Source organism: Adiantum capillus-veneris, chromosome 9 (genome assembly GCF_014529385.1).
Source record: "Adiantum capillus-veneris isolate H3 chromosome 9, ASM1452938v2, whole genome shotgun sequence".
In the NCBI taxonomy this organism is placed as follows: domain Eukaryota; kingdom Viridiplantae; phylum Streptophyta; class Polypodiopsida; order Polypodiales; family Pteridaceae; genus Adiantum; species Adiantum capillus-veneris.
Genome location: NC_140939.1, coordinates 46,742,536 through 46,886,714, shown reverse-complemented (window position 1 = coordinate 46,886,714; position 144,179 = coordinate 46,742,536). Strand labels below are relative to the sequence as shown.

The window sequence follows — 144,179 nt, the reverse complement described above, 5'->3', positions numbered from 1 at the left end:
AATGATACCCCGACGGTATCATTCTATGGACAGGTGGACCCGATGAGTCGGGTAACTTTCCAACGCTAGAAATTGTTTTTTTTTGAAGTCATAAATCTTAAAAGAGACAAACCTTGGTGGCTGTGCTTCTGAAACATGGGGAAAAAAGCGCACAGGTTGGTCACTCTAAGATTTATACTTTTAGGTATAATTGATTATAGATAGTTTTTAAATAGGGTTATGGTGGTCACGCTCCGCCATAGCGAGATAGGACCAATCCTTCACTAACGGTTCATGCCCGTGGCTACGTAGTAGCTAAGGGAATGTCCGTTGGTTTTTCTTTTTCAGGATTGGAGACCTATCAAAGGTACTCCGCTCCTCTCAAAAAGGGGCAGGGACCTCACACTGGTATCAGAGCCTAAGTTAAAGCTTGGGGAGATTTTTAGATTGATGTTTGGATATTGAAGGATGCGAATGTTTGAAATAATAGAAGAACCTAGAAAAATTGTTTTGAGTTTTTAATGGTATTGAAGACTGAACTTTCCTGGTACAGAAAAAATGTTCATTCAGCCTACCAGAAATTCCAGGTGTTCACCATCATGTTTGAAAATGCATGCCAATCACCAAATTATCAGTTTTGAAAAAGGGTAATGATGATTTTGGATAGGGTGTTTGCACCACCTATCCCAAGGGTGCATAGAGGATGGGGCATCAACTAAAGTCCATCTGGAGGAATCTATACCATCGATGCTGACAAGATATGGTGCATGGATACCAACCTCAAGAAACTTCGATGGGCAGAGGAGTTAAAAGTCATCGAAGTTTATCTTTTCATTGGTACGAAGAATCCGGATGCTACCATTACCTTGGGAGGAGAAAAGATATCTCAGACTCAATGGGTCTATAACCAAGTTACAAAAGTTATCCATGGTGGTAGGATTCGACCCATATGTGTATCTCGTAACTTTCAAGGGTCAAAAGAAACTTATTATTTTGATCCTTTAGCCTATCCTTTTGTAGTCACTAGACTCAAAATATAGAGACATTACAATCCTTGTACCTAAAGACTACCAACCTTGGTAGAAAATAATGTGTATATAAATAAAGTTTGGATTAATATTATCTTTTGTTTGTATTACTGTCTGATCAAGTCTTGCCTTCAAGTGGATTAAAGTTAGAGTATCCAATAAAGTTTCACTTAATCTATATTGCACAGAGTGCGGTGTACACATCTCTTCAAGAGAAAAAGCTACTTCTCAAGCAAGCTAAACTTCCCTCTTTCAAAGGGGAAGGAGCCCTAGTTGAGCGTGATGCAGAAGTGTGGCTCGAAGAGATGGAGAATTATTTTGCTGCTGCTGCTACTACTCCCGATAACCAAGCAATGTTGGCTATGTTTCGTCTCACGGGGGATGCCAAGCTTTCGTGGAAACAACACTGCAAAGATAATCAAGTAGCTCAAAACACTCAAACTTGGGAAGATATTAAGTATGTTGTCAAAGGACGTTATCTTCCACCTGCACATGAATCCCTTAAGATGAATGAATTCTTCAACTTACGTCAGTTTCATCTTACATTGGAAGAATACTACTCCAAATTTGTAACTCTAAGGCGCTATGCTCCGCCAATGACCGCAGATCAACAAGTAGCCCGTTTCTGCCAAGGGCTAAATGCTCCTTTAAATACACGTCTAGAAGCCATGAGGCCTGTAAATTTGCAAGATGCTCTTTTAAGAGCTAAACCCTTAGCTAAAGAGATGTCAAACTCTCAAAGAGTATGAAATGGAAATACAAGGAATGTTGGAAGAAGAGGACGGCCTATGATGTGGAACCAAAGGCAAGTTCACCCAGTTCACCAAACTCATCCAATAGTTGCAGCTTCAGCAAATGGAGCTCAAAATGCAGATCTTAGATGCTATGAATGCAACGAGGTAGGACATTTCAAGAATGTATGTCCTAGGCGAGTCTCCGCAACAAATACACCTCATCGAGCTAGAGGACGAGGCCAAATAATAAATCGTGGAGGAAGAAGTGGAGGACGAGGTCGAGGGCGCGGAATGGCTTCCAGAGTCAATGCTATCATAGGAGAACCAACATTGGGAGAAGAACAAGAGGAAAGAGCAACTCTACATGCTACAATTGATAACCCAAGATCAAGCTGTCATTCAAACACCTGCAAGTCACCAAGGTGAAAAATTTGAGCTTCTTATTGATTGTGGTAGTACTGACTCTTTCTTGTCACCTAAATGTTTAAGGAGGTTAGGACTTAATCAACACCCTGCAAGAAAGATGAGAGTTGAATTAGCCAATGGAAAGGAGGTGTTATCTCAGTACACTGTGGGAAAAATAGATTTCAAGTTGAGAGAATACTCTGCTTCTGCTACTTTTCGAACCTTACCCATAGAAATCTATGACGGAATTCTTGGAATGGATTGGTTAGCCAGTCATAATGCCAATATCCATTGTGCCCAAGGAAGTGTTACTTTTGTGGACAACCAAGGTCAAGAAGTCACTATTCAAGGCCAGAGTGGACGACCAAAAGCTTACTTGGTCAAAGCTAATCGTCTTTTGAAAGGGTTACGCAAGGGTCAATAAATTTTTGTAGTCAAGCTAAACAAAGTCGAAAAATCTTCTTCCAACCCTGAACCAATGTGGCTAGAAGAATTTTCGGATGTTTTTCCCACTGAACTTTTTAAACTACCACCACCTAGGGAGGTAGACCATGAAATCAAAATCTTTTCAGGTAGTGAACCAGTCTCAAGAGCGCCGTACAAGATGTCACTTCCAGAGGCTATAGAACTCAAGGAGCAGCTGAAGCAATTGATTGATCAAGGGTTTATCCAACCTAGTACATCTCCATGGGGTGCACCTGTTCTCTTCCAAAAGAAAAAGGATGGCTCTCTTCGACTTTGCATAGATTATAGGGGCTTAAATCAGGTTACCATCAAGAATAAATATCCAATTCCTCGTATTGATGAGATGCTGGACAGATTACATGGAGCCAAATTATTCACAAATATCGATCTTCGATATGGCTATCATCAAATTCAAATCCAGGAGGCTGATATCTCCAAAACAGCTTTCAACACTCGTTATGGTCATTACGAATTTATAGTGATGGCTGAAGGGGATCGGGGAGCACCACAGACGGAGAGTGAGAGAGAGAGAGAGAAGGAGACACACGACACAGATATGGGTGGGGAGACTCCAAAGAGTGAGCAGCCCCCTATACAGTATACTCACTATAAGTAAAGGGTAACAGTGGGCGGGCGTCCATGATCTGGGCGACCGGTCAAGGCACATAGGCCTTAACCCCAACAACCTCCCACTTAAAGGCCAATGTGCCTTTAAGCAAGATCTAGTAGTGTACAACTAATAGAAGGTGAGATATTCTCTCAACCTATGCCCACTGACTCTCGATGAGCTAGTGCATCCGGCTCTACTGATAGACAAACATCCCGTTGCGGAAGCCACACAGAGCTAGCTCCAAGCTCTGCAAAGAGTCTACAAGAGCTCATGCACTCCTGCAAGTATCGGTCCAATACCTGCAAACCTCCCCTATGCTCTATGCCGAGATCAGTCATCGAACAACTAATCAACCCTGCTGCAAATGCTCCCACTGCAGCTGCTATGTCGGGCCTCGAGATCAGCATCTCGTAAATGAGGACACCGAACGTTGATGCAACCCTGGCAACCTCTGCCACCTCCAACTCAGAACTCAACTCATGGCAATCTTGTCCCCTATCATAGAGACCATGGCACTCTGACTCCAAGCTCTAGAGTGACTCCTCGTGCCCACCACATATCACATGTGTACCAAGAGTATCCATCTGTCCTGAATCTACATCAAGCTCTGGCATAAGCATATCAAGAAATGACTCCACAATAGCCGACATCTCAGCATCCATGTGAGTCATCTCTGTCATCACCTCTGATGACTCATCATGCTGTGACTCACTAGAGCTATCCCGCTCTACCTGTGCATTCGTAGACGCAACCTGCACAACAAGGTCACTGCTCTGCACTCCATGCAAAGCATCCTATAACCCACAAGCAAAAGAGACTCGCCTGCTCTCTTGCTCTCTACCTGGCTGCATGATCACAGAGACAACACCGTCTCTCTCGTGATCCACATGCAATGGGTAACCTGTACCACTCCTGGCACCTCTCGCAATCACTAGCGAACCCAAATGCATCACAAAATCTCGCTCTCGTAGGGAAATCTGACATCCACTATCCCGTAACTGTCTGACTGAGATCAAATCCCATCTCAGATCTGGCACATAACGCACATAACGCAGGGTAAATCTCATACCACTGGGCAAGGACAAACATACGTCTCCTGCACCCTCAATGTCATACACAGCACCATCAGCCATGTGCACACAACCAAGTCTCCCACTAGAAAATGTGCTAAACCACTCACGATGCGACGTGACATGGAAAGTAGCATCTGAATCTAGTAACCAATGTGAAGACAATGTGCAATCCGATATGCAATCCGTAGACATAAGATCGTCTGAAGACAAGCTAGATGTAAATGTGACATCGCCGTCACAAGCATACTCAATAACCACTGTACTGATCTCACTAGCATCTGTCGTGCCCAAATCTGCATCACGCATCTGTCGCCTCCGTTGTCTCAAACGCCTGAAACATCGACGCCTAATGTGCCCTCTATGTCCACAATGCCAACATGTCAAGTCTCTATGCCATCGAGACTTGCGTGTGGGACCAATCTCTCCCATGGACATAGAAGTGGGACTAGACTCTCCTGTAGACATGGATGCCGCGTACATAGCATGTAAACTCTGCCATAAAGCATGAGTTGTAGTCTCTCTCGAGACCTGCCAGTCAACAGACTCAACCAGATGCAAACGAATCGTAGACATTGCTAACTCATCAAGATCCTGCCAATCATCATCACGCATAGACTTGGGCTTCGCCGATAAACCACACAAGGGTTTATCCTGCCCCAAATCCGCCAATGCAACAAGCATATGCTCCTTCCAAGCAACAAAATCTGCACCATCAAACTGTGTCAGACCATAACGCTGGAAGTCAAATGAAAAATCAGCCATAATGCTCTCAAAAGAGCAACCAACAATGAGTAGCAAATGTCAACCAAATCAGCCCTAAACTGGCTCGAATCGCATCAACAAAAGTCTGCACCAAAACAGCCCCAAAATTCAGCTCTTAAACAGCTGCATAAACAAGTCACAAACGTGTCCCAGATCAACCTACAACTGAGCCATACATGGACACCTGCAAAGAGGAAACAATGGCTGAAAATTCAGCACCCAAATAAGCCCTCAAACCTGCCTATAAACTTGTAAACCTATAGCTGAAACCTGTTGAAAAACCTCAAGCCATTAGTGCTCGAATCCGCACAAGCATACATCACAATCCTCACTCATGTGAGTGTGCCAAGATAACTGTACGCCTGTCAAATCCGTGAGCTAATCACCAAGCCCACAATGTGCGGTATCGATGCATACACACGCACAAATCTCCCACCTGCAGAGAACACCGCACGCAAATGCTGAGTGCAACCCACAATCTCTACCTAGATCACATAAATGATACGCATAAAACTCCTGCGAAAATTTCGCCAGAGTTTCGTCAGTAAAACGGCCACAAAACCAGTAACCAAACTAACTGCACGCTCAAAACCATGAGCAACCAAAGCGCATCAAACCGCACTCCAAATGCATGCACCAATCTCCACACTTTGCATACATCATTGCAAACACCTGCAAATCTAGTACATAAATATCTTCTCTACCTGTGACTGCCAAAAAACATGCTCGAGGCATACATTGCCGAGCTCAAAATGCAATCCCATTAGTCTCCCTGAGTATCAAACCACATAAGGCATACATCGTATCCTCCCACCTGTGAGGAAACTTGCAGCAAATATCACTCTCACATCTGAGACCAAACCATGTGTGGAATCCTCGACACACTATAAACAACTGCCGCTGCAGAAAATTCAGCGTTCAGAATTTTAAAATTCTGATATGACGAGCGCGTCCGGAGCGTGCCAAAACCCCAAGGTAGACTCCTGGATCACATGTATCCGAGTCCGGGTGTGAAAGCTATGCCAAAAACCTCCGTTTCGATCCAAAAACGCAGCATAAACTGCCAAAAGAGGGCTGAAAAATGCAGCTCCTCAACCGTAGCTCGAATGAGGTTTTCGATGGCTCGAATGGCTTCGAAAGGGGGGTAAAACGCCAGGACACCTGGTGGAAACGCTCTCGGAAAGCTGAATTTGCCGATGTCGAAGTCGAGACCCTGTTTGCACTCTTGAAAGTGCGCGCGCACGGACGCGATTTCGGGAATGAAACTGGCTCTCCACTGTCGTCGTGACTGTGCACACACGCGCTCCCTCCGCACCCACGCTCCGATACCAATTGAAGGGGATCGGGGAGCACCACAAACGGAGAGTGAGAGAGAGAGAGAAGGAGACACACGACACAGATATGGGTGGGGAGACTCCAAAGAGTGAGCAGCCCCCTATACAATATACTCACTATAAGTATAGGGTAACAGTGGGCGGGCGTCCATGATCTGGGTGACCGGTCAAGGCACATAGGCCTTAACCCCAACAATGGCTTTCAGACTTACGAATGCTCCTGCAACTTTCAATCGTCTGATGCACGATATCTTTAGAGAATTCTTGGGCGATTTTGTCCTAGTATTCTTTGACGATATCTTAATTTATTCCAAATCAGAGGAAGAGCATGAAGGACATGTTAGGAAAGTGTTAGAGCTTTTACGCCGAAATAAGCTGTATGCAAAGAAAACCAAATGTACCTTCTTTACCCCTAAGGTCTGTTACTTAGGATTTATCATTTCACATGAAGGAGTCTCTGTTGACCTTGACAAAGTCAAAGATATTGTGGAATGGCCTCAACCCACTTCACAAACCGAAGTCAGAGGGTTCTTAGGTATCGCAGAGTGGTACAGGATCTTTGTAAAGGACTATGCTCTTAAAGCTGCACCACTAACCGACTTGCTAAAGAAAGGAGCTACGATACTTTGGGAAGAAAAACATGAATCTTGCTTCAAACAGCTTAAGGAGTATCTTGCTTCAGAACCTCTCTTAAAACTTCCAGACTTCACCCAAGAATTCGAGGTGATCACTCACAGATGCTAGTAACCTTGCATTAGGAGGAGTCCTTTCTCAAGAAGGAAGGCCTGTAGCTTATACTTCTCAGAAGCTTAGGATTTATGAAGTGAATTATGCTACACATGATTTAGAAGTGCTAGCAGTTATTCACGCTCTCAAGCTATGGAGACATTATCTATTGGGACACAAATTCCAATTGGTAACAGATCACAAGAGCCTTAAGTGGATTTATACCCAACCTAACCTTAACATGAGACAGAGGCGATGGATAGAGCTCATGCACGAATATGATTTGATATTAAATTTAGACCAGGTAAGGATAATGTTGTGGTAGATGCCCTAAGCCGTAAATCTTTTCTAGGGGCAATTTCCATGGCTAACAACCCTATTTTAGACAAGGTCTCGGATGCTGCTGTCAGAGATGCAGATTACCAGATGCTTGCTAGTATCCTACGTGAAGAGAGGGTATCATCAAATCAGCCTAAACCTCTAAATTACTCCTTAGAAGATGGGAAAATTTACTATAGGAATCGACTATGCATACCTAAGGATTCTACCCTAAGGAATGCTATCCTATATGAAGCACATGATGGCCCAACTTCATGACATCCAGGTTATGCCAAAACCATCAATGCAATTCGCAGAAGTTACTATTGGCAAGGTATGAAGGGTGATGTACTTCGCTATGTCAAGCAGTGTTTGTCTTGTCAAAGGATTAAGGCAGAGAGACTAAAGATGCCAGGTAGATTACATCCTTTAGATATTCCCCAAATGAAATGGGAATGTATTAGCATGGACTTTATCACCGGGTTTCCTTCTGTTGAAGCTGGCTATGATTCAATCATGGTCATAGTCGACTTGCTTACTAAAGTGGCTCACTTAATCCCAGTCAAGACAACCTTTACAGCTTCAAGTATTGCTCGTCTGTTTGTGAAGGAGGTTTTCAGAATTCATGGTTTACCCAAGAGGATTGTCAGCAATCGTGATGCCAAGTTTACTTCAAAGTTTTGGGTATCATTGTTTCAAGCTATTGGAACCCAGTTATGTTTTAGTACTGCTTATCATCCTCAAACTGATGGCCAAACTGAAAGAGTTAATCAAGTAATTGAAGACATCCTCAGAGCCTACTGCAATAGAGAACCTCACAAGTGGATTCAATACCTACCCTTGGTAGAGTATGCATACAACTCCTCTACTCATAGAAGTATTGGAATGACACCTTTTAATGCTCTTTATGGTCAAGAATGTTTATCACCTCTTAACATTTCTGACCCCACTATAAGGGTAGAAGCCTCAAAGAAAATGCTTGAAGAAATGGAAGCTCAAACCAAAGCTCTTCGAAGGGATATTCAAGTGGCTCAAGATCGACAAAAGAAGTACGCCGACTTAAAAAGATCTGATCGGATTTTCAAAGAAGGTGACAACGTTTTTTTTACGAGTAAATCCCAAAAAGAGCAATCTGTCTCTTGGTGGTATAAGAAGCTTAGCTACCGATATTGTGGACCTTACGAAATAATCAAGGTTGTAAGTGATCAAGCTTATAGACTAAAACTCCCTTCTCATCTCAAAGTGCATGATGTATTTCATTTAAGTCTGTTAAAACCTTATGTATATAACCCTGACCATGTCCTTGATGATGAGCAAATCATTTTACCTGCTCAAGATGTTCTACAACTCCAACCTGATACTATCCTAGAAACTCAGGAGAGAAAGCTTAGGAATAGATCTATCAAAGAACATCTTATCTTATGGAAGGATTTCCCTATAGAAGATGCTACTTGGGAAGATGAGACATCCCTTCTTAAGGATTACCCTTCACTGTTCTTAAAATGAAGGCATCTCAAATTCTAAGCTGGGGAGATTGTAAGGTCTCTGCTTTCAAATTTCACACAAGTTCTATTACGCATTTGATTTTTTCTTAACCATCACTCATTATTTAAGATATTCGAGTTCAAATCATGAATCGTAGGCTGAGAAAACCTAGAATTTAAATTTTGACATGTTTAGCTATATGAATCACTAATTAACTTATTGTAAGACTTAGTTACTGATTGTAGAATTTTCTTTTACTACTGTAAAGTTAATATAAGACTGTAAAGTTTAACTTAAAAATGTAAAGTAAATTATCATTAAGGAAATAAATAAAATAATTATAAAGAAAAAAGAATACACAGGGATGACAAATGAAGGGACATGGACCCACCTGAACTCACATAGGAGGGGACAAAGTGGGACACACTGTCACATGAAAAGGAGAGGAGCTAGTCTTGACTAATCTTAATGAGGGGGGGCTATGTGGCCTTATCTTTTGATGATAATGACAAATTGGTCAAGCTGATGGGTACCACAAGGGTACCAAAAACGCGGGTATGATTTTTGGAAATATATATAACATGGACTCACCTGGACCCACATAGGAGGGGACAAAGTGGGACACACTGTCACATGAAAAGGAGAGGAGCTAGTCTTGACTAATCTTAATGAGGGGGGGCAGTGTGGCCTTATCTTTTGATGATAATGACAAATTGGTCAAGCTGATGGGTACCACAAAGGTACCAAAAACGCGCGTATGATTTTTGGATATATATATATATATATATATATATATATATATATATATATATATATATATATATATATATATATATATAATATATATATATATTTTTTGGAAAAAAAAAGTTGGACGTTTTTTTTTCTGCTATAAATAGAGCATCCATGCTCACACTTTAAAACATAGAGATTGTCTCTATAGCGCTCACGAAGTGCTGCCACTTCTCTTACAGAGAAGACATCCACAAACAACTAAGAGAGCAAAAACTCTAGTGGATTAGTAAGGTACGTATTAATTAAGATTCAATAAGCTTTAAGAAAGATGTGTGTGTGTGTGTGCTATCTCTTACTCTAATTTCTCTAATAGATTAGTAAGATTCAATTAACTTTAAGAATGATGTGTGTTTGCTACCTCTTACTCTAATTTCTTTAATATATAAATAAGATTCAATTAGTTTTAAGAAGGATATGTGTGTGTGTGTGTGTGTGTGTGTGTGTGTGTGTGTGTGTGTGTGTGTGTGTGTGTATGTGCGCGCGCGCGCACGCGCGCTATCTCTTACTCTAATCTCTCTACTAGATTAGTAAGATTCAATTAACTTTAAGAATGATGTGTGTTTGCTATCTCTTACTCTAATTTTAATTTCTCTAATAGATTAGTAAGATTCAATTAGTTTTAAGAAGGATATGTATGTGTGTGTGCTATCTCTTACTTTAATCTCTCTAATAGATTGGTAAGATTCAATTAGCTTTAGAAAAGGATGTGTGTGTGTTCTCTTTTACTCTAATCTTTATAATGGATTAGAAGGATTCAATTAACTTTAGAAAAGATGTGTGTGTATGTTTTCTCTTACTCTAATCTCTCTAAGTATACCTACTCTCTCTAGTTAGTACATCTTCACTATTAACTTATGCATAGTTAATTGAAAGTTGATACATAAGAGAACTCATCATATTCTTATTATACATGATGAAATTCTCATTCAACAATTTTATTGTCAATTAGATTAAGTAGAATTTTGAATAATACTAAAAATTGATTTAGTTGAAGTATAGAAATGGAAGTTAGAATTGGATTAGAAATGTCATGCATAAAAGTAATGCAATCCTAAACTTTCACTTGTAGTTTACACACTTAATTTTTGATTAATTAAGATTAACAAATATTTAATGTATAGAAATTAGATATAGAACAACAACACTAAGTGTGAATCCGAGTTGGCGAGAGTTCAAATTACAGACTCTCTTTGGAAACAAGGAATGTTCTAAGTGTATAACATAAGTGTAGTACAAAAAAATGGCTCCACAGTGTGCTCGAACCCAAGGCGCTAATGATCATGAAGCTGGTACAAGTAACGGTGGAACTCCTGCGGAACATGTTATGTCTCCACCAATCGGATCAATCGGAGCTATGGTACAGGTTAGTATTGCAGTTTCAAGTTATGCATCATTGCATATGCGAGACCATAGAAATATATTATTTACCTTATGAAAAGAAAACATGGATTGAAACCACGGGGCTTAACCCCAAGAAACTCGGCATATGTTTGAAAAGTAGAAAAGATTGTCTGGTTAAACTGGTTGTTTTTGTTTTTAATTTTTGAACTAAATAGTTTTGAATTAGAATATAAATTAGAACCTGCTCTTTCTGTGCTGGATTTTTTTCACACTTAAAGAGAAGAAAATTAGGTCGAGAACCATCTATCATTGTATTGGAGTATATACTCACACTTGAAGATGGGTGCAAAACATTCACCTCACTCTTGATACTTCTCGGTGCATGGAAAGAAAAACAATAATGTACATATTGTGATATATGCTAAAGCGGTTGGTGCAGTCGCTATCATGCGCATACCTATCCGGGGAATCGTGGCCTTGGATGTCGCACGTTTGCGTGCTTTCCTACTTTATAAGATTTCTAATTTGGTTTTATAATGTACATGTTCCACTGTTTCATGCTGGCAAACTCATCTCATCCATGAAGACTGATGCGGGCAAAAACTGCCGAAAATACCAGCTAACAAGCACCGTCGCAAGATTGCATGGAAAGTGACCCAAAATAGTATATTGATGAAAAATGATGCATATCTATGACTTTTATGCTTGTTTCAGTGATCCCATAAATTTAGGGATTTTTTGACTGCCTTTGGGATTTTCAGCATCAAAAATGGTATTTTTCGGGTCAAAAATGAGCTGAAAATGGTCTAGTTTTGGTCCAAAGTGGAAAAATGGCCTAAACCTTGACACATCAAATGAGAATTCCATGGGGAAGAGAGAGAGGGCTGATTTTTACAAAAAAAAACACTGCAATTTGGTACTATTGTGCAATAGCTTCCATCGTTGCCCAATCTATGTGTGTTGTAGTCCATCCTCTTTGCAATCTAGTATCTGAGCTTGTGAGGGAGTGAATTAGGGTTTTTCCCTTATCAAAATGGTGTGTGAGCTTCACTTTAGAATCTCTTAAATCTCTGAAAATTCAAAAAATGGTCGCTATGAAGGTAGAAGCTCGTGTATTCCTTTCAATTGTTTGATGCTACAACTATGTGATTGGGGGTGAGGCTACATTATACCATAAAAGCGGTTTGGGTTTTGATTGAAAGTTGTGCTTCCATGAGAGTTGAAGTTTCATGGCTAAAAGTTTAGTTTTCTTAATTTCTCTTTATAAGTAAAGTTGGAAGTGAACTCGTGATCATTTCATCATGAGCGTGTCTACGAAAACAAGCAATTTACGAGCATAATAGTGTTCTTAATTGCTCTTTATAAGTAAAGTTGGAAGTGAACTCGTGATCATTTCATCATGAACACGTCTACGAAAACAAGCAATTTACGAGCATAATCGGGGATAGGGTTTGTGAATATCTTGTTAAGATCACTGCTCTTAGCTTTCCATTCATCCTTAAAAAGAGAGTTGGTGATTTTTCATAAATGCTTTATCTTAAAGTGTTTGTGACTCTCATCACAAACTCTCTCAGCCAGAGTTTTTGCACCTTCTACACTAGTCATGCTATCTTAATGGTTAAAGTAGCAACATTTGGCTTAAAACCTGGTCAAGTCATGCTCAAAGGGTCAAAATCTATTGAAGACGTGAGTGAGGATGGGGAAGATGTTTGGCCATCTACGATGGAGTTAGCTATGAAGGGAAAGTTGACTAAATAAGTCTTACATGAAGCAAGAGATTGTCTCCGTCTTTAGACTGGGTGGAATGAACCTGTAGATGCCTTGTCAATGCATGCCTGCATTGCAAAGTGTCAAGGAAACAAGGTACTTGCAAAAGAAAAACGCAAGAGAGAAAATGGAGATGAAGGTCCCTCAAAGAGGGCTATTAGAGTTGGAGGAAGAAAGGATCTGGGTCCCTCTCAAGAGCCCATGGCAAGTGAACCTCCATCACAAGAAGTACCAATGAGAGATGTTGCACCAAAGGGAAAGCAAGATAAAGAAAAGAGAAAAGGAAAAATCCCATCATACAAGTTGCAATCAGATATTGAAGTTGCCACATATTTAAAGAAAGTTTTAGAGAAAGGATCTTAAATAGCAAGGTGAATTTTACATTGGGAGAAGTCCTTGACATTGCAAAGAGAGAGTTCCACAAGGGAATCATTGATATCATAAGAAGAAAATGACAAGCTTTAATGGAGTCTATCCAATCAGAGGTTGAAGAGAGTGCTTCAAAGACACGTGTGATACAAGTACAACAAAGAGATGAAGATGAGAATGTTGTAAGCTACTACCAGTCTTCCGGCCGCAGAAATATGCATGTTAAATTTGAAGATGAATATGAAGACAAAGCTAATCATAAGATCCACTATTCTAGAAACCATTGAGCAAGGGCTACAACAGAAACCTTGGTTAAGGTGGGAGACCTTGAGGAGCCTTACATGGCCTTGATAGACCATGGTTTGGAGATTAATCTCATGTCCAAGAGTCTATATGAAGGGAAAGTGGCCAATTGATATTGACCATGGGTGGATGATTAGGGCTGCAAACAACTCATTCAAGGATCTCTATGGTGCTTGTCCAAATGTTAATGTAACCATAGGGGATGTGAAAGGTGAGCAAAATTTCTTTGTTCAAGAGATGTCAAGCTATCCTCTAATCCTTGGACAACCATACATCACCGCAGTGCTAACGGAGACAAAAGTATTGGATGATGGGTCTGCCTTTGCCAGGGTCAAAAGCAATCATGGAAAACAAGCTGGTCAATTCTTGATAGTTTTCGTTGACCATGAGAGAAATCATGACAGCTTAAGGGACCATTCTCTACCAAAAACCAGCAAGGAGTTTTGAGATCAAATGGAGATGAGGGGTTTTGACCGAGTACCATTGTAAAGCAGGAGTGCATTGGTACAATAAGAAAAAGGTATTTGCCTGATCTAAAGGGAGACAAATCTTTTTCTACAGGTGCCCTAGTAGCAAAGGATGGATTAGTATCTTTTACAATGCTTGGAGATTTAAAGAAAGGACAAAAACAATATGTAAACAGTGTACAAAAAAAATACAAAAACCATGATTTGTTAGATAAAGACAAGTACATTTCAGGTGTTTTTGAAGAGGTTTCTTTTGTAGCTAGATACTATGGGTGATCTCAATGCTATAACAGGTTCTAGTTTTCAACAAGGAAATGATATGGTAAAAGTAGCTTCTATGGACATGTATAGGATCTTTGAGTCTTTCAAAGATGAGGAGTGCTTCAATGTGAAAAAAGATCTATAAGTGCGATTGGAGACAAAGTACAAGGCTATAGCAAAGAAGGTGAAACCACTCGCATTACCTTTGCCTACAGATTGCAAGGAAAAGATGGATTAGGCTTCTTTGCAACCTAGTCTCCGAGATCCAAAAAGATATGGACACAAATTTACGCAAGAGTCATCAAAGATGTTGAAAGTTGGAAGCAATGACTCCTTCACAGAGATTGAAAGAAAATGCTTTGATCAGACACTCTCCAAAACATGGAAACACTCTCTCATTTGAGCCGCATGAGATAGGGTCTGTGGATCCATCTATAGTCAAACCAATGGTAATATTCGTTGTACCTCATGTGCCTTGGAATCTACGACCAATTATACTGCCAAAAGCACTCTTGCCAAAGCTTCTAGATTTACTCAATGAAAAGATAAATATGGGTATTTGGCAACCTTCATGTGCCCCCTACTCAAGCAGATGGTTCACTGTACCAAATAAAATGGAGCTCTACGCTTCATTCAAGACATGCATCTTGTCAACAAAGTCACAATCAAGAATATGGGTACTAGACCAATTGTAGACGCCTTTGCAGAAGCATTTGCATGAAGAGAAATATATTCTATGGGAGGTTTGTACTCAGGATATGATCAGTTCCAAATAGCAATGGAAAGCAGGGACTTGAGTGCCATGAGACCACCCTTGGGTTTGGTAAGGATGTGCACCTTACCGCAAGGAGCAACCAACTCGGTTGCGCACATGATGAACGGTATGAACAAAGGCCTACGAGACTTCATACCTCAAATTACAACGCCTTTTCTTGATGACGTGCCAATCAAAGGATGCGACTTAGCTTTAAAAAATGAGGCTCTAGATTTGAGGGGGTACCGTAAATATGTGGCAAACCACATCAATGATTGTGACATAATTTTAACAAGGCTGGAAGAAGTGAACCTTACATTATCTGGGAAAAATTCAATGTTTGGGGTTGAAGAAATATTGATAGTGGGACATCTTTGTAATCCTCATGGCCGCCGACCTTGTCCAAATAAAGTGGATGTAATACAGAGGATGAAGGAATTATGCGTAAATATCATGGAGGTTGAGAAGGTTTCTAGGTGCATGTGTCTTCTATCTGATATGGATTCCACATTATGCACATGTCGTAGATCCTCTTTATCAATTGCTAAGGAAGAACCAAAGGTGTCAATGGAATGATGTACATGTAAAAGCTATGAGAAAATTGAAGCAATTGCTGCTATCTTCACAAACTTTGAGGGAAATTGACTATGAGTGTGGATGACCAGGGATTGTGACAGTGGACACTAGTCCAATGGGAATTGTATGGGCAAAAGGACAAGATGATGAAGAGAAACACAGGTATGTGGTGAGTTTTGGGGCCAAGTTTCTAAGCTCTCATGTGAGGTTCCCTCCCCTTTACCATAACCTTTTGGCAACAGGAGGGCACCTGACAGGTCGCTAGGCCCTATTCGATTGAGAAAACATAGTCAATATAGACAAGATTCTAATGGACAGGCTCTCGTCACCGAGTTACTTGAGTCCGAACCATTAAAAAGGATTCCTAGCCCTGTCTCGCAGGGAAAGAGTGAACTGATACAATACTATGACGTTCCTCATTCTCACCTTTCGAGACAGAGAAACCCCAATTTCCTTTTCCCCCATACTTTCACAGGCACGTACAATTGGAATTCTCGACTCTTGGCACAGTGAGTCTCTAATTCGCTCTTTTACAAGAGGGAGAGGAGAGTTTCTCGACTAATCGAGACCATCCATCCTTGACTGCCAACTTGAGCCAGTCCCCACTTTCCACCCTCACACTCACACTTTGTTCTGCTTGTTTTGTAATTACTACCACATGATTTTTCATACACAAAGTTCTTTTTTTGGGTTTCCATCATAAGTTTATTAAGACAGCCCTTCAACCAATTTCAAATCCGCACCAAGACAATCCTTCTAGAAGAAAAAAACATACGATCCTTCTTCATTAAAATATCCCAACCCCAAGAGTTCACTCCTCTGGCAAGAGTTTATTTCTCTCGGTGTCTTTAGTTGCCCATACAACTAAATTGTCTTGCAATCTGGGCACCAACCCGCAGTGACTAACTTGCAATCTGGGCAACAATCTGCAAGTTTTATCTTGCATTTTGGGCACCAACCCGCAAGATGTGTGTAACCATATGCATTGCTCTAGCGTTCACTCCACTAAGCTCACCTCCCTGGATATCAAAGGGAGTTTTGACTATATCAGTATAGGATTTTGAATGAAGAAGGTTTGAGAGTTCTTCTACTAGGCAAACATTTCTTTCCTACAAGCAAACAGATTACTTTCCAAACAATCTTCCACTCTTCAAAGAAAATTATATAAAACGTATGCCGTAGTTTGTGATGGTTTTATGATCCATAGAGATTTTTTTCCCTTTTTCTACTCTATCGTCTATGCAATGAATGCAAATACTTAACAAAATTAATTCCAACCTTGTCTAATGTAGGACCATTGCCTGGCAAGTTTGGTGGTACATCCTCCAAGGAAATTCTTTTTCCTTTATCAGCTTCTCGGCTAGTGCTAGTCTCATCATTGTGAGTCTCGCTAACACGGGTCCTTTTTGGGGCCATCTTGTCTCTAACTAACTTGAAAATGTGTAAGAACTAATTGAGAAAAAACCAATTTGATAATAAGGTTGGAATGTTAATTTCATCTATTCTTACACTTCTATTCCAATGATTTATGTTTATGGTAGGCAAGAAATTTTATGTAAGGTCTATTAGACAATACTCATTCACACCATCCATTTATGCACTAATCTCATGATTAATCACTTATATATATTTTCAAGAACAATCCATCATTTTAGTTGGACAATTCTTGAATATCTTAGCTAATTCATGCAAATTTTTTAGGTTACATTGATGAAGAATTGTGCATGCACTCAACACAATCAATTATGCAATCGAGCGGTGAGACCTTCATTACTTTGTAATGTAGAGAAATTTACCATAAAATAGATATAATCATTGTTGATTTCCAATTGAGGATAGGTAAATAAGAGTATAGCATTTGATATTAGAGTCGCAATTGGAAAGGATTCCAATTGAATGGCAATATGATAGCAATTGGAAAGGATTCCAATTGAATGATAATGTATGGAAGCAATTGGAAAGGATTTCAATTGAGAGAAGAGATTGATAATAGCTTGATTAAACAATATATTTACATTACCCAATGTGCTTTGGAGGTATTGATCCCTCAAATCTTTGATGTAGAAACCACCAAGTTAATTGCCACAGCAGCAGAGCTCCCTTCTCGCAAGTGTGTTCAAGTGTGTCTAAAATTGAGTGTGAATGGCCTTTATATAGGGGTTTGGAGGTTGCTTGAGGTCCAAGGCCCATACCTCCCTTGCTCGCCCCCTCTTACCAAATGAAGAATTAGAGGTGTCACAAGCCTCTCACTTACCACTAGAGGTGTCCCCTTTTACCCAATTGAGTGATACACCTCATGTACTTACCCATGCTTAGGGTCAACATACCATAAGAGATGGGCTATGGCCATGGGTCATTTACGGTCATACATAAACATACCCATACATACACATGCACATACATGCTCATGCACATGCATACATATGCATATCCACAGGTAAAAAGGGAGTTATGGGGAGTGTTTACAACATTAAAGTGTGACAAAGAGTACTTCATTGGAGTATTTGTAGTTGTGGAGACGGATTGCTTACCATTTCTAGGGATGATTGCAAGTTTCTCTACTCTTGACATTGCTATGCTTAGGTGATTGCTTATATAAAGTTCTTGAACCTAGAATTGAATCATATTGCAAGAAAATATAATTCAATGGCAGATATGCTTTCAAGGGAAAGGTATTGATAGCCGTTTTTTGGCTCTTTGTAATTGCCACAGTGAGTTACCTTCCCCTATCAAATCCCTCAAACACTGTGGTTACCCTCACCCTTTCACTGTATATAGGTGCGTGTGAGTTAAGGGACTTTTCCCATATCTCCTTACTGAAATAAAAAACCCTCAATTAGCTAGTCATTGGGCTAGTTGAGCCAAAAAATATATATATATATATAAAATATAAGTATATTATGGCCCATGCGTATGTAAATATTTCTTTGTATATAGGGCCTAAATAAAAGTTTTTTTCATAATTATTTTGGTATTTATTTAAATATTTTTACCTAGGTGTGTGTTATTTATGCTCTGTACATTGCTTCACCATTACCACAATTTTTCTTACCATTTTTCATACTCTTTATTCCATATAGAAATATTTTCATGTAAGCTTCTCTTATATTTGGTGTAACTCCACCCCAACAAAAATCCAAAAAAACTAGTTTTATTTATGTGTATTTTTTTCACTATTGTGATTTTTTCCCTTCCTACATCTATTTTTGTTTTTTTTCTAAAAAATTAGAACACCAAAAATATTTATCTTTTTGTAGTAGCCTCATAATGAGAGAGATTTCTTTTGACCCCTTTATATTTTTTCCACTTATATTATTTATATTTGACATGTACATATTTTTTAGACCCCTCAATATTTGATTTTCTTAGTTGTACTATTCACTTATATCATGATCTCAACAATATCTTCAATTATAGACCTACCAAACAAGGTCAAGGGTAGGTGGCATGCATACATGCACTATGGAGGGCTCACTCTTGGAGGTATTCAAAAGAATCATCCAAAGAAGGACCCCACAAGGACCTTGTGCAGTGGAAAAAAACGGTCGGTTTTGCTGAATTTTTAAAGTTCACTTGCTCTCCGAATTTGAAAAGGTGATACAAACAAAAGTTGTAGCTCGTGGGCTGAACTTTTGCCTCAAAGTTTTTCATATTTTTTTGAGCTACGAGCTGTGAGCTATGATTTTATTAGTGGACCCCAGTTTTCCCATGCTATGCAGCCACACTCTCTCTTCCACTTTATCATTTTCCTCTTTCACACACACTTCTCCACTCATCATCCCCACCTCTCTCACCACTCCTCTCTGCACCCTACTCACCTTCTCCTCAACCTTGAAGAATAAGAGAAACCATGGTGAACTCATACCTCCCACACACAATTCCATTCCAAAATTGACCACCTAGTCTCATTTTTCCTCCTCCAATTTACCCATATCTATAAAAAAACCACAAAATTCAGCCTCTTCTCTTAAAAGACAGCATCATGGTGGTTGATTACTCAGCTTCAATTACCTTGTCTCTCAAGGAAGGTCAAGAGTGGAGAAAAAATGTACCGTCAAAGCTAGTGGACCGTCAACAAGCGTCAAAATTGGCCCTACTCAAGACACTTGGAGCATCAACCTTGTAAGAAATCCACCTTTTCTTACCTCTTAAGAGTTTTTCTTCCTTATTTGTATCCTACATGGATACTCCCATTGTAAATATCCAATTCCATTTGTAAATTAATACTAACTCTACTAACACTAACCCACTATGAAAAGTCCTATCACCTCCATTTCTCTCCTCTCTCTTTCCCCACCAACTTCTTGATAATTCCAAGCAAACGAAATTAGATAAATGGCTGAAAATCTAACCCAACCATGGTTAGAGGAGTAACCCTAGCCTTCAAAATTGCTATAAAAGGAGGGTGTAGCTAGCACAAAAAGGGGGGAGCCATAAGCAAGAGCACTATGCTATAGCCTGAGAAGCAAAGCTCAACCTCTCTAGAAGGAGCTCTTGAGTGGAAGCTCATTGTCTTATGCATGTGCATGTGTTGTAATAGGGGATTAGCAAGGGAACTCTATGCCATTGTAAGAGAGAGAGTGATCATTCAATTGAGAGTAGGAAATCTATCATTTCTCCTACTAGTGTAAGCCCAACATTTGCTGAATCAAGGAGGGTGGATTTGGACTAAGCTTGGATATTTTGTCTCCCTTCCAACGTGAAGTAATGGACAACAATGATGCGTAAGTGTCTTGGTGTTTTTTTGTTAAGTTCTTGATAGCTTGTCTCTGGTGTTGTCATCAATCTAGCCATAAATCCCACATACTGTAAGAGGGCGACAGGGTGGAGAGGACTCCCCTGGCTTTAAGACAGTGATTGGGGTGGCTTTTCTTGTGATATGTTGTGGTGAAATTTACGCAAGCTATGTTGAACAAATACTAATTTCACTTTGATTTGTCATGACAGATTTGTAAGAAGGTATTAATGCAACAAGCACCCCCTCCCCCTTTCTCTCTCTTTCTTAAATATATAGTTGTGTTTGCTTGATCATTGCCGATACGTTTCAAAGCAGCCCGAGCACTATCTCTCTCTCTCTCTCTCTCTCTCTCTCTCTCTCTCTCTCTCTCTCTCTCTCTCTCTCTCTCTCTCTCTCTCTCTCTCTCTCTCGTGTTTTAGTGTGTGAGAGTGTTCCATTGGTGTTAGGGTTAGTGTAAATTCTTTGCTTGTTTGTGGGTTGCTCTAACGATTCTCCTCTTTTGCGTCCTAGTTCGCTCTTAAACTAGGTGGTGCCCCTTGTGTAGTTGGGATTTGGCTGTGGGTTTGTTGTTTTGGTTTGTGTTGTGTTGTGCCCCAGCCCCATTGAGCAGCACGGGAGCCTTGAAGGGTGTCTAGAGGTTGCTCTTCTTGTTGCCCGCCCCGGACCGCCTCAGTATGAAGAAGAAGATGATATGATTCATGATGAAGAAGATGTGGGCACAAAATTCTACACAATTTGTCATGCAAAGTGTGATTATATATGCATTTTATCTTCACTTGAGTCCCTTTTAGAGGAGTTTTATGATGAGGATGAATGGTTGCTCATAGGGCTACCTGAGTACTTTACAAAAGCAAGATGATTAGACTGAATTAAAATTCAAAAGGATCAGAAAGAAAGCATATGGATTCTTCTTGAGGGATGGCTACTTATGGAAACATCCTAAAAGAAGAGATTGGACTCCATTGCGAGTAGTATGTGATAAGCTTACTCAGTTCAAAATTATTAAAGAGCTTCATGAAAGCCTATATGCTGGATATCAAGGTGTATGGGCTACTTTTTTCAAAGTGAAAGAAAGATATTGGTGGAAAGGCATGTATAAGGATGTAGCAAATTGTGGAGTCTTGTGTCACATACCAAATGTATTCCAATGTACGCCATCGTGATGGATTGCATCCTACATACCCATTAGCCATGCACTATAAATGGGTTGTTGATCTAGTCACAATGCCTTTAAGACTTTGGCAAATGACATACTTGGTACTTGCACGAGAAGACTTGACAAACCATGTGGAAGGGAGTGCATTGATGACAAAAACTACAAAAGTTGTTTGTAAAATTTTGCTTGAAGATGTAATTTGCTGCTATGGGTGTGTGGGAGAAATAGTTACTGATACAGGTGAGTTAGATGCAGATGAAGCAAGGAATTTCTTTACAAGAATTGGTATCAAGCTAGCTCTGACTTGTGCTTATAATCCAAAGGAAAATGGAAACAATGAAAGAGGACCTCCTCCTATTGTCAAAGAAATGCAAAGGTAGAATACGTGAATGGCCAAGGCTACTACCATATGCTTTATGGGCTGACCGTACAACTCATAACTCAATGACTGGTTACATGCCTACTGAATTGATGTATGGTCAGTAGCGAGTCATGCCAAATGAGGACGTAGTTCCTACTTGGAACATGTTACCTTGGAAGATGGTGTAAGTAGGGAAAATCTACTTGTTGTGCGCATAAAGAAATTGGCAAGAAGATAAGAGGACACAGACATTGCAAAAGCTTGATTGAAGGATGCAAGACTAAAGAATAAAGATAGGTTTTCAAGGCTACTATCATACATTAGGACCCAATCACCCTCTTCAATAGGCTTTGGTCAAAGTCTATGTCTTTTATAAAACCGCTCGATGGAACAAAAGCTTAAAATTCCCATAGCAGGTAAAAGAATCAAGATATTGAAGAGGAGACATAATACTGATCCTTTTGATTCACAACAAGATGATGATGAAGAACATAATGAAATTGCTACACATGAGGATGAAGAAGCAGAGGATGTGCATGTTCAAAGAGGGTGGATGTCGTGCCATGACATGTACATAGTGTGAAATAAAAACATTCATCTCACTTTTTACACTTCTCTATGCATGGAAAGAAAAGAAATTATGTACATATTGTGATATATACTAAAGCGGCTACTGCGGTCGCTATCATGTGCATACCTATTCGGGAAATCATGGCCCTAGATTTGTCACCTTTGCATGCTTTCCCACTTTACAAGATTTCTAACTTAGTTTGATAATGTACCTATTCCAAGTGTTTCATGGTAGCACACTCACCTCGCCTATAACGACTGATGCGGGCTAAAACTACCGCAAATACCAGCTAATTGCAGAATTGCATGGGGAGTGACGTGAATGGTATATTAATGAAAAAGTATGCATATCTGTGCCTTTTATTCCTATGCAAGTGATCTCACTAATTTTTTAGGGATTTTTTTGACTCTGTTTGGGATTTTTTGCATCAAAAATGGGATTTTTTGGGTAAAAAATGAGCTATGACTATGTAATTGGGGGCTAGGCTACATTATACCATGAAAGAGGTTTGGGTTTTGATTGAAAGTTGTGTTTCCATGAGAGTTGAAGTTTCATGGCTAAAAGTTATTTTTCTTAACTGCTCTTTTTAAGTAAAGTTGGATGTGAATTCGTGATCATTTCATCATGAACTCGTCTATGAAAACAAGCAATTTCCAAGCATAATAGGGGAGAGGGTTTGTAACTATCTTATCACAAATGCTCTTAGCTCTCCATTCATCTTTAGAAAGAGAGTTGGTGATTTTCCATAAATGGTTTATCTTAAAGTGTTTGTGACTCTCATCACGAACTCTCACAGCCAAATATTTTGCACCTTCCCAGCTAGACCGCACACATTCTGACAGTGTATCATAAATAGTAATTATCTCCTTTTGTTCTATAATAAAAGTGTTTACTAGAACTAGAGATAATCAATTGTTTTACTTAGATCAAGGTCTAAGAGAATTAAGAATTTCTCTGAGTCTTTGTGCTAGAGTGATATACTCACATATGGGAGAATGTTGACGAAGTTTCTAATTGAGGCTTTTTTACCATACTTGATGGTTATCTTATACGCTTAGAAATGCTTCATCTATGATAATGTTATCACCTTACTGTGTTAGAGCAGCTGCACACACTTTTGGGTATATTTCCAATTCAAGCTTATTGGCCATACTTGATGCTTATCTTGTACTGCTAGAAGTGCGTATATTACAAAGATATTAGTGACCATATTGTGTTAGAGTAGTTGCTCACACTTTCGGGAAGATATGCAATGATCAATACATATTGTTTTTACCAATGTGTTTTGTAAAAAAATCATGATAATGTAGCTACAATCCAAAATTGATCGTTGGTAACCAATAACCATGACGTTGAGTTAGATTATTATGCTCACACTTCGAGACGATCCGATGTGACAGAATATTATTTAGAGTACAATTCTTATCCTTTGTAGGTGTAAAGTATTCAAAATTTAATCCAAATACCTAAACAATGAATTATATTCTCTTTTTGGATATGTGCATACAATGTGAAACTGTTGTTGGATAAGATTGATTATCTACCTTCAATTTTTTGGCATAATCAATTAGTAATTTATATACTTCACGTGTTATTAATAAAAAGGATCTATTTAAAAATTACAATGGTCTATTTTTCACAGATCTCTTTTGTGCATCATGGTTGGTGGTCATGAGTGGACGTGCGTGCATAAAATAGTGTCAGGACGAACCGCATCTCGATTGAAGTGCACGTCTTGTCTCACCATGTGTTCAGTGGAAATGCTACAAGGATCAAAGAGATAATTTTCAAAGTTCCAGGCAACATTGGGCCTTGTACCTTGCCTCCATGAGACATATATGAAATATCTCCATATTATGTACGAAAAGTAAAAGTAAAGGGGCAAGCAAAAGCGATCGTACTATGGGAAGAGAAGATTCAATGGATGAAGAAGAACCTATTACTAATGAGGAGAGGAATTTGATGGGCACTGAGAATAGAGATAAGAATTTTATTAATCCTTGTTTCCAGAGTGGAGTGCACGATACACCATCCTTCGATGTAGGTACATCGAAGGATGGAGATAAGAATTTATTTAATCCTTGTTTCCAGAGTGGAGTGCACGATACACCATCCTTCGATGTAGGTACATCAAGTAATGCATCTAATTCAAAGAGAAATTGTACCGATGGCATTGGAAGAGGGCTATCTACGTATCAAATACTCTATCAAGCTTTTGATAAAAAATGGTTATGTACGTAAGCATTTCTCGCATGTGGTATTCCATTCAACGTAGTGCGGAACCCTATCTTCAAAGATGCATTGATGAGCACTGCCAAAAAAATATTTGTGATGTTAGAATATAATAAAATGCACATAGAGTATGTTGAAAAAGTCAAAGATGAGGTAGAAAGAATGCTCAAATGTGCAGTATTGGAATATGTTCCTACTTTTGGATGTACTATAGCTTTGGATGGATGGACCAGTTGTCAGAAAAAACCTTTAATCAATGTGATGCTGAGTTGTTCCCAAGGATTAGTATTTCTAGAAGCCATTGACATGCCCTTGAGGGAACAAACCATTCCCTTCCTATCAAAGATCTATGAATGTGCTATATCAAAAGCTGGAGTTCCAAATATGAAGTAGACATCGTCACATCAACAATGCTATAATTACAAATATGCGTGTCTTGCAATTCTAGCAAAGTATCCGAAATTAACATGGGTACCATGGAGTGCACATACTATCAATCTTCTTTTGAAAGACATTGGCAAACTTGACAAAATAAAGATTACTTTGTTGGAAGCAAACACAATAATAAAGTTTACTAGAGTATGCACCCTTTGTAATACCCATGGTGATGTAGCAGTATTCGGGGTGTTGTGACCTCTTAAACATGTAATTTACCACGTGAGTTCAAGTGAATGGGTTTTTTAAATGCCAAAATTTTACAACAATAACAGGATTATATTAACAAAAGGGGGTTTTAATTGATTTTAGAGAAAAATCCACATGTTTTTTATTAGAAATGGGTCATTTTATTACCTTAAGCATGTAAGTAAAGGGTTTTTTTTTTATACCCTTTAAATGCACGTTATAAGAATAGTTTCTTAAAGGTTCACCCCCCGAGTAGCATCATCACTCCCTCTTATATAAAGCTTTTGAAAAATCTGTACCTATAGTATTAGGGCCATTTGGGTGAAAGCGTGGTTTGGTGGTACAAAAAAAGGACCTATTTTACTTCTACCAATGAAAAAGTGGGGACTGGTAAATTTTTTGTAGTTTAGGTCAAAACTTTTTGGACGTTGTGTTTTTAGATTCTTCTTTTGAAGATCTATCCACTGATATATAGTATGCTAGGTAGTTTTTCATGTGACATGTAGAAATTGTAAAAGCTTTGTCAAAGGTGCTGTTAAGGACAGTCCTTTTTGTACCACCAAAGCGTGCTTTTAGCCATTTTTACTTGGGATTCTAGCGTGAACATAGAAAATGGCTTTAGCATGTAAGTCTTGATTAATAGCACCATCCACTAGATTGGTAGAGCCTTGAAAATATTCACCATCTGTCAAAGAGCTGGAAATTGCTTCATCTTACAACTTGGGAGAAGTTATACAAGGAAGAACTCCATAGAGGTACAAAACTTTGGTCATTTCAAAAAATTTAGACACATTAAACAATTCATCCTCCAGGTAATCTTCATATTTTTCTTCGTCATCTTTTGCTTTATATTTTTGTAAAGGTTCTTCTTGCACCCTTTCTAAATAGGTACATACATTCCTAGACGGCAAATATAGATTCCCTTCACACATTTGCAGTTTTCAATCCATCAAGATACATACAGCTCGCGTCATTTTTGACAAGTAGAGGCGGCCCACAGCCTTTATTCGCTGCGCTAATAAAATGTATCAACATCTATAAAAATCAACACAAACATGCTCTGTGACATCAGCACCTATATACATGCTTTCAACAATTAATGCAAACTCATATATATTCTCATGTGCAACCCGTGTTATCATCACAATCTCTTGCAATTCATCAGGTACCATATACACAGCTTTATCAATGTAATACTCTTTAGTAAGCCTTTTGTTTTGTTTGGCCTCACATGCTTCCATGGTGCCAAAAGCTCCACTAGTACTCTGTAAAGTTTCATCTAGAACTGCTTGAGAATAACCCATGCAGAGGTCACTAGCATGTGAAACACTTGTATCACAACCTATATCTTAACTAAAGCCACTAATGTACGTAAATTCCATGCGAGAAATCTTTGAAAATTTGGCACCAATTTCAATTCTAGCATCAAATATATTATTCTCCTATGTTACATTGCCCAAAATATGATCCTCCATGACTAAATCTGCTACTTCCAAGGCTCTATTTGGTTTAGCTTTACTTCTTGCATAAACTTGTTAAAAAATTCCTCATAGCTAAGTACCTACAGTTGATCTCCATCACCTTTATTGAAAGTAATCCGTCTCTTCTCAATAATTTGCTTCATTCCCAAGTCAATAATTCTTGAGCTTCCATGAATGAAACCATCAACAAAATAGACTCAATGTGTGGGATATGTTTCTGCCATCTCCCGAACTTGATCCTTGAACTCAAAACCTACAACTTCATTAAAAGCTACAACCATTCAACCTTCTAGAACACCTCAAATCTTCGTCTTTTCTTCATATCATGGAAGGAAACGTTCTAGATCGTGCCCTTAAAAGACACCACATTGTTCACATACGACATCGAGTGCCATCTCCACCACATCATCAATCTGCTCTTTTGTCTTCATGGCTTCCACATTGAGCATTCCATGGACCAATTTAAGAATCTTTGAAAAAAATTGAACTACCAATTTTTTATCAAATCCTTTGGAAGTTAATGTTTCCATAAGCTTCATTGTTTGCTATGAATTCTCCATTTGCACCTCCCACCCTGGCTTGTCCCACGTCGCATTCACCAAAGGTGCTTGAGAGGTGAGTAATATGTGCTTGAGAGGTTAGCCAGAAAGGCACGGTGGTGCAATCAAAGGTGGTTGGTGATATGAAGTGTGCAATTCAAGAATATGGGTACATATAGGTGCATGGAAAAGTGTTAAAGCAGGTGTGAAGACACTGGGCGGGATAGAAAAAATGTATGTTTAATGTGGTTTTCTACGCCAAGAAGGCCTCTAAAATGGGCCAATCATGCAAACAAATAAATTTATTTAAGGTTCTAGAGCTATGCTTTGGAATGTGGTGCTCAAAGTGCATTACAACCGGTCCAGATGGCTCCTCAAACAGAGCGAACGTCTAAAAGTTACGGCTGTTTGTAGATGGAATACTTTGCAGATCCCCGATGGATAAGGCAGGCGGGGATAGGTGGCCAAAGCTGATGTGAGAGGATAGATGCAAATTTCTCAAGTTGTGGAACATGCTGGTCCTTTTGGATCATCAATCGTAGAAAGATATGGTCAGTTGAATATTTATTGGGGTCCACTTATGGGCAAAGATGAATGCATTGCTAGACGTGCCATCTCGATTTCTTGCCTTGGCTAGGTTCTAGAGGGTGGTATGCACCATGTACACCTGACAAGAGTTGACAGCTCATCAACCAAAGACGCAGTTGGCAAGTTATGGCCCGATGAAGTTAGGTGCAAATGTCAAAGGGGCAGTGCGAGGTGATTTTCCCGATATTTGGGTGCTTTGTTTGTCGGAACAGGAGATCAAAACTTTGGTGGGGATTACATGGGTTGAGGTCAGCAAAGTGAAGTTTTGGCTAGCTTTTATGACAAGGGGATCGGAGCATTGAGAACCAAATGGCAATGCTCTGAAGTGGAGGGAAAAAGGAATTTTTTTGAGGTCCTTTTATGAATTTTCAAAGGTTTGGAGGGCAAGGCCATGAGGGCTCACCACTTGGTGCTAGAATGACCCCCTACAACATACTGTACTATTGGGGAGCATGGTATATATCCTATAGTGGGACACTCACTTGATGCATAAGAAGAGAGAGAGAGGAGCTCCCCTCTACCGTGAGAGCTACGATGACTCTAGGTGCCTGCGCTCCGCGGTAGGGGTGGTGGCTCGTTGGGCAATTTTGTGGTGTTGTGGCAACGACATCGTTGTCGGTGGTGGATGGTGGTTCTACAAGCAATGATGAGCATAGCATGGTGCCCATGTAGTGGCAGTTTTACATGGCCTCAGGCCCCAAATGTTTTCAACAAAGAGGACCCCCCCCCCTTTCCACTAGGGACCTTGCAGCTAGTGCCCAGGGGAGGGAGAGATTATTTGGAAGGGGATGGTGGGAGTTGAGAGTGAGTTTTAGAGGAAATTCAAGCCAATCAAAGGTTCAATCGCAAAGTAATTTCAAAGTTCGTGAAGGGAGAGAGAGGAAAAAAGGAGGAAAATAAAATAAATAATGGAAAAATACTTAGGGGCACTAGCGATTTTGCTAGTGCACCCCCTCTCCTCCCCCCCCACCGAAATTCAAGAGAAGAAGAGCAGATGAGGACATATACAAGAGACAAATTCCATGCAAGCTTTCTAGTTGAGAAGTGGACAATTGTCTGTTGCTCACCAATTTACTAAAAAGGGACAATTTGCTTTATGAATAGCTAAAGAAGGTCCATTTTTGGGGCTTTTTTGCACATTTGAGATTTTCAAGAGCCGAGTGTAAAGCTCGAGGGGCAGTTTTTGTTGGAGCTTGCCATTTTGGCATCGTGATGGTTGTAGAAGCACTCTAGCCGTGATGGTTGAAGAAGCACTCTGTTGTTGAGCACTATCAAGCCATTTCCTCCCTTCTAGCGCCGTTTTACCCCCCTTTCCCCTCTCTTTTATCTTGCTCTTTGTGTGTGTGTGCTCATGCTAGCGGATGTATGTGCCCATAGAACGCTTTGTGGGGCAAAGAGAGTGGAAATTGAGGTTAGGTGTGTGTTGGAAGTGGTGAAACGAGCCACTGTGTTATGTGTGTGTTGAATTCTCATCTTCCCAAGCATGGTCATTTGGAAGGTGATTTTTTAGTGGATAGGGATGATGGGAATAGCCTAGGCTATAGAGAGGCATTTTTTGTATGTGTTGGGTGTGTTCTTCATCCACCCTGTCCATCTTCCGGTTCTCGCATGGAGGAGCACACTAATTGCTCCTAGTTTGATAAAGAAACACATTTTTTGGTGTTGGAAATCATGGCAATGCGAAACTATGGACCAATTTTCACAGGCGAGGAGAATCTAGATGAGTGGATTGTGGGGTTTGAGCTGTATATGTTATCATTGCGTATGCCTAACGAGGACACTAGGATGCAAAATTTTCCATCAATGATGCACAATAAAGCAAAGGTCTGGTATGAAGTATTGGAAGGCAAGCCGAGATAGGTGTGGCAGGCTCTACGTGCACGGTTTTTGCACAATTTTTGTAAGGAGGTGTCCCGGATCACGATGGATATGAATCTTAAAACTATCAAGCAAGATGTAGGTGATGTTTATTTTTTTAAATCATTTTGAAGCATGTTTGGCAAAATTAGCAACAACCATGCCTTTGGCTAATGGCGATTATTTCAAGCTAGATAAGTTCATGGCATGTCTACATCCAAAGTGAGGGAAAGGGTGGATTTTGAAAGCCCAAATAATTACAATGGTATAGTAGCAATTGCAGGTCAAAGAATAAAAAGATAAAGAAGAAGATCAAGCAGGGTGTGTTGGGCTATGAGATGGTGGTTCCTCCCCAGTCGTAGAGTGTTATTGTATACATGTGGTAGTGATGTATGTGAGCACAGTTACGATCGTCGGGGAGTTTTTTCCCCCACTAGGAGGTTTTCCCCCCCATGCATTATATATATGTCCATCAATCTATGGCTATCTATCTTTCCATCGAACACTAAGTAATACACTCTCTTTTGTGTGCCTTGAGCTTCCTTCGTCTTCCCCAAGTTGTGTGTGTTTTTGTACAACCCTAATTCCAGCAATTGTTATCAGAGCAGGTTACATCCTCCCAAGTTTAGTCGACACTGTGACAACATAAACTGGTTGTAAATGCAAAAAAAAAAGAGCGAGTTATTCTTACTAGAGATACACTTTTTCGGACACACCGTCTTTGCAGAAGGGGTAAAGATGGACCAAGCCAAAGTAGAGACCATCCATGATTGGCCTGATTCAAAAAATGTTCATGAAGTTTGAAGTTTTTTGGGCTCGTGCTCATATTATTGGCGGGTTATTTGTAAATTTACACAGATAGCTTCTCCTCTGGATATGTTGACTCAAAAATGAGTTCCTTTTACTTGGGGATCGACAAAGATGTGGCAGCAGACGTTCAAACTCTCAAGGAAAAGCTAACAACAGGACCAGTGTTGGCCTTGCCAAACTTGCAAAAGTCATTCGAGGTTTACTGTGGCGCTTGTGGTCGCAGTCTATGGACAAGTCTTGATGCAAGAAGGCCATGTCATAGCTTACGAGAGTAGGTTGTTGTCCTGAATTGGTTGTTCAAATTTACAAAGAAAAAGTTGTTGGCAGTTATCCATTCTCTTATGTAGTGGCGACACTATCTACTCGGAGCCAACTTTACTATCTTCATAGATCATCAAAGTTTACGCTACTTCTTGTCACAAAAATAGCTTTTTGGAAAAGCAGATGAAATGGCCTAACATCTTGTCACAATTTCACTTCCAAATAGTCCATGTTCAAGGACAAAATAACTTAGTGGCAAATGCATTGTCTCGAAAACCTTTGGTTTTGGCTATTTTTGTGATACATCATCAAAGCTTCAAGAATATGGTAGATTGGTATGCCACAGATCTTGATTTTGCAAATATCTTTCATTGGATATAGAGTGGAGAGATAGTTGCAGGCTACTCCATATGGAACATCTATTTGATGCAAAAAAGGATGTTGTGTGTTACACAACCATTGAGGGAAAAGTTTTTGATAGAGTGCCATTGTCCACCTTTTTTGGGCGACCACAAAATTAATACCACCTTGAAGGGTGTTGAGCAATGATTTTACTAGCCGAGGCTCAAAAATGATGTGGATGAGTTTGTTTATAGTTGTTTAGTATGCCAAAAGGTCTATTTTGACATGGATAAGGCATTAGTACTTCTACTGCATTTACCCACACCCTCCTGTCCTTGGGAAAGCATTGCCATGGGTTTTTTTTTAAATCTTCTCAAGACTCAAAGTGGACAGGATGGCATTTGCACAATCATTGACAAATTCAGTAAGCAAGAACACTTCATTCAGATCAAGAAGATAGTTAAGCCAGATCATTTGGTGAAACTATTTGTCTCAAAGAGTTTCCAAATATATGGCATGTATAAGGCCCAGGTTTGGACGTCTAGTGTCGGACCGCCCAGTATATGTACATACACATTCCTTATTCTTCATATACACAAAGAATAAGGACCTCCTCAACACATTCTTGGAGGTTTCTCCACCCACACATTGTGTCCTCGACTCTTATCCTCCACGGCACTACAACGCTTTCGCACCTAGCGCTCTCTCACAAGTGGTATCAGAGCTTCGATTTTGCACAGGTGTAGTGCGATGGTTGAGTCAACGGATTTGCAACAACAAGCATATTGACAAAAATAGATTCAAGAGAAGGGAGAAGGAAGCATCTTGGCAACGTGTGAGCATTAAAGGTTTGCGAGCGGTTTTGCTCGTGGAAGCTTCTATGATGGCATTGTGTGCACACAGATTATAGTGCAAAAGAAGCCCAGGTTTAAAAATTGAGCTTAGGCATGTATATTCATTTTGTATAGAGCTTGTGTAGCAAGCCATTGCTGAATTTTGCAAAGAAGAAGCAGGAGTAAGAAGTGTGGTAGCTCGTTTTTGCTGTTTTTGGCTCCTAAAACAGTGTTTCTTGCATACTGTCATCATATGGAGTCGGATAGGTATGATCTAGGAGTCTAGGTTTGGGTTTGACACATTTTAGAAGTGTTGGTGATGTCCATTTTTAAAAAAACTCTCATTTGAGTTACAGCATGTGCAACAATAGCAAGTTTGTGCTACGTTATTGGGCAAAAAACGGATGTTTTTGGCATATCTCTCACACCTAGACTCATGTATATGTGATCCAGAGTCTATCCTTGGGTTTTGACACATTTTTAACACACTCGTTATATCAAAATTTTGAAATTATGAGTGCTGAATTTTTTACAGCAACCTCAATATATCGAAGCTTGGTAATTAGATTCCTATATTGTAGATCATTGTGCGCTTTGCATCTTTGGCTATGTATGGAACATTCTGGTGCTATTTGAGAGGGAATTCACCTTGATTTTGTGTATACAAGTGATGATTTGGGATGTGGCTTTTGAATTATAACACATCCGGATGCGGTTTTGTATGCATTGTATGACTGTGTGGGGCATTCTAGAGAGTGGTTTTAGCACAATTTTGTGCAATTTATGCTATGTATACTTTTGCGGATATAGCTTGAGTTAGGTATAGCTCGTAGGTACTAGGTTTGTAGGTATACATGTGTTTTGGGTGGGTGGAGTTTTTCATAGAGCTACTCATGCATGAGTGAGCTCAATCGCCATGCTTACGGACATGTATGCCATATGTGGGTTTGTGATTGAGACAGATTGGTGGGTTACAAGAGCTGGTGGAAGAAAGGATCCAGGACCTTCTTATGAGGCTCCACCACATGTGCCTCCTCCTCCTGAGATTCCTATGGAGGAGGCATCTACAGGGAAGAAGAAAGAGCAAGGAAAAGCTAAAGCAAAAGGCCCTGCATACAAACTACAATCTGACATTGAAGCTGCCACAAACTTAAAGCACGTATTGGAGGAAAGAATTTTGAATAGCAAAGTTGAGTTTACCTTGGGTGAGGTTCTTGGCATTGCTAAACACGATTTTCATGAAGAAATTATAGATATCATAAAAAGAAAGAGGCAAACTTTCACTGAGTCTATTCCTCCACAGTCTGAGGGTGAAGGGGAGTCACTTAAGGCACATGGAATACATGTCCAAGAAAGTGATTGTAATGAAAATGTGGTAGGATGCTACCAGTCTTCTCAAAGGGATGCACATGCTCGATTTGCAGATGATGATGATGATGATGAAGCCTCCCATAAAAGCCACTACTCCAAAAGTCATTGGGCAAGAGCTACAACAGAAACCTTATCAATGTGGGTGATCTTGAGGAGCCATATGTTGCATTGATAGATCATGGCTCTGAGATCAATCTTATGTCCAAGAGTCTTTACATGAAGGGTAAGTGGCTGATAGACACAAACCATGGGTGGATGATTAGAGCTGCAAATAACTCATCAGGAGAGCTATATGGGGCTTGTCTAAATGTGAAAGTGATGATTGGTAATGTGAAGGATGAGCAAAATTTCTTTGTGTAGGAGATGTCTACCTATCCTCTTACTCTTGGGCAGCCATACATCACAGCCATTCGCATGGAAACAAAGGTCTTGGATGATGGTTCTGCTTATGCTAGGGTAAAGAGCAGAGATGGGAAGTGAGCTGTGCAATTTTTGACTATGTGTGTGAATCACGAGAGGAACCGCAATAGTCTTCGTGAGTATCCTCCACCAAAAGCGAACAAACAGTTCAAAGAGTATAGGGAGACAAGGGACTTTGGCCATGTACCATTGTGAAGCAGGATTGGAACGGTACAAGAAGAAAAAGATTCTCCCCTGACCCAGAGCGAGAAGAAACTTTTTCTACAGGTTTCCAGGGATTAACAAAGCGTGGGTCAGTATGTTTTATGAAGCTTGAGGATATTAAAAGGAGTGCGCGACAATATGTATATAGTGTACAGAAATACATGAAAGAAAATGGTTTCATAGAGGATAGTGAATACATTTCAGGTTTCTTTGAACAAGTTTCTTATGTAGATGCTATGCTTGAGATTGAAGCTATAATGGATTCTAGCATGCAAGATGGAACCCACATTGTGGAAGTATGCTCTATGGAAATGTATGATGTGATTGAGGCTTTTGAAGATAAAAAAGATTTCAATGCTAATGAAGGACGGGAAGTGCGTGTGGAGACCAAGTACAAAATGGTGGCAAAGAAAGTGAGACCAGTGGCCTTACCTTTACCATCAGATTGCAGGAAAAAGCTAGAGCAAGCTTCTTTGCAGTCGAGTCTCAGGGATCCAAAAAGAACTGGACACAAGTTCACAATGGAATCCCTAAAAGAGATAAAAGTTGGCTGTGAAGAGTTTTTAACAGAAGAAGAGAAGAAGAGTTTTAAATAAATTCTTTCAAGAAATGTTAAGGCTTTTGCTTTCCAGCCACATGAGATAGGGTGTGTTGATCCTAATGTTGTTGCACCTATGGTGATCTTCACTATCCCTCATGTACCTTGGAATCTACGCCCAATTCTGGTTTCGAAAGCACATTTGCCAAAGTTAATAGAACTACTCAATGAAAAGATTAGCATGGGTATCCTTGAGCCTTCTTGTGAGCCATATTCAAACAGGTGGTTCATTGTGCGTAAGAAGAATGGAGCTTTGCGGTTTATACAAGATATGCAACTTGTAAACAAGGTTACCATCATGAATGTGGGTACAGCACCTATAGTGGATGAATTTACAGAGGCGTTTGCAGGAAGGTCAATTTACTCAATGGGAGATCTCTATTCAGGGTACGATCAATTTCAGCTAGATGTTGGGAGTAGAGATCTAACAACTATGAAAACACCTTTGGGATTGGTAAGGACGTGTACCTTACCTCAAGGAGCAACAAATTCAGTTCTACGTGGTTCTACGTGACTTCATACCTCAAATCACACTGCCATTTCGTGATGATGTGCCCATCAAAGAATGTGAAGAAAAATATAAAAATGAAGCTATGGATTCAAGGGGGTGCCGTAAGTTTGTTGCATACCATATCGAAGATTGTGAGAAGATTTTGACAAAGCTGGAAGAAGTTAATCTTACCCTGTCAGGGCAAAAATTTGTATTTGGTGTCAATGAAGTTTTGATTGTGGGGCATATGTGTGGTCCTTATGGTAGAAATCCTTGTCCAAAAAAGATGGATGCAATCAAAAACATGAAAGAAACATGTACAAATATAACTGAAGTTTGAAGATTTCTTGGTGCTTGCATCTTCTATCTTATCTGGATACCACATTATGCACATGTAGAAGATCCCCTTTATAAGTTATTGAGAAAGAATCATAAGTTTCAATGGGATGAAGAGCACACAAAAGCCATGAGAAAGCTAAAGAAGCTACTTCTTTCATCGCCAACCTTGAGAAAGGTAGACTATGCATGTGAGAGCCTGTCATTGTGACAGTGGACACGAGTCCTATAGGTATAGGATGGGCAGTAGGGCAAGATGATGATGAAGGAAAAAGGTATGTGGTGAGATTTGGAGCCAAGATTCTGAGTTCTCGCCAACACGATTATGCACAAGTAAAAAGGGGACTATGGGGGGTGGTTACAGCATTGAGGTGTGACAAGGAGTACTTGATAGGGGCATCAGTGGTTGTGGAAACTGATTTTTTGCCTCTTCTTGGAATGATCACAAACTGTTCGACTCGTGATATTGCAATGCTGCGATGGATAGCCTACATAAAGTCCTTAAATCTTGAGTTCAAGCATATTGCAGGAAAAGACAATCCAATGGAAGATATGCTATCTAGAGCAAGGTATGAAGATGAACAAGACATAATTATTGAGGGAGATGATGTAGTCACAAAGTTTTACACATTGATCATGCAAAGAGTAGTCGTCTATGTTTTGTGTCTTCACTTGAGTCCTTTTCAAAGGAACTATATGAGGATGAATGGCTCTTGATAGGTTGCTACTTAAGTACTCTGCAGAAGCAGGATGATTGGACTGAGCAAGAATTTAAGAGGATAAGAAGAAAAGCATATGGATACTTCTTGAGGGATGGCTACTTATGGAAGCATCCTAAATGAAGAGTTGGAACACCATTGCGGGTAGTATGCGATAAGGTTACTCAACAACAAATTATCAAGGAGTTCCATGAAATTTTATGGGCAGGACATCGAGGTGTATGGGAAACATTTGCCAAGGTAAAAGAAAGGTATTGGTGGAAAGGAATGTATAAGGATGTGGCTGAGTTTGTGGAGTCTTGTGTGACATGCCAAATGTATTCAAATGTACGGCATCACGATGCACTACATTATACTTATCCATTAGCCATGCATTACAAATGGGTTGTGGACTTGGTTACAATGCTTTTGGGACTTTGGCAAATGAGGTATTTGGTGCTTGCAAGAGAAGATTTGTCTAATCAAGTTGAAGGGCGTGCATTGAGGACAAAGATTACACAAGTTGTATGTAAATTTCTTCTTGAAGATGTGATCTGTCACTATGGGTGTGTGGGAAAGATAACTGTAGATAGAGGAGAATTGGATGCTGATGAAGCAAGGGAATTCTTCTCTAGAATGGGCATCAAACTAGCTTTCACTTGTGCTTATAACCCAGAGGGAAATGGCAAACATGAAAGAGGGCATCCTCCAATAATCAAAGCTTTAGCTAAGGCTTGTGAAGGTAAGCTTGGAGAGTGGCCAAGGTTACTGCCATTTGCATTGTGGGATGACCGTACAACACATAGTTCAGTCACTTGCTATATGCCTGTTGAATTGATGTATGGTCAAAAACCTGTGATGCCAATTGAAGATGTAGTTCTTACATGGAATTTATTTCCATGGGAAGATGGAATGAGTAGAGAAGACCTTCTTGCATTGCGAATACGGCAAGTAGAAAGAAGGCCTGAAGACATTGAGCTTGCAAAAACTCGACTAAAGAATGCAAGGTTGAAAAACAAAGACAGATTTGACAAGATGCATAGGCTCAGACCAAAAGACATTGAAGAAGGTGATTGGGTGTTGGTGTACCATAGTAGCCTTGAAAACCAGCACTCTACAATAAGGAATCTTGCAAAGAGATGGTTTGGTCCTTATGTTGTCAAACATGTGCATGGAAATGCAACTTACACCTTGCGTGAACTGGATGGGACATAACTGAAAATTCCCATTGCGGAAAAAAGAATTAAATTATTCAAAAGAAGAGGGAATTCTGATCCATTTGATGCACAACCAAGTGAAGAGTATGATGAAGCCAACTATATGCAAACTGAGGATGAAAGTGAGAATATGGCATCTGACCATGAGTTTTAATGCTCTACAAATGTTGTTGTGGCACATACCGGAGGATGTGCAGGTTCAGAGGGGGTGGATGTTGTGCCATGGCATGTCCATAGTGTGAAATAAAAATATTCACCTCACCCTTGACACTTCTCAATGTATGCAAATAAAAGCATCATTTTACATATTGTGATATATGTTGAAGCGTCTACTATGGTCATTATCATGTACATACCTATCCGGGGAGTCGTGGCCCTTGATGTGGCACATTTTCATGCTTTTCCACTTGATAAGATGCCTAATTTGGTTTGAAAATCTACATAGTCCAAGTGTTTCATGGTGTCACACTCATCTCGCCTACAAAGACTGATGCGGGCAAAAACTACCAAAAATAGCAATTAACCAGCATCGTTGCATAATTGCATGGAAAGTGACCCAAAATGGTATATTGATGAAAAATGATGCTTATATATGCTTTTTATGCTTATGCAAGTGATCCCACAAATTTTGGGATTTTCCTGACTCCGTTTGGGATTTTTCACATTAAAAATAACATTTTTTGGGTCAAAAATGAGCTGAAATGGCTTAGTTTTGGTCCAAAGTGTCAAAACGGCCCAAAATTTGACACATCAGCTGAAAATGCCATGGGTAAGAGGGAGAGGGATGCTTTCTACAGAAAAAACCTGCAATTTTTCTCTATTGTTCAATAGCTTCCATGGTTGCCCATTCTATGTGTGTTGCAGTCCCGCCTATTCGCAATCTTGTATCTGAGCTTGTGAGGGAGTGTATTAGGGTTTCCCCTTATCAAAATGGTGTTTGGGCTTCACTTTAGAAGCTCATAAATCTGTGAAAAATCAAAAAATGGTCGTCGTAAAGGTGGAAGCTCGAGCATTCCTTTCAACTGTTTGATGTTACGACTATGTAATTGGGGGCGAGGCTACATAATACCATGAAAGAGGTTTGGGTTTTGATTGAGAATTGTGATTGTATGAGCATCAAGGTTTCATGGCTGAAACATTAGTGTTTTTCAATGGTCTTGTAAAGTGAAATTGAATGTGATTTGGTGATCCTCTCATCATAATCTCGACTACAAAAACAAGCAGACTCCAAGCACGATAGGAGAGAGGGTTTGTGACTTTGCTATCACGAACGCTCTTAGATTTTTTTGTCAACCTTAGAAAGAGGGTTGGTGATTCTCCACAAACACTTTTTCACAAAGTGTTTGTGACTCTCATCACGAACTCTCACAGCCAGAGGTTTTGCACCTTCCCAGCTAGACCGCACACATTCCGAGAGCGGCAGGCTCTACAGATAGCCTCACATTTTTTGCTCATTATTGACGTGGCATTGTATGGAATTTTGCAATTTTTGCTGCCAATTTTTGGACCCAGATTCTTTTGAGATGATTGCTTTTGGGGATCTTCTTTTGAGCATCCATGGTAAGTTTATAAGATCCCTTGGGGCCTTACTCTAAAGAGCATCTAGACGTAGAGTCTAAGAGGAGAGATCCCTAAGGAGTTGTACTTTGCAATGATTAATGATAAAGAAATACCGTCAGGTGTACCAGATTTGTGGCCAATACCTATGGGCACAAAACTACGCCGGGCTGTGTCGAGTCTCTCTCTAATTAAAGTTCAGTGATTTTGAAGTTTTTGTTTGTATGTTGCTATTGATTTCTCACTTGGAGTGTCCAAGCTTGTTACATATTCTATATATGTTGAAACCATGAAGCTCAAATAATGATGTCATCTATGCATATCAGCGCGATGTGTCTCTCTCTATGGTAAGCTGCTTGGAAGACTAAAGAGCAAGTTATGCATATCTATTTTGGGGCAATGCCCATATATGTGGAGAAACGATATTGATCTAGTTTATAAGGCCTCAACTATGATTCACAGTGTTGCTATCTCTACTGTGATGATCTCATGTTGGATTGAGGACTTACCCCTAATCATCCTAGCGATCATGGATATCAGCAATCGCTCCATTGATCTCCATCCTTCATATGTGTGTCCCGATCTGCTGTGATGATCTAAGCCAGGGCCCCATATTTGTACACCATAGAGTATGGCTAATGTGACCAAAGTGTCAACAGGCCATAGCTTAGGTCGTGTCTCCTGGAACTACATCTATGCACGCATCCTTTCTAGTCCGCCTAATGATACATATCCTCTAGTTAGCCTTTCCTCTGTTGTCCCTCTCAAAGGAAAAACCAGCCTACTAAAGACTCCAAAAGACCACCCCTAGGTAGGTATGAGAATCCACATACCCCACAATCTCAAGCTCAAGGTTGATTTTGTTTTTGGGTGGTATGTTACCTTGAATATTTTAAATAATTTTTTCTAAGTGTATTGGTTGAAGAGCATCTCCACATCTTTACTCGTTGTGAGCGGGATGGAAACACACACAATGCCTCTATAATCACCCAACACACACTCTTGGGATGATACACATACACACTATGGGGCACCACTCAGCTTACACAACCCACCTGGCCAAGACAAGGAACACACCGATAGAGTGAGAGGAGAGAGTCTATTCATTTGCCCACTCAACACAGAGACACATACCCACACACACACACACACCCAAAAAACTCAGCGCAAAAGAGAAATATTTTTTATGTTTAGATAAAATTGAGCTTGGGCCAACACCATTGGGGAAAATAGCTCACACAATATGGATGACATATGCCAAATACAATCACAAATTGGAGCAGAGACTTCGCTCACAAGAGAAACTTACACAGCCAAAAGAGTAGAAAAACAGTGAGGAATTTGGCAAAATATACAACAACATTGCATTTGGAACAGACCAAAACCCCAGTCTACAATATCAAAGTGCTAGCAGTTTATGGCCAAAACAGGCTCCAAAAACAACAAAAATTGAGTTGCAGCTGTTCCTCCTCTTCTCTCCACACTTTGCTGGTTTTTTCTCAGGTTTTTCACTGTTCACACTTCACTTTTTCCCTTGGGAACCTTTGGCCTTTTGACCTCAAACAGACCCCGAACACAGGCGAAAAAAGGCCACACATTGTATTTTTGTCACCCTTCTACATCCATCCGCACACATGGCACTCAACTTTTTCAAATAATGCATCCCACAATCATGTGAGTGGCCCCCAAATACAATTCTCATGATGACCTTTTCCATGATTCATCACATAAAAACACCCATGTTGTGTTCGTACTTATCCACGTGCAAGTATTGACCCCATTCCACCTCTTGATGCCACTAGATATCATCTCACGCACCTGCTTACCTCATGGCATGCGCCCGCTGATAGCTTCCTCAAGAAGTTTTATGTGCTACAAACTCCTCATTATTATAGAAAAAACACATTGGTACTGGTGATAATGAAAATCGATGTAGTATGTACATGTTGTCTACCTATACACATGTGGGCCCCACGTAACCACTAGACCCTAGAAAATGGGCAATACTTTATTTGATGCATCATGCATGTGTATGTACATATGTGCAATCACTTCCTCCAAAAAACTCCTAACATAATTTGCCCATCCCCTAGCCTGCTAGATCATTCAGCAGCAAAAAGAGATATGAGACTCGCCACGTCACAGGTCTCCTCATCCCTCACAGACATTACTTGTTCTGTAGATAGCTCATCTTGCTGCACCATCATTAATCTAGCATGATATAATTTAAGATGCAATCTATTTACCCTTGATTTTTGTAGAATCCCATCCAAGTTAGCGAGCTGATATGTACCATTCAGAAACCACTCCACTACCTTGAAAGGGCCTTCCCACTTAATTTGAAACTTATTTTGGAATGTCTTGTCCAGCTTACTGTTGTAGCACAAAACCAAGTCATGTTTCTTCATACCCTTACTTTTCACCTTTTTATTTATCTTTTCTAAAGCCTTATCTTGCATCTGCCCATAATGTTCCAATGCACTCATCCTATCCAGTTGAACTTCTTGTAATTGTAAGAGCCTCTCTTTGAATGCATCACTAGACAACCCAAGCAAATTCTCTAGCATCTTGACCGCAGGCAACTCTACTTCCATAGGCAATAGTGCTTCCTTTCCATATACCAAATGAAATGGAGTAAGCCTTGTACCTGTCTTCACTGAAGTACGGTAAGCCCATAATGCACTACAAAATTCCAAATCCCAAATCTTTCCTTGGTGCTCTGTCACTTTTGAAAGGATTTGTACCAACTCTCCATTGAATCTTTGATTTAAGCCATTATATTGGGGATAATAAGGAGTGGTATGATGTGCCTAATCTTCATCTTTGCGCATAAAAAGTCTAATATTTTAGCTCTAAAGCCTGGCCCCTTATCCGAAAGTAGCTCCAATGGTACCCCAAGCTTGCAACATATTTCATCGTACACAAATTTTTCCACATCCTTTGCAGTGATTTGTTTTATTGTTATAGCCTCTTCCCATCTAGAGAGATACTCCATTGTAGTCAAAATATAGCTTTTGTCCCTGCTTCTGATAGGTAACGGGCCTATTGGATCAATCTCCCACTTTTCAAACACATCAAACGCCATAATGGTTTTTTGTAGCTCTAGCTTCAACACTCTCTTTCCAAATGATTCACATCTATTGAAAAACCTACACCAATGGTGAACATCCTTGTGCAAACTAGGCCATATATACCCCTCTAGCAAGATCTTATGCAAGGTGATCTTTAGAGCAAAATGTCCGCCACATGCACCTTCATGATTCTCTTCCAACACTCTATAAAGCTCCTCCCGCCAAGGTACATGTCTCTACACGAGATCAGCCCCTTTCATGTATACAACATCACCAATCAATTTGTACTTGGATGCTCTACGCACAGAACTATACTGCTTGGACTTCTGAATGTGCTTCGGAATGATTTCTGTTAGCAAAACCTCCTCTTCTTGAGCCAAACTTTCCGGCCATGATAAAGAGGTAAATTGGTCCTCAACACAAATAGCTCCCCAATCATGCTTTGAGCTGCTTCATGTGCCTCTCCATTTAGAGAAAATTCAATGTGTCTGATGCTCCATGCTTTGAACTTTTTTAACAGGCCTTTAATTCTGAAACACATTTCCTCCAATAAGGTGGTCTTGCTCTTTCACACACCCAACACTTGCTTCACAGCTAACAAGGCATCACCTTTTATGCTCAACCTTCTAATACCATGATTCAAACAAATGTGTAATCCCGCTTCCAACGTAGCATATTCAGTCTCATTGTTATTATGCGCATCCAATTTGAACCCTCTCTTGCATACTAGCTTCCCCTCTGGATCATAAAGTGCTATACCCCCTAAAGCTGCATCATGGCTCTTTCTGTATGAGCCATAAAAGAACAACACATGTGCATTGCTGATATGTGGCACTTCTTCAACTACCCTTCTCACCACCTCTTCCTTAACAAGAAGAGGATTTTCCTTGTAAGTCAACAAATTAGCTAGGGTAACTCTTGTATTGTCTTCCACTTAAAAAGAGAACTCAAACTCTTGTAGATCAATTACCCATTTCTTGACCACATTTGACATGTTACTGTCATTAATTACTGTGGCAAAAATGCGTAACTCGTTAAGAAAGCAAAAGTTCCTGGTAGCAAGTAATGACAAAATCGTTGACAAGCAAATATTACACTGGCCATCACTAGTTCTACTTCCAACAATTTTCTTTCTGCTACCAACTTCACTCGGCTTGCACAATACACTGGTCTCATATAATGGCTGCGCTTCTCCTTTTGCAATAGCATGGCTCCAATGGCATCACTTGGCTTGCACAATATACTGGTCTCATATAATGGCTGCCCTTCTCCTTTTGCAATAGCATGGCTCCAATGGCATCATCCCCTACTACTAGATTTACATAAAACACTTGCTCCCAATCAGGAGCCTGCATGGCTGACAACCCCTCTCACACCTCTTTCACCTCTTGAAACACGTCTTCACACTTGTCATCCCATTGCAATGGATCATGCTTTGCCACTTGTTGTAATGGATAAAGGAGCAGTGAAGACAATGGGATAAACTACGTCATGTAATTCACTTTGTGTATAAAGGTTGCAAATTTCTTTTTACTCTTAGGTGATGGAAGAGGAATAATAGACTTGACCTTGTCTAGATCAGTCTCAATGCCGTTTTTTGACACAATGTGGCCCAATAACTTCACCCTTGGCTATGCTAAATAACATTTCTTTGGATTTAGTTGTCCTCCACATTCACCATATCGAGCCAATACCATCTAGAACTTCTCATGGTGTTCAGCTCTACTGCTGTAGACACAGAAGTCGTCCCATATCTTTAGCACAACTACCAATGAATGGTGCCAATACCCAATTTTCTCTTGCTTGATAGAAAGAGGGTCCATTTGACAATCCCAATGGCAATACCCTGTAGCATTAACAACCCCATGGTGTAATGAAAGTTGTTTTTTTTCGGTCTTAAAGAGCAATCTTCAATTGAAAATAGCCTGAAAAACCATCACACACACTGTACCTCTCATAACCTGCCACTGAATCCAAGATCTAATCGATGAATGGAAGAGGATATGGGTTCTTCTTAGTGGCTGCATTTAAGAGTTTAAAATCTACACAAATCCTCCACTTTCCATCCTTCTTTGGGTTGACCACTAATGGACTCACCCATTCTGTGGTCTCCACTAGGACTATGAACCTTGCCTTCAATAACTTGTCCACCTCTTCCTGCAAGTCTTCCACCTTCTCTTGACCCATCCTTCTTAGCCTTTGTCGTACTGGCTTAGCACCTTCTTTTAGCTCTATATGCATCTCTTCTCCTTTGAAACCTCTAATCTCTTCATATGACGTAATGAAAAAATCAGGAAAACCAGCCAGCATGTGCAAATATATCTCCTTCTCCATAGCTGAGAGGTCTCCATTGATCATTTGTGTCACCAATTCCTGCTTCTTTGACAATTCAACCTTGGTTTGCATCAGCTCTTCAATCACTTCATAAGGCCCTTCACTTTGATCTTCAATCTCATTTTCAAATGCAACTAAACCAGACTCATGGATTTCTTTGTCCATTAGAAGAAATGCAACATCAACATCCTCCTCACTGCTGGTAGTACTATCATTGTCCTCATCAGACACTGTGGAATAGTCTTCATCACTAGACTCATCCTCATCTTCATAAAGTTCCTCCAATATTTTCCTTGTGTCCATATTATATAGCTTCTTGGCACCTGTCTTTCCATAGAGGCTAATTGTACCATGTCTTCAATCTTGAACAACTCCCACTGCACGTAACCATGGTCTGCCCACTATAATAGGATATGCTCCCAACCTTGCTGTTATCACATGGAAATCAACTACCACCTTTGCATCATATGCCTCCACTTATAAGCTCTTTACAACACCCAAACATTTTACTTTCTGATGGTTTGCCAATTTGATCCGAAAGCTTGACACCCCAGTCACTGTAAGACCCATCTTCTCAATGCATTCAGAGTGTGCTATGACACATATTTAGGCTCCACCATCAACATAACCTTGTCCCATATTTTTTCTTTTGTGCCACACATCTACTATTGGGCAAATGTTTGGCAGCTCATCCATCACCAACACCTTCAGTGAACCTCTCTCTGGTTCTTTCTCCATTGGGTTAACCATCCTCTTCCACTGTCGCTTTAGCTTAGGCACCATCTCTTTAAGATTCCCAAAAGTAACATCTGCTTTCCTGCTTGTTAGATTCTCCTTCAAGTCATAGCTTAATTGCCCATCCCCTAGTGGAAAATCTGAAACATGAAACTTGCGACGAGCCCTTCTTTTCCTCTTGGCCTTGACATCCTTGTCTTCATGGCTCTTTCCCTTCTTCTTACTAGGACCTGGGGAATTTCTTACTTCCTTATCTTGTGTGGTCCTCTTCCCAATAGGCATCACTAATGTAACCTCCAGCTTTGTTGCGTTCTCCCAGGTGACCACACTTATCACTTTTGTCTTTGCCTTTTTCTCTTGGGTTAATCCATTGGTTCCTTCTTCTCCCTTAATTTCAATGCCATAATCATTTGACCTAGTTAGCCCCTGTCTTGGCAATGGATACATGTCTCCCCCCATCCTTGGTGGCTTATCACATTGCGGGCTGATGTGGCCCAACTCTCCGCAATTATAACATGTGGGCGTCTGCCTCCAGAACCTACCATTGCTTTGTCCAACACCATTCCTAGGTTTTTCTTCACCTCCTGGTTGATTTGCAAACCTCCCCCGACCTTGATTATTTCCCACATTACCTAGCATGTTTAGGCTGAGATTCTTCATTAAATCTACCACTTGCCTCATGTCTTGCCTTAGCCCATCATCTTGCACTGTTGTAGTGACCACTGCTGGCATAACCTGAGGAGTAACGAAAACCACTAGTTCATGATGAACCCCTGGCATGCGACTTTGAAAAGAATCCATAGGCTGAAACTCAGACCTCCTTGGCAAAGACTCTACTCCTAGCTGACTCATTCTTCTCAGCTTCCACTCTTTGTTCCTCACGACCTCTAGTGCATCTTCATATGTCTTAGGCTTCTTTAGCTCCACTCTCCAATGTATATTCTCCCAAAGACCAGCCAAGCACCTGTCCTTCTTCATCATGTTAGGTGGGGATACCTGTGGTGCTAAGGCCTTGTACATCCTCTCCCATGCCATTAATAACTTACGTATATACGCATCTATTGGCTCACCTTTCCTTTGCACCAAACCCTGTACTTCTTGCCACACTTTGTCAGGATCTTCTGTCTTCACAAACTCCACTTCCAATCCATTCCTTAGATTGTCCCAACTTAATCTCACAGGTGGATCCACCGCATGCAACTTTTCGTCAAATGCTTTGGACCAAACTCGTGCATCACTCTTCAAAAAAATTTGGAGAAGCCGTAACATCTATGCAAGATCATGAATCTAATTGCTAATACAGGCAACCTCCATCTTTTCCAAAAAGTATTCCACATCTTCATCACTTCTTCCATGAAATTCCAGATAAGAGATCCATGACTACCCAAGTTTTAATGCTTTGAGAATCCCTTCTAACACACGTGCAAGAACCCAAAACATTTTACTGACTCAATCCTTAGAAACTTCAATGGAGCCCATCTTTAGATAAGGGCAAACACATGCACATCAAATGAGTCTTCATAGTTAATCATCGGAATTACAACAGGCGAAGGGGACTCCAATATCTCTCTTAATCTTCTTGGCCTGAACATAAAGACTATGTGCTACTGGAAAAAAAGCTTCCTGGACACATTAACATTTATATGGATTCTTTGTGTGAAATGAAAAGGAGTGACTTGAGGTCTCTTTTGATCATCCATTAAAGCCAACCATGCAGCTGCCAAGAAGGCACACCTGATGAGAGGCGAAAGTGAAAAAAATAGACCCGGTGGCCTCTACACCAAGACTATGCACAATGGCCTCATCATGGGGAATACACAATAGGGGCACCACCTAGCAAGATATGCGGCTAGGACGCATACATATACACAATGAAGCATGCATGGAAAACAATTTCAAATCCATGCCCAAATGTGGAATGGGGTGGTCGGAGAATAAGGTGAGAGGAGTGGTGAGTGAGTGAGAATGGGCTCGCTACGCGTGCATGTAGTAAGGAAGATAACGAGGTCAGGGATACATGCAAGTATGCTCACTTCTCATACAAAAGGTGGCGAATCCGCACACCTTAAGATGGAAGTAGCAAGATGATAGGACTATGAGAGGGAGAGAGAGTGTGTGTGTGTGTGGTGGCGAATCCGCACACCTTAACATAAGAAGAAAAAAAATGGCAAGGAACAAGCATATACCATACTCACAATGAAATGTATCCAAAGCGACACAAAGTATGGCACCAAGATGGAGTGTGTTGATTGCTTGCAAAAGATGAATACAATAGGTAGCGTATGGCAGGAAAATGAGAAGGGAACAAGATCGTAGGAGGCATAATGGAGAGATGGGAGTTGATGGCGAGGAATATCATGAGTGTGTCCACCCTTCTTCTTCTTGAAATTGTGCCTTCAACCCTTAATTACAAGTGGTGCAGAGGTGTGGTGCTCATCTTTTGTGCATGGTGATGGTGATGATGATGGTGTTGTGATTATGTGATTAGGGTTCATGCTACAAGCATGTAGCACAAGAGTGTGTATGGATAGGTGTGTGTGTGTGTGTGTGTTCTTCCCCCCTAAGTGAGCTCTCATGGCCTCCTTATATAGGGAAGGAGGTAAGGATTTAGCAATATTTCTATTTGAGGTGAGTGTCCCACTTTGGTGACTAGGAAAATGGGGTGCATGTGACTGTGGCTCCCATCTTGTCTCCTCATTATTTAAAATACCAGAGTCAATAGAGAGAGAAAAAGAGAGAATGTGGGTAGGATGTAGAGGATAGGAAATATTTACAATATTCTAGCTTTGGATAGACATAAGCTTATTAGGGAGAGAAGAGAGAGGTAAGAAAATTATAAGAGAGGTTGTCGAAGGTGGATATTTGTTGATGAGGATGGATCCTCCAAAAAATGGTGATAGAATTAGTCTAGACTAGCCAAGACCTCATTAAAAGAGCCTTGTCTCTTGTAATCATGCTTGAAGACTTGTAGAACCATAGCCATTCTAGAAGGAAGAAAAGTGGGGATGGCCTTTGTCACCATTACACGAGAAAACTGGGGTCCACTACAAAAATCATATCTCCGTGTTCATAACTCCAAAAATTCTAAAAAAAATTGAGCTAAAAGTCGAGATCACGAGCTACATCTTTCATGTTGAACGCTCCTTCAGATTCGGGGTTCTTCTTTACTTAAAAAATTCAGCCAAATAATGTATTATTTGTGGCTGCAAAAGTCTTTTGGTGGTCCCCTTTGAGTGGACTTCTCTCTTGCCTTCAAGTGTAAGCTCCTTCATGTGTATGAAAACATGACCTAGAGTGTTGAAAAGATTGGCAATCATTTAGATGGAGGTATTATTGAAATTTGAAAGTGGGGTTGAGGTTTGAAAATGAAAACTAGTGAATAAAATATTTGGTAGAGTGGAATAATATACATACATGAAAAAAATATATTAGAAAATACTAGAGTATATATATTTAATATTTTTAAGGTCAAAAGAGAGATCAACAAAGAAAGCTTACTTATTATGCTACATCGTGATTGATTAGCATAAGTATTATTTATTTAATAAAGGCTAAAACGTTTGTGAAAAAGGAAGAAAAAATCAAAAGTAACTTATATAATAGGAAATACTTTTGGTAAAAGAGAAAAAAATATGGGGGGGTTCCCATGCATGGAAAAGCATGTCTCACTGACTTATCTTTTGATTTTTCCAAGATTTCGGCCGCATAACAAGATAAATGGCTCAAAAGACCAAAAAACTAGCCATCACAACTTGGAAAAATTTTGGCAAAGTTTCCCCAGAAGTAGAGCAGTAAGAACTCAAAATATAGACTGTATATGTATGCATAACTTGCCAACAATAGAACTCGAGCATCAAGTAGGAATCACTAGTACATAGCCTATGGTGAGGTCACAAAAAGGGTGCTCTAGCCACCTGTATCTCCGAAAGGATCTCACATTTGAGAGTCCCCCAACTCAATAAAACCTCATGCTATCGACCCTCTCATGAAAGCTTACGAAAATCTTGTATAGTCAAGTCTCAGAAATGACTATCTTCCATACCAAGTCTCAAAAATGGCTGGGACTGCCAATAAAACCAAGTATGGCTCCACAAATGCGTACAATGGCACTATCCACAAGTAACATACAATACCAGAGAATGCACTCAAACAGGCACCAAATGATGCATACCCACGGCAACTGCAAGTGACTTCCACTTGCCACTATATCACTCTACTCCAGCTAGCTGTACCTATGTGAATCACTTGTACCTGTATCTATAACCTATAATCTGTGGTCTGTAATCTGCAATTTGTAATCTGTAATCCCAAAGATGAAGGTACTCGAAGAAGATCCTCAGTGGGGGCACCAAAAGAATGTGAGTGGGATGGAAACACACACAACGCCTCTATAATCACCCGACACACATTCTTGGGATGATACACATACACACTATGGGGCACCACTCGGCTTACACAACCCACCTGGCCGAGACAGGGAACACACCAAAGGAGTGAGAGGAGAGAGACTATTCATTTGCCCACTCAACACACACACACACACACAAACCCAAAAACTTCAGCTTAAAAGAGGAATATTTCAGATGTTTAGATACAATTGAGCTTGGGCCAACATCAGTGGGGCAGATAGCTCACACAATATGGATGAAATATGCTAGATATAATCACAAATTGGAGCAGAGACTTCGCTCAAAGGAGAAACTTACACAGACAAAATAACAAAAAAATAGTAAAGAATTTGACAAAATGGACAGTACCATTGCATTCGAACGGCCCAAAACCCTAGTCTGCAATATCAAAGTGCTCATATCCGACCTTGGATGAGCAGTTTATGGCCAAAAAAGGCTCCAAAAACAGTAAAAACTGAGTTGCGGTAGTTCCTCCTCTTCTCTCCACACTTTGCTATTTTTTTTCTTAGTTTTTCCAATGTTCACACTTCACTTTTTCCCTTGGGAATCTTTGGCCTTTTTCATTGACCTCAAACGGACCCAAAACAGGCCAAAAAATGGCCACGTAGTGCATTTTTGTCATCCTTCTACATCCATCCGCACACCTGGCACTCAACTTTTTCCAATAATGCATCCCGCAATCACGTGAAGTGTCCCCCAAATACAGTTCTCATGATGATCTTTTCCATGATTCATCACAAGAAAACTCCCACGTTGTGTCCGTACTTATCCACGTGCAAGTATTGACCTGATTCAACCTCTTAACGCCACTGAATGTCATGTGACGCACCTGCTTACCTCATGGCATGCGCCTACTAATAGCTTCCTCGAGAATTTTTATGCGCTACAAACTCCTCATTATTATAGAAAAAACACACTGGTACTGGTGATAATGAAAATCGATGTACTATGTACATGTTGTCCTACTTGTACACATGTGGGCCCCACGTAACCACCAAGCTCTGGAGAATGGGCAATTCTTTATTTGATGCACCATGCATGTGTATGTATATATGTGCAATCACTTCTTCCAAAAATCTCCTAACACCGTGTAACAAACATGGCCTTGAGAAGGAAGACGACGACGGTCTAAATTGAACCATTCATCCAACAAGGCTCAGCTCAAGATCGAACGGCGAAAACTCCATCTTGACTCACTTAAACCACTCCAACATTCGGTTGAGCATGTCGCATTTTTGGAATCAATACAACACTATTAGTTGGTTGAGCATAAGTAAATGTATTCATGCTTCTTGATATTTTGGATTTAAAAAACCCCTTCAGCAAATTTACCTCTATCAATTATTTATGCCCCTAATGTATAATAAATTTTATAAGGATTAGAAAATTTAACACCCCTTTGTTGAAGACACGTACTATCTTACATATTCCATAGTGGACACCCCAGGGCTCTATTGAACAATTGTTCAATTACTTCAGTGCAGATAAGTGTATTATTCCTAGCTCTTTCTATAGTGTGATATGGTGGTCTTCTCAACCAGATACATAGCAATTATTTAAAGCTAAACCCTTTGTGGAATGCAACATGATGGTCTGCATAGCTACAGACAAGGAATCTAACACTCTCTATACTCTTGTTGTAGTGCAATACGATGGTCTCTATAGCCAAGGACAAAGTCTATAGTTTCTTAACTAGCATGCAGTGTGATGCAAAGGGACCTACATAACTAGGAAAGTAAGTGGATAGAGGGAGTAGAGAAAAGCTTGGGGTGTAGAGAGAGGTGTCAATAGAGTAGATAGAGAGGAAGGATACGTAGAGAGTAGGAATAGAGAAAGTGTAAATGTAGATATAGGGTGTAGATAGAGAGTAGAGAGAGAAATTAGGATGTAGATAGAGGGAGTAGAGGTAGAGATTAGACAAAGACATATGTGGATAGAGGTTAGGGTGTAGAGGGAGATTAGAGATAGGTTAGGATGTAGAAAGGGGTAGAGAGGGTGTAGATAGAGAGAGGAATTTGTAGAGATAGATAGAGTGTAGAGATTTGCCTCTCTTGCTCTCTATATTTAGAGGGTAGAGAGATGATAGAGATGTAGATAAAGTAGAGAGTAGGCAGATACGGTTAGGATTTAGGAAGATATTAGGGTGTAGAGAGACGTTGTGGGCGGGATGAAAACACACACAGCGCCTCTATAACGATCCGACACACACTCTTGGGAAGATACACACACACACTATGGGGCACCACTCGGCTTACACAACACACCTGGCCGAGACAGGGAACACACCTCTGGAGTGAGAGGAGAGAGACTATCCACTTGCCCACTCCACACACACACACACACACACACACACACCCAAAAAACTCAGCTCAAAAGAGGAGAATTTCTGATGTTTAGATACAAATGAGCTTGGGCCAACACCAATGGGGCAAACAACTCACACAATATGGGTAAAATAAGCCAGATACAATCACAAACTGGAGCAGAAACTTCGCTCATAGGAGAAACTTACACAGAAAAACAGCAGGAAAAGAGTGAGGAATTTGGCAAAATGGACAGCGCCATCGCGTCCGGAACGGCCCAAAACCCCAGTCTACAATGTCAAAGTGCTCAAATCCGACCTCGGATGAGCAGTTTACGGCCAAAACAAGCTCCAAAATGAGCAAAAACACAGCTGCGGCTGTTCCTCCTCTCTTCTCCACGTTTTTTTCTGGTCTTCTCTCAGTTTTTTCAGTTCCCACACTTAGCTTTTTTAGTTGGGCACCCTTGGCCTTTTAGATGATCTCAAACGGACCCCGAACAGGCCAAAAACTGACCTCGCAGTGCATAGTTGTCACCTTTTTGCATCATTCGCACACCTGGCACTCAGCTTTTTTCCAATAATGCGCCTCGCCATCACGTGAAGTGGCCCCAAAAAAAGGTCCTCATGATGACCTTTCTGCATAATTCTCACAAGCAAACACCCACGTTGTGTCTGTCCTCATCTGCGTGCAAATATTGACCTCGTTCGCCCTCCTGACGCCACTAGATGCCATCTGACGCACCTGCTAACCTCACGTCGTCGGCCCGCGGATAGCTTCCTCGAGAAGTTTTACGCGCTACCAACTCCTCCTTATTGTAGAAAAACACAATGGTACTAGTAATGATGAAAATCGATGCACTATGTACATGGTGTCCTACCTGTACACATGTGGGCCCCACGTAACCACCTGGCTCTGGAAAATGGGCAATACTTTATTTGATGCACCATGCATGGGTATGTACATATGCGCAATCCCTTGCTCCAAAAAACTCCTGACATAATTTGCCCATCCCCTAGCCTGCTAGATCATTCATGATCAGCAGCAGCAAAGAGCGATATGAGACTCGCCGCATCACATGTCTCCTCATCCTTCACCAACATTGCTTGCTCCACAGACAGTTCATCTTGCTCCACCATCATCAATCTAGCATGATACAATTTAAGACGCAATCCATTTACCCTTGACTTATGTAGAACACCATCCAGGTTAGCCAGCTGATATGTGCCATTTGGAAAACACTCTACTACCTTGAAAGGGCCTTCCCACTTAATTTGAAACTTCTTTTGGAAGGTGTTGTCCAGCTTACTGTTGTAGCGCAAAACCAAGTCATGTTTCTTGATACCCTTACTTTTGACCTTTTCATTTATCTTTGTCAAAGCCTTATCCTGCATCTGCCCATAATGCTCCAATGCGCTCATCCTATCCAACTGGACCTCTTGTAACTGCAAGAGCCTCTCTTTGAATGCATCACTAGGCGGCCCAAGCAACTTCTCTAACATCTTGACCGCAGGCAACTCTACCTCCACAGGCAATAGTGCTTCCTTTCCATACACCAAATGAAATGGAGTAAACCCTGTACCTGTCTTCACCGAAGTACGGTAAGCCCATAATGCACCAGGCAATTCTAAATCCCAATTCTTTCCTTGGTGCTCTGTCACTTTTGAAAGAATCTGTACCAACTCACCATTGAATCTTTCATTCAAGCCATTACACTGCGGGTAATAAGGAGTGGTATGCTGGTGCCTAATCTTCATCTTTGCACATAAAAACTCTAGCAGTTTAGCTCTAAAGCCAGGTCCCTTATCTGAAAGTAACTCCAGTGGCACCCCAAACTTGCAACATATTTCATCATACACAAATTTTGCCACATCCTTTGCAGTGATCTGTTTTACTGCTATAGCCTCTGCCCATCTAGAGAGATAGTCCACTGCCGTCAAAATATAGCTTTTGCCCCTGCTTGTGATAGGTAACGGGCCTATTGCATCAATTCCCCACTTTTCAAACACATCAAACGCCATAATGGTTTTTCGTAGCTCTGGCTTCAACACTCTCTTCCCAAATGCTTGACACCTATTGCAAGACCTACACCAATGGTGAACATCCTTGTGCAAACTAGGCCATACATACCCCTCTTGCAAAATCTTATGCAAGGTGATCTTTAGAGCAAAATGGCCACCACATGCGCCTTCGTGATTCTCTTCCAACACTCTGTAAAGCTCCTCCCGCCAAGGTACACGTCTCAACACGAGATCAGCCCCTTTCATGTATAAGACATCACCAATCAATTTGTACCTGTATGCTCTACGCACAAAGCCATACTTCTTAGACTTCTGAATCTCCTTTGGAATGATTCCTGTTAGCAAAAACTCCTCTTCTTGAGCCAAACTTTCCCGGCCATGATAAAGAGGTAAAGTGGTCCTCAACACAAATAGCTCCCCAATCATGCCTTGAGCTGCTTCATGTGCCTCTCCATTTAGAGCACGTTCAATGTGTCTGATACTCCATGCTTCAAACTTTTTTAACAGGCCTTTAATTCTGAAGCACATTTCCTTCAATGAGGTGTTCTTGCTCTTCCACACACCCAACACTTGCTTCACCACTAACAAGGCATCACCTTTTATGCTCAACCTTCGAACCCCATGCTTCAAACAAATGTGTAATCCGGCTTCCAATGTAGCATATTCAGCCTCATTGTTACTATGAGCATCCAATTTGAACCCTCTCTTGCATACTAGCTTCCCCTCTGGATCATAAAGTGCTATACCCCCTGAAGCTGCATCATGGCTCTTTCTGTATGAACCATCAAAGAACAACACATGTGCATTGCTGATCTGTGGCACTTCTTCAACTACCTTTCTCACCACCTCTTCCTTAACAATAAGGGGATTCTCCTTGTAGGTCAACAAATCAGGTAGGGTAGCCCTTGTACTATCTTCCACTAGAAAAGAGAACTCAAACTCTTGCAGCTCAATTACCCATTTCTTCACCACATTTGACATGTTAATACCATTAATTAACTGTGGCAAAAAGGCATAACTCGTCAAGAAAACAAAAGGCCATGGTAGCAAGTAATGACGAAATCGTCGACAAGCAAATATTACACTAGCCATCACTAGCTCTACTTCCGATAACTTTCTCTCCGCTACCAACTTCACTCGGCTTGCACAATACACTGGCCTCATATAATGGCTGCCCTTCCCCTTTTGCAATAGCATGGCTCCAATGGCATCATCCCCTACTGATGGATTTACATAAAAAACTTTCTCCCAATCAGGAGCCTGCATGGCTGACAACCCCCCTAACACCTCTTTCACCTCTTGAAACACTTCTTCACACTTGTCATCCCATTGCAATGGATCATGCTTTGCCACTTGCTGTAATGGATAAAGAAGCTGCGAAGACAATGGAATAAACCGTGCCATGTACTTCACTTTGTGTATAAAGGTTGCCAATTGCTTCGTACTCATAGGTGATGGAAGAAGAATAATAGACTTCACCTTATCTGGATCAGCCTCAATGCCATTTTCTGACACCATATGGCCCAATAGCTTCACCCTTGGCTGTGCTAGATGACATTTCTTTGGATTTAGTTGTCCTCCACATTCATCATATCTAGCGAATACCATCTGCAGCTTCTCATGGTGTTCAGCCCTACTGCTATAGACACAGAAGTCATCCATAAAAGCTTTAACACAACTACCAATGAATGGTTCCAACACCCAATTTGCTCTCTCTTGATAGAAGGAAGGTCCATTTGACAACCCAAATGGCAATACTGTGTAGCAATAGCAGCCCCATGGCGTAATGAAAGTTGTCTTTGTGCGGTCTTTAAGAGCAATCTTCAATTGAAAATAGCCTGAAAAACCATCACACACACTGTACCTCTCATAACCTGCCACTGAATCCAAGATCTGATCGATGAATGGAAGAGGATATGGGTTCTTCTTAGTGGATGCGTTTAAGGGTTTAAAATCCACACAAATTCTCCACTTCCCATCCTTCTTTGGACTGACTACAACTGGACTCACCCATTCTGTGGTCTCCACTGGAACTATGAACCCTGCCTTCAATAACTTGTCCGCCTCTACCCGCAAGGCTTCCATTTGCTCTTGACCCATCCTTCTTAGCCTTTGCCGCACTGGCTTAGCACCTTCTTTCAGCTCTATATGCATCTCTTCACCCTTGAACCCTCTGATCTCTTCATATGAAGTAATGAACAAATCAGGAAAACTAGCCAGCATATGCAAATATATATCCTTCTCCATAGCTGAGAGGTCTCCACTAATCATTTGCGTCATTAATTCCTGCTTCTTTGACAACTCAACTTTGGTTTGCATCAGCCCTTCAATCACTTCATAAGGCCCTTCACTTTCATCTTCAACTTCCTTCGCAAATGCGACTAAACCAATCTCCTGGATTTCTTTGTCCATCAAAAGAAATGCAACATCAACATCCTCATCACTGCTGGTAGTGCTATCACTATCCTCATCTGTCACCGTGGAAGAGTCTTCATCACTAGACTCATCCTCATCTTCATAAAGCTCCTCTAATCGTTTCCTTGTGTCCATATTATAAAGCTTCTTGGTACCTGTCTTTCCATAGAGGCTAATCGTACCATGTCGCCAATCTTGAACAGCTCCCACTGCACGTAACCATGGTCTGCCCAGTATAATAGGATATGCTCCCAACCCTGCTGGCATCACATGAAAATCAACCACTGCCTTTGCATCATATGCCTCCACTTCTAAGCTCTTTACAACACCCAAGCATTTTACTTTTTGATGGTTTGCCAATCTGATCCGAAAACCTGACACCCCAGCCACTGTGAGACCCATCCTCTCAACGCATGAGTGTGTTATGACGCATATTTGGGCTCCGCCATCCACATAACCTTGTCCCAAATTTTTCATTTTATGCCACACATCTACTATTGGACAAATGTCTGGTAGCTCGTCCATTGCCAACACCTTCACTGAACCTCTCTCTGGCTCTTTCTCCATTGGGTTAACCATCCTCTTCCACTGTCGCTTTAGTTTAGGAACCATTTCTATGAGCTGCCCAAAAGTAACATCTGCCTTCCTGCTCGTCAGATCCTCCTTCAAGTCATAGCTTAATTGCCCATCCCCTAGTGGAAAATCTGAAACATGAAACTTTCGACGAGCTCTCCTTTTCCTCTTGGCCTTGACATCCTCGCCTTCATGGCTCTTTCCTTTCTTCTTACTAGGACCTGAGGCACTTCTTCCTTCCTTATCCTCTGTGGTCCTCTTCCCAATAGGCATCACTAATGTATCCTCTAGCTTTGCTGCCTTCTCCAAGGTGACTACACTTAGCACTTTTGTCTTTCCTTTTTCCTCCTGGGTCAGACCACTGGTTCCTTCGTCTCCCTTAATTTCGATGCCATAATCATTTGATCTAGTTAGCACCTGTCTTGGCAATGGATACATGTCTCCCCCCATCCTTGGTGGCTTATCACATTGCGGGCTGATGTGACCCAACTCTCCACAATTATAACATGTGGGCGTCTGCCTCCAAAACCTACTATTACTTTGTCCAGCACCATTCCTAGGTCTTTCTTCACCTCCTGGCTGATTTGCAAACCGCCCTCGACCTCGATTATTTCCCACTTGACATAGCATGTTTAGGCTGAGATTCTTCATCAGATCAACCACTTGCCTCATGTCTTGCCTTAGGCCATCATCTTGCACTGCTGTAGTGACCACTGCTGGCATAACCTGAGTAGTAACAGGAACCACTGGTTCATGATGAACCCCTGACATACGACCTTGTAAAGAGTCCATAGGCTGAAATTCAGCTCTCATGGGCAAAGACTCCACCCCTAACTGGCTCATTTTTCTCAGCTTCCACTCTTTGTTCCTTGCTACCTCTAGTGCATCTTCATATGTCCTAGGCTTCTTTAGCTCTACTCTCCAACGTATATTCTCCCAAAGACTAGCCAAGAACCTGTCCTTCTTCATCATGTCAGGCAGGGGTACCTGTGGTGCTAAAGCCTTGCACATTCGCTCCCATGCCAATGAAAACTTTCGTATGTACACATCTACTGGCTCACCTTCCTTTTGTACCAAAGCCTGTACTTCTTGCCACACTTTGTCAGGATCTTCTATCTTCACAAACTCCACTTCCAATCCATGCTTTAGATTGTCCCAACTCAATCTTATAGGTGGATCAGCCATACGCAACTCCTCTTCAAATGCTTTGGACCAAGCTCGTGCATCACTCTTCAAACAAATTTGGAGAAGGCGTAACATTTGCGTAGGGTCATGAATCTGGTTGCTAATGCAGGCAACCTCCATCTTTTCCAGAAAGTCCTCCACATCTTCATCACTTCTTCCATGAAACTCCGGATAAGAGAAATCCATGGCTAGAGAACCCCTTCAAACACACGTGCAAGAACCCAAAACTTTTCACTACCCAATCCCCAGAAACTTCAATGGAGCTCAGCTTTAGATGAGAACAAACACATGCACATCAAATGAGTTTTCATAGTTGATCATCGGAATGACAATAGGCAAAGGACATTCCAGGATCTCTCTCAATCTTCTTGGCCCAAACATAAAGACTATGCGCTGCTGGAAAAAGATCTTCCTGGACACATGAAAATTAATCTGAATTCTTTGAGTTAAATGAAAAGGAGTGAACTGAGGGCCATTTTGATCATCCATTAAAGCCAACCATGAAGCTCCCAAGAAGGCACACCTGACTCAACCTCTGATTTTGCCAAAATTTCAGCAGCATAACAGCATAAATGGCTCAAAATACCAAAAAACCAGCCATCATAACTTGGGAAAATTTCGACAGAGTTTCCCCAGAAGTAGAGCAGTAGGAACCCAAAATATAGACTGTCTATGTACGCATAAACTGTCAACAATAGAACCCGAGCATCAAGTAGGACTCACTAGTACATAGCCTATGGCGAGGTCACGAAAAGGGTGCTCCAGCTACCTGTATCACCGAAAGGATCTCCACATTTGAGAATCCCCCAGCTCAATAAAAACCTCACGCTATCGACCCTCACACGAAAGCTAATGCAAATCGCGTATAGTCAAGTCTCAGAAATGACTATCTTCCAGACCAAGTCTCAGAAATGGCTGGGACTGCCAAATAAAACCATATATGGCTCCACAAAGGCGTACAATGGCAGTTTCCACAAGTAACGTACAATCCAACAGACAATGCGCTCAAATAGGCGCCAAGTGATGCATTCCCACAACAACTGCAAGTGACATCACTGTACTCCAGCTACCTGTACCTGTGTGAATCACCTGTACCTGTCCCTGTCCCTGTTCCTGTAACCTGTAACCTGTAACCTGTAATCTGCAACCTGCAACCTGTAATCCCGAAGCTCGAAGCTCGAAGCTCGAAGCTCGAAGCTCGAAGCTCGAAGCAGAAGGTACTCGAAGAAGATCCTCAGTGGGGGCACCAAAAGAATGTGGGCGGGATGAAAACACACACAGCGCCTCTATAACGATCCGACACACACTCTTGGGAAGATACACACACACACTATGGGGCACCACTCGGCTTACACAACACACCTGGCCGAGACAGGGAACACACCTCTGGAGTGAGAGGAGAGAGACTATCCACTTGCCCACTCCACACAGACACACACACACACACACACACCCAAAAAACTCAGCTCAAAAGAGGAGAATTTCTGATGTTTAGATACAAATGAGCTTGTGCCAACACCAATGGGGCAAACAGCTCACACAATATGGGTAAAATAAGCCAGATACAATCACAAACTGGAGCAGAAACTTCGCTCATAGGAGAAACTTACACAGAAAAACAGCAGGAAAAGAGTGAGGAATTTGGCAAAATGGACAGCGCCATCGCGTCCGGAACGGCCCAAAACCCCAGTCTACAATGTCAAAGTGCTCAAATCCGACCTCGGATGAGCAGTTTACGGCCAAAACAAGCTCCAAAATGAGCAAAAACACAGCTGCGGCTGTTCCTCCTCTCTTCTCCACGTTTTTCTGGTCTTCTCTCAGTTTTTTCAGTTCCCACACTTAGCTTTTTTAGTTGGGCACCCTTGGCCTTTTAGATGACCTCAAACGGACCCCGAACAGGCCAAAAACTGACCTCGCAGTGCATAGTTGTCACCTTTTTGCATCATTCGCACACCTGGCACTCAGCTTTTTTCCAATAATGCGCCTCGCCATCACGTGAAGTGGCCCCAAAAAAAGGTCCTCATGATGACCTTTCTGCATAATTCTCACAAGCAAACACCCACGTTGTGTCTGTCCTCATCTGCGTGCAAATATTGACCTCGTTTGCCCTCCTGACGCCACTAGATGCCATCTGACGCACCTGCTAACCTCACGTCGTCGGCCCGCGGATAGCTTCCTCGAGAAGTTTTACGCGCTACCAACTCCTCCTTATTGTAGAAAAACACAATGGTACTAGTAATGATGAAAATCGATGCACTATGTACATGGTGTCCTACCTGTACACATGTGGGCCCCACGTAACCACCTGGCTCTGGAAAATGGGCAATACTTTATTTGATGCACCATGCATGGGTATGTACATATGCGCAATCCCTTGCTCCAAAAAACTCCTGACAACGTGTGGATAGAATAGAAAGACAAGGTGTAGAGATTAGGTAGAAAGGGAGGATACATAGAGCCTAGAAATAGAGAGAGTGTAGATGGAGAGATTTGGTGTAGATACGCTAACCTCACTATCTACCTCTCTCTATGCGCTTTCTATCTACCTCTCCCTTTCTACAACGCTACAACCCTAGCCTTCTCTTTCTTGCATTGTCCTCAACCTCCCCTTGAGTGAGGGGCTGCCCTCTTGGTGCCGTTAACACAACCTTGCCCTGCCAACCAGGATAGCCCTTCCCACAACCCCAACTCTATGTGACCAACACGATCTCAACTCTACCCAAGCTACCATCAACTCTGAGACTTGCCTTGAGCATCGACTTCATCTCTGTTTGAGCTCCCCTCAACTCTTTGACAGTGTTGCTCTTAGTTTCTCAATAGCAAGCCTATCACTGACATGGTCATTCGAGCCTCATCTCAAGGCAAGTCTACATTTGCCAGCTAGGGTCGTGGCAACACCTCCAAAGAGAAACAGCATAGCATGCCTTCAAAATGAACTTGAGAGGCTTCTCAAGGAGAATGAGGAGCTGATCAAGGCTCGAATCACCAAAATGGAGAGTCACAATAACAAAAAGGAAGAGATGGAATAGATGGAAATTAAGTTCAATAACACAAAGGTGGAAGTTGAGAGCACCCTCACAGAGAAGGTCCAAACCCAGGTGCAAGATATCATCTTTTGTAAGTTTGAAGATTTTGTAGCATAGTGCACTGGTGTAGCCAAAGCTGGTCGATGCTACAATGAGTACAAAGTAGGGTTGTGCCCCGGGGCGGTCACTTTTTAGAATGTGTATGATATCACGTGAGTTAACCGGAGAGGATTATTAAAAGACCAAAATGTATAAAAATGTATACATACAGAGGGGGGTGGGGGTTTTTTAAATAGGCTCACAGTGTAAGTATAGTATGTATATTGGGGTATTATTAATTACCTCTTGAACGCACGTGATATAGGGGTCTTTTGATAAGTGACTGCCCCGAGGGTTGTGCAGGTTCTTAAGGGCTTGCGAACGTGATGGAGCATCTAGAAAGGTCAAGAGAAGGTAGGTGGTAGTAAATATGTATGCCTTATGTGGTTTTCAAGGCGATTTATGGTGCTTGTTAGAGGTGAATGTTAGAAGTGTTGAAAGTGCAAAAGTGAGAGTGACATAGGTGGCCTTACTATGGTCTACAAGCTGGTCTAGACGGCTCCTCAAACGAAGCTACAGGGTGAAAGATCTGTCAGTTTAAAGTTGAACTAGATTACAGATTCTAGATGGACATAGAAGGTGATAACATGTGGTCAAAGATGATTTTAGTGGATAGATGTGTAGAGCCCATTGTTTGGAGCATGTCAATCTTTTCAAATTGAAAATCGGAGTCTCGAATGCCAAGCTAGAAGGCTTTGAAATTTCAATGGGAGCATGTTCTGTGTTGATTTGGTTGCCTCGGTTGGTGTTCCATCCGAGGTCGTTTTAGCCTTGCCAGGGTTTGTATGTGAAGTATGTGTCATATGAAGGCCATAGGAATCAACAATTTGTCAAACAAAACCTAGAGCAGGTAGATATAGCAAGCTAAAGTTTGTGTCAGTTGACGGCGGTCCAATGCCATGTAGACTTTCTCGGTTTGTTCCGGTCTTCGATCACGGGACCAACGAAGTCCAAGTGCGACAAGGTTCTGAAGTCTTGGGTCAGCTAGCATGCATAGTAGTAGCAAGTTTTAAGCGTAATAGTCGATCATCAGACGTGCAACCTTCCGGTAAATGGAAGTGGCATCAAATGGGATAGGACACGGAAGGTGCAAATGTCAATGCACTCGTCATAGAAGCATTTTTGTAGTACCTCTAGAGCCACGTAGAAGGGCTCTCAATGTACTCGCTCAACTGGAAGGTATGCTTGTGTGAAGGTCGGCAGGGAGAATATTGAGCTCCAAAATTTGTTGTTGTGATGCCATGGTGGGATGAGGTGAAAGAAAGGAATTTTTACTAAAAGAGAGTAGCACGAAGGAGGGTCAGGTAATGAGTGGAGGGTGAGATTCAATAAAGCGAGGGGTTGTGTGGTTTGAAGAAAGAGAAATTGGCTGCAAGGCACAAAGTAGCCCACTACATTGACTTGTCAGAAGTTCTGGGACGGCTCCGCTTGCATGCAAAAAGATAGTTAGTGGTCATCAATACATAGGTGCCTACCTGCAACAATGTTACATGCTCTTGGTTCACTTCAAAAGCACCATTTGGGTTCCAACTTGTGCTTCTTTGCATGTGAGCAGATTGTCGCTTTTTCCGATCTTGTAGTGTATGCTTCATGGAATCATGTGAATCTATCACTAGTAGTGATAGGAAAAGCTTGTAGAAACTCTTAAAAACTAGGAAAAATTCCTTGAGCTTTCTACTAGATAGCATAGGTTCCTTGACCTTGCTAGAAGGACTTGCTTGTATCTTCCCTGAGCTTGAGCGCCTCTACATAGGCAGCTTGTCCTCATAGGCGGCTACTTTCTCTCAACCATTCTTGCAGGTAAGATGATCTGGCTACAACATTTGAAGAGGTCAAGATTACCATGAAATTTTCTTTCAGCTAGATTGCAGAAATTCATATGCGGTCAATTATCCTCGAATGCTAGTATCGACGCCCTTTTTGATGTATCAAAGCTAACCTATCAAAGCGAGCTGAGCTCCCTTTACATACTTGATTCGACGCCATGCACACTGGCTGCAGGGGTAAGGAGGATGTCTAGGGATAAACGTAGCAGCGGAGGAGCAAACTTGGAGATAGCAGAGGCATTGGAAGTGGCCAACAAAAGGTGGATGTGGAGAACAGTTTGAGTTGGGGGTGTTGCAACCGCCATTTTTGCCTTCCAGTAGAGGTCGTCCACTAATGATGGAGGGGAAAATTGCCATTGCTCAGAGTAGCCTCGGTCCAAAAATGTGGATGTTTAGTGTAAAAGAGAATTGGTATGATTGAAGAGAGAGAGAGAGAGAGAGAGAGAGAGAGAGAGAGAGAGGCACTTTAGTCTCTAAAGAAAGAGAAGGAGATCATTTTTTACAGCTGCTCACGAGGGAAAAAAGGGTGGGATTCCTATATAGAGAGAGAGGGAGAAAGAGAGAGAGAGAGAGAGAGAGAGAGAGAGAGAGAGAGAGAGAGAGAGAGAGAGAGAGAGAGTTATGTTTGCCAGTAGCTGCATGCAAAATCAAATATGAGGAGGGTGGGGAGAGTTTTCTGGTTGGCCAAAGACAAGTGCAGGTTATGCATGGGCGATAGCAACACCAATTGCATGCAAAAGTAAAGCTGAGAGAAAGAACGGTAGGTAGACTATAGAGAAATGACCGCTTGTGTGTTTGTGTGGGTTGGCATATCACAACAGCTAAAGTTGCTTGTTAAGAGAGATCAAAGGGGGAGAGTGAGAGGTGCATGTGTAGCTTGTGGTCGTAGGCGGTCGAGAGAGAGAGAGAGAGAGAGAGAGAGAGAGAGAGAGAGAGTTATCCTACCCATTGAATTGTGTTGTGACTGCCATCTAATTAGAACCAGGGACTGCAAGGGTCGCGAGGATGGGGAGAGTTCTTTATGCTTATGAGATTTTGTTATGGGCGATTCACTGCGTAGGGAGGAGGCAGTAGAGAAGGCACCTTGCTATGGGAAATGCGTTCCTTGGTGAGCACAACACAAAGGCAAGGAAAACGACACTGGCCTATCCTCGCATTGTAGGATGTTGTTGAATAAACAAAAAACTAAAGGGACTTATCTTGGCTGAATTCTCACCACACAAAAAGAAATTGTGGCCACCCTTGTAGTTTTCCACTCAGCACCTATATGGCGTAGTCCCATGCGGTTATTCCTACAATACTAAAAATTTCACTTCTTCTATGCAGTTTAGGTTTCTATCTCAGATTTCAGTTTCCTCTAGAGTACAATACAAAGGTTATGTGCACTTGTGACGCTTTTAGCGACGGAAATACATTGGGTCTTTTTACTTCCCGAAGTCGCTACCACCGTCGCTACGGGAACGTCGCTATAATCGTCGCTACAGGCGTCGCTATTTAGCGATGCATATAGCGACAATTGCAGTCCTTCTATAGCGACGCTACAGAACCTTATATAGAGATGCTTATAGCGACGCCCAAGAGTAAAGTTTTTTGGATATTGAATGTTTCCAGAATAAAGTATACCTAAATGAATCCAAGATAAGCATAGATTCACCTTTGAAAGAAAGTGCAAGGTATAGACCCAAAGTAGTCACCCACAAGACAATATAACCATTAACTCCATCATGCATAGTATTGTTTGCAGAATAAAGATACAAAACTGACAAAAGTAGTTGGATGAAAGTGAATGGACAAAAGTAAATCAATGACAAAATTATACACATCATAGGAAAAATCACTTGATTGTTAAGCTTTGCAAATGTAATAGTTATAACACAATTGTCATTATTGAGAAAATACATTGTTTTTCAATACTTACAAAAAGACGTACACACGTCATCTCAGTATACATGCTATGACAAAATAAAAGTACTAGTGCTATCTGGCTACGACTGATCTGGCTACGACTAGACTGATGTCGTCTAATCAGATGTCCCATCGCGTCCAAGCGGCGTATCTGTCGGATTCTGGAAAAAAAACAGTAAGACTTTCTGTAACTATAAACATATAATTACAAAACAATCTATTTTCTTAGCTTATCATTAAAATACAACAAATGTAAAAGAGTAAAGTAAAATACTAACCATGTCGCTGTGAGAACTGAGAATGTCCATCAAGGCGTTTAAGCCCTTTCTACCCGCGTACTCGCGCTTGTACGGTGTGGGGTCACGTCCTGTCATATCGACCACTATTCAAAACATAGAAAGAATACTTACAAAATCAGCCTCAAATGATGCCCACCCACCGCTCCCCAAGTGGTGCGAGCTCCCTGCCTCTACTCGTGCTTTGACTGCCTCCTTTTGTTGCTTCCACTTGTCAGGATTCTCGTGCGCTGTTTGCTTTGCATTCTTCCAATCTTCTTTGGCCAATCAATCTGGTCTGTTCCACCCATGCTTTATTGCTTTTTGTACTTCAGAACGCTTCTGCTTGCAGTATTCGCGTATTTGAACCTTCATCAGGTCTTCATTGAAGCACTCATCCCGACTTGACACGAAAAACTTGTCATGCAGCATGCTGTCTTTTAATTCATTTGGCAGTTCAATCCAGGTGTTTAGTATGTACTGTCAAAACACCTAAGAGCAAAGACCGCGCATGCGCGAGATCACCTTCTTGCCTTTGTCATCCAAGATGATGCCGTCGCTGATGTTGACCGAGTACAATAAGTCCTCTCGCCTGTGACACGTGAACTTGGGTGTCTTGGCAGGGGTCTCGAGTGGTGTCTCTAGTGGCGTCTTGATGGGGCTACGGATGCCAGGTGTCTCCACTGGAGTCTGGTCCCCGAAGCGAGGAGTGTCAACTGGGGTGACTCCCGGAGGAGTAGTTAGTGGTGTGTAGCCAGGAATGGCCGATAGCCATGTAAAACCTGGCATAGATGGAGATGCCATGGCTAGTGTGGGGGGGAGCAAAGAAGGGGAAGGTAGGGAGCCTCATCAAACACAAGGTGGTGTCAAGGCATCAATGACGGCATTCCCACGCAATCGTCGCCACCACCACTAGAGCGTCGGTGCCAAGAAGAGTGTGAAGATCGTCTCGTCAACACCGAATTCTAGGAGCGCATTGAATGCTCCAAAACAAAGGGAAACGCTGAAGGAGTGGAACAACATGATGGTACTTTAGAGCGATGACTCTCTTCGTACCACCTCCTCTGCTGGGGTGACAAAGAAGAAAGAAACTCATCATCATCCATACATACATCAACCACACAAACATTTAATCTAAATATTGAATGGAAAAGAAAATATGGACAAGTTATAATCTATACTATAGCTAATAGGGGGAGGGATTACTGTGTATATATATATATATATATATATATATATATATATATATATATATATATATATATATATATAGAGAGAGAGAGAGAGAGAGAGAGAGAGAGAGAGAGGACTCATAAAGGGGGAGGGATAGACAAGAATGGACAAAAGTCCACGTGAATACAATATATATAATAAAACGGAGCAAAATTGTTCAAAAACAATGTTTATGGATTTAAGAGGTCTCTCTCTCATCCTCGCATAGCTCAGCATAACTTCCTATGTCTATATAGAGTTCTCTCTTTAGGCAGATGTCCTCCGTTTCATTTTGTAGATCCTCTAGATGCACCCCATAGAGAGTAGCAGCTTGATGCTCGTCTGGCACCACCTCAGCGGCTTCTGACTGAGCATCCTCTCCGATCTCCTATCGATGCCGTTGTGATTGGTACATGGTAACCCTCATACATCCGTGCACTACGAGGGGCTACCTCTATGACGTAGAACCAATTTGATGCAGACTTTGTAGGATGAAATACCACCTGCCATAAGTGCTTCCAGGCACATAACTTCTAAAATTGGATGTTAAGTATTTAAAGACTTATTTGTTCACAATGCTCGGGTAGTACGAAAGTGTCTCTTAGGTCGGTCCATTTTTTAGTTGAATCCACCTCAAGGAAACCAGACTCTTCCTACGCATAGTAGCGTTGCAACCCTCCATGTTTATCTTGAACCATTGCACGTCGAACAAGTCCACAAAAAATTCCTCTATAATCGATCCTCAAAATCTCTTGTAGTGTGCCGAAGTAAGTGAGTTCCGCCACCACAGGATCTGCATCAGAGGACCATCATCGACTAGACTGTTCAAATTTTACCCTGATTCCACAATCTTGTGTAGAATGCTTTTTGTCAATCCGTTCTACACTAAAATGTCGATCTTTACACTGTGCTGGTGTGTGTGACTTATACTACAACCAACAAAGATTATGAGTGGTCGTTCAAACATTTAGAAAGTCGCGAGTCGTACATTGCAAACTTACCTTGGTTGTGCAACCCCGAGAGTACTCCCACTCCTCCTCATTCACTTATTCACCACACTATTGTGCGCTTTTCAATTGGTTGTGCAACCATCTTAAGCTCATAAATGTTGGTAGGCTCTCCAACCCACCGGATAATGCATCGGTGGTCGCCTTCCCTAGCTCCACTCGATTCATGCCCTTTGTCGCTCTTGCTTTGCTTCTTTGTATTGTGAAATCCACTTATGCATCACTGGATTATGAAGCATGCAAAATCGATTGATTTTAGCCTCTAGATCTTCCGTCATCTTCTTCTCAACACCGAGATTGCACATGACAATCCCATATATGCGCGCATCATCTATGGTTTGCCATAGCATGTCTCGGGATTTATCAAATCCGTCTAGCCACTCTCCAATGTAAACTAGGGACTCTGATAGCAACCAACCTTCTGCCATGCTACCCTTCAGACGTGCCTTCTGACGCACATATTCCTTGAGCATTTTCATGAAACGTTCTAAAAAGAACATCCATCTGGAATGTACTATGCCAGCTATTTCCACCTTATCAACTATGTGAACAAGAAGATACACTTGAATGGTTAGCATGGTAGTAGGAAAGTGTTTCTCAAACATGCACACAACCTCCACGGTGTTTAGTTTGGCGGATGGTATGGAGTCTACATGGATATCCTTTTGTGAGATCCATTGCACCAACTTCGCAAGTTTGTAGATTGTGGTACGGACGTTAGGAGACAAACATCCCTCAATGGCCACCGGTAAAATAAACTGCAAAACACGTATAGCAATGATATTAAAGTCCACACACAAATTTGTTACACAATTCCCACTATAATATATTCCACTTCAAACATACCTAACACATTTTATGCTAGTCATGTGACTTCAAACCAGTAAGCTTCCCTTCTTTAGTGAAACATGTTCGGAGCGAGTGCATTACACCAATGGGGGTCCGCACAGATCTAATGGTCTCTTTTACTTTGCATTCTTGGGCTCCTATCAACATCCATGGCGCTTTAGGGAGTTTTATCGATCCATCGGATGATGTCTACGGCCAATATTGCTCCATACGATCCACATTTCTAAGGTCAATTCTAGCTCCCAAAGTATCTTTCTTGCCGATCAGATGATCCCATAGCAGATTACCCACATTCTTGAATATATGCATTGGATCAAGCAAGTGATTGATCATGAGTCTGGGCCAATATGGTAACTCGTACCATAGGACTTACATTGAAGGAAATGCTTAATGCGAGGAAGCAGAGGAGAGTGTCACAAAATCTTTTTGGAATTTTTTGTCCATGGAGATCTACTGGATATCTCTCGGAATTACATTTCGAACACTTCTCCATGTCTATGTACTCCCCTCTGAAAAAAAGTTGTCGTTAGGACAAGCGTGAATCAAATTGTAATCCATCCCCAAGTTTTGCAAGATCTTTCTTGCTTCCTCTCTGGAATCTGGCATCACATTATCTGCTGGCAGTATGTGCTCTTTGAGTAATCTGCACAGCCAAAAAAATACGATACACTTGTGTAAGTAATCTATCAGTTCGTTATACATATAGAGTTTTTTATTGAAGTAAACACATTGTAATAGATCACCTGAAAAGCGTTATGACGCTAGTGTCACTCCATCCAAACTTTGCATGCATGTTGAGAAGAACCAGGAGCGCCTTCAATCTAGACACACGTGCTCCATCATACAATGGCGTATCAGCTTCACTTTTCATATCATCATAGAAAAAGCCTTTCAGAATCCATGATCGTCTTGATCATTTCATCGATATCGGGCTCAAACACAGCCTTGTTGGGAATGTGGTATGCATGATCATCCTCCGAGCTATTAGAGGTTACATCTTGTGGCCTCATGTATGCTGCTTGACCAAAGCGCCTACAAATACGTCTATTGGGTTGCAAGGTTGCTATCTGTTGGCCAGCGCTAGAGTTCGACGAGTTATAATTGGCGACAACTCGATCTATAAATAGATGGATCAAACTCGCCAAATTTGTGAACGTGCTGCAAAGAAACGCGTCTTGTCCGTTGCACAGCATGTTTGCATTGATTACAAGGACATAAGATCCTTGTTGAGAGATACATGTTTCGGTTGGACGGCCCCACATCGTTGTCACTACTCATAATGAATGTAAAAACCTTTTAATCTGGACATAAATTTAATTTTCTATTAGCATCGTCCGTCTTATCTCTCTCTCTCTCTCTCTCTCTCTCTCTCTCTCTCTCTCTCTCTCTCTCTCTCTCTCTCTCTCTCTCTCTCTCTCTGATTACACTGTAAACTACCTCACATTCTCTAGTCATGTCCGATCCCCGCACACCGCGGTCTAGAGGTGCACGGAGATCAGAACCATCGGGATATAATTTGTCTTTATTGGTAAAGGCCTATATTTGTGGGTACGAGAAATCTACACACCCACATCTACATGACAATGCATGTATTTGACAAAACCCCTTTGCCTCTTCTTTAGTTGTAGCAATTCACGCCATCTTAATATCTCTTCACAACAGATCCTTATTCGAGGAATCACTGTGCACATTACATGGTGGCCTCCAATTTGAGTATCATGCCGTTGAAAGCTTTTCAACTTAAGGTCGCATTCGTAGAGAGGAAGAGAGGGATCACCGTTGGCCTAACTCTAATTTTTTTCCGTAATCCCGAAGGTAGACTTTAATATAAAAACTAAATCCAAATCTAATCTTAAATCTAACCTAATTGAATATATGGTGATTCTGAGCTAATTGAACATGGTTAATGGGTGAGTTAATAGGTGTCAGATTCTGATGGGAATATACATATTGTTGTGTACCTAGCGTTTGCTCTTTGGACAAACCCTTGAGCTTAGCTGGAACTCCCCCTTCATTGACATGTCAAAAAATCTAACCTAAATCTTAATCTAATCTAATCTTAAATCTAACCTAACTAATCTCAAATCTTGCCCTAATCTTAAATCTAGCATAAATCTAAATCTAATCTAATTTTAAACTCAATATAAACCTAAATTTAATCGAATCTTATTTCTAACTTAAACCTAAATGTAATCTAACCTTAACTTAAATGTAATCCAACCTAATCTTAAGTCTAGGCTAATTTTAAATTTAGCATAAATTTTAAATATAAGTTAAATGTAATCTACCTAATTTTAGATCTTAATCTAATCTAATCTTAAATGTGATTTTAAATCTAACATAACCCTAAATCTTAATATAGCATTTCATTTTTTATTTTCTTTGATTTTTTATCTATCTATCTCTCTCTTTGTTTTCTCCCCTTGCCTCTCTCTTTTGATCTTCTCTCTCTCTCTCTCTTTGTTTCTCTCTCTCTCTCTCTCTCTCTCTCTCTCTCTCTCTTTGTTTTCTCCTCTTCTCTCTCTCTCTCTCTCTCTCTCTCTCTCTCAATATGTGTGTATATATGCATTCTTTGTTTATGCATTTCTGTGTAATTTTTTGTACATTCAATGTGTGTGTATGTGTTTTGTTTATGCATGTGTGTACTCTCTCTCTCTCTATCAAAGACACAATGTGTGTGTGTGTGTGTGAGTTTGAGAGGGAGAGAGAAAAAAAGGGGGAGGGAACATGAGAGGGAGGAGAGGGAAGGAGCATACCTGACTCTCATTCCTCTCCTTTCGTGTGTGTGTGTGTGTGTGTGTTTTTAGGGGGGGTGGTGAAGAGAGAGATAGGGAGAGGTGCGAGTTTACCTATTTCGCTAGAGCACTGAAACTCAAATCTGAGATCTCAGCTTTTGGCCCTCTCGGTTTATTTTTTATCCTATCGGCATCGCTATGATCGTCGCTATAAGTGTTGCTATTAGCGTCGCTATTCTATTTGTTGTATAGTGACGCTCATAGCGATGCCTATAGCGACGCCGTGGATTTTAACATTTAAACGTCGCACTGCTAGCGTCGCTAATATGAAGAACCTCTTGTAGTGGTAGTAGCTCCATAGTCATAGCTTTTCTCCATATATCTTTGAATTCTCCCATGATGTAAAAGTAAAAGCTCTTTCCATTGCTTATGCCCCAAATTACTACGCCTAAAAATAAATACGAGCATGCGATTTTTCCTTTAGTTATGATCATCTCTCTTGTATATATCTAGGCTAGTAACGAGTCGTCTTTATGTAGACGTGTATCAAAACACATAATTTCTTTCTCATGTCCTCATACATATGTAAATTTTGATGATTAATTTCAACTGCTTAACAGAGTTTCACTCGATTAATGAGAATCCACAAGCCCTCCACTATCCAAACACACTTACAAATGTATGAGAATAAGAATCACCTACTTACAATTCCAAAGAAGGAAAAAAATTTCAAAAGAAGCATGACTTATCTACAATTATGTTGATCTCCATAGTGAGGATTGTTCCAAACTAGAGATCGTGGTCACAACTCTTATACCACTGTTATAAAGGAGAGCGCGGAGAGCCCTGTAAATATCAAGAATAGCATAATGCAATCCATAATATTGACAGATCTGCATACCTGGCACATCCACAAGTATGTAATTGACGATGTAGGCAAACACACAAGTATGTAATTGATGATGTAGGCAAACACACACACAAGGCGCGCGCACACACACACAGACAAGGCACATACAGGTGCACCTCCTCGAGCGGAGTGCTACGCCAGTACGGTGAGAGACAAGAGAGGAGAGAAGAGAAGAATAACAGCACACTGGGTGCAATGCCCCCCCATGCAAGAGTCACCATTTCCCTCTTGCACATATTTACTTTATAGATTTCTTCAATGGTCAAAGTGAGAGAAAATTGGTCGGCCGGTCATAAATGGCCAAAGCTCATAAGGAGCACTTGAATAATCAAATATACATAAATTGTAATATCCTTTGCATAATCCATTAGCTGCTAACTCTTTTTCCACCTGTCATCTGTAAAAAATGGACGATTATCAATTACCATTACAAAACATAGGGACCCCCTTGATTGTATGTCCATTCTGTCCCTTGGCCCTACCTAGTCCTACCCTTGGCACGACATAATACATTGGAAGTGTGCATTGTTCTGCTACAACAACAAATCCCTCTCCCTATTATGAAGAGACCATTGCTTGGCTTCCCGATATTGCTCACATCTTGGTTGAATACAAATTTCTTTGTTTGATCATTTTCCTTTGATTTAAACAATATCTTTATGTGGATTTCTATGCACCCTTTAGAATCTCAAGGTCTTTGATCATGAATAACAACCTCATCTCTCATGACTTATTTCAAATGGAGGTGTAGGGGTTAATCCATGAAGTTGTATGTACTAAATGTGGCCCCTTATAAAAATGGGAGGCATTCTATAGTAACTACTCTCTCAACCGATTTGTTGTTATACCAAGAATGTCCTTAAAGTGGGCTTGACAAACATCCACAATACTACCAGGATCTGCAAGAATTGTACCACATTGCAATTGAATTCTATTGATACTATCCCTGCCATGTTGAGCTTTGAGTTTCTTGGAAAAGGCCTTGGAGTAGCCATGAGTATCTTACAATTCACTTTTTCTACATAAAAATCTTTTATTTGTTGCCATGCATTGCTCATGCCTTTGCAAAGATCGTCTTGCTTCTGTGAGAGATTGAATATATACTTGTACCTGCTTTATGAACTTCTTCCGTTTGAGCTCTATCTACTTGCTTACCCACTATTCTAATACAGTTTTGCATGCCACAACAAAACATGTACTAATGATTATGGATCCATGTGTTGATACTAGATTTGGTTAGCCATTTGAGGACAATGAACTTAATTGGTCTTTGCATAAGTTCTCAATGACTTACCAAGGAAATTATACAAGAATTGTGGCCTCAACTCAAGGATCAATCAATCAGACCTGGACCTCTCAAACATATGGACCCCTCTCTCAAATTGGCGATGATAAAGCTAATCCTAAAACACACCTTCTATTCTCAAATGTTTCATTAGAGATCTATCATTATGATGGCCATCTTGTACAAGATTTTGGCTAAGGTTATTTCTATGAGGCTAGAACCATTTTTTAGGAAGATCCATATATGGCAACAGTGTGACAGTGATGCTTGGTATGGAATCTACTTTGAACTTTGGACAGAAGACAATCTTGCTTCGATTTGACTCTGCAAATCCCTTTGATAGTGTGTGGTGGGATTTTTGTACATTTCTTCTTGGTGAGGGCTTTTAGACCCTTATTCCCCTACTACTTTTTGTGGCAATGCATCCTTTCTTTTTCTTTCTTGAGGTTCAAGGTAAGATTGGCAGTTTACGACAGAGAAATGCATCAATACAATAGAGTATTTTCATGGGCTTTTGGTATGGACATAAATTGTTTTTAACCAATTTCAATGTTGACAACTTTCATGACCTTATCTGGAAAGGGAAAGAATCCTTAGGGGCTATGTCTTTAGGCACTTGGGCTACCCTTTTGGAGTAGATGTAACCCCTAGGCAGCACATGGAGTGGGTTCTCACAATGGAGTGCAAACAAAGATGGCCTCCTGGCATTGCAAAGAGTGGCCTATACATGTCCTCTTATGAATTGTTCAGAAAATTCTTCAACCATACTTGTTATAATGCATCCCTCTTATAACCTGTTCCAAGACCATGTTATCTAAATTCACATATGTGATTTGGAAATTTCATGGGGCTCCTCCCACTCTTGGATTACTTGGGGCGATATTCAAATGCCCGCTCCAAAGGGAGGATTGAGTATTCTTTACCTGCATGTTCATATGTATGCTAGAAGGGAAATAGTGATTAAACATTGCTTAGTAAAGATATTGTTTGGGAAAAAATTATATGGTACTTGCTTGAAAGGATTTGTTTATTTTCATGGTACTTGGGCACATCTAACCTGAGACAGGCTCTTTTTTGCAGCTTATTTCTTTATGCCATACCCTACTACTCATTTCTTGATTGCTTTATGAAATTTTTTCTTCTCTAAGCTTATCTGGTCTTCTAAAGAATGTTACATTGGACACTAATTGGGCAGTGGGCACTAAGTCTTGCTTCTGGAGCTACGTTTTTAGAAAACCGCTTGGAAAAAATTATTGGAAGACGTAGCTAGAGTTGGGCAATGGTAGTATTGTGCATGTCAACTCATCATTCAAAGATTGTAAGTTAATTTAGCTACAACAATCCCCCCCCCCCCCCCCCCCCCCCCCCCCTTCCCCTGCCAATACACACACACACACACATAGAGTGTGTGTATATACTATCATCCTACACCTTACAATCTTGAAACTACTTCCATTCTGTTATATTATGCTTTCTCCTTTGCGAACATCATGGAGGACACAAAAGACATAAACTGCTTTTCAAACCATAGACGTAAACTCCTTTTAAGACCATAAAGTCATGTACCTTGCCGATTCCCGGAGCCTAACCTTGAAAGCCATGCTGGATAGCCATAGTCTAGGTCAACTTACATCATAATGATCGAGATAATGATAGGCATTGTAAGTAGGCATCTAATGATTATATAGAGGTGGTTTTACCTTTGAGGGAGGAGAACTTGATGACAGCTGCTCCTTTTCCACATGGAGAGAGTAAAAATGGCTCGCCAAGTTATAGAGTTATAGATTATGAATGATAGGTACGTAAAAACATGGCACACATGCATCTCTCTCTCTCTCTCTCTCTCTCTCTCTCTCTCTCTCTCTCTCTCTCTCTCTCTCCGTGTTGATTGAGGCATGGAAAGAGAATAAGACAGATGAGGAATCTATGAAGATTGAAGGAAATATAATTACAAGCTAACGAGTATGTCACTAGTAGCGAGAGAAGATACATAAGATTATAGGATAGGATTTATAGATTATAGAGTTATAGATTATGAATGATATATGGGTATGTAAAAACGTGGAACACAAGCATATTAATTAATTCCTCTCTCTCTCTCTCTCTCTCTCTCTCTCTCCTCTCGTGTTGAAGAGTCAAGCACACAGACGCGCACTCCTCTTTCCGTGTTGATACTCATGCAAGCCAATACTCGATTCGTAGAGTCCAGCTTTGTGCTTCCTTTGAGCTTCCATGTAAACATGCTGACCATGTTGACTCGCTTGCTTGGTCCCCAAGGTAAATATGCTGGTGTCAATGAATTCTTTCTTATATGTAAATCCCTGACAGAATCTGTGCTAAACGTAAACGTGGAATGTACACACAGAGATTTCTTTACCTCTTATAAGAAATGAAGGTCCCTCTCTATCCACCAAGATCTGCACAGAAGAGCAATTGTATAATCGGACAGTTTATACGCACTGAGACAAGTAGAGAAGGTGAGGGTTCTTCCCTCACTCAAGGTTGGCTATACTGATTAAACTTTGTACCATTTGTAATCAAAGTCTTCCAATAATTGATTAAACGGTTTTTATGAGAGTGCATGCAAATATAAAGGCACGAAGTTCATTCGTTAGCTGTATACACCAAGAGTTTAGTTGGGTGAGCCCTGAAGTGCAATCTTGATCCCAAAAATGAAGAAACAAACCTTGCTCCTCTTCCCTTCACGCTCCTAACCAGCATGATAGGCCATAATTTGGTGTAGGTGGCTCCACTTCCCCTTTTTATAATCGTTCATGGCCGCGTGCTTGTTGATAGACCTTCCTCTGTCTTCTTGATTATTTCCACACCGATTTTCACCCCACAATCATCTTGGCTTCAATCTTGATTTGCATGAGCACCTTCATAGCAGGCTGTTCTTCATCTCCCAAGAGCTCTCTTTGGTGAGAGAGAGAGAGAGAGAGAGAGAGAGAGAGAGAGAGAGAGAGAGAGAGAGAGAGAGAGAGAGAGAGAGATCATGCATAGCCATGAAAGGGTAGACCCTTTCCCCTCCTCCATAGCTCCTCTCTCCCTAGAGCTCTGATAGCAGTGTAAGAACCCAAGGAGCTGCGTTGAAGGATTCTCTACCCTACCACCCATAATATAGACCCTTGTCCATCCATACTTAGAATCCCCTAACCACACCTAGCATCTGGCCCTTGGCTTGGGTCCATCACTCCCTGGATTTGCCCTTGTCATTACAGGAAGGTGCTCGTCACCCCAAACCTTCAATGTCCTAATAACACTATAAGAGAAGTTGTGTATAACCGCTAGCATTGCCGCGGAAAAACAAAGGAAAAAGGAGAGAGAAAAATTTGTGGGGGTGGCAATAACCGCGGTAGTGGTTTCTCAGCAATAAACGTGGTAATAATCGTGGCAATATACCCGCTGCTATTACCGCGACCTTTGCCGCTGCTATTACCGCGCTTATTGTCACTACACTCCAATTCAAAAATAAAGGTGCTCATTTGGGCCACCTAAATTTGGGTGGCCCAAATGAACACCTTTATTTTTTACTTGCATAAAACAATGAAACATCAACTATTTTTTGGAAGAGCATAAAAAATACCAAAGAACTGAAATTGAATTTACTTTACCTTGACAATTAAAAGTGTAGAAGATAAACTATTTAAAAAAGTTACAATAAAAAGTAAATAGTTATATATACATTGTGCCACATTGGGACTTTACAAAAGTTTTGACAAAACATTTTTCTTTCTAATCCTCCTCTATCTTGTCTTGGTCCAGAGGCACGTATCTTGGATCACTTTGACTCTACATAAACCCAAACCAAAGTAAACAATTATCCACAACTCAAAACAATTGATACAAAATTACTTGTTTAAACTTACCGCTTGTAGTGGTCCAACCGCCACCGTTGAATTGCTCGCAAGAGATGTGGTTGTTTTCGAACAACCATCACCAAGTATCAAATTCTGTATGTCGCTCTCGATACTTGACCATCTCTCTGGTTGGTCAAGAGAGAGTGACATTTTCCTAAGTTAGCAATAACAATACCAAATCATCAACTACAATCTTTATAATCACCAATCGATGTTATAATTCAAATTAACTTACATATTTATCCTTCTAAGCTCCCTTGCCTCCGGAGCCATAGTGCGTGGGAGTTTGTCTTGCGCGGGCCTTGCGTTGTTGTCTGTATCATGAACCCGTTGCAGCTTGATCGCTCTTCTCTTGAATTGCCCACTCTCACTCCGTGTCTGCCATGTTGCCACCGCGGTAACTCTTGTCTAGATCTCTGACCTGGTTGGCTGTTGCGCGCCGCACACTGGACTGCTTGTTTTTTAAAAATGTCTTTATGTAGCCCTCCAACCATTGTTGTGAAAAACGTTGATCGGGGGTGTTTGGAAATCTAGCTAACAGAGCTTCCTCAATGTACCGTGCATGATCAGACACTTGGTCTCTAAACTTTATAAAACAATTCTTATACGTTGAATATATAAGAATTTGTAGATGGCGTCAAAATGCCATGTCCTGTGCTGTGCCAAAATCCACCTCCCCGCCATATTTAACCCTGTAGTAGTGCCCATGCGTGTCTGAAACGGGTGCATCAGTATCCTCGTCCTATGCCTCAGGGACGACACGCTCTAAAAGTGGGGACTCCATTCCCCCACCACTACCAAAACATGCAAAACCACAAGATCCGCCGCCTCTTCATCTCTCACGGCGCTCGCTGCCCTGAGACGAGCGTCGATGCGCGTTGCTAGAGGAGGTCCATCGACGATGTTCTGGCGAAGCCGGAGTGGAATGGAGTGGCGTAGGACCCCGTGATGCCATGGGAGTAGGACCCTGCGATGCAAGGGGAGTAGGACCCTGCAATGGAATAGGAGTAGGACGATAGGAGGGAGAGTAGAGGGAGGTGTCGTCGGTGCGAGGCTCTGTAGGTAAGGAGTCCCTCCCTGACTCTCCCATGGTGTAGTCTGGGGAGAAATTCCGTAGGTCGCAAGCTGTTGCGGAGTGTAGCGGCCAAACAAATCCTCCGTTGAACGGAGGTACTGCTCTCATAAAGAGATAGCCCGCTGTAAGTCGGGATCTACGATCGGTGGAGGAATCTGAGAAGGGTGGGTGTAGGATGGCCATGCCTGCAAATAACAAAAAAAAACCTATGACCTCATGGTTTATGATTAACTACATAGAAACATTATTTATTTCTTTGCTTGTTCTCACCGACTCAAGACTTGGGTCCACTAGAGGCGATGTCCACCCCGAGTGGGAGCCCACCTGAGATGTGAACCAACCAAAAGAAGAGCCAGTTGGCTGCTCCTCACGAGTTGGTCTCTCGTTTGACATCTACATTACAAAGAGCATTATAAGATTAAGCTTTCCACCATATTCACTCATCTATAAATACGTACACAAGTATATTAGCACACAAACACGTAGATACATATACATACTAGTAGATCTAAGTAGAGGCTAGTAGCACCAAAGGTCAACTGCACCTCTTTAGATATCATCGCAGTCTCAACCGTGGTAAAACCACAGGTACGTTGTGATAATCCATGCATGAGTGGATCAATGGACACAACACCACGATTAAAAAAGGACTATACCCAAGAGGAAGCGTCTAACCGTCAGATGCTATACTCCCATACTTAGTGCCTACATACATGCATAAATAAATATATATGTTATGGTTGTAAATGTAGCCATTGTTTTGTGTTGGCTGCACTTAGATTCAACGTCTAAGTGATCAATTAATCGGAACATTACAATTCTCTCCCAGAGGATATATATATTAGCACACAAACACGTAGATACATATACATACTAGTAGACCTAAGTAGAGGCTAGTAGTGCCAAAGGTCAACTGCACCTCTTTAGATATCATCGCAGTCTCAACCGTGGTAAAACCAAAGGTATGTTGCGGTAATCCATGCATGCGTGGATCAATGGACACAAGGCCACGATTAAAAAAGGACCATACCCAAGAGGAAACGTCTAACCTTTGGGTGCTATGCTCCCGTACTTAGTGTCCACATACATGCATATACAGGTATATATGTACACACATATATATGTTAAGGTTGTAAATGTAGCCATCATTTTGTGTTGGCTGCACCTAGATTCAACGTCTAAGTGATCAATTGATTGTAACATTAAAATTCTAATGTAATGCAATAAGTAATTCTATTTCTCTCACTAAGTCTCTCTCTCTCTCTATCTCTCTCGCTCTCCTCTTCTTGCCCGTGTAGTTGAACTACGAAGGGGAAGCTCCATCCCAGAGTCATGTCTGCGCCTCCATGTAAAGCAAGCAGTCTCAGAGATGAGAAGCCAAACATGGACGACATCTTCTGCCGAGGCATGGAGGTCTCGGCTAAGGTCATGGTGGCTTTGGACATGGGCACCACTTTTTTGGGCTTCGCATACATGCACAAGAGCGACCCCAGGGACATCCACCATGTCCTGGATTGGCCTCACAAACTGAGGCAGCCTCTTCATCCCATATTGCAAAACACAGACCAACATGTTTTACAAGTGGAACCCCTTGTCTTCTACCTACACCCTCCAAGCTTGGGGATGGGTTGCCCTTCATTCAACAAAGCGTCCTCATCTTGAAGATTATCTTGGTGTTGGTTGCTCAGGTATCCCTTTGGAGCCCAATTTTCATCTCCTTAACTTCTTTCTCTCTCTCCCTCTTTCCCCTCTTTTTCTCTCTCCCTATCTCTCTCTCTCTCCCTCTTTCCCCTCTTTTTCTCTCTCCCTATCTCTCTCTCTTTCCCTCTTTCCCTATCTCTCTCTATTCCTCTCTTTCCCTCTCTCTATTCTCTCTCTCTCTCTCTCTCTCTCTCTCTCTCTCTCTCTCTTTCCTTATTCCTCTCTCTCCCTCTCTATCTCTCTCTCTTTTTCTCTATTTCTCTCCCTTTCTATCTACTCTCTCTCTTTCCCTATCTCTATCTCTATTCTCTCTCTTTCCCTATTTCTCTCCCTGTCTATCTACTCTCTCACTTTCTCTATCTCGCTCTCTCCCTCTCTCTCTCTCTCTCTCTCTCTCTCTTTCTCCATCTCTCTCTCTCTCTCTCTTTCTCGCTCTCTTTCTCTCCCTCTTTCCCTCTATTTCTTCTCTTTCTCTCCCTCTGTCTCTCTCTCCCTCTATCTCTCCCTCTTTCCCTCTATCTCTCTCTCTCTCTCTTTCTATCTATTTTAGTTAAAAATTTCTTTTAGTTAAAAAATAATTTTAACACTCATTGATATTATTCACTTTGACTATAACTATATGTAATTTTCCTAATGGAATTAAGTGTTTTTCTAATTATTTATTTTTTAGGACACGTGATTAAATAAACAACCTTTTGCGTGTGCAGGACATCGACTGGGATGATCGTGGTCCTCCTGGAGGTCGAGAGCGAGATTGTTGACTCAAGAAAAAACTACCTTGTCTTTGCGCCAAGTGCAAAAGGGCAATTCCTCGCTTGAGGCGCATTGCTTTGGAGCACATGGAGAACGAAGGGCTTTGGCATCCTCGAAAAAGCACTCGGAGAGATGATAGCGTGACTCACCTGTTGCTTGAGGAGGTGCCCCTTTGGTCTGTGTTCGGTGGTGGTGCACCGACGTGCAAGGCCGAACGGCAGAGGCAAGATCGACTGGGCGATTTGGGTGCACCGCATGGTGATCCTCCCGTTAGCTCTACATCGGCAGCTCCTATGGCGTCTTGGTCGCACTTTGAGGTAGAGGATGAGAACATGTTTGACACGTGTGATGAGTTACTAGCTCACGAGCGCAACGTGTGCGAGGAGGATTATCAGCCCTGCACTAAACGGGCTGCCGAAACGAAGGATAGATTGATGAGGAGTGCCCGAACGCCTCTTTGGGACGGTGCACAATACTCGATGCTCCGAGCATCGTTGGAAGTACTCAACTTGCAAGCAAAATTCGGTTGGAGTAATGCAAGTGTCGATGCACTACCTCTGTAAGTATGGATGTGGATTTTATATACTCTCTCCCTCTCTCTTTATGGTGTCGTCTTTTAGGAATTATACTAATACGCATGTTTGTTATAGTTTGATGGGAAAACTGTTGCCAGAAGATCACCACATGTCTCCAGATTGTCGACAAGCTAGATCGCAAGTCACTGCACTTGGAATGGAGTATGAGCGCATCCATGCGTACGTCAACAATTGCATGCTATACCACAATGAGCATGCACATGCTACCTCATGTCCCGTGTGCGGGGAGGCACGATACAAGACAGGTGTGAGCGGGGCACACCTACCCCGCAAGGTATTACTTAGACATTTTCCATTTATTCCTTGCATCCAACACATGTTTAAAAGCCAGTCTACCATGGAGCTTCTTGCGTGGCACGCAAACCATCGCTCAAATGATGGAATGATGTGTGTCCCTAACGATTCACCTGCATGGAGGCACATCGAAACTCAATGGCTAGAGTTTGGGTTGGAGCCTCGACACTTGAGGCTTGGGTTAGCAAGTGATGGTGTCAACCCCTTCGGCACTAAGTCTACTTCATGGAGCACTTGGCCGGTGGTGATCGTCAACTACAATATTCCACCATGGGAGACAACCAAGAAGGGTAATATACTTCTTTCCTTGCTTGTGCCAGGGAAGTACAAAGTGTCAAATATTGACATTTACCTCGAGCCCCTCATTGATGAATTGGAGGAGTTATGGAGAGGCATTCCTATTGTCGAAGTCTCACTTGCAAAGGAGGGGAGAGAGGCTCAAGTGAGGGGAATCCTTATGTGGACTATGCACGACTTTCTTGGGCTTAGAGAGATTTCTCATAACCCCGTGTCCTCTATCTCTCTTTCCCTCATTCCCTCTAGCCCTTTAGCTCACTTTAGTTCACTCATCTCTCTAACCATGTGATATGTATGCATGGTTGTCCACATTGGGGCACAATGCATGTCCTACTTGCGGGCCATCGTTGGTGACAGAGAGGCCCGGTTCCTTGCGCAAGGTAATCTATCCAAACAACCATTGTTTCTTACCCCAAGGACATAACAAGCACAAGACTCCAACAAATGAAAAGGCTTTTATAAAGCTCACGATGGCAAATTGGGCAACCATTTGGGAGGAACACCACAACAACAGTCCGGCTCCGTGTCCTCCATCAAAAGGTATGTCAAGGTATTTCATATTTTTAAGGCTTCCATATTGGAAGGACTTAAAAATACAACACCTCTTGGATCACATGCACATATTCAAAAATGTAACCCAAACACTATGGGACCACATTATTGGCAAGAAGGACTTTTTGAGTGCGAGGGAGGATTTGAGGCTTTTAAAATGTCTCCTCGCCTCTGCTACTCCACGGTGTGCCCCAAATGGAAAGATTGTTCTCCTAAAGCACCATGGATGCTAGCAAAAGAAGAATTAGACAAGGTGAATGGTACCATCGTCTCTTTTTGCACACCAACAGGATACATGAGGTCTCTAAAGGGAGCTTTCACAAAAGCGAAGAAGGGTGGAAGCGTTCAATTGTATGGGGTGAAGTCCCATGATTGGCACAATATGCTTCAAATAATCTTCATACTCCCTATTCTATCTATAGTTTGTGTGTATGACTATCACTCACTTTCCCTTTCCCTGATTTACATTGTAGTTCATTCTATCAGTGAGTATGTGTAAATGTCGGGACAAGAAAGTCAGGGACGCTATTTTCAAACTAGGAGAACTAGTAAGGTATACCACAAGACTCCACTCAACTACACCTTTTTTATGTACACAATAATTTCAACTAGCACTTAGTGTATCCTTGTGTGTTTTGTTGCAGATTTGTGAGCTCCAACAAAATCGAAATAGATGCTATCCCTGTTGCTCAAACACTTGCAACAGAAACTGGTTGTGCCATTGAAGATGCATTTCCTCGATCGGTCCTTCTTAATCAAATTCACCTCTTGGCTCACGTGGTGGAGGAGATAGCTATATGTGGAGTAGTGCATGCACGATGGATGTTCTTCTTAGAGAGGTTTTTGAAGACTCTCAAAGATTTTGTGCGGCTACGGTCTCAACCAGAGGCATGTATGGCCGAAGGGTGGGATTGTTCAAGAGGCATTTGTTTACATATCAGAGTATTTGGAACAAGTTGATCCTTCAATGCCTCGCATGTGGTCAGACGAGGAAGATGCAAGGATGACTTTACACTTGACAAGTGGAAAGGGGAAATTACTTAACATGGATATGAATCTATCCCGAGTGGTCGATAACTTTTGCATTCTCAATGCAAAGATTATGACCAAGTGGGTGGACTTGTGGACAGTGGCAAAGGCAAGGCGTTTGCAAGAGAGGGAAGCATGGAAACAATCACATGGAGGAAGGAGGGCACCCCCAGTGCCTAAAAACCTTGCATGTTTCCCATATCATTAGTGCAGAGTGGATTCATGAGAGAATGATCGAGGCAAAAGCACGCGGAGAAGACATCACCAACAAAGAACGGGAGTATGCACGAGGCTGTGTACCAAAGGTAGAGTACTCATATATCTGAACCATATTGTCTCGGTATTTCTTGAAATTATCTTTAATATGTATTTGATAAATTAATATGTTTTTCTATTTTGTAGTGCCTTTCCTCTAACTCCATGTGGTCAAAGGGTCGTCACTTTCGTACGTTCCACATTGACGAGCGAAGAACCACCGTGGATTGTGCCATCATGGGAAACTTTGACACAAATGGTGATGAAGCAAGGTATTGTGGAATTATTGAAAGGATACTAAAGGTAATTTTTCGAATCTTTCATAGCTTCATCTTCGAGTGCAAGTGGTTTGCAAATGTGTCTAGACGACATGAAAATGGCCTCTACATGGTGGACTCTAGTGTGCATCACACATGGAGGTATGACAATTTAGTTTTACCGCGCAATTGTGAGCAGGTGAGTGACATGTACCTTTTTTATTCTTATTTACTTGTAGCGTTAGTTATACCAATGTTACTCACTTTGAGCTTCTATTTTATAGGTCATCTATATCCCAGCAATCCACCAACCAAAACTTTGGTTCGTAATTCGTGTAACACCTCGGGGTAGAACCATTTTTTCCACTAATGAAGTGGAGACTATCTTCGACCCTCTTCCACCTCCGACTTTGGATGAGGTGGAAACAAAGGAGAGGGAGGTCAATGAATCAAGTCCGGTGGCAGCAAGTCTTAGCGAGGATGATTGTCATGATGATGAAGATGATGAGATGGAGGATGACGCGAACTCGAAGATGATGAAGCTGGCAATGCATCCACAAACGACAATTCCGTTTCTCTCTTTATTGATTTAAAAGCCATGGGCTTAGAATTGGATGATGCTTCATGTAGGGATCTTTTGGAAGACGATTCATAAACATTTTGCAATTATGAAGTTTTTTGGTCGTGTAATCCATTCACCCCTCTCTCCCTCCTCTTCCTCTCTTTAGATTTGAGAATATGCTCAATTATGTTAATCAATTGACAATGATTATTTTAGTTGTAACCAAGTGTAATCTTATATCCCCCGCCTCCTTCTCCCCCCCCTCTCTCTAGAGCTCTCTCTCTCTTTATATTTGAAATCTATATACAATATTCTTTAATTTTTATTGAGAGGAGGGAAACACCAAAATTTGAAGGGGGGGGGGGGGGGGGGGGGGGGGGGGGAAGGGTTAAGCCAGAATTTGAAAGTTTCGGTGCTGAATTTGGGCAAGGTATAATGACGGTAATGAGTGCAATAATGACAGTGGAAAAAGTCATGGTAATACTTTAAAGACAAAAAAAAAACCCTGCCCTCCTCTCTCTTGTTTCTCTCATTGAATTTGTACCTTCTCTCTACAAAACGCGGTAAAACAGCAATGTAAACACTGGGAGATTTTCATAGTGTAAGAACAAAGTTTGTATATTGTGGCAAACAAATATGAAGCTCCTAGAAACATTGGAAACAGAGATGGATAAGGTTGAAAGGTTGACAATATACCTCAAGTGGGGGAGCTTGGCTAGCTCCTAATACCATTGAGGAAACCATGGTCATCTCTTCAAACATTCCTCACAAAGTATTAATGATATTGGCAATCTTAGATCCTTGTCCCACAAACATGTCTCTAACGAGCTTCCACCTCTAAGAATCTTCAAGATAAGGGCAAGAGGCATGTACATCATCAAGCATTTACTCCAAATCATAGGAATTTTAAAGGCATAGATATAGCAAAACATACCTGCTTAGAACTTAGAAGCTCTTATGAAGGATATGCCTTTACCTGAAACCGTGGCTGCAATGGACAATGCCATAGAAAACTAGGATGTAGCCAAGAGAACTAAGATATCTAGAGAAGACGGACAAGGGATACAAGTCAAGGTTTATATGCAAGAAGTTGATACTCATACCCAAACAATCTAGAGCACACTCTTATGAAATTTTCCTCATACAATGTAAAGGTGATTAATCATCGCTCTATACTGTGCACCTTTAATAAGTGGACTTAATCATATGATTAATATATATACTTCTTTCAAAAACATAATTAGCACTCTAAGAGCTTCACAAATTATGCACTATCACAGGTCTAGTTGCTTCTATGGAGGTAGGCCTCGAGAGTACGTAGGAGTCCTCACTTGCATCAGAATCTCCCTTAACCCTTAATGGATCATGGATCATCCCTTAGGCCCTATGTTCAATGCTCCTAATCAACTCCCCTTGGGGGCCTCTCTCATTGGTTAACACTTATGTAGAAAAAACCCCAATTAAAATAGGATTGTCATTTGGCAATGGCTAACAAATCTTGACATGGTCCTTTCCATAGATCATACTACCTCTACATATAAAATTTCCCCTAAGCTAGAAAGACCGGCCTAAAATGCAATGGCATTATCTTCGTATTTGTAAGATTGCTCGGAACATATGCCGCACAACATTGTAGGCTACACTTTTCACTCCTTGTCACATGTATCCTCATGGTATAGACTTGATAGAATGTATTTTATGACCATGGCTTGGCTTCTCGATATTGCTCACATCTTGGTTGATTATAAATTTTGTCTTATCATTTTCCTCTGATTCAAACCGTATGTTATGTGGATTTCTTTGCACGTACCCTCAGAACCTCAAGGCCTCTTAGCCTCTCAAGAATAACCTTATCTCTCATGACTTATTGAAAAGTGAGGTGTAGGGGTTAATCAATGAAGTTATATGTACTAAATGTGGTCCCTTAGAGAAATGGAAAATGTTTTGTTGTGGCATGCAAAATTGTATTAGAATAGTGGGTAAGCAAGAAGTTCAAAAAGTAGGTACATGTACACGTTCAATCTCTCACTGAAGCAAGATGATCTTTGCAGAGGCATGAGCAATGTATGGCAAGAAAAATGAGATTTTTATGTAGAGAAACTCAATTGCAAGATACTCATGGCTACTCCAAGGCCTTTTTCGAGAAACTCAAAGCTAAACATGGTAGGGATAGTATCTATAGGATTCAAATGCAATGTGGTACAATTCTTGAGGATCCTGGTAAGATTGTGGGTGTTTGTCAGGCCGACTTCAAGGACATTTTTGGTACAATGACAAATCAGTTGAGAGAGTAGCTACTATAGAACTCCTATGCTGAGGAATGTGAATCCATGTGCTGATAAGGTCACAACTTCTAGATTGGGTTAGCCATTTGAGAAAAATGAACTCAAGTGGAATTTGCATAAGCTCGCCAATGACCTACCAAGGAATTTATACAAACATTGTGGCCTCAACTCAAAGGATCTCATTACAGAATTGATCAGTCAGATCTGGACCTCTCAACACATGGACCCCTCTCTCAAATTGGGGATGATAAAGCTAATCCCAAAGCAGACCTTCTACTCTCAAATGTCTCATTAGAGACCTATCATTATGATGGGCATCTTGTACAAGATTTTGGCTAAGGCTGTTGCTTCAAGGTTGGAACCATTTTTTAGGAAGATCCATACATGACAATAGTTTGGCAGCAGTGATGCTTGGTATGGAAGCTACTTTGAACTTTGGATAGAAGACAGTCTTGCTTCAATTTGACTTTGCAAAGGCCTTTGATAGTGTGCGGTGGGATTTTTGTACATTTCTTCTTGGTGAGGGCTCCTCGTCTAGATTTAATGTATGCAGGTCTATAAACCCTTAGCCCCCCACTATTTGTTGTAGCAATGCATCCTTTGTTTTGCTTTAATTCTTGAGGCTTAGGGTAAGAATGACAGTTTACGATAGAAAAGTGCAGAAATTACAATAGAATATCTACATTGGATTCTGGTATGGACCTAAATCTTGGTAAATTGTTTCTTACTAATGTCAATGAAGACAACTTTCATGAACTTATCTAGAAAGGGAAATAATCCCTAGGGGCTATGTCTTCAGGCACTTGGGCTACCCTATTGGTGTAGATGTAATAATGTGCAGACAAAGATGGCCTCTTGGAATTGCAAAGAGTGGCCTATACATGTCCTCTTACGAATTATTCAAAAAATTCTTCAACCATACTTGTTATAATACATCCCTCTTATAATCTGGTCCAAGACCATGTTATCTAAATTCACATATGTGATTCAAAAATTTTCATGGGGCTCCTCCCACTCTTGGATTACTTGGGACTATATTCAAATGCCCATTGCAAAGGGAGGATTGAGTATTCTTGACATGCATGTTCATATGTATGCTAGAAGGGCAATAGTGATTAAACATATGCTTAGTAAAGATACTGTTTGGGAAAAAGTTATATGGTACTTGCTTGACTTAGGATTTGTTTATTATCACGGTACTTGGGCACGTCTAACATGGACAAGCTCTATTTTGCAGTTCATTTCTCTGTGTCATGCCCTATTGCTCATTTCTTGATTGCTTCATGGAAAGTTTTCTTCTCTAAGATTATCTAGTCTTGTAGAGAATGTTACACTAAGTCTTGCTTCTGGAGCTATGTTTTTAAAAAGCCACTTATATGTACTTAGGGAGGACAATTTTGCTACTCTTCAGACGTGGAGTAGGCTCAATCGATCTAATTGTTTACTCTTAACAACCTTGGTGGCCTTTTTGGGTGCCAGTCGTAGATATAGAATTGATCATGGACTTTAGAATGTTTGGAACATGCTGGAAGCCCATGTAAGTAATCGCAGTTCTCTCGTGCACACTCAATGTAAATGATCAACATCAAGATTGGGAACTTCCTAATGCTTCTAGGCAATGGTGGAGATCACCTACTAGACTTTTTTATTTATCATGGTTGCCAAAGACAACCATAGCTACCAGATGTATCAAGATGTGGACTCTTCCTAGCGTAAATACATGTGAACATGCAAGCTGCAACATGTATGGGATTGTCAAATTTCACTTAAACACAAAGTTTTCTTGTGGAGGGTTATCATTGAAACAATCTTGAAACTATTGTCATTCTATTGAACAATTTTTTATGCTTACTCCTTTGAGCACATCATGGAGGACACAAAAGACATAAACTACTTTTTAGACCATAAAGTCATGTATCTTGCTGATTCTCGGAGCCTAACCTTGAAAGCCATGCTGGATAGCCATAGTATAGGTCAACTTACATCATAATGATAGGCGTTGTAAGTAGGCATCTGATAGGGTGGAGAACTTGATGAAAGTTGATCCTTTTGCCACGTGGAGTGACAAGATTATAAGATAAGTATGTATCAACGATTTAAAGAAAATCCTATTAATAGGAGTCTTGAGCGATTCCACAGTGAGGACAATATGTGTGCAAGATGGTGATGAGCGTCGATGGTGGTAGCAAGACGATGAGCAGTGAGCAGACACGAGCACGAAGCCAAGCAAGACCATGAGCAAGCAATGGTAGAGCAGTGGCTGATGACCGCAACTGTTGAGCTAGGAATGTTTTTGTATTTTTAAAGGATCTCGATGCAGACAACATAACAGATTCAGTGGGATGGTTAGTGCAAAGGTCTCATTGCGATGTGCACGTCATGTGCTGGATTCCCTGTATTCGATTGGAGTTTTACTCCGGCTTGCAAGAGAATGAGAGAGATGAGGAATCTACGAGATTGGAGGCATTATAATTACAAGCAAACGAGTATGTCACTAGTAGCAAGACAAGATACATAAGATTATAGGATAGGATTTATAGATAGATTATAGAGTTATAGATTATGAATCATAGATGGGTATGTAAAAACGTGGCACACATGCATGTTAATTAATACTCACTCACTCACACACACTCTCTCTCTCTCTCTCTCTCTCTCTCTTTGTGTCTCTGTGCTGAAGAGTGAAGCACACAGAGGCGCACTCCTCTTTCCTTGTTGATACGGGTACGCGTGCAAGCCAGTACTTGACTCCTAGAGTCCAGCGCTGTTAACATGCCGACCATGTTGACTCGCTTGCTTGGTCCCCAAGGTAAATATGCTGGTGTCAATTAATTCTTTCTTATATGTAAAGCCCTGTCAGAATCTGTGCTAAACGTAAACGTGGTGTACACACAGAGCTTTCTTCACCTCCCTCTCTATCCACCAAGATCCGCACAGAAGAGGAGCTGTATAATCGGACGCTTTATACCCAAGAGAAGGTGAGGGTTCTTCCCTCACTCAAGGTTTACCGATTAAACTTTGTACCGTTTGTAACCAAAGTCTTCCAATAACTGATTAAACAGTTTTTATGAGAGTGCATGCAAATATATAGGCATGAAGTTCACTCGTTAGCCGTATACACCAATAGTTTAGTTGGTTGAGCGGCAATCTTGACGTTGTAGACAATGTATATGTCTTCTCTTCGCGCGCGCGCACACACACACATACACATCCTGACGTCGTAAACAATCTATATGTCTCTCCCTCTCTATGTGTGTCTGTGTGTGTGTGTGTATATATATATATATATATATATATATATATATATATATATATATATATATATATAGAGAGAGAGAGAGAGAGAGAGAGAGAGAGAGAGAGAGAGAGAGAGAGAGAGATTGTCTGAGACTTTAACCATAGTTGCAACTATATCCATATGGTTAGGTGAATCATATCCGTGTGGAAAACTCTATTAGCAAGAAAAATTCAAGCGAATGAGGTTGAATTTTGGGGTCATTCATGATGATTAAACAATTTTTATGAGCATGCATGCATGTGTGCATGCAAATCTATAGGCACGAAGTTCATTCGGTAGCCCTATACAGCAAGAGTTTTGTTGGTTGAACCCCAAAGTGCACTCCCGATCCCAAAAGGCAATCATGACGACGTAGATAAGGTATGTCTGTGTGTGTCTATATATATATATATATATATATATATATATATATATATATATATATATATATATATATATATATATATGAGAGAGAGTCCATGGAGGTCAAATATGATGCATGGGTGCAAAAAAAAATACAACGGCTCCTAATTGAAAGGCGATCAATACATATTCGCTAAGGACTGAGGGTCCATCGGGAGGGTAAAAGAAAAGGAAAGAACAAAACCTAGAGGGGAAAGCCGTTTTGGGGTTTTGAAACTCTTGGATGATGGCTTTACCACCTAGGTAGAGTGACCATTACCTTGTTTGTGGGTTTTGTGCATTGTGTGTGTGTGTGTGAGAGAGAGAGAGAGAGAGAGAGAGAGAGAGAGGCTTTAACCATAGTCACAACCATATCCACATGGTTAGACGAATCATATCCTTATGGAAAATCCAAGCTAATGAGGTTGGTGGGGTCATTAATGATGATTAAAATTCATAGCAGCTTTGAGACTAAAGTAAGATAAGATATGAAAAGTTCTATATTTGCTTTGTAAACCAAACCTTAGTGAAGAAGAGAGTTAGGCCTTAGTGAATCATAGAACTCTCGGAAGCAATTGTGGACGTTTGGATAAAGCTTGTGGATTAGTGTCACATGGCAAGTTGATAATGGCAAAGCTTTTTTCTTCCCCTTTTGTGAAAGCGGGGCATTAATTGAGTATCACCTCGCATATAGGCAACTGCCTTAGAAAGTTGATATTTGTTTTTTCTATTCTTCATAGAAAGCGACCCACTGCGCAGGCCCTCTCACACACTCTTTCTGTGACATTTTCCCTTATTTTGTATTTCAATTTGCAAATAAGTCCTTTCCAGAGTGTGGGGAAAATGTGTCAACTTGATATCATGCCTTTTTCAATTTCAAAAATGTTGATTGAGGGCAAGGAGAAAAGAAGAAATTTTCTCCCAAAATATAGAAAAATAGTGCAAAAATCCAAAAAATAAACCTAATTTTCTAAAATCTCCTCTTAGCAAATTTGAGTAAAGGAATTTTGTATGCTGTGGAGATATGATTTTTCCAAACACTCGTCCTTTCATCAAGAGCCTCACATGGACCCTTTTCATTTGTTTTGTTTTAGACTGCCAATGTGACTTCCTAGTGAATTATATTGCAAAGAGCTAAAGCGAATCCTCTAAAGCCAGAGTTCACAAGAGTTGTCAATTGAGGCACAATTTTTCTAACATTGAAGTAGATACTTTTTAGGAATTTGCAATTACAAAAACACTTACAACTAAAGTGCTCACATTGCTAGGGCTCTTGCCCTTGGACACTCGAGTGCATCTCGATCCACCCGAGGAGTAGGTTTTCTAGCTCTTTGTCGTTCCCAGGATGGGTGCATCAATTAGGTGTCCATGGTGATGTGTATGTGTGGCTCTTGCCCGACCATGTTTCATGGCTTATATTTGGAAGGGATAAGCACTCCCCTTGTGGGCTCTCTGGTGCGTCAAAAAACAAAAAGAACAAACCTCTTCATGTTCCTTAAATCTTAATTACATTAAGAATTTTGTTTTTCCCATACTCACAATTGTGAGTTGAGATAATTTATATTAACCTGATAAGAATACAAGAGCCCTCAGGCACATGTGCCTGAGGGGGCTAGGGTTCTAAATAGCTCAAAGTATGCATCCATCCTTCATCTTTGTCTGCTACCCCTCTTCTTGCTCCTACCATGTAAGTGAGCTCAATGCTTGATCGCACAATATCATCAAAGAGAGCTACTTCTAGTTTGCCCTCAAAGACACAAAGGTTCCTAGAGAATTTTACCTCTCATGGTAATTACATGAAGAATTTTACCTCTCATGGAAACAAAGCATCTCAATGCAAAGAGTTTGTTTAGATGGATTGCCACGCATTATACATTCAAGTGGAAGCACACCTCATATGCAACTTGAGGTGGTCCTGGACTTTTTGGCATGCGAAAACATGGCTTAGAAAAGAAGGGAGAAAGAGTACAATTTTTTTGAGTTTTCTCTATAAGTTAGCAAATGGGTCCCTTCATTTAAGGGACTCGTGTGACTTCCTTAAAAACTTCCTTTCCTTTTTGTTTTAGAATGCCTTCACTTTGATTCTATGGTGCTGAGTGCTTACCAAATATCAATTGTTTTTCTAAGAGCTGAATGGTTGACACATATCCCAATCATACTTTTATACCCGTATGCGTTTGTTGTATGGAAACATATGTAAAAAATATGGTTTTAGCATAGGAAAACCTCTTGTAGGAACAATTTCAAGAATGCTCATATATCTATCCACAGAGAGAGAGAGAGAGAGAGAGAGAGAGAGAGAGAGAGAGAGAGAGAGAGAGAGAGAGAGAGAGAGAGAGAGAGAATTAACATCTACTGAAGTCTATGTTGGTATATGAGAAAAACAATATACAATGATGTCCATGTCCAAAAAGACAAAGGAGGTGTGACATGCCTCTGTGGCAGTGCCATATAGAGGTGATGCGTGCAATCTATTTGAAGGGGGTTTATCACTGTGAGAAATCGTGTGCATGATGGCCCACTTATCAGATATTTACTGATAAGAATAGGTACTACATTTGATCTTAGAGAGAGAGAGAGAGAGAGAGAGAGAGAGAGAGAGAGAGAGAGAGAGAGAGAGAGAGAGAGAGAGAAAAAAGGAAAATTTGCGCAAGTTATAGACTTATGTTATGTTGGCTAATAAATCTCCTTACAGAATCTGAGCAGTGAGAACACAAATTGAATACAAACATATATTGGAGTGTAAAGAAATTCTAAGGAGGAGAAAGAATTCAGAGGAAGGTAAACAAACATCATAGGTATGCTAGAAGAAAACATTAAGAGGAAGGTAAACAAACACTACAGGTATGCTAGACAACCTCTTTACATAGGGAATACAAAGTCCTTTAACTTTCCAATGTCATTTGGATTTTTATATCTTATCTTCACTTTTGCATTTAAAGGTTCTTAAAAATTGTAGAGGCATAAAGGAAATCATAGTAATAAAGGCATAGTACTATAGGTATGGTTGCCACCTTATGCCACCTTCTCCCAAGATTTTTCATAAGGATCAGCTCAGTGTGTAGCTTTGGTTGTGATGATTGTGGCATCGTTTGCATGGGGGGAATACCATGCGTACCCATGCATGTGCATTGTTTTCACCATCCTTGTTGTTCTATGGCACCAATATCTGGGCTCACCAAACCTGCAAAGTTTATTGGGCTGTTTTTCTCCTTCATGGTCACCCTACTTTGCTGCTACCAATGCGACTACTCTACATGAGCGCCTATTCACCATTTTCCTCTTGAGTAGCACCTCGCCTTCTCTCCATGCTTGTGCTATGTCAGGGCCCTTCAAAAGGTTTCATGAGATTGTTGTGAAGAGGGGAGGCACATGAGATTGTTGTGTAGCCACCAAGACCTCCTATCCATCCTGTCTCTATATTCCCTCAGTACAAACAAAAAATGGTTGTTCAAGTTCAACTAGAATGTACGAATCAGAACAACCCATAGTAATAGTCTAAATCCCAACCCCCTAAACTACCTCTGGGGTAGGATGTAGCAGTTGGTGAATCAAACCTTGCAGGTAGTGTCTTATCTCATGCCATATGCATGCAAGGACACATAAGAGATGCATCAAACAAGCATCTTGGTATACATAATTTGAAAACATTAAAAGAAATTTTTATAGTTTGAAGTGTAATCAACCATCTTTGTGTAGCTAGAGAGAGGATATGCGATTGCAAGCTAGAGAGAGAGTGTCCCTAAGTGTCTAGAGTGAGAAGAAGATATGTGATTGCAAGCTAGAGAGAGAGTGTCCCTAAGTGGTTGGAGTGAGAAGAAGAAGAGATGTGATTGCAAGCGAGAGAGTGTCCCTAAGTGACTGGAGCTTATCGACTGATAAGTTTATCTGTTTGCTATTGTATACCACATCATATTTTATCGATCAATTAGATAGTAATTTATTTTCTTATTTGTGTATAGTTTGAGATGTTTATTTTCGAATAAAGTCGAGTTTTTTTTCATTATTCAATCGAATAAATGCAACCAAGTTGTGTGTGCCTTGAGGAGCCAAAAGATATAGAAGGGTATAGACATTTGCCTTTTCTTAGCCACTTATATACAAATTTGATTCAAGACGAGTTCCTATTCAAGATATGTTTGGATTGGTAGCCCACAGTTTTAACACTTTTTTCATTATTATCTTACGCTAAAGAGTGTTCGCTTTCACTCATCAGAGTTCTTGTTTTTCCAATAGTTAGAATCCATTCCCTCCTTTACTGAACGGTATCGTCGTCCTAGGGTTTCTTGAAGGTTTCTTGACTTCCAAGTTCGTTTGATATAGCAAAAGTGAAAAATTTGTGTGCAAATCAGAATGGCTTCTTTTTTTAAACCTTTTCTCCTAGAATTAGATCATTCTTTAATTAGCGGATTTTCCAAGTCTTGTGCACCCATTTGCTAATTCTAAACCTCTCGTGGCTGGGTAGTCTTTGAAGAGATGGACCCCTCCTGAGCACAGGTCTGTGCCTATCCCTCTAGATTTTATCTTGATTCGAGTTCGTATTGGCCTCCCCTTGCTAAGGAAGAACTTCATTATGTTAGGCCATAGAGGATCCTAGATATTGCTTCTTTGACTCAAGCCACAACGACCTCCGTTGTTTGTTAAGTGGAGAGAATCAATTTGCCTTGTAAATTAGCTTGATGGATGTTTCCCTCGTTTGTGGTAGAGCAAAATTCCTATTTTTGGGCCAATGCTAGGCTTCCAATCAAACCTCACAAGTAGGCGCTAGAGCGTTACTCAGACCTTCAACTATTCTGTTGTTGAGGTTGTATTAGGTAGTCAACTAGTCTACTTATTTCTATCTCAGGTTAGGTCTGTCCTAGAACTAAGTTAGATATTTTAATGATTTGTTGCTGATTTTTCTAGATCTCTTTAACACTAGACTGGTAACCTAACAGGACATAAAAGTGTCCTTTCAGGGTTTTGGGAAAAAATTCCAAAACCATAGTAGATCCACTCATTTTGAAAAATCCTTTCATGAGCTTATAGTTCAAGGACTACTACATATAGGAAAAATGAGAAACTTGTAAGATTTCTCATTCCTTGGTCACTAGAAGCCTCCAAAGTTGATGGACCAATGCATTTTGCCCAAAACAACAATTTCTTACTGTTGATTGCATATAAATAAGAGTGGGGATTTTTGTAGGACATGAGATAAAAGCCATGTTAACTTCAATGGGTTGGTGATCAAAACATATGGTTGCTTTTACCTCACCAATTTCGATTTGGGAAAAAAAAAGGTACAAAAAGTTGCATTTTTGCCATTCTTTTTTTTTTTTCCGAGAAAGAGATCCTTCTATTAGTTAATGAAAGCTGCCCATAGGGCTACATCCACCTCTGCAAGAGAGGGCTACAATAAACATGATGGGGAGACTCTCCCAATGAAAAAACAGCATATATACAATGGGGCTAAATCAAGAGATGGGAGGAGGGAAAAGCCACACAGGTGGACAGTAGTGCCATCTGAGCACCCCCTGGACCATGGAGTAAAACGGCCCAGGGCGCCAGAGACGAAGGAAGGCCTCGCGACGCTCCCGCATGCGGTCGGAGCAGCCCTGTAGCCCCTCAAGCTGTCCTCTGAGAGTATGGATCAGCTCTAGCCAAAAGTCACGAACAGTCTCTGCTGGTGGTACAAGGCGAGTCTCAAAGATGCGGAAACAACGGGCCCGCCAGATGAACCAGAGAGCTAGGCCGCTGATGAGCTCCCAACACTCCTCTCTCTCACTGCTCCACTCCTGTGGAGTAAGGTCTGTAGCAGGCTGGAGTGTAGGTCGACCCCCCTGTATCACTATCATCCTGCTGGTGGAAGATAGCTCAAACTGAAGTGCCGGGCCCGTGAGGGTGGACCAAGCCGCCGCCCCCCAAGTGTACTGTCGAGCCATGGAGAGGGCAGGCATCAGCCGAAGAACTCGTAGCCACACCTGTTGGGCCGAGGGACAGTCCCAAAGACAGTGTCGTTGACTCTCCACCAACTGGTCACAGGCTGTACATGCGGCCGAGAGACCACAATGTACAAGCCAGCTCCCTACTGCTGTGGCTCTGTGTGCAACCAACCACTGGAACAAGGTGACGCGCCTCGGCTGTCTGGAGTCCCACAGCCTCTGCCAAAAAGCTGCCAAGAACTCAACTGTGAGACCCTCCTCCTGCCAATGACGTGCTGCAGCGGGGCGGGCCTCTCTCTGTGCTGCAAGTATATGACGTCCAAGCCGAACAGTGTACTGAAAGAAAGGGACTCCAGGGCGGTTTGCAGAAGAGAATGGGTCCCTCCATAGCCACTCACCAGGATCCCACTGTACTTGTGCCAGTGGACAGCACTCCCAAGCCCATAGCCTCCAGTGTCCAGTCTCAAGAGCTGCTGGGTCAAGGTCTATGACGCAAGTCCTCCCACAGATGCCCACAACTCGGATCCTCTGGAAACAACACTCTGCTACCTGCGGGGCCTCTACTGCAACTCTCTGTAAACGTCCCCCACCTTGAAGCTTGAAGAATAGGGCTGGGACAGTCTCTGAGCAAGCCCTGACTGAAATGAGAACCTCCAGTCGTGTGAAGGCTCCCATCCACCGGGGTGCTACTGGCTCGAGAGGCGTGAGCCAATCAGCTGGAACTGACTCTGAGATGTCCTGACACATGCTCTGAACCCCTCTCATGCCCTGTAGCTGGACAACCTGCACCTCCTCTGACAAACCTGTGAACTCTAGCCAATCACCTAGAGAGCGCGCTGGACCTGCTGCCATGGGACCCCAAGAAACATGAGGCCTACTCCCAACCAAGTGGCCTCTCTGAGTGCTAACCATGGGGTTCCAGACGAGGGGCTGCCGTAGGCGCTCCTCCGTGCACGTCGGCTGTCGCTGCTCTAGGCCACGCCGCAATAGCTCCCAAGACCGAAGCAAACTCACAGCGAATCGGTCCTCCAGTCTCCTGCTCAAACCAACTCGGCGCAACTCTGTAAAGATCTATCTGGTCGAAGGTTGCCAAGGGCCTCCTGCCTGAGGCACCCTGGCACGAAGCCTCTGCAACAAGAACTCCTTCCAGGGCTCCTCGCCTGGAAGAAGTCCTCTGACGACGAACTTCCCAAGAAGGGCTCTGCTCTGCTGTGTTGGATCAATGATCCCAAGCCCTCCCTGAGAACAAGGAAGTGCGATGACCGACCAAGCCACCTTGGCTCGGGCAATCTGAGTGTCGCGACCAGACCAAAGGAAGTTCCTGATCAGCCTCTCTACCTGGTTGATACAAGAACTCGAGAAGATCCAGCAAGAAGTGATGTACCACATAGTCGCCAACAACACCTGGTTGGCAACTACTACTCTACCAGCCAGCGAAAGTCGTGCTGAGCTCCAATGTAACAGCTTTCTCCTGATGGACAGGAGAAGAGGAGCAATCTGCTGCTCGGGGGACAAATCCAAACCAACCTGACAACCCAAGTACCGAACTGCAGTCCCTGGAGGAATCCACCTGAAACCCTCTACTGGCATCCAATCTGGCACAGGAGCACTACCAACTGAGAAAGCCACTGTCTTTCTCCAGTTGATCAGTGCGCCCGATGCACAGCAGAAGGTCTCCAAAGCCTGCCCACATCTGTGTAAATTGGCCTCCTGGCCCTCTAAGTACAAGGCTGAGTCGTCGGCAAACTCAGCGTCCAGAAGCTCATCTCCCCGTATAGGGAGTGCTAAGCCCCTCAAACCAACCTGCTGTGACACCAAAAATCTGCTCATCGCCTCCGCATAGAACAGAAAGAGAAAGGGGGCAAGAGGACATCCCTGTCTGACCGATCGTGTGAGCATGAAGCGCTCACCTCTACCTCCTGACAAAAGCACTTGACTGCGGGCTTGTCTGTACAAAGCTGACAGCATTTTTGCCATTCTATGGACCTATCATCAAAGTTTCTATAGTCATGCTCAATACAGATACTATATACATGTTTTCTTAGTTCCCTTTGGGCCTTTGGATCCAAAAGGAGCCATGGAGCATGTCAAAAGGATAATGGATCTCTTACTAAGTGGAACCTTGGGGGCAATGATAAAGTGCTAAATACAGCAAACATGAAAAAACTGGGTTTAACATTATGACCTCTAGAAACCCATAGAAACTACTCAATATCTAGCCAAGTTTGTAGTTTATGATTAGATATGGTTACTCCCTACAAAATACACACAATTGGACTAAGAAACTAGCAATATTGAGAAAGTTATACTTGCTACTCTAAAATGTTTCGTATTCTTCAGCAATCAAAAAACTCAACCATCATCATATACTATGCTATATAGCATATTAGGTCCCCCAAAACTCAAGGAAGATTAGATTTTATGTTATACATTAGACTTACACGATCAAAATTGAATTTGGATATCAAGAAAGCCACCAAAAAAATCATAAAAGTGCTAATTTTGCCCAAAAAACAGGATGATGCAATTCTTGTAAGTTGGTCATAACTTTCAATTTTAACACGTAGATCTCGCCTACAAGCATCAAAACATGTTGAGAACTATGAAGGTTTATCCTCTAGCAATCTAAACCTCACAAATATGAAGTTTAGAGTGGTATAGTTGCAAAAATTAAAAAAAAAGCCAAAAACAGGACCCGTTTTTTCACACAGTTTAGGTTCAAAAATGTTGTGGAAGAGTAAATTTAGTGGTGAAATCGATACTCCAAAAAAAATGTCAAGTTTTTTTCAGCTCATAAGGCAACTTTGTGGATATATATCACCTAGAAATTCATTTTCATACTCTTCAAATAATTCAAGAAAAATGGTCACTTAACATGACACAAAAGTGTCCAAGGACATAAAAGTGTCCTGTTACCATTCTAGTGTTAAAAGGGCCTTAGTAAAACATCTCTAATGTTAAAGAACCAGGGGAGACTAGTTGGTGATGGGACTAGTTGGTGATGGAATCAACTAATAAATCTTATGCGTGTTTGGCTTTGATAGTCTTAAGTCTATTTTCTACTTTTGGTTTGGCAAAGCTACATTGACTCAATTCAGATATGTTAAAAAGAAAGGGAAAATTGTCAAAATACTCCTTTAATTTTTTTTATTTTTTTATCTTTGCAAAACTCACAATTGTGAGTGAATTATATTGAATAGCCCAAAAAATTACAAGGTCTTGTCATGCTCTTGTTGAACCATGACACCATTCAGGGACTATAATTACATCGGCTATCAGGGCAGCCACCCCCACCAACCCGCCGCCTCCTCCTCCTCGATACACAATGTCCATAAACTTGTCCCTATGAGATCTTTTATTTACCGATGGCCAAGATTTCCCCCCGTCCTAGGCATTCCATCTGGTGACAATAAGGCACAAGTAGTCCTAGACCAATCCTCCGAGTGTTGCTTGCACCCGAGCATCCATATTAGCACTTTGCTTTCTTGAGTAATTTCTGCGAAGCTTTCCACCTCAAAATCTCCTTCAAACACACGGCGGTTCCTTGTCTGCCGTACATTATGTAAGAAGAAGTATCTGATGATTTGAGTGCTGACGAGGAGGACAGGACATTCTTGCCTCCAAGGAATAGGTCAGTCTTGAAGAAACTAATTTTCCATGTTGTTTGGACCCACTTGCATATTTTCCCTGCGAGGCCTTTAATAGTTGGGTAGTCCATGAATAGGTGGGCCAGATCTTCACTAGCCATCCTGCACCCCAAGCATCGATCTGACCCAATCCCTCTCTCTTGAATCTTCACCCCCCTCGGTAGAGCCCCCCAAATTACCTTCCATAGAAAGACCTTCATGTGTTGCGGAACCTTTGGCTTCCATATGTTCTCCGTTACTTGCTCCCACCTTTCCTCCGGCCATTGCTTTTTCCATAGCTTGTTAAGGGGGCTAGACCAATTCTTCTTATGCATCAGTGTCTAATAAATGCTTTTAGGATGGGTTTTTTGTGATAGACTGCTTCTGGGCCATTTCGAGGCATTCCAGTCAAACTCCGAATCACAGATTGGCATCACTAAATTGTCAAGCTCCTTCATCACTTTGTGGACAAGCAAGACCTCCAAGCTATTGAGTTGGTATTGGGTAACCAGAAGGTCAATGGTTTTCCAACTCTTGTTACCACTGTTCCAGAAGTGCCTAAGTCGCTTCAGACCCTTATTATTCAGTTTCCTCGCTGTCTCAATCCAATAGGGAGTTTGTGGCGGATCTACAACTTTGGACAGCCAAGGGGACCAATGCAAAATGGAGTTCTTGAAGTATTTGACTTCTTCCCCCCACTTTAAGACTCCTACTGCTGTATTTCATTTTCTTATCAATTCTCCTGACCTGTCCCCTAGTCTTAAGGTAGACCACTCCGGGGCTAACAGTTTGTCATGAACCTCCACCCCTCTCCACTTTCCACCATCCGAGCCAAGTTTGGCTGCCTCTACCATATCTTTGACCATGACATCCCAAACTTGATCCTGTTTACCCAAGGAAACAACAAACTTGGTGCACCAAGCTTCTGCATGGGCCACAGGGTTGAAAATTCCGAGGCCTCCTTGATTCACCGGTTGAGCAATTGATTCCCACCGGGCCCATTGCCATGGCCTGGAGGATTTCGTGTTGTTTTTCCATAAAAACCTTTTTACTTGTTTTAAGAACTCTTTCCAGTGACACTCATCTTGAGAAGCGGGCTAGTGAAGGCAATATAAGGAATCATGAAGGCATTCATCACTTTTATCCGATTTGGGAAGGGGAGAAGAGCATACTCCCACCTACTCATTTTTGTTTTGGTTTTTTTAAGCACCCATTCAAATCTTTGCTTGTGAGTTACGTCCACCCCCAAGGGGGCTCCCAGATGTCTGAATATATTTCCTTTTGTGACAATCTCCCGCGACCAGACAGTAGGGTCAAATGAGTCATTTTCTGATAGGGAGATCAGCTTTGACTTCTCTATATTACACTGACTTCTCTATATTACACTGGGACCCCGAAGCTACTGAGAATATTTGTACAATCTCCAGAGCTTTTCTGATGACCTGGGGATACGCCTTCAAGAAGAGAGAATTGTTTGCAAAGAGTTTTGCTAGGAGTTGGCTCTTACCTGGCAAAGCAAGGCCTTGCAACTCCCCTCGTTCTGCATTAGCTTCGAGTAGAGCCCACAATTCTATCGTTGAATAGGAGCTTTGACTGGCTTCCAACCCCCAGTACGCGTATCGACAGACATAGGCGAGGCCCAAAGCCCAGAGCTTCCATGACGGCTTTTATATATGTCCATGTTATTTTGTCATAAGCCTTATCCAGGTCCGGCTGTAGCAGAATGCACTCTTGCTTTGTGACAGTTGCGTATTCGATGCCCACCATTGCTGCCAAGATGTTATTGTAAATGGACCTTCCTTTTATGAACCCATGTTGATGGGGAGAGATGATCTTGGTTAGTAAGGGGGCTAGTCTGAGGGCTACTGCTTTAGGTATAATTTTGTAGGCCACCGACATCAACGTTATAGGGCGCCAATGTTTCAGTTGAGGAGACCAAATCTGTTTTGGGATGGGTTTGATAAGCCCTCTCTTTACACTCACCTCCGACGACCCTTTGACCATGGCTTTATTGGCCAATCTTGTGATTGGGGCTTTGAGATCATCCCGAAATTCTCTATAGAATTCCACGGTCATCCCATCCCAACCAGGGGACTTTTCCTTGCTAAGGGCTTGCAATGCTAGTGAACATTCGTCTTCGGAGAATGCCCGTTCCAAGCAGTTAGCTTCTGAGTGGGGAATTTCCTTCTTGACACTCTGCAATAAGGTCCTTTGGCTTCTTCCACTTCTTGGGACTGGATCTCTGGCCGTCCAATGATTTGACTAAGATAGCTCAACATCAGACCAGCCATCTGTAATAAACAGCTGACGTGTCAAAGCCTAAAGAATGGAGTCAACTTACAGATGTGGTCGAGGGGCCTAAACCCTAATTTCTGCCAGAAACCCTAACTATTGAAATCCTAATTCTGAAAACCCTAACCCTAAAACTTGCAAACCCTAATTCTGGAAACCCTAACCCTAAAACCTACATACCCTAATTTTGGAAACCCTAACCCTAAAACTACAAAAACCCTAACCCTAATCCTAAGGACAACAGACAAATTTTTGAAAATTGCGTTGACTTGATGACGTGACAGGTTGTACGGATTTTCGTAAATTGCGTTGGCAGCTTTTTGGCTTTGTTTTTGAACTAGAAGCTTTTGAGTTTTAAAGGCTTTTTACTGTAACTGCTTTTCAGGCCAAGGGCCTTTAAATTTGAGGTTAGGGCTCATGCTCTGGAATGCTTCCTAGAGAAGATGTGGAGTCTCGAGTACCGGCTTGTACTGTGTTCATGCATTATAAAGAAATACCAAAAGGGGCGTCAAGGTTTGGGGCCAATACTCTCTGGGGTGGAATTCCGCCACTCCGTGTCGCGTGTTGTCTCTCTCTCTCTCTCTCTCAGTTCAGTTGTTATTGAAGTGCTAAAAGTCTGGGCATGTGGTGCCCGCCTTGTGACAGTGGTATCAGAACATCAGGCGTGTGTTTTTCTGAAAGCATACCGGTCCCACAAAAGAGCAGACCGATTTTATTGGAGGTATCTTCACCCTCCAACCCGGACTTATTAGCCACTCCCACCCTTACTTCATCGCGCATCGGGCGTGCTCCCGTCTCCACCGCAGTGTCTTACAGGGCTTAAGCCAATTAAGAACCCAATACTTGGAATTCATGGATTCAACAGAATATTTGTAGTTTCTGCTCAACGAGCTTCACGACATTCTTTTGCGGCATCCTCAGCAGAATCTTCCGATGCAGCAAGGTTTTCAACAATTTTTGAACTACATGTTATCCCCTCTGATGCCCCAGGTGGTACCTCCTCCTCCAACACCAGAAAGTACGAGAGATTCCAACCGGCAACCTTCTCAGCCGTCTGTCCCGATCGGGGGAGTCTTCAGGAATATGGTGCAGCCATCTGACCCTGATCCAGTGCAACCCCCTTTGCCACCGCCATTGCCCCCACCTCCACCACCACCACCACCACCAGGCTACAATGGTTGGAGCCCATATGGATACCCTTATTATCCATACCCGGGATATACGCCAAACCAACCCAAAGATTTCAAAGTTGGTGGCACGACAGTCAAATTTTTCACTTTTTCCGGGGTGAAAGATCGCAAGAAAGCATTGTAGTTCCTACAGCAATTCGACAACATCTATGCTTTAGGGAACTATACAGAAGAATCCAAGATTTCTGGAGTAGCGGGATTTCTTAAAGATAATGCTATGCAATGGTGGAGTTCAATCGCGACACAACCGCATGCTCCAAGGACCTGGCAAGCTTTCAAGATAGTTTTTGCACGTAGTTACATGACTTCTATGTTTGAAGTGCGGATTTTGGCAGAGTGAGGCAACTTGAAAATGCTTGCCATTGAAACCATGGACGAATATAACCAAAGGTTTCTCGACGTGTACCTTTCGATGTCTTTTTTTAGATCTGTTCCCGTGGAGGCCCAGTGCGAGCGATACACCATTGGACTACCATCACCATTGCTTTTGATGTCTTTTTTTAGATCTGTTCCCTTGGAGGCCCAGTGCGAGCGATACACCATTGGACTACCATCACCATTGCAGGAATATTGTCTATCCAAGCAAGTCTCTATCATCTAAGAACTTATGGACCATGCTGCGGTCGGCTACAAATTGATGAAGGGAAAGCTAGAGTTTACCACAAAAGAATCTCCGGCCGCTAACCACAACTCTCGACAACAACGAACAAATTCTCGAGAGTCTCGTGAAAGTCAACCACAAAGGCCTCGTTTGACACCTCAACAACGAGACACCTTACTACAAGAAGGCAGATGTTTTGGATGCTTTCAAACAAGACAGAACTATTTTGGTTGTCCCCAACGCACTGATAGACTTGCGGAGCCGACTCCGGCGTCGGCGGTCGACAGAAAACCAGGTCTATCTCCAACCAAACGAGCTAAAGCGGCCATTGCATGGATTAGTACCTGACATCTATGGCATACGCCTTGAAAGTACAAATGAATTGTGTCGAGCATATGGCAAAGTCAACGGTTTGAAAGCCCTAATTTTCTTTGACCCAGGAGCTACAGAGAACTTTATCCATCCACAATTCTTGAAGCAAATGGACTTTGATTATGATGTAGAGGGTGGAGAAATTGAAGCTGAGCTAGCCACATGGCAAACTCAGAAAGGTACCACTCATTGGTGCTCTTCCAGTGACTATCCAAGATTATCATGGAAAAGCAAATTTCCACATTATGAAGTTGGGCAATTGTGACGTTCTATTAGGCATGCCTTGGCATGACAAGAATGATGCGACTCTCCAAGTTCGGAACCGAACCATCATAGTGATGCATAAGGGCAAGCAAGTCGTCCTCAAAGTTCGGTTGTCCGAACAAAACCCTGAATGAACTCTCTAGTTGTTCTATAGTTAGATACTTTTGAACTTTGTTTGAGAAAGTATCATTTGAAGCTTTGTTTGAAATTTTATTTGAAATGGATGGTATCTATTTTGAACCTGTCTTGGTGCCGATTTGAATTGTTTGACTCTGGTTTAAAACTGGTTTCAATGATTGGTGATTTTACTCTCGGGTGGAGTAGTGAGAAAAGATGTTTGAGAATGCTTGTTCATACTCATGGCGCGGACCCTTGTGGTTATTTGCGGGGGAGTATCGAATGATTGAAAAATGTTGTTTTTACTCATGATGTATGAGAATGCTTGTTTATACTCATGGCCCGGACCCTTGTGGTTATTTGCGGGGGAGTATCGAATGATTGAAAAATGTTGTTTTTACTCATGGCCCGGACCCTTGTGGTTATTTACGGGGGGAGTATTGTTGTTTTTACTCATGGCTCGGACCCTTGTGATTATTTACTGGGGGAGTATTGTTGTTGTTACTCATGGCCGGGACCTGCATGGTTATTTACGGGGTGAGTATTAAGAAGTCTGAGTAGTGGTTACTCTCAGCACCTCCAAACGATGCACGTTGCGGTCTGGGGGGACGTTTGGTTATAAAAGGCCTCTATATCTCATGGCCCGGACCTTTTTAGGTTATTTGCAGGAGGAGTGATGAGGGAGTCGTTGAACAGCTCATGGCCCGAACCTAGATGGTTATTTGCGGGGGGAGTGTTCATCGGCGGCTTTATGTTTCTATGTCTTGTAACATGCATATGTGAGCATTTGTGTTGCATTGTGATGTGCCAACCACTGAATATTACTAATTGGATGAGATTGCCTGGGTATGTAATTTTAGTGCATCAAGACACCCGTGGAAGATCAGTACGGTCTGGGTGTGATGGCTAATTTTACTACGCCGGAATATCAAGAGTTCCGATATGGAGAAAGGAGAAGCTAACTCCTTGATCAAAACAGCCGAAAGGAGAAGCTAACTCCTTGATCAAAAGAGCAGAAAGGAGAAACTAACTCCTTAATAAAAAGAGCAAACTGATTGTCTCGGAAATTTTTGAGCTAACTTGAGTTGTTTTGCAGATATGTTGTAATCGTGGACGATTACTCTCTTTCAAGAAGGGGAGATGTAACAAACTGCTGACGTGTCAAAGCCTAAAGAATGGAGTCAACTTACAGATGTGGCCGAGGGGTCTAACCCCTAATTTCTGCCAGAAACCCTAACCGTTGAAACCCTAATTTTGGAAATCCTAACCCTAAAACTTGCAAACCCTAATTTTGGAAACCCTAACCCTAAAATTGCAGAAACCCTAATCTAACCCTAAGGGCAGGCGTAGCAAACAAATTTTCGAAAATTGCGCTGACCTGATGACGTGGCAGATTGTACGGATCTCCGTAAATTGTGCTGGCAGCTTTTTGGCTTTGTTTTTGAACCAGAAGCTTTTGAGTTTTAAAGGCTTTTTACTGTAACTGCTTTTCAGGCCAAGGGCCTTTAAATATGAGGCTAGGGCTCATTCTCTGGCATGCTTCCTAGAGAAGGTGCAAGGTCTCGAGTACCGGCTTGTATTGTTTGATGCAATACAAAGAAATACCGAAAGGGGCGCCAAGGTTTGGGAGCAATACTCTCTGGGGTGGAATTCCGCTACACTGTGTCGCGTGTCGTCTCTCTCTCTCTCTCTCTCTCTCTCTCTCTCTCTCTCTCTCTCAGAGTTCAGTTGTTATTGAAGTGCTAAAAGTCTGTTTCAGTCTGTTCTTTTCTAGTGGCACGTGGTGCCCGCCTTGTGACACCATCTCATCCTGGTTATGAACTGCTGTCCCTTTCTCATCATAGAGCGAGCGGACGTGGCCCCGGCTCTTCCTGATTTTTAAAGCCCTAAAAGACCAAGTTTGATTGGAGGCTTCAGGTTGAAGGAAAGTCTCCCTTGAGAGAAGCCTTTCCTTTCTCATATCTTCTAAGTGCTCATTAGCAAGGTTAGATTTGGCTTCGAGCCAACGTTTGTGCTCCTCCTCAGTAGCATGCCCATTGGCTTTTATAGAGGTAAGCAACTGTACCTCCGCTATAAGATGTAGAAGGTGTCCTTCCCTAGCTTTCTTGAATCGAGGGCCCGAGGTTTTGATTGCTTTCAGGATGCTCCGAGCAAAGAGGTCCCACGCATTGTGTTTGTTGAGATCGACATCTTCTTTGAGCTTACCCAGTGCTTTCTTGGTTAGATTCCTGAAAAGAGGGTCTTTAAATAGGTTTGCCCCTGTTACTAATAGTTTTTTCTCGCCTCTTGGGGTATGCTCCTCCCCTTTATTCTTCTTAAAATGTATGTGCAGAGGAATGTGATCCGAAAGGCTTTTTGTTGGGACTACCTTCATCTTCATCAACGATGGTATCCAGTTAGCTTGGTGTAAACAATAGCATCTGTCTAGCCTGGAGGCAGTGCGGGCATACTGGAGGCTTGTGTAGGTGAAACCAGGCATGCTCTTTCATGGGCCGACTTCCCACAAGTCTATCATTGCCCACTTTTCGCACAAACTTTGCCATTTAGACCTCTCCGATCCAGCCAGCATACTGGAGGATCCTGTTCTATCCCTACTCTTTTCTACCATATTGAAGTCGCCAACCAACAACCACTCCCCTTCAATAGGAGTATCCCTAAGATGCATCCACAGTTTAGCTCTTTTTCATTGCAAGGGCCGTACACATTCACAATGGTGAAGGGATGCCCTTCCCATCTAATTCTAATCCCCAAGATTCTATCGGATGGGTGGTTAAGAACCAACTTCGGCTCCAATTCTCTATCCGCAATGCTGAGGACGCCACTAAAACCGTTACTCCCTTCTCCATAGAATACCAGTTTCTTTCCTAGCACTTGTTTTCTCTTGCTATGGGCATCGAAGTGGTGTTCTTGGATGGCCCAGCAGTTGACTGTCTTCTCCTTTTTTTTTTCCTCCCAGAAAAGGGTACTCTTCTTACGGGTTTTCAACCCCTTTAAAGATTGGATAGTGAGAGACTCCATCATTAATGAGGGGTTCATTGGGATAGAGGAACAAATTCTTCAGCATCCGAATCATCTCGTCCCCCCCCCCCTCTCTCTCCTTGGTCACAGGAGAATCCGGGGGTATTAAGTCAGGGGATTTCTTTTCTTGAAGTGTTGCAAATGGATTGTGCAATGGGACAGTGAACCCCCCTCCTCTCGAAGGGGTGGAGGATGAATTAGATCCTTTCACCTCAAGTGTTCTCACGACTTGAAGCACTTTGGAGTCTCTTGCCACTGCCTTCACTCTTCTGGCTCTTTTCAGACCAGGGACTTGGACAGCCGTCATTGTTGTCACTATCATAAATTTGGGGGTAGCAGCGGGAGTAATGATCCTATTATTATTATTGCTTGCACCTTCATAAGTTCGTTGTATGGGAATCAATTCCTCCACAATCTTATCGTGCATCTTAATATCCATTTTGTCACATACCACACCTCCTTTATCCTTCTCTGCATTTACCCCATCGTTACTGCCTCCTTGCTTCTCCAGCCCTTCCATCGAGGATTCCATTTTACTGGGGGCTGTGCTGCGGGAGCTGCAGTATCATTAGACTTCAAGGGGTAGTCCTTGGCGAAGTGTCCAAAGTAGTTGCATCCAAAACATGCCCCAAAGTATGTTCTAAAGTTTAGCGGAATAGTAACTAGCCTTCCTCCGACATAGATAACCATGCTCTTAGGTGGCATTTTAGACACATCCCACCCTATACAAACCCTCTTTCAAGTTCTGCCAAACCCTCTCTTGCTAGGTATAAATAATGGAGCGCCCAATTGGCTACCAAGCATCCTAAGATTTTCCCATAGCCTGCTAGGCAGACCCACAAGCTCCACCCAGACCGGATGAAACCCTTGTAAAGATTCAGTTGAGTCGAACACTGGCTCCCAAGGCACCACACAAACCGTAGTCCTATTAAATTCTAGGGGCCTTTTGTCAAGGATCTTTTCCACATCGTACGCCTCTTTGAATCTTACTGAACAGAATCCTTTAGCGAGGTAAAAAGTACTTTCAACTGCTCCTCCATGACCAAGGATTTGAGGGCCTTGAAGCCATTGAATCATCTCAAACGTGTTCGGGATTCTTCCACTGAACCCAAATACAAGCATTAGATTAGCTTGCCTGGCTAACTGTTTTTTTATAATTGTTGGTGGAATCGCTACAGTAATAGCCTCGACAACCTCCACCTGTTGGGGCAAAGAATTTTTTAAAGCGGAAAAGAGCCGATTTGCCAACCTGTCTTCCACCAGCCCACTGTAATCTGTTTGGAAGCTAGTTCTTTTGTTGTTGCTAGGGCCGGAATCAATCATTTTGTTGACTTCCTTAAGCTCTTGCTGAAGCCTAGCTCTTGTATTCTACAGTTTTTCAATATCTCCTTCACTCGACAACCCTTCTACTGAGCCTTTTCCACAATCCTTAGAGTTAGGCCCCTTGAGTATGCTAGCAAATGAGATGCCTGGCCTGCGCACTGCAGATGCACTTGACGCCTTCTTTATGTTCGTACAGATGGGACCCTGAGGAGCCCCGTCTTTGAGGGTTTTAACCTTGAATTTGAACCCTTGAGCTGAGCCCATTTTCTCTCTTGTTTTCTCAGAAGGCACTTTTCCAATCGATACGGTTTTGTCCTCTTTCATGGTTGAAGCCTTTGGCGAATTGGGGCTCGACATTTCCACATCATATAACGGTTTCAAGACCGAGCCGTCGCCTTCATCCATCGGCACTGTTAACTCCATTTCGAGTAATTTACTCGCCGCTAGCATCTGTGTAAATTTTACAATATCTTCGCCTACGACTAAAGCGTCGGGTTCCATTACCAAGTGGCACACAAAAGAAAAGAACTATAAACTCCCCTTCCAAAAGCAATAAGGAGTGGTATAGTGGAATGCTAAGGCATAAGTTCCTAAACAAAAAAGAACGATTATTTGCTAGGGCAAAGCTATAACAAACAAAGCTAAGAAGCGATTATTATCTAACAAATAATCGCGATTATTGCTGTTTCGGTCAGGCTAGCAACGAGAAGGAGCGAAACAGAGGCTTGCAGGCTTCGTTCTGTGAGGGCCACGAAGCACGCGTGTTTCGCAGGTGTGCTTGCTTTGAAAGAGCTATTCATAGTGGGCGAGGTTCTGCGGAGATGGAGAAAGTCGGATGAGCAGCAAAAAAGGACGAGCTGCAGAGAAACTGATGAGCTTGACGAGCTACAAAGTTTGGGGTGTGTGCGTAGTCAATCTTGCTCAAGTGACCCGAAGTCCACTCTCGCTTGCAGAAAACTAAGCGTTGCTCCTGCCCCCCATAGTTCTTCAATCCTTCTCTCGCTTTATTTCATGTCTCCTCTAGGGATTCTTCAACCACATAACAAAACCCTCATCAAATACTCCTTTAATTTTAAAAACTCTCAATATATCCTTGTATCATTTTGGGATGGATTTGCCCCAGTTTTTTGCATATTATAATCTTTATAACAAAGACAAACCCGAGCAAGTGTTGTATACAACTAGTAAATTTTATCATCAACATAATATTTTTTGTTTGTTATATATTGATGCACAACAACAAAAAGAGTTTTCAATGGATAGAATACCTCCTAAATTCCAAAAGATCAAAGTTAACTTTTAAAAAATGGAACACAATATTTGAAAATATTATCGATCTTCTAGCTCAATCTCTATTTCTTTAACTGTAATCTCCTCTACTTCTACTCTTTCTGCTTGGGCTTCACATGTTTGAGCTTGAAGTAAGATTGATAGACTAATAAGAGCTCTAGACCTTTACTTAATGCTCAAGTCATTCTATGTTTCTTTTTGTAAGGTAAGTGCTCCCTTGTCTAGTACTTTGGTTCTTGATTGTCATTTATACTTGAGAGCATGTGCATCCTTCCTCCTCTAAGCCACATCAATTTGAGAGAAACTTATTGCACCTCAATAGTTCATTTATACACCAATCGTCCCTTCCATGTGGTCTTGCTCTACCCATACTACAAGGTTGTCATACAAGGGCACCCTTTTTACACGACCTATGTCTGAAAAACACCATTAATTATGAAAGATTTCTTTTGTTACAATAAAATCATATTTTTCTTTAATTGACCAATATATGCCTTTTTTGATCAATTTACAAAAACGACAATCAAAATTAATAGAGTTCTATGCCTAAAATTTTCTAGAAATACATCATCATAATTGAAAAAAGCTAGTTGGAAACAAATAAAATATCGAGGATCTTTTAACCATACAATATGACAACTTCAAGCTTCAATTGAATAACTTCTTGCACAAAGATTGAAGATGCTGCTCCTTTCCATTTTGAATCATTGTTTGAAAAAATATTACAAATGTCAGGAAGGCCATAGCATCCACACACAATGGGCACATCATCGTCGGAATATGCTTTACATCTTTGGTCATGTGGAATATTCATGCCCCCACCAATTATAAGAGGCAAATTCGGCTCCAATCTATGAAGATCAAAGCCATGCCATACCCTAAAAGGTGGTACTAGAGCCTTCTTCAAATTTGGAACGATAGTTTGAACAAGAGGGAAGGTCGTTGCAGTGACATTGCATTCTAATTTGTTTGTAGAAAATTCAGTCTGTTTTGAGCTTGCGTCTGCTCGAGAGAAGGTGGTGTCCATCAGGGAAAAAAAACTAAGTGAGTCTTGATGGTGGCATTGAAGGGAACTGCCTAAATTTGGAGGATTGTAGTGTAAAACTCGATAAAAATCCAAACTTCTTTTGTTAAGATATTCAATGTTCTTTTTTCCATTTGTTCCTACAAAATGTTTTGGTGAACCCTTCCTCGTAGGATCCTCTGTGTGTGTGTGTGTATGTGTGTATGTGTGCGCTAGTCAAGAGGATAGAGGATCCTTGGAACACCATTACTTTTCAAGTCATAACCAAAACTCCTATTAACTATTTCAGTATTCAGACCTCCAATCACAATTTTAATTGGTCTGGATCTTCCAATCATTCAAATTGTCTTGCTAGAAAGTCGATATTTACAGCATGACTCCATCAATGCTGATGACTAGCCTGTCCTACGGATATGTCACATGAAAAAGAAGCTAAACTATAAACTATCAAATAATGGCTCGACCTAAAACACGAGTCAGCATGCAGCATGGGCATGTTTTTTCCTCCAATGCAGCAGTTTAAGTCTTCTGGTGAAAACTCGCTTAGACAAAGTAGACAGCCCCACCAAACCTTTCTTGACGAGTGGAGACTCAAGTACTTGAGCACTTTTGACACCTTAACATTGTCTCGTCCAAATGACTTCTAAAGGGGAGGATCACATAAGATCTGCGATTTCTTAGTACTACTATGGAGCTTGTGAGCCTTGACGTAGTCCCATACTCGCTTGAGGTCATCAGGCCTCATGGTCTCCGAGGTTTGCAAGATGGGAGCCAGGTTGGAGGAGACCCTATAAGAGGATCTGAGCGCCACCTCTGGGCTCGAGCTTGGGGTCGGGCTCAGGAGTGGTTTTGAGTTCGGCCTTGGGCACTTTCTTGCTCATCTATTCATCAACTCATGCAAAATGCAGAGCCGTCACACTCTAGACCGGGGGCAAGATCCCAATCGGTGGCAAGATGAAGGATCGTGATCGATGGCAAGAAGACGGATTAGGATTGGCTGGGGTTGAGCGATCAAAGCTGGCACTTGCACGTACAATACCCCATACTGTAGCAACAAAGCTGCACGATACAGTCGAGCGTTGGACGATCTGTACCGAAAAGCAACTGCATGGACCAGGAGAGAGGTAGAGGCGATGGCGAGGCAACTTTACACAGCTTACGGACGAAAGAGGAAAGTGCTGACGAGATGGGATGGCTTTAACAACACACACAGAAACCCTCGCTTCTCTCTCTCTCTCTCTCTCTCTCTCTCTCTCTCTCTCTCTTTTAAAGAAGAAGGAAGAGTCAATGCAAATTTGCCAAAAAAGTAGTACATGAGCGAGCTAGAATGATGGAGAACTTGATTTCAGCATGCAGGAATCTAACTACAAATGACCATAAATGAAGAGAAGTGCATGATGAGGCACGTCGATGCAGGCGATGGTGATCAGACGGAGCTTCCGTTGTTGTCGAAGCTGTTGTGGGCGATGTTGATGCTGAGGCCAGCGCAGGTGGTAAGCGAGAGGTTGGGCAAGGTAAGCTTCGCACATAGAGAGTCACAGCCTGGCAGGCTGGCACCAGATTTAGCAAGGGCGTGCATTGTAGTGCCGGAGGAGGCGGCTGCGCTGCGACACCACTCAGTCCGGCCATCGCCACCATCAGCACTAGAAACAATGCGACCATACGCTTGCCGAAAGCCATCCCTCTAGTCTCTCTCTCTCTCTCCCCCCTGTTCTCTATGAATTCTAATGGCTTTCCTGCATAGATGCTCTCTCTCTCTCTCTCTCTCTCTCTCTCTCTCTCTCTCTCTCTCTCAGAGCCTCGTCCTACCTAGTGCTTCCAGCGCATGACGGGCTGCATACACCAGAAATACTGCCCATGAGGTCATGCGGCACCGATACTCTCAAGCGCCTTGACGGAAGCATCATTGGTTGACTGGTTGCGTGGCAAACCCAACCAGCAGGAGGTGTGCACATTGCAAGCAGTCAACTTATTTCATGGCCAAAGGTGCGCTGCACTTCCTGTAGTCAGTGAGAGCCTTCTTGCTCTGTAAAAATCCGTCCAGAAGCACTTTCTTGCAGCGTCTACATGGCATTCTACAAGCCCCAACTTGCATTGTAACTAATAGGCGAGACCGCGTTAGCAAGTGGTTGCAGCGCCTTGAGTCCCTCCATGCGCTTAGTGGGATGGGGCTCTTAGTCAAAAAGAAACTCTGAAAGCGCGCGCTATAACCGGCCTATACAACGTAGAGGGCGGTACTATTTCAATTACCTGTTAACTTTACACAGAGCATTGAGAAGGGAAGAGAACACAGTTGCGTCCAGCGACTAGAATGTCACTGCGCACATGAGACCGACACCTTGTAGGCCCCAAAGACTGGCGCCCCTTTCGGTATTTCTTTATTCAAATTAAGGTAGACGATCCGACCACTTAGCACAAGCTTTCACAAAGCTGTCCAAACCTGGCGAGGGCTGAAAACGCAGGTTTTCGACCGGATTCCGACAGCATAATGGCGCAAAAACCCCTGTAGGTCAAAAACACCTGTCTAGGACGGATTCCCTCGATATCTGGAAGCTTTCTGGTGAGCTGTCACAGAAATTCAGCGGGCTGTAATCCTCTGTTTCTCACTGCCGGGAGCCCAGAAGCCTGTACACGCATCCCAAGGCTCTCACGAGGCTCCCCCGATGTTCCCTTGCAGTTTAGGTGCGAAACCCTAAACCTGCAGAAAAACACAGCAGGCTGTAATTTCCCTGTTTCGGATCGTTTTTAGCGGAGCGAACACGCCTACGCGTGTCCCAAGGGCTCCCGCACGCAATGGGACAGCTCCCCTGTGAATTGGACGAGTTTTCACGCGAGAAAACTCTCCAAACTGGCAATCTTTCGTGATGGAACTGTGCGTACTTGTGGGGGATTAGCAATTAGCTAATCCGGTTCCCGTTCAGAAGGCTCTTGCCTTGGCAAACGTGCATAAACCCCTAGAACTGTACATAGGTCAAATGAGAAGCCCACTAGTGGGGCATAACATACTGTACGTAGGGGAGAAAGAGAGCAGTATGTAGCGTGCGGGGCATCACTCCCGTCACCATACTGTGCATAGAGGGCAAGGTAAGCATTCCATAGCTTCTGTACCTGCTACAATCCACCTGAGGCTGAAAATGGTGCCCCCTTTGTTGATATGCAGCTCGTTTTTGCCTCCCAGAGTGGCAGAATCGCTCACAGGCTGACACGTCGCCCAGTTTCCGAGTTTGGGCTTTCCCTGCTAAAAATATCTCAACTGGTGCGTCAGTTGACTTGGCAGCAGAGCAATAGAATGTTCCCCTTGTCATTCCAGAGCTAATGACGCAAACACATTTTTCGGTCAAAAATAGCAGTTCCCTAAATTTTAGGAGATGCTTCCATGGCGTCCCTATCGGTCTCCTAACCATCATTGAAGACTACCATTTGACCACCATCTACAATGTGGGTTAATTTACTGGCCCCTTTCAACTTATAAAGTTGCAGTGACTTGACGAGTGGCCCAAATTCCAGTTTGGCGCACACGAGCTTCCATACTCATCAGAATTCAGTGCTAACTGGCCCGGGCAGTCCCTATCTGACTGACCTAGATCCCCGATGTGAAAAACCCATTTGGCTGCAGCCGTTTCACACTGGCCATGCAATGTCCACTTGCACCTTTTCAAGGGTTTTGGGACAAACAAGTAAAAATAAAATAAATATATCTAATACTTATTTACGGAAGGCAACAGGAAAAATACACCTCCTGGTGACACACCCCACCCTTGAAATACTGCAAGCGACCTCGCTTGCATGCCAATAATACATGCAGATATCTCTTGATATCACATATATTCTATGATGGGAATCCAAGATATACATGCTTCCGGAAATGTAGCGTTGGACGATTAAACAATCCCACCAACCTGGCTACGATACATATATCAAGCATAGAAGTCTTCTAGTGTACTCTTGAGCACAAACTTCTCTAGTTAAATTCTGTATGGAAAGAGTAGATACAATTGCTTAACTACTCTCTTGAGCATCATGAACCATGCTCTTGCCTTGCTCCAAAAAGGTTGCATCAAGTCACTGTGGGTTCCATTTGAAAGGCTTCAAGATACAATTGCAATAGCTGAGGTGAATCAAGCAATTCAGACTCTTCCATCCATTTGGCATCTAATGATGGATAGTTCTTGAACTTCACCAAATAGCGTCTTGCAACTTTTCCTCTAACCTTTCTTTCTTTATGTGCCAATATCTCTTCAGGAACAAGGATTTCATCCAATTCTTCCACTTCGGGTTGTTCCTCATTAAGCATATTCTCTGGCACATCACCAACAAAGGGCCTTAGAAGGCTGACATGAAAAGCATTATGTATTTTCCAGCCTTCTGGTAGCTTTAACCTGTAAGCTACATCGTTGATCTTTTTTGAAATCTGAAAAGGACCATAATATCGCATACTGAGCTTAGGAAACAAGCGTTCCTTGCCTTTCCTTTTCCTTAACCTGGCCTTTTCAAAGCGCAAAAGTACCCAATCACCAAGTGAAAATACAAGTTCATGACGGTGACGATCAGCAGCTTTCTTTTGCTTAGCCTGAGTCTTCTCAAGAGCAATCTTTATCTTCCTGTATGTTTCATCCATATCTTGCACATACTTGTCTGTCTCAAATATCTTGTCCTTAGTCTGCAAAATGGGCGGGACTTTCTTTCCTCCTTCCACTATCTCAAATGGTGCCTTACCTGTTGACGTATGCACAATGTTATTGTAAGCATATTCAACCAATGGGAGATGGTGTTCCCAAGTTGCCTTGTGCTCTGAGACATAACATTTGAGCAGGTCCAAGACAGTAGAATTTGCCTCTTCTGACTGTCCATCAGTTTGCGGATGAAACGAAGAAGAGAACTTGAGCGTAGTGCCCATGTTCTCAAACAATGCCTTCCAGAAAAGACTCGTCATACGTGGATCCCTGTCACTGACAATTGACTGAGGCATCCCATGATATTTAAAGATATTGCTCATGAATATCTTGACCATGTGTTCTGGCTTTATCTTCTTCCTAACAGGAATGAAGTGGGCCTGCTTACTGAACCTACAAATGATAGTCCAAATCCCATCATTTCCTGTTTGTGTCCTTGGAAGATCAAAGATAAAGTCCATTGCTATACTTTCCCATGGCCTATCAGGGATCGGCAATGGCTGCAACAATCCCGGTTGCTTTTGTCTGTCAAATTTGACTTTTTGGCATACTAAGCATGATCTTACAAAAATGTCTAACATCTTGACGCAAAGCTGGCCAATAGAAGAATGTCTCAACCCCTTTCACTGTCGCATCAATTCCACGATGCCCAGCATAAGGTGGAGCATGACTTTCCATCAAAATCTTTGGCCGTAACTGTTTAGTAACGCATAACTTTCCATGCATCATGAGAAAGTCATTCTTAAGCATATAGTGCTCATGATGTTGCCCATCAACAAGCTGGTCATAGATCCTTGCAAAATCTGAATCTTCAGCATATTGTGTCTTCATTTCGTCTAGTTCACAATGGTACGGAATTGACACTGCTGAAATTTGGGGCTTTCGTGACAACGCATCAGCCACCACGTTCTTTTTCCCTTGCACATGCACAATCTGAAAATGGAACATTGACAAGATGTTTGCCCATCGCATGTGCTTCTCAGACAACTTCGTCTGTGTAAGAAAATATCGCAAGGTTTGATGATCCGTTTGGACAACAAAATCAGCCCCTAGCAAATAGTGTTTCCAACTAGTGAGAGCATGAATTACTGCCAGCAATTCTTTCTCATAGACTTGCAAGTTCCTTTCAGTCTTCAAAAGAATTCTGCTCTCATATGCGACTACTCGGCCATTCTGCATTAGAACTGCACCAAGACTATGGCCACACGCATCACATTGAACCACAAAAGGTTTAGAAAGATCTGGCAAAATAATTACCGGATCTGAAGTCAGCTTCTCTTTCAAGTGTTTGAACGCTAAAATTTCCTTGGCTGTCCACTTGAAAATAACTCCTTTTCCTTGCAGTGCATGGAGCTGAGAAGCAATCTCAACAAAATTTCAGATGAACCTCCTGTAATAGGAACATAAGCCTAGAAAGCTTCGAATGTCATGTATGGACTTCAAGTCTGGCCATGACCTAATTGCTTCCACTTTAGCGGGATCCATGCGTACCCCATCCTTTGAAACAATGTGCCCAAGGAAGTGAATCTCTTGCAAAAAGAACTCACTTTTCTTCGCCTTAATGAGTAGCCTATTCTTGCGTAGCTCATTGAAAACTGCGGTCAAGTGATCCCTATGCTCCTCTTTAGACTTTGAGTAGACAATCATGTCATCAAAGAAGGTACCCACGAAGTTTCTATGTGGTCTAAAAATTCTGTCCATCATTCTATTAAATGTGGCAGGAGCATTTGTGAGACCAAATGGCCAAGAAACTCATAGAGACCAAATGTTGTCCTGAACGCAGTCTTATGGACATCTTCTGGTCTGATGCGTATTTGATGATACCCGCTCTTTAGGTCTATTCTTGTAAACAATGACGCTCCCTCAAGCCGATCAAGAATGTCATCTATCCTCGGTATGGGGAACCTGTTCTTGATGGTATTCTTATTCAAGGCGCGATAGTCAATGCACATGCGCCATGAACCATCCTTCTTCTGCACTAAGAGTACAGGCGAACAAAAAGGGGATGAACTGGGCTGAATCAGCCCCTTCTCTAAAAGCTCGTTGACCTGACCCATAATCTGTTTCTGCTGGGCTGCACTAACCCTGTATGGTGGTCTATTCGGTGGACTAGAACCTCGCACAAGATCTATAGTATGATCCTCAGGTCTCTCAGGAGGTAACTCCCCTGGCAAAGAGTCTGAAAAACAATCATTGAAACCACTCAAAAAAGTTGACTTGTCTTTATCTAAGGTAGACAAATTAGATACAACTTGAGGTACTTCTTTTGCAAAGATCAAGTACGCGGAAAGATGATTCTTTATTACAGATGAAATAGCAGAAGCAGAAACAATTGGAACAGACTCGCCTTTAAGCTTTACATCAAGGACATGAGTCTTTCCTCTATGTACAAGGGTAATCTTTTTGTTGTAAGTATCCACCATAGCATGCAACCTGTAACACTATGGGATACCCAATAACACATCACAGCCCTCAAGCGGCATAATATGAAATTCTTCCGCATCCACATAGCTCTAAATGTGCAGACGAAGCTTTCCCAGAATGGAAGTAACAGGCTTTGAATGTCCTGGGCATGCCAAACCTGCTTCGCCTGTCATACCCATCTCCTCTGTACGAATGCCCAACTTTGATGCCAATTCTGGTGATATGAAATTTGCACAGGTTCCTGGATCAAAGAAAACCAGCACTGTCTGGTCTCTAACTTTGCCCCAAGCTCTGCACAGCTCCGTGGCATCTGTGTTTGGCTGATCTCCAACCAAATCTGGAACAAGTCCTGCACTCGGCTTTGGCTTCTTCCCTTTATGGTATGACTTGTCATCCTTATCTTGTGACTTCTTCTGTGGGCACTCATTTGCAAAGTGTCCTTCCTGTTCACAAATGTAGCATTTCTTGGCCTCCCTAAGAGCTTTCCTTTCTTGAAAAGTTTTGCCAGAAAAATGCCTTTTTTGTCCTTGCCCTCGTTCCGAAGAAGATTTAGACTGCTTCTTGGACGTATCAGCTTCTTGAGTGGAGGGCTTCTTTGCAGGAGACTCAGAAGGCTTTGTTGCAACATTGCCCTTGGCTGAAAACTGTTTGCCCTGGGCCCCTTTCTTGTGGCTATTAAATCCATCGGAATCTCCCTTCGACAGATTGTTGGCCACTCTTGCATTCTCTATCAATTGAAACATATTCATGACAGTAGTCTTTGTGCAGTAGTCCCTAATTTTCTTGGGCAATCCGCAACAGTACTTCTCAATTTGTTCTGACAAAGGCACAAACCTGTAAGAGGTGATTGGCAACAATGCAGCCCAAAACCGTTTATTGTACTCTTCCAGATTCGCACACTGTTTAGCATTCAACTCGTGCCATTCTGTCATCACATCCACTTCAAAAGTGTTTGTCAACCATGCAGGCGCAAAAAGTTGTTTGAATTGAACCCACGTTGTTGGGGCTTGACCCTAGTTCAACAATGCGGTCCACCATTGGAGCGCATTCCCTTTCAAGAAAGTGGCAGCCTTGCGTATCTTTGAAGATTCCGTGAAGTTTCCTCCAGCATAAGCTGCATCGAACTGCTGTATGAAGGTCAAAGCCTTCAATTGGTCCTCAGTTCCTCTGAAAGTTTCAAACTTCACTCCCTGCCCACCTTCCTTGTAATCCTTAGGCTGACTCAAAGGAGCCACATTATCATAAACAGGTGCCTGTAACAGTGGTGCTCCATGAGTGTTCATTCCAGCACTCGCATCAACTGTTTTCCCTGTCATATGTGCATTTTGTACGCATGGCTGCGAAAAACCAGCCATACCAAATTGTGTTCCAGGCACTCGAAACTGGCCATAGGCACCCTGAAAACCTGGTTGGACACCCATGTTCGCGTACATAGGGTTACCCATGCCTGTTTGCATTGTCCCGAACACATTCCCTGGCATATAACCTGTGGAAGGTCCAGCCATAGCTTGAAACACTGAACCACCTCCAAAATAACCAGGATAAGTATTAGGTAATGGAAGGGTCTGACGCATAGCCTGTTCATTGCTCCCTTGACCATTCACAAACGGTTCCTGTCCAGCTAAAGCAAGTTGCTTTGGATCATTGGACACCGCTAGTTGCTCAACCACATGGGCTTTCCCTCGAGCATCATGAGTCCTCTGCGCATTGGAAATCTCCTTTTCTTGCAACGGCTCAGTCATGCCCTGTGTAGGAGGCTGAAAACCCTGTGTCGGAGCCTGTAAGAATTCCTGCATCCTTGGGTTGTTAGCCAACTGCTGAAACATGTCCATGCAACAACGCAGTTGAGTTCTAAACAACCTGTCCTCTTCTTGAAGAGTTGAAGGAATTTTCTCTGTGCCATGTGAGGAAGATCCCTCTTCAGGTACTTGGTCTCTCTTCTCTGCCATATCGCCAAGCTTTGTGTTGCTTTCACCCACAAAAATCCACGCTGCACTTTTTGAAGAAAAAGTGACTATCCCGTCGATGGAACCATATAACCGGCCTATACAACGTAGAGGGCGGTACTATTTCAATTACCTGTTAACTTTACACAGAGCACTGAGAAGGGAAGAGAACACAGTTGCGTCTAGCGACTAGAATGTCACTGCGCACACGAGACCGACACCCTGTAGGCCCCAAAGACTGGCGCCCCTTTCGGTATTTCTTTATTCAAATTAAGGTAGACGATCCGACCACTTAGCACAAGCTTTCACAAAGCTGTCCAAACTTGGCGAGGGCTGAAAACGCAGGTTTTCGACCGGATTTCGACAGCATAACGGCGCAAAAACCCGTGTAGGTCAAAAACACCTGTCTAGGACGGATTCCCTCGATATCTGGAAGCTTTCTGGTGAGCTGTCACAGAAATTCAGCGGGCTGTAATTCTCTGTTTTTCACTGCCGGGAGCCCAAAAGCCTGTACACGCATCCCAAGGCTCTCACGAGGCTCCCCCGATGTTCCCTTGCAGTTTAGGTGCGAAACCCTAAACCTGCAGAAAAACACAGCAGGCTGTAATTCCCTGTTTCGGATCGTTTTTAGCGGAGCGAACACGCCTACGCGTGTCCCAAGGGCTCCCGCGCGCAATGGGACAGTTCCCTTGTGAATTGGACGAGTTTTCACGCGAGAAAACTCTCCAAACTAGCAATCTTTCGTGATGGAACTGTGCGTACCTGTGGGGGATTAGCAATTAGCTAATCCGGTTCCTGTTCAGAAGGCTCTTGCCTTGGCAAACGCGCATAAACCCCTAGAACTGTACATAGGTCAAATGAGAAGCCCACTAGTGGGGCATAACATACTGTACGTAGGGGAGAAAGAGAGCAGTATGTAGCGTGCGGGGCATCACTCCCGTCACCATACTGTGCATAGAGGGCAAGGTAAGCATTCCATAGCTTCTGTACCTGCTACAATCCACCTGAGGCTGAAAATGGCGTCCCCTTTGTTGATATGCAGCTCGTTTTTGCCTCCCAGAGTGGCAGAATCGCTCACAGGCTCACACGTCGCCCAGTTTCCGAGTTTGGGCTTTCCTTGCTAAAAATATCTCAACTGGTGCGTCAGTTGACTTGGCAGCAGAGCAATAGAATGTTCCCCTTGTCATTCCAGAGCTAATGACGCGAACACATTTTCCGGTCAAAAATAGCAGTTCCCTAAATTTTAGGAGATGCTTCCATGGCGTACCTATCGGTCTCCTAACCATCATTGAAGACTACCATTTGACCACCATCTACAATGTGGGTTAATTTACTGGCCCCTTTCAACTTATAAAGTTGCAGTGACTTGACGAGTGGCCCAAATTCCAGTTTGGCGCACACGAGCTTCCATACTCATCATAATTCAGTGCTAACTGGCCGGGGCAGTCCCTATCTGACCGACCTAGATCCCCGATGTGAAAAACCCATTTGGCTGCAGCCGTTTCACACTGGCCATGCAATGTCCACTTGCACCTTTTCAAGGGTTTTGGGACAAACAAGTAAAAATAAAATAAATATATCTAATACTTATTTACGGAAGGCAACAGGAAAAATACACCTCCTAGTGACACGCGCTCTTTCAGAGAGTTTCTTTTTGACTAAGAGAGAGTGAGGGGCACCAGCTGGGAAAATTTAAAAAAAGCGTTGCGTGTGTGGCAGCAAAGTGTAGCTAGCTTTAGAAGTTGTTGTGCATGGAGATCATATCGTGGCAGTATATGGAACAATGTATCTCTAGAGGGGAGAGTGATGCAGATTGCTGAGAGCTACACTGCTCACATAGTAAGAGAGAAATGAGAGGTCGCGAGCTGCAGTTCATGTAGAAAGAGAGGGAAGGGAGGTCCTCACTCCAGCAAGAGAGGGAGAGGATGAGCCTTGACACACTGCTCAATGCTGTTGGCAATATATAGACACAGGAGATTTGGATCATCAGGGAGCTCGAGGGTGTGGAGCTGACGCAGGAGAGGGTTGTTCAGGGAGACGTGCAGGGTCGGGAGCTAGCACGGATCAGTGGGGAGCTAGTAGGAGGCAAGAAATCATGACGTTAGTTCGAAGTAGGAAATGGAAGGATTTGCACTCCAAGGAAAAAAGGAAACGGAGAGGGGGCGCATGGCGGCGAGTCTATCAGCTAGGGGGTGATCGAGGAAGCGAGGAGAAGCAGCTTAGGCAGGTGGTAGCAGCTATTGAGTGCAGGTCTGCCTGTCACTTGCGCATAGCTGACTGAGGGGACGCACGCCGGCTGGCAGCAGCTAAACACGGCACCACCGAGTGCTATTTGTGTCATCGTGACGTTTTTCCTTTTAAAAAAAAAATTAGGACCGCACTGAAGGTCGTCGCGATGTCCTGGCCAAGTGGTTATTGCAAAACGGTAGGAATGTTTGATTGATGACATTCCGAAGAAGCATCTCTTGAGAAACGCAAATGCCCACTAGCAAGGAATTTAGGAACTAATGTACTTTATTTAAGATGAGCCAGAGGGCCCCCTTAGTATGTACTTTTTTGACTAAGCGAGAGTGTATCAACATATTGAAAAATCGTTTTTCTTGTGGTATTACCCAAGATTCGTAGCATTGCACATGCGATAGACTACGGAGAACTGCTCTCTCTCTCTCTCTCTCTCTCTCTCTCTCTCCAAGAGCCGGGCGGAGACTCTCTCTCTCTCTCTCTCTCTCTCTCTCTCTCTTTTCATGCAGTTAGCCACGTCGGTGCACATGTGGATCTTTGTGCTGACTAGAGAATTCATGCAAAGATTTCTAGTCGTCAGTTGCTCAGAAGAGAGTTTACGCACATATGTTTAGTGTGTTGCAATGCAAATTTGCAGCTTCGTGTTGTAGCGTTGCGAGATAATTCATATCGAGATTGTTGGTTTGGAGAGAGGGAGAGCAGGGTCGGCGTTGTTCTCGTGGGTGTTAACACCGTCGAGGGCATGTGGGCTTGCACAAGAAGTACTGCCATGTGAGGTTGTTAGTCGGAGATTCTTGGCGTCGTGGTCGCTCATAGGATGATTGATGTAGTCGAGGGCTATTGAGAGAGGTGAGGGGCCGTGAGGGGGGCGCAAAAGAGGTGCATATCAAAAAAGTGAAAGGGTGGTGGGGAGGGAGGGAATCTTGCCAACTAATAATACAGTTTATTTAAATGTGAGCCATATGTATTGACAGAGAGAGAGAGAGAGAGAGAGAGAGAGAGAGAGAGAGAGAGAGAGAGAGAGAGAGAGAGAGAGAGAGAGAGAGAGAGAGAGAGAGAGAGAGAGAGAGAGAGAGAGAGAGAGAGAGAGAGAGAGAGAGAGAGAGAGAGAGAGAAGGCCGATGTAGCAGCTGCGTCTCTCTAGTCTCCTTTTTTTGCCTCTACCCGTCCCCACTAGAAGTTTTGAACTCTTGCCTCACAGGAGTGCGTGCTCTCCCTCAGCTGCCTCGCTTAGCCAACAACCACCACGATTCTTCACACTCGATGCTTAATTGGGTTGGGAAAAAACCCACTCAACCCGCAACACCAAAAACGATGGTGCGACAAGAGATTAGGTCGGGCTGCGTCAAAATGCAGAAGCTCTACTTGTGACAAAGTACAAGGTCGTGTGACGCACATTAGCACAGATACGTTGATCCTACATCATGCACGATCTCCGCCTCCTCAGCCTCTTCCCTTCGAGGCTTCCCTCGCCCATATATGATCCCCTCCTCCTCTCTCTCTCTCTCTCTCTCTCTCTCTCCTCCATCTCTCTCAATCTCTCTAAAAATAATCCACATCGACATGGGCTCTTTCAGATAATTTTTTTTATAAAGAGATTGAGAGAGAGCAAAAGGAGAGAGAGAGAGAGAGAGAGAGAGAGAGAGAGAGAGAGAGAGAGAGAGAGAGAGAGAGAGAGAGAGAGAGAGGGCGAGGGGTTGAAAAAAGAAACCTAGGTTTAGTGTAATCCCACCTGCAAATTTTGAGATTTACCTCTAAATTTTAAATTAGAAAGTGAGATTGAACCTACAAAATTTATAGAAATTTAGCATCATTTGGTGTAAAAACCTTCAAATTTAATCAATTTACTACTAAAATTCTCACAGTAGGTAGGTTTGTCAAGTTTTCAGAACAAACTTTTTTTTGAGCGCACTGGTCCCTGTCCGTACATGAAAGAGTCTGCGTCTCTTTCAAAGAGATTTTTTAAAGGGTTTTGTTTATACTATATAGTTGTTGAAAATGATGACGGTTGAACTTGAGGACCTCCTTGCATCATCTATTGTGAGTTTCCTTGCCCAACTCCTTCAAAATCAAATTTGTCAATGATTAGGGACCCTAAGATTTACCTTTCCTAGCCAACAGAGTTGTCTCAACGTGGCACAATGTTGTTTGTTGTAGCACAACCAACCTCCCAGTTACCCCTTGGAGGGGGTTACCTTATGGGGTGCTAGGGACCGAGTCCTGGGCCACATCATTCTGCAAGAGGAGAGATGCAATGCTAGACTACCATCCATTTGAATTTCTATGAGGCATTGATGGACGTACAACTCCCACAAAGCTGTTAAAGTACAAACAAAAATGGAGGGCTAAGCCGCATTAGGAAAAGCATTTCAAAGGACTACAATGACAATCATACACCATGGCTCTAAGAAGTGTATTTAGCATAGGGGCATCACACGTTGGGTGAGTAATCTAGGTCGAGGCATGACGGACAACTAAGCAGACTAGGAACCCCAAGCAGTCTAGGAACTTTGAGCTGTGCTCATATAAACATGGAGAATCTAAGAAGTTTTTTACACTAAATTTCTCTAAAGTTTGTAGGTTTATTCACCTTCTACTTTGAACTTTGAAGATAAATATCAAAATTTGTAGGTGGAACTACACTAAACCTAGGTTTCTATCGATATGGGTAGGTGAAAGAGAACTAGCATGTGGACAAAGTTGTCATAAGAAAATTGTTCATAGCTTTATCAACCTTGCATGCTCTTTCATCAAAGCACTCTTTATAATCCCTCACCATTACCACCTCTCGTGACACGTTTGTTGCCACCACCTTTGGCAACACCACTAACTCCCACTCTCCCCCCCCTCCCCCAATAGAAGGCTACCTACGATGGTGTGATCCAAACTTTAATATATACCATGATGTGGATTTTCTCAAAAGAAAAGGCTCATTGCAAGAATAGAATTATTTTCAAGTTTCCACCATTTTCTCTAGAGTACTTGGTTCCAATTGTTTTAGCCCATCAAAGGAAACATTCTACCAAACCCTTGTTCAAGGGGTTGTTTTGTCAAAAAATTATGGTCGTTTTACCATTAAAATTACTTGTAATCTTGTTATAGTTTTTTTTTGTTGTGCTTGAAGCTGCCTAAAAAATCTTGTTTGGTTTTTATTTTGTATAGTGTGCCTTTGCCAACCTTGCTCGTTTTAGGGATTGCTCAAACAATCTCGCTCGAGATTTGAGATTCCTCATTGTCTTGGTCCAAACTCTTTCCCAATGAGCTCACAAATGATGTGTGTCTAAAAATGATGAGCAATTTCATCTTGCGAGCCCACGATACCATTTAAGATCCTTTTTTTTTTTTCAAAACTCACAATCGTGAGTGAATTATATTAATCAAACCAAGAAATTACAAATTCTAGTCATGCTTGTGCCGAGCCATGACGTCACCCAACAATCATAGATACATTGGCTACTAGGGAGCCACCCCACGCCACTGAAAAAGGCATTGGTGAGAACCTAGGCTGAAAGTTGAGCAAGCTTTGACCTAATAGGGAACCCACCAGTCATAACGGCACTGATTGCCTTATTCCACTCATCAGAGTTCATCCACTTTCCAATGGCGACAATTGTTTCCTTGCTTTCTTGTGCAATCTCTATGAACTTAGCTATTTTGAGGGAATTCTCAAAGATTCGACAATTCTTGGCCTTCCACACATGTTTGAAGTAGCAGAATATTTCCAATTTGCGTGTCGATAAGTATCGCCTAGCTCTTGAACACGTTCCCCCCAAGAAGAGATCATTCTTGAAGAAATCTATCTTCTAGGTCTTTTGCACCCATTTGCAAATCTTCCTTGCTAGGCCACAGATCGTCGTGCATTCCTTGAATAAGTGGGGGAGATCCTCACTAGCCTTGTTGCATTGTGAGCATCTATCAGGACCAAGACCAATACCTCTGGATGGGACCTTCACCCCAGTACGCAAGGCTCCCCACATTCCTTTTCAAAGAAAGACCTTCATCCCAAGCGGCCAATGTGGGTACCAGATGGTGTTTGCGATTGTTATCTATTTTTATTCGAGCTAGTGCTTGCCCCATTGCTTGCTTAGAGGGGAAAACAATCCTTTGAGACCATACGGGATCTCTACACATCCTTGGTTCGCGGTTTAAGAAAGTGTTTGTCCGTGGGCCACCGCCATGCCTTTCACTCAAAACTGGACGCGTAGGAAGACACTCAATGTGTCTAGCCGTTCTAATGCTCTACTTCCACTAGTCTCTCAATTCCATAGAGGTGAAATTGGGAGTCCAATTGTTTTGATCCTTTCCAGCTTCTGCAGTTGCAATCGACTCAATCGTTGAAGTCCTTTGTTATTGGTCTTTCCGAAAACTTCTCTCCAGAATGGGTTCAAAATGACCCTCCATGCCTTAGAGAGCCAAGGGGACTAGTGAGTTATAGAGTTATGAAAATACCTTGCGCCCATTGTTCCCCCAAAGTTTCAGACTAAGGGGCGAGCAGCTTGTCGTAAAACTCAATCCCTTTCCATTGTCCACCTCGCGAACACAGTTTGGCATTGTTGATCATGGCTGTCCTTATAATAAGAAACAAGATATGATGGATTCATTCAACCCTTGTTCTAGTTTTGGGACACGTCGTTTTATTGACTTCTCTACTCTACCATAATTGTTTATAATGGTTTTTGGCATGCTCAAAAATTCCTTGTAGAGCAAGGGATTAAGGATTTCATTCATAGGAATTTGATTTGATGTGTGAAGTATGGACTCATTGAATATTCTAATTTGTGAAAGTGTATTTAATCTAAGGACATCATACACGTCCATTTCATTGAATTGTTTTATTATTTCCTATGCTTATTATACCTACCTTTTTGTTTTGTTTCAAAACTCACAATTGTGAGTGGATAGTATTAAGAATATCAGAAATATACACCAACCTTGAGCTCAGACCGAGCCTTGAGGGTCAAAGGATTACAAGTTTTTTGCTCGACAGAGAAACCACAACTACTCCTAGGCTTTACTTATTACAAGATGTCATCATGACATGTATTGTTCTGGACCAGTCCTCAAAGGCTTGTTTGCCTCCGATCATGTGGATCGTCACAGTGCTCTCTTGTATGATTTCACAAAAGCTTGCCACCACAGCCAGACCCCCTTCAAACACGCGGTGGTTCCTTGCTTGATAAATATGGTGAAAGAAGTAGTACCTGATTATTTGAGTGCAGACAAGAAGAGCAGGACTTCCCAACCTGTTACTACCAAAGAACAGATCAGTCTTGAAGAACTTAATTTGCCATGTCCTTTGAATCCACTTGCATATTTTCCCAGCCATGCCAGTGATTGCCTGGCATCCCATGAAAAGGTGGGCTAGGTCTTATAAAAGCGTCGAAGTATTCTTTTGATTTAATTTTTCAATGGGTCTCTTTATTTTATTTTTGTATCGACTTTCTTTAATTTTATTTTGTTTTAGAATACGAATGTGAGCCTTTCACCTGTTGTTTAAGTCGGGCCTTTTGTTACATATAAGGCATTTGTGATTATGTGTGTATAATGGACAATACAATTTTATATTAAAACACAACAAAAAGGACGTCGTAGACGATCATTCTGACCTTCTCCCTATAACTCTCTCATCCCCCCTAACCTTAGTAGGCCTTGGTGACTCCTCACCTTGTTTTTAAATATAACAAAAATGAGTTTACAAAAATCGGTTGGATGTTGAGTAAGTTTTGAAGAAGAAAATTGATGGACCTTGATTTCAACTTGGGATTACATTTGCATGATTCAATCCTTTAAGATGTTCAATTCTTTTTTGATTCAGAAGCTGTTGAAGAATTCATGCATAGCCAAACTTGATAAGGTTTTTTTCGCTCGCAGATATTGCAAATGCTAGTTAGTAGCACTATAACCCATCAGTTTACTGGAATTTGTGATGCTAGCATTCCCAAGGGTCTCCCAAGGATATGAGGGCACAAGGTAAATTTCATAATGGTGCTCCTATGTTACTCTTGCTTTTTAAGTTTTTTTAGATTCTGTTTTGCAAATTTTAGTTTTGCTCTAATATCAATTGGTTACAGCATTTGGAGGTTATGTAGTTTGTAAAGACTTGAACGCTAAAAAAAGCTGCTTGATTATAAGTGCACGAGTTGCATGGTTTTTTTGGTGATCATCTTGGCAAACTCCTGGGAATTGATGCATCTCTTTTGTTTAGGCCATGAAGGTTCACATGAAGTCAGGAACTTGATTTCATTACCAACCTCTCTTAGAGGGATAAATTTTGTGTCGAATCTTACAATTAGATCCATTGTGTATGAAAATGGAAGCCACAATCTTTGGCCCATTAACATTTGCTATTTCATGTCTATATATCTTTGATAAAAAGCCAATTATCTTTTCCTTAAAATATGCATCAATAGCCTCTTAAGAAAATAGACCCCCTAGGAAGATAATTAATCATTATGTTGGTCAAAGTTTTTTTGTTTTAGTTTATCCACCCATCAAGGGCTAAAATGTAACCATAAACTTGCAAAAAGTTGAGCATTGTATGGGTGGGAATAGCTTCATATTCACCCTTTACAATGTTTTAGGTGCTATGTGGAGATTTTGCTAGTGTCTATAAGAACATACCTTTTATTTGCAATGCTCATCAAGGCCTCTTGAAAGATAGGGTTCCACATCACATCAATGGGATCCCACATGCGACAGCAACTGGAGTCCACTCAAGATGCAACTCTTGCAACTTAGTCTGATGTCTTCCAAGCAAATTTGAGTCTTTAGAATTATTTTCACTTTTGCTACCTATGTAAGGGTAGGGCAACTTCGAACTTTGATTTTGCAACACTGGTGAGACCACCTCTCAAGGTCAGTATTAGCACTACATTAGCTATTGAAGGAGACATGATGCAAAACCAAAGTTTTAGGTAGGGCTCACATATGCTGGTTCATAATATGAATTTTCCATTTGAAAATGAAAATTCTTGATTGTAATTTCATTTCAAGGTTAAAATTTGAACATTTCAATTATATCCCAAAAAATATTGTAAACTTTGGCATGTGGTCAAGATGGATGGATGGATAGGTATGTGTGTTTGTATGTTGTATGTGTGTGTGTGTGTACAATATATATAGATATACATGTATATATATATATGTGTGTGTGTTTGTGGGTGCACATATACGGATATGTATGTGTGTGTTTGTGTGTGCGCAACATATTGGTAGTGATGAGGTTGACGAGGAGGGAGATTCACGTATAGTGCTAGACCAAGAAGGGTTATAAAGTGGTAGATGCTGAAGGATGTACATGCTAAGAGGGGGTGGATGTCAAATCAAAAGTAAAATTAAGTATTTTTGGTCAGAGTGTCCGATAAGTGTGTTTTGGCTTAGCATTTATATCAATACATACGTACAACTTGTAACCTTGGCATTCACAAGGGAAAAATGTGTTTTGGTTTACTGTGCACGTGCGTGCACACATATGTATGTATGTGTATGTGTATGTGTATGTGTGCGTGTGTAGAGAGAGAGAGAGAGAGAGAGAGAGAGAGAGAGAGAGAGAGAGAGAGAGAGAGAGAGAGAGAGAGAGAGATGGCATGTGTTTATAGTGGGAACTCATTTTGTAGTGGAGTCATCCTTAATTAGCTCAATTCAAGGATCCACAACCCAAAACATATAAGCTTGTTGTCAATGTTGTTTGGCTAGGTAGGTGGACATTACTTTTTCTTGGCATTCAAGGCAATTGTAGTTTACCAATGTCATTATCTTGCATATGCTTAGGTACGCAGAGGAGCATGGCAACACACATTATGGGCTAGGTTCAACACACATCTCCTTGGATGATGAGACTTGCAAGGCACCGCCCTTACTTGATAACAAATGGGTCCTCACAGAGATTCTACGCTAGTTTCATTACTCTTATTATGTTGGTGATTTTTACAGTACTTCAAAGACCTTCAAATATAGAGCCAAGTAATTTGTATCTCACAATTGAAACTGATGAGCATTTCTTTTTTGTTTGCTTGTGGTAGGCTTCTAGTGGAGATGCATTGTGCCTTCTCAATGGATGCATTGTGCCTTCTTAACTCTAGTCCTCTAGACACAACCACTTTTGTGGCTTAAAGAGACGTTTTTAAAAATATTTGTGAATAATTTTAGGAATTCTAAAAGTTGACACTTAGAAACATATATTAAAAACATATAATGAGTTGATTCAATGTGCTATGGAAGTAAATCATGAACTAAACTTTCTTTTGTTGATCAAATACACAAAACTACATTGATATGGTATGATTGTTTATGCTTTGATAATCATAAAATAGGAATGTAATATAGTTGATACCCTTCTATGATGTCTTGATATAGACTATAATGCTTGTATTGAGTTAAAAAAACTTCATATTTTATTTAAAAAATACTATTTGTAGAAATTGAAATGATATTTTATGGACTTTAGAATAAAAAAGAACTTTGAAAGTCTTCTTTGCACCTTAAGCTCGTACTCAAGAAGTTGCACAATTTTCTATATCACGTAAAAAGTCGTGATTTAACTAAAATTTGGCACAAGTGACATTAGTGGATGAAACCACTTTTGTGGCAAGATTAACATTAGGTTAGTATTCAAACACTTTTATTTTGTTAATTACAATCTAAATCAATGATTATAAAGATTTTAGTTGTTTTTATTGCTAAATTAGAAAAATACAGTTTTGATTGACCAACTAGAGAGACGATCAAGTTTGGGAGTAGCATACAGAATTTGAAACTTGGCGATGGTTGTTGGAGAACAACTACATCTCTCACGAGCAATTCGATGTAGTAGTTGGATCACTACAAGCGACAAGTTTAAAGAAATAATATTGTATCAATTGTTTTGAGTTGATATTTGTTTAATTTGATGTGGGTTTACGTAGAGTCAGAGCGATCAAATGTACATGTTTGTAGACGACAATGAGGAGGAGGATTATGTAAAAAATTATTTGTCTAAACTCTCTTAAAGTTCCAATGTGGCACAATGTATATACAACCTTTTTTTTTTGGTAACTCTTTTAAATAGTCGATCTTTTGTACATTAAATTGTCAAGGTAGAGTATATTCAATTTTAAGTTTTTGGTTTTTTCTATATACTCTTTTAGAAAATAATTGATGTTTCATATGTTTTATGTAGGTAAAAAATGAAGGTCTTCATTTAGGCCACCTAAAATTAGGTGGCCCAAATGAGTACCTTTATTTTTGAATAGGCTTTAGCGATAATATACATAATAATAGCAACGTCACTATACACGATAATAATCGTGGTTATGTTCTCGCGATTATTATCGCGTATATTGTTGTTTAATCAGTATCGCATATTTTGTCGCTGCTATAGTCGCACACAATATTTTCTCTTTTTATTTTTCTTTGTTTTTTCGTGTCAATGCTAGCGGTTCTATAATTTTGCTGTTATAATGTATTGTTGGATATATCCATTGCATTTGATGAGAATAAGTAGTGGAAAACCGCAGTCTCTCTATGTTCATTGAATATTACAAAGAGATTCTTTCCCTTGCACTTTGTGCATCTCGATTTAAGGAAATTTCAAAATTTATTCAAAAAGAATTATTGAAGTGGATATTAACCTAAATTATGGCAAAAAGACACGTGTATTGTTTTTGTTGAACCGGAGGGAGAGAGCGTAAGTAGACGAAAGGAGAGAGAAAAACGACACCATCATATGCAATCTCCAAAGTGTGTATAGAGCACACATTGTGTAAACATAGTGTGGGGACACCTAGATGTATATAGCATAAATCTAGAGCCTACACCCGCACTCAAATAGGAGTCTCTAACTGTGGATGAAAAAAATCCTTGGGGGTACAAGGGAAAAATCCACATCATTATATAGATGTACAATTGTATTAACTAATTTCAAATTTATAAAACATATATTCAAAAGGAGCTATATCACTCCATAATATATAACAATGGCCATGAAGGCTCATAAAAATTCTAATCAACACAAATTGAAGGTTTAAATTACAGGAGCTTTAACATCTTTGATCCGTTATATATGCTCTTTGATGTGATTTTTATCATGCTAACAAAACAGCAACTCAAGAAACATATCAAGATGTGAAGGATAATCACATCACATTGTCCTTAGAGACGGTTCGCAACACCGCTCTAAAGATAACAGAGAAACAAATAATGATGCCACATGTACATATAACAAAAAGATGATGACAGTGTAATGAGGCGATAACGATTATAGCACCAATGGTGACGAGGGTGCAATAAAACGATAACCATAGCACCATAGACGACAAGGGTGCAATGAGACGATAACAATCATACTGCCATGAAATATTGAGGCACGAATATTGATTAGAAGGGTGCAATTTGACGATAATAAGCATAGCACCAAGCTCGACGCCAAGCTCTCAAGTATGCATAAACTTTGTGAGTAATGGGAGGTAATCTATCACAACATCAAGAAAGGTATTAGTGAAGTCATGATATAAAAATAATGAAAAGTGAAGTCACGACTAGAACACTCAAGTATACTTAACCTTGATGACAAGACGATAGAAAAACATTAAGAGCAGTTTTGACAAAATTGAGCACCAAGCTCTCAAGCATAAACCATTTGGATTGATTGCGTTATGGAACATGGAGTTGCCTTGCATTATGAAGAACCATATCCATGGATGATAAAAAATAAAGACTTGTAACCACTGATAAGTAAGAGTAGTTGACATTCATAAGATGACAAAATAACACAAACATCGATTTTAGATTTCTTTTGACATAGTATGTTGTCATAGAAGTGATGGTGAATCAAGATCGAGTTTTTAAGAATCGGTTTCATCGGCCATAGATGAAGGTTGAAGCATTCAATCTGACAACATGTGGATCGTATCAGGTAAAATATTGTGGACAGCAATTCACGCTATGCTAGGCCATGTGATCGAAGCCAAAAGCAACTCACAATATACTAGGTAGAAGCTTGCTACACATAGCATGAAGAAATTTCCTCTATCTATGTTAATTTTCCTTGCTTGTGGATGCTCTAAAAAACAAAACATAAGAAAATAGAGTGGCATCTCTTTTTCTCCGTAGTACTTATACGCATAAGCACTAGGTTATCGACACTAGTTACAATAACGTAGATCATGATAGATAAAAATAGCACTGCTTAACTCGTTGTTGATTGGGGCTATCTGTACAATAAGTGTGGACCTTCTTTATCCACATAACGGGTGTTCAAACGACGGTGGGTGTGAAGGTTTAAAATTCGTGGGAGTCTAACCGTCAGGACTACACCCAAGTCGCTAACAGACCGTGGACACCACAACCTTGCTGGAATATACAATCTGTGCTCGCACCACTGGCGCTAAACATACCCTCTCATGTCCACGACCTATCCTTTGCTAGCGGATGCCTCCATTAGCCACCTACGAGATGGAAGGTACAATATATTTTTATAGCATGAGAATAAGTATAGAAAAAGAAAAAAATTAGCACACGCTGCTTTGCTATCACTCCAAACCAGCCACACACGCGCAATCCTGCTTTATGTCTGCGAGCTTTTTTACGAAGCCATGGTGGCTTATTGGAGGGAGATGAGGACTCTCTAATATATAGTTGAAGGCGAATACGATGCTTTGGAGGGAGACGAGGTCTCTCTAATATATAGTTGAAGGCGAATACAAGTAACGAGTCAGAAGTAGCACTAAAAATAGTCTAGCCTTGTCCTAGCTTACATTATTGATGCTCTGAAATTAGAGGTTGCGGTGCTAAATTGGGACGTACACTCAAAATAGAGGTACGTGTTGTTTCTCGCCACTGCCAACTCTGAGTAGCTCATCTTTGATTCGTTTCCTTCCATACAAATTGGCTCAACAACATCAGACCTCTGAAGTGAGCATAGACAACGATCTATCTGTCAAACCTCAGTAAAGGCACTAGCCTTTGTACTTAACATTGTAAGAGGTTTAGCCTATAGCACCTAGGATGCTCAACTCCATCAATCTTGATCATAAAGACATGCTACAATTTTAAGTTTCAAAGATCAAGCATGCAGATACATAACTTGCTATTCAGTTATACCCAAGCATACATCAACAAAATTAGATAAAACTTATCATCGTATGATGCGTCTAACACACCAAGAAACCAATACAAATACGAGGCTTCTTGAATCATCTAAAGAAAAGAACATCATGAGTATCTTTTATCCATAGCTTTGATACCATGTTGAACCGGAGGGAGAGAGCGCATGTAGACAAGAGGAGAGAGAGAGAGAGAGAGACGACACCATCATATATAATCCCCAAAGTGTGTGTAGAGCATACATAGAGTACACGTATATAGTGGGGACTCCTAGCTATATATAGCCTAAGTGTGGGCTCTCTATATAGCTCCAACAATTTTTGTCCAATTTTTCATATAAGTTTTGGAAATAAACCACCCTTTGTAACATTTGATGGCATAATGCTTGTGTGTAGCGGAAAATAACATAGACATAGTGAGCATTTCATTAAGAGTAGATTCCTAATGAGCATAGCAAGAGTGCTTGGATGGAGAGAGCAACAAAAGAATAACACCTAGTTAGATAGACATGAACAATACTTCAAAAAGAGAGAGAAATTAAGCTATTGAAAACAGTTGAGGACTGGATTTACATAGAGCCAGTCCCCCTCCAAAAGGCTTTGTATTATAGGTTTCTCCCCATCAAGGGAGACATTTTACAGTACAATACTTTGTGTTCCTTCAATAACTTGCTGGTGCAATGAAGATGGAAGCTTCAAGCACCAAATTTACACTTGAAAACACAACATCAATTCCCTCATGGTCTCAGACCCAAGACCTCACACACCTTCGAAGATGGTGAGAGCTAGCGGGGTATGAGAGTAGATCTAGAGGAAGAAGGAGTATTCTTACGAGAAAGAAGTATGTCTTTTCACATAATCACTCATAAAAGCTTAGCATAGCTTAGTAATTAGCATGGTAGAGGAGGTCAGCATGCATTGAAGCTTGGCTCTTGGCTGGATTTGCATCACAAAGCCAAGAGTTGTTGGTGTAGGCCTCCCTTCTCACCAGCTTGGAGTGGATGATGAGCTTTCCATTAAAGCTTGAGAAGGAGATAGTCTTCTTTACTTCACACATGAGATTGTGTGAGTGTGTGTGTGTGATAATGCCTTGCAAAAATCAGGCCCCCTCTCTCTCTTGGTTGACCCCTCTTGCTATTTACTCATGCTAGCATCCTATTGGCCCTTGAAAAGCTTAGCCAATAGCATTTGAAATGCCAAGCCAAGAGCCTTGTGACAAGTGTTCACCCCTTTCCCCTTTTGTAAAATCTTAGATAATTAATTTAAATATCTAAAGTCTTATTGGACCTCTTAGTCTTCTGGCCAATAGGAATTAAGCAAATTTATGGGTTGCTTATTTCTGATTGGGCCTTTTGATTGTCCAATATTCTTTTAGGGTGATTAATTTTCATTGGTTCTTTCAAGCATTTCTAAAATAAGAAATTGAATTTACACTAGATTGGTCTACCTCTTTGTTCATCCAATAGGATTCAAGAAAAATGGGGGGTTTTGTTGCATACCTGACATGTGTCCTATTTGCGTTTAGGTGTAAAGGTAATCTTGTGTGTGTGTGTGTGTGTGTGTGTGTGTGTGTGTGTGTGTGTGTGTGTGTGTGTGTGTGTTCTGTCTCATCCTAGCTCACCCTCTCTCTTGCCTTCTTGTTGGAGTCCTTTGTTGACTTTACAAGTTAGCACTTTAGTGACTAGGAATGGTTCCCATGGCTAGGACATTTAGACTATAAAAATGAAACTTTACCCTATGGAAGTCTTAACGGAGTTGAACCCAAAGGTCTTTCTAAACTCCATTGATGCACTTTGGTCTTTAGCAAACCATCTCCATCTGGATTCCTATATTCACTCCTTTGGATACCCTGTTGAGACCGGTCTGGCAGTCTTTCCAATATCTAGCTTTTTCTCCCCCTGGTATCTCTCCATATTAAATGACTAGTTTCACATGAGAAAATCATTTAGGAGAATTAGATATTAGTTATTATGACATTACCTCTCTCTTGAAATCATAGTCGTCCTTGACTATGAGGTAGAGACGATAAATCGTAGTCATTAGTCCGTTTGCTAGCGGATAGAGGACCCCTATTTTACCCTACGGCATCGTCCCATAATGGATGACTAGTCCATTTGGTGCTTGAGAGCGTTAGCCAAGCATGTCTGCACATTATTCCGTATCAATATTTTATAGTAGAGTGACAAGCTCTACTTGGTGTTTGGGAGACGTCGTCTCCACAAACATGATTGTAAGCATGCATATTCATTAACATGTGAGCACTATAAAGAAAAATAGAGTGTTATAAGAAAAAAACTTTGTTCATTTAAACATTTTTACATTTGCTTACTCTAGGGAAGCATTGTAAGCATTGACAAGGTTTAGATTATCCTTTAATTGTATGCCTTGCATCCGTCTAGCATCTTCAAAAGGATAGTTATTAAATTTAATAAGATACCGTCGGATAATCTTACCACCTCTAAATACCTTGTCTTCATGTCAGATAATGGACTCGGGATCGAGAACCTCTTCTTGGTTCTCGATCTCCGATGGGTCTTCAATAGTTGGTTCTTGGGGTGGCTCTCCTTTGTAAGGCTTTAGTAGGCACACATGGAAAGCATTGTGTATGAGCCAATGACTGGGCAACTTGAGTTGATAGGCCATCTCATTGATTGGTCTAAGAATTTGGAAGGGACCATAGTACCTTTTGCTAACTTAGCATAGTACTTTTGGTGTCCCATAGGATTCTTGCCCCTTGTGTGCCTGAATCGAGCCTTGGAAAATTTAAGCAAGACCCAATCATTTTGTTTAAAGGCTTGAGCTCTTCTGTGCTTATTAGCAGAAGCAGCCTTTTTCCTTTGCTGTGAGATAGAGATAGCATCCTTAATCTTTTGGAAATATTCTTGTAGGTCTCGGCTATATTCATATGCAAAAAAGATCTTCTCGGTTAAAACTGGTTGAAATAGGAAAGATATGATTGATCATCCTTAAGACAGCTTGTCTCAAGACACCTCCGAATCCTTAGTCTAAACTAATGATAATATTTGGCTTTCTAGCCACGGATAAGTCGGTTAACCCCATGAACGATGAGTTTGTACTCCGTGTCATGTCTTGATGTTTCTACATAAGTTAGAATACCGTTTTTATCCTAGGGGAGCCGCCCGGTTGTATGGGCAACTAGTTTGGTGTATGGACACCCGGAACCTTGGGTGGGGGTTTATCCACTCCGGATTATGAATAAGGAATGAGTGCCGTTTTTCACCCTTGGGTGGTCTTGAGACAAGAAGAGTACTGATCATGGTTATTATGGATAATGTTTTGATTGACAGTACCCTGTCTTAAGTTTAAAGATGTCTGTTTTCTAAAAGAATGCTTTCAATGCTGTCTTCAAGGAATTACTATGATGGAACGTTAAAAGAAACCATTATTTTAAATGTTTAAAACAATGTGATAATAAGATTAATGAATCTTGTGTGAGTGTGGGGTGGTAAGTGGGGATTGACTAAGGTTGTCAGTCATGGACGGGTGGACTTGATTAGTCAGGTAACTATCCATCCCTGCGCACTAAAACGTTTAGAAAACTTATTCACTTGGAAGAGGAGTCTACCAACGGCTGTGCCCTCACATCTGTTAGGGGGAAAAAAGCGTTGGTTGAGGATACCTTAGCCCAATTGTGGCAGTTATAGGGCCGAAATAGTTTTTCGGACATTTAATATGTTATCCTGTTTTCGCTACGAGATAGGATTAGGTATGCTTCTAAGGCTATATACCCAAGCCATTGTCAATGGTAAAGGTCTATTCCTTGGATTTTTCTTGTTTAGAGGCTCTGATTTTTATCAGACCTAGAGACCTGTCAAGGATCCCATCTCGATCTTGGTGTTGGCGGGTTGGGGATCTTACAAGATTTTAACTATTAATAACAATAACCATATATATCAATGCTTGTAGATGCAAATTTTTTGGGATGGCAAGACCTAATCATTGTAAATAGATTTTAACTATAAAAACAATAACAAATTGATCAACTCCAACTTAACTTGAAAATAATAAGATGACACGAAATTCGAAGATAATTTATTTCTCATTGATATAAATGTGTTATATGTAGGCATTGCCAACGTCGAATGTAAAAAGATTAGTATATAGTGTGAAAAGCTGCATTAGAAAAATGGGTGAATGCCTCAAATTGAAATGATACAAATAATAAGTCGAATATTGGGATAAAAATTGGGAGAATTGTATCATCCCCAAAGATACATAAACTAAAACATATGGTAGTGCATGAATGCGCTAATCTAATAAAAAGGTTTTCTTAGTTGCAATGGCGGTTGAGTCAAATTTTACAAAACAAAAAGAGACAATAAAAAAAAAATTAGGTAACAAAACTATATACAAACACATTGTTTACCATAAATGAACACGGGCTAGATCTCAAAATCTCTATGGCATAGTAAGACCATGGCTTGTGCCATAATTTTTCTCAAATGAGCTAAGCTCCCAATTTTCCATTGTCCACATTTTAAAAGCATTGAAAGTGATCGAGAAATTAAATCAAGAAATTATTTATTGATGAAATGCTAACCATAAATGAATGCAGCTATACTTACAAAATTTTCCTCAAAGTTCGCCCATCCACCCCTGGCAATCCATACCCTTTTTTGGTTCTTTGATGATAGATAATTACTATGGCACTTTAGTGCCTAAATATACATAAACCAAGCATTCCATACTAGTGCGGTGAACATTAAAAGATTCATGTCAAGTAAGTGCTTTCCATCTTACCTTTAGTGACTTTAGATTCTTTATGCCACTAGCCAAGTGAGAGCTCGAATGATCTAAAACTTTTTTTTAAGACTTTTATTGTTATTGGCTTGGCATCTTTTGCATGAAACCCCTTAGCTTATTTCTTTTTCCAAGCGAGTAGACTTTTGTTTTCCACAAATGTACACTATCTCTAGTCGGTGACTTATCTTACCAATAGCTAATAGGTTTTGTAAGTCTCTCATTGTACGGTGTGTGATTATGTAGAGCCATTGTGTTTCTTTCTTGAAACATGTTGAGCTCGTAATTGGTTTCCATTCTCTTAATCATGATTTTCTTTGCTCATGTTTTCCTAAAGTATCTTAATATTCCTTTATTTTCTTCCTGCTTTGAGGATTTTATATGTCCTCAGGTAAAAGTAGGGGATCAAAGTAGAAAAAGGGCTAAGGTAACATCTTCATTGAAGATTGAGGAGCCATCACAAAGGGCTGCCTGTTTAGAAAGAGAATTAAAATATTTTGAGCTAGAAAGGGAACTACAAAGGGAGGTAGAATAACAAAAATAGATCGGATATGGCTTTGTGGTATGCCCCCCTCCCCCCCCCCCAACCCAAATGGAGATGGGGAGAGAGGGAGGTATAGTGACAAAAATACATCACATATGTATTTGTTTTATTCTCTCTCTCTCTCTCTCTCATCCATATTTTTGAAATATGCTCGTGGGATTCCAAAAAGCACTTGCTAGTAAATGCTAGTTCAAAGAAAACCCTGGGGTAGTGGATGGCGGTTGATGCCTTGTGAAGGCTACTAGTGGCTTGGGTAGTTAACTCCTTTATGATCCAAAACTGATAAGTGGGCATGGAGATTCTAGTCTCTCTATTTCTACCAACATGTTTGGTGCTAAGGAAGCACCCTAGTCTTATGAATACTCATTTTATCATTACAATCAATGATGTTGGGATTGCGTTGAAGATGAAGCTTTAACATGCATGACACAGAGTAACCTTCAATCGATATTCATAGTCCTAAAAGCATTTCCGCACAACTTGTTTTCATTCAAGTTTGAGTGGGGGAGGAAGATAAGGTTGCGAGGGCTCATGCATCCAAATTCGACTCTCGTTGGTACCCACCTCGACGAGAAAAACTCACTCTGGCTTCGGTTTGACAACATCTTTTCCTCTTGGTAGCCTTCGCTGGCCGCCTCTCTTGCAAGGCCTTCGCTCTTTCCAGCCGCTCTGCAGCTGGAAAATCTGACCCTTATGCTGTCATCTATTGCCATAAGGAGCATCAAAAGAGCCATGTCATTGAAGGTATGGATGTCACCTTCTTACTACCAACTTTACAGAAATGATATGTCATATGTTGTCTTCACTTTTGAGTTCTGCAAATGGGTTTCAATTATCGAGGCCTAAGCATGAATGTTATTGTTTGATTACCATTAATCTTTATTCTGTCTCAATTTATAGAGGCACAATCTTGACGTTGAGCTCTGCAAATGGGTTTCAATTGTAGAGGCTAAAGCATGAATGTTATGTGATCAGCATTGACCTTCATTCTGTTTTTATTGTATAGAGGCAAAAGCATGGATGGTATTGATCAATTAACAGTTGGCATTTTTTCTGGTTTTCTTGAATAGGTAAGCAAGGAGAAACTGTGTGGGATGAGACTTTCTCTTTCCAAGTGGACAACGATGTGACCAATGCCTTAATCAAGATCTTTGACAAGGATGATTTTCAGGTTGATGATCCTCTTGGCACTGTTGTGTAAGTAGACAAGATGACAAGACTTTTAAGTGCGATCCATTGGATTTGTATGGAGATGGGGGGTGGGATGCATGTAAGTTATGCACTTCGAATGCATGGTGTCTTAATGTGGATGCTTTCGTAATCCTGAGTGTTGCCTCAGATTGTTGCTGGTTTGTATCGCTTTGTGGGAGAGAGGTTATGACTACATGTTTTTATTAATCCCAATCCCGGGGGTTTCACCAGTAATAATGATGGGATGTCACCTGCACGAATGAAAGGGGTTTTTTTAAAACCCCTAAATGCAGAACCATTCTTTGTAAAATGACCCTTTTCTCCTTTGTATAACCCAAAGGTATCTAGTATATATCAAGAGCTTGGGTAGCCAAGTGCTACCTAAAAAATGGTAGAGTGGAGAATCGTAGGCTTACCCACCCGCGGTCTCACATGCATTTTTGCAATCTTTACCATCTATTGTTATGTGAGTGCACACATTAGCACGTAGGCCTCTATGAGTGCACACATTAGCACGTTGTCCTGTGAGTGCACACATCAGCATGTTGTCCATGCATTAGTGTGCACATGCCTGTGAATCCTTTACCATCTATTGCTTTGAATGTGCACACATTAGTACTTAGTCCACACATTTGTGTGATGAAGTATGAATATTGAAACTGCCCTAAAGTCACTGAATATGGTGGAATTTTGCAGAATTCCATTGCATAAAGTATTTGTAAGTGGGCATTTACCTCTTTCAAAGTACAAGGTGCTGGGTTCCAAGGGACAACCACAAGGCGAAGTGAACGTGGCACTCAAGTTCTTGCCCACGGTATTTCACATGCTTAAAAAAAATCGAACTCCTTTTTTTTGTAGAAAAGCGTGTGAAACTAGCTCTTCTACTATGTGTGAAGACTTGGTAGCCTAGCTTCTAATAGAAGGCATGATGATTGTACGATTTGAAAAGATTGGCTCTTTTTCTTTAAAGGATGTAGAAGTAGCCAATGATAAAGACGGATAGTTGTATGATGGACTTTGTAAGAATTTTTGAAAGACATCTATATGAAAATGATCATTTTTAGTTTTCTATTAAATCTTTATCTCTTTTAGTCAAAAAGTATGTGGTAATCTGTATATGATATGTTAAATTGATTATTCATGTGAATTATTATAATACAACTACATAGATAGCATTTTGTGGCTATAACCATGTAGGAGAAAGAAGAATTTCTTACTACATGGTTAGTTAAAACTCCACATTTTTTTGTAGAAAAGCGTGTGAAACTAGCTCTTCTACTATGTGTGAAAACTTGGTAGCCTAGCTTCTAATAGAAGGCATGATGATTGTACGATTTGAAAAGATTGGCTCTTTTTCTTTAAAGGATGTAGAAGTAGCCAATGATAAAGACGGATAGTTGTATGATGGACTTTGTAAGAATTTTTGAAAGACATCTATATGAAAATGATCATTTTTAGTTTTCTATTTAATCTTTATCTCTTTTAGTCAAAAAGTATGTGGTAATCTGTATATGATATGTTAAATTGATTATTCATGTGAATTATTATAATACAACTACATAGATAGCATTTTGTGGCTATAACCATGTAGAAGAAAGAAGAATTTCTTACTACATGGTTAGTTAAAACTCCACATTTTTTTGTAGAAAAGCGTGTGAAACTAGCTCTTCTACTATGTGTGAAGACTTGGTAGCCTAGCTTCTAATAGAAGGCATGATGATTGTACGATTTGAAAAGATTGGCTCTTTTTCTTTAAAGGATGTAGAAGTAGCCAATGATAAAGACGGATAGTTGTATGATGGACTTTGTAAGAATTTTTGAAAGACATCTATATGAAAATGATCATTTTTAGTTTTCTATTTAATCTTTATCTCTTTTAGTCAAAAAGTATGTGGTAATCTGTATATGATATGTTAAATTGATTATTCATGTGAATTATTATAATACAACTACATAGATAGCATTTTGTGGCTATAACCATGTAGGAGAAAGAAGAATTTCTTACTACATGGTTAGTTAAAACTCCCATATAACTATAATATTATGGCTACAGCATGTACGAGAATCCGAGACAAACTAGGAAGAAATTCTTGCTATATGGTTACTTAAAACGCCTATATAGCTATAATATTATGGTTACAATCATATAGGAGTATTCTCATTATTACATGTTTGCACTCTTACTAGATATGTGTATTCAATCTAGTAATTTGCCTAGAAATTATATATTTTTTGCTATATAGAAATGTGTCCAAAGCTCCTTGTGGCTCAAGTGGCCCTGCAGCTCGACTCCACCGCCTTCTTGTCGCGCTCTCATCGTCTTGACGGCTGCCTCGTTGTTTTCTCCCTGTGCCCCTACTGTAGTTGACGCCACCGTCCTTGTACACTCGTCATCTCCTGCCTGCGGCCCTCTGTACGCCGCGTGCTTTTTGACTGCCTCCTTTTGGTCACACTGCTCGGTTTTTTATTTCCTGCATAATTCCTATTAATAATGTGCTTTCCCCAAGTGGCCATTCACACTAAGTGGCCCTTAGGCAACGTTGTCAAGCTCGATAATGCAATCGACAATACAATCAAAGCGATAGTAGAAGTAATAACATCCTGGACATTAGCTCCTCAATGCGATCTACAATGTGCACCACATTTAACTTATCATTCATGAGTGCTTCAACCGCTCTTGAATCAGCATGAGTGATACCGTCGGTCGAGGTCAAAGCCCATAGCATAATCTTCACTCCAAAAACTTATGACATTGACGAATTCAGATTCCAAGTTATGATATAAAAATTTTCCCCACGCCACATGACGGCCATTGCAAGGTTTCCATCGTGCAAAAATGCTATGCTCCCAACCATATTCCGAGCACTCATAAAAAACACTGAATATGTGACTCCTGCATGAAATTCTCCATTAAGACGTACGACAACACGACACCAGTTTTTTTGAAATACTTGGTGGAGGCTGCAAAGATAATCAGAGATGACCTCCTATTTTTCCCAGTCCCTCATGTTCGCACATGGGAAAATCATTTCAGAATGCTGAAGGCACATCCTAACTGGCTGAACTACTTGTCTATGC

The 144,179-nt window shown here is 41.4% G+C and overlaps 1 long non-coding RNA gene across 4 annotated transcripts; it reads left to right on the top strand.

Annotated features, from left to right (window-relative positions):
* Window positions 1–89,128: 89,128 nt before the first annotated feature.
* Window positions 89,129–130,538, top strand: LOC147450448 (uncharacterized). 4 transcript variants are annotated; one of them, XR_015189269.1, is made up of 5 exons: window positions 89,129–89,333; window positions 89,420–89,502; window positions 128,397–128,495; window positions 129,187–129,380; window positions 130,296–130,538. It is a non-coding gene; the product is annotated as an uncharacterized LOC147450448 (long non-coding RNA). The 4 variants fall into 4 exon arrangements; XR_015189267.1 differs by having other exon boundaries at window positions 89,130–89,333; window positions 129,107–129,380; XR_015189268.1 differs by lacking the exons at window positions 129,187–129,380; window positions 130,296–130,538 and adding an exon at window positions 128,731–129,064 and having other exon boundaries at window positions 89,130–89,333.
* Window positions 130,539–144,179: the final 13,641 nt, after the last annotated feature.